At 41.2% G+C, this 121,896-nt stretch overlaps 4 protein-coding genes across 7 annotated transcripts; 2 read left to right on the forward strand and 2 right to left on the reverse strand.

Annotated features, from left to right (window-relative positions):
- Positions 1-16,721: 16,721 nt before the first annotated feature.
- Positions 16,722-20,900, reverse strand: rpa3 (replication protein A3). Its single transcript, XM_044171557.1, has 4 exons — positions 20,614-20,900; positions 20,442-20,516; positions 17,037-17,148; positions 16,722-16,944 (listed from the first exon to the last, which is right to left on the reverse strand). Exons 1-4 carry the CDS (start codon positions 20,710-20,712, stop codon positions 16,862-16,864), a joined length of 369 nt encoding a protein of 122 aa, XP_044027492.1. The 5' UTR covers positions 20,713-20,900; the 3' UTR covers positions 16,722-16,861.
- A 1,727-nt stretch (positions 20,901-22,627) lies between these two features.
- Positions 22,628-23,547, reverse strand: LOC122864268 (replication protein A 14 kDa subunit-like). Its single transcript, XM_044171558.1, has 3 exons — positions 23,342-23,547; positions 23,170-23,244; positions 22,628-22,717 (listed from the first exon to the last, which is right to left on the reverse strand). The coding sequence occupies exons 1-3, from the start codon at positions 23,438-23,440 to the stop codon at positions 22,664-22,666; spliced, it is 228 nt and encodes a 75-aa protein (XP_044027493.1). The 5' UTR covers positions 23,441-23,547; the 3' UTR covers positions 22,628-22,663.
- Positions 23,548-24,656: 1,109 nt separating this feature from the next.
- umad1 (UBAP1-MVB12-associated (UMA) domain containing 1) lies at positions 24,657-41,803 on the forward strand. Of its 4 annotated transcripts, none has more exons than XM_044171559.1 (5): positions 24,754-24,804; positions 25,444-25,534; positions 28,177-28,280; positions 29,816-29,901; positions 39,953-41,803. In XM_044171559.1, exons 3-5 carry the CDS (start codon positions 28,193-28,195, stop codon positions 40,226-40,228), a joined length of 450 nt encoding a protein of 149 aa, XP_044027494.1. In that variant the 5' UTR covers positions 24,754-24,804; positions 25,444-25,534; positions 28,177-28,192; the 3' UTR covers positions 40,229-41,803. The 4 variants fall into 4 exon arrangements, with proteins under 4 accessions (XP_044027496.1, XP_044027494.1, XP_044027497.1 ...); XM_044171560.1 differs by lacking the exon at positions 24,754-24,804 and adding an exon at positions 24,811-24,966; XM_044171561.1 differs by lacking the exon at positions 28,177-28,280 and having other exon boundaries at positions 24,657-24,804.
- Positions 41,804-43,934: 2,131 nt separating this feature from the next.
- Positions 43,935-100,055, forward strand: glcci1a (glucocorticoid induced 1a). The gene is given in 9 exon segments (XM_044171043.1): positions 43,935-44,409; positions 44,412-44,622; positions 58,974-59,125; positions 80,154-80,243; positions 92,474-92,626; positions 93,488-93,637; positions 93,801-94,011; positions 95,130-95,250; positions 95,335-100,055. Coding segments are annotated over 9 exon segments (1,557 nt in total). The 5' UTR covers positions 43,935-44,256; the 3' UTR covers positions 95,651-100,055.
- The last annotated feature ends 21,841 nt before the right edge of the window (positions 100,056-121,896 follow it).

The raw sequence follows: 121,896 nt of genomic DNA on the forward strand, positions 1-121,896 counted from the left end.
TGCTGATAGAACTTTGAGAGTTTTACGGGCAATAACACTCTTCAAAAAATGGAAAGGTCTCTCTGAAGCCACATGTTAAGAATTGACTTAGTTTTCTTAATTTGAGGAAGAAAATGTAGCTGCTGTCTGAGACCCATATCCTTTGAAATATGAATACCAACATAATTAACACATTGTTTAACAGGGATATGTTAGCAATAATTCTCTGCGGGTTTGTCACTTTTTACATTACACGTAATCATTTCATCCATTGTTGATATAAAAATAATGACTAGAGAAGCTTTAAGTACTTGACTGTCTTTTCACCATTTTCAAAATAATATTTGTTTTATCAACATTATTTCACCCTTGTTGCAGTAAGTGCAACTTGAAAAACTTTCTGACTCGCCTGAAGTCACCTACTACTGCAAAATGCTCTTCACCAACACACTGTAAAACTGAGACTATTGCAACTATCTTCCACTAGGGTGAAAAACCCAGGCAAAATGTGAGTAATATTCTGCTCATGAGCCACTGAGTCAAATACAAAACAAGTATATAGTAATGACTTACAGGGTGAGGGAGACAGAACATGGAGGGAGAAGCAGGCCAGCGTGGTTAATTTAGGGTGGAAGAGAAAAAAAGGAATATTTAGGTTTTAAACCTTCTCTTTAAGGAGTTGTATGCTGAGTGGCAACCTAAGAATGTTGAGTAGCTGTGAGAAACTGTACCTGGAGGATGTCAGTGTGAGAAACTTCAATTAGCTGCTCCCATAATTCACACAGACAGGCAAAGATAAGGCCTCATGCCCAATTCCTAACATAAATCATTGATATGTCTGAGACCTGCCGCTGAACCTCTCTTTATATAGCGTATCAGTTTGCTTCTGCTTAGACTAAACTCTGTTCTGAACTGACCTCATACAAATTTAACTTAACTGTATAATACCACTTATTATGCAGATAGTATTCTATTCTGGCAAATTAAAAGGTTGGTAGGCTAAGGTGGCTTTACATCCATGATTGGTTCATTGTGACCTTAAAACCACTTGGGAGCAGCGGAACAATCTGTAAACACAACACTGACATATTATCATCTTATAAATGTGCTATGGCTAACATGTTAGCAAACAGTTATTTACACATCCAGCAGACACTAAGCAACATTACCATTCATTTGGAGTCGCACTTGTGGCCACCCAATAAATGTCAATATTCACTCTCATTTTAGCTCTGTTTTGGTCTCCACCAACTTCTGAGAAAATTCTTTGGCTCTTTAGCTAATAAATGCTCTACTATGTTCATCAGCCAGTCGCTAACTTTGTCTGTCTGCTGTTTGGAGTTGGACAGGTAGTGTACAATAGTTTTATTAGACATTTTTTGTTTAAAACAGCTAACTGCTGCAGCTGGAAATGAGATTGATGAGAACAGTGAGACTGAAATCAGTACAGTTGTGTGCCGTAAAACCAAAACAATGAGCTGAAAGACACTAAAAAGTTCTGTAATGTTTCACATTACACACAGTCATTTGATCCATTATTAATATGAAAATAATAATATATATTGGTGCAGCTTTAAAGCTATCATTATATGTCTGCTTTTACCAGTTTTAGTGGCACAGCTATTCCTGTAAGCTGTAGAACATTGGCTTAATTTCCCAGAAATGCAGAGTTTTATTTGCTGTTTTGAAAGCATGGAAACTGTAAAAGTAGAAACAATTTTTAACTGTAGTTAAAAAAAAAACATGTAAATGTTCAAACTTTCCATTATTCTGAGAACTTTCAGGACTTTTGTCCATTTTGGCTTTTAAGTTCAACTTGACAAATGAAAACAATGTGATACAGTTGAAAGCTCCGGAACAAGCGTGTAAGTGAACCTTGTGTGGAGATTGCTTTGTCTGCTGTTTTCCAGATTAAAAGTAAACTGTCATGCTCAACCTAACATGATTTTTTTGGTCGTACTTTTCAGTGCAACACACCACATTCCTAACGCCATTGCTCAGGGCCCCCGAAAAGGCTTGTCTGGCCCTGACTGAACCATTGGGACAAACAGGTCAATAGGTCAAATGGGTCATTGTTCTTTTTTCACTTATTTCAAATGAATTCTTCTAGATATTGCACAAGAGTAATTCACTTTTAAAAAGCGTATCGTGCATATGAAGAGCCAGTGGCAGGATGTGTGTGGAGAAACCAGGCCTGGGTGGCTGATGCTGCTGGCAGTATGGGAAGAGTCTGTTGGTAATGCTGGCTGTGGCACACTGTCTGCAGACAGCTCTTTGTTAAGACAACACAGCCAGGCGGCAGCAACACCAATACCAGACTGGCAGTTCAGAGGGCGCTTCCTGCCGCAGTTCAACATATTTTGATAATACCAACAGGCTTTTTACAGCACACGGCTGCACGCCCAGACACTTTCTGGACACAAGGATCGGCATGTGGAACGTTGCTAATGGTGGGCAGGAAATCTGCCACAGACTCACAGTTCCTACTTGTACTCGAGTAATCCAGAAAAGCTAAATAAAGAAAGAAATCCTCAAGAATCTTCTATAAGAGATTACTGTACCTTTTCGTCGCACTACATATGGGCAGCCAGCATTCTCTGGGAAAGTTACAACTCAGTGGAACGCCCGACCAGGCAACATAAAGAGTTCTATCTGTAGCTTCAAAGCTAGCTTTTAAGTCTGCTTTTTAGTCTTGCTGTGTATACAATAATCCTTGCTTTTCATTTGTGTAACATACACTTGTTGCTGGAGTGGTGTGTGTGATGTACTGCTGTGTGTAACTTTGTATTACCTGCCCTGTTTGTCTAGTGTGTTTAGTGACGTTCTTTCACTGTGCGTATGTTTTAATTGTGATCTGCCAAGGAACCGCCGATGAAAATTAGCTTTCAGCTAATTTTGGTACAATACATCAGATGGTAACATTTATGTTTAATATTGTATATGGTCCCTTGCAAGTAAAATAAATAAATAAAGCTATTTAGGGCTAACGAACAGTAACATTAACCACGATAAATAGCAGGTCTACAGCTATGTACTGACACTCTTCAACACACACACTGGAGAGCTTCTCATAGTAGAGCATCTAGCTCAGCTACAACACAGGTATCCACACAGTGACTCTCTCAAAGGGACATGAATGTGCTTCTAGAGACTGTCAAAGCTCCACCAGACTCCCTGTCCTTCCAGCAGACAAATGGAGTGTTTGACAGTAGCTGCTCACGGCTGGTTAGTTCTGACTACCAGCTCTACATCACTGTACATGGTCAGTCAGTCTCCCCCATGTCCCCTGACCCCCCATGTCAGACACTATGTAGCCACTATGTAGTTCCCCTCTAAAACTCATGGAAATTACTCAAATTGGACTTCCTGGATCATATTTCACACATCAACCCAGTGCTATTTCCGTCTGAACACCCATTTACCTGAGCTGTAAACTTGGAGGCATCTGCTGTGACACTCAGCTTACTTGAGACTTGTATGCCTAAAGACCTGACTTGGCATTTACCCAGAGCCAAATGAGAGGAATGACTGTGAAAACTTGAATTCAGTACAGAGATTGGTCCGGTACATTTAGCCTAGCTTGACTGGAAGCAGAGCTCTGTCTGTTACACTGGAATCCAAGGGATTCCAAGTTTTCACAGTGAAAAAAGGTATCAATAAGCTGAAACTTCTCAAACCACTTCTGTAGCATAACTGACTTCTCCTCTGTCCATCTGTATGCTCAACACTTATACAGTATATATACACTTTTCTGATCAATGTCTGAGGATAATCTGTTATTATCTTCTAATTTCATTCAACATACTTGCTCTTGATCACCATGGTATGGATGGCTGTTGTGTATAATTAAACAATTATTTTCACCAGTGTTGGTTTCTGCAATGGCTGAGTTTCTCTGCTTGGAGCAAAGTTGTATCTTATGCATCTCAATGCGGCAATGGGAAGGGTTTGATATCAAGACAGACAAAAGCAAGCCAAACAGTGCTGTGGGAAGGAGGAAATCCAACTAATCTTACTTGTTGTTGAAGATGTTTGTTCCATCATTAAACAACTTTTTCTGATTGACTTTGTTTGTATGGTCACTGAAATGCCAACTCTCTCAACAATATTCAATTCAGTAGTTTCTTCCATTTTTTAATATTATTTTTAAAAAATGATTCTGTGGTTCTGGTGAACTTAATGTATCAAAATGAATCTTTTGGCAGTATTTCTGCCTGTCCACACCTAAGGTTATTCTTTAAAAAAAGAAGCATTGTTTATATGTAACTTCAAAGTGCCACATACTGCTATATATCTGCTGCATTACCAGGCTGCAGAGACAGTTTCAGAGCCTGTGAATGCTTACATGAGGCGCTTGCAGGTAAGTCTTCTTGAACTTGCCATGCTTGGATCATTTGTTAAAGCTCCCTATGGCACTGACAGCCTGACAGCTTCATAAGGTCAGTCCAAAAGCCCCGCTTAGGGGCCCTGATAGGCATGTGATAGATATGCAGAGGATGTTTTAGACGTGTTGGCTCACATTCTACTATTCTATGAGCTACTATATTTATGGGCAACTTCAGAAATAAAAAAACATAGTGTCCACCTTGCTTGAAGAATACGAACTCATAACCTTTGGAGGTGTGGTAATGGATTAAACACAGTGACTTTTACAAGAGCCACAGCTCCGGCTGGCAGTTATTGTGGTCATTTCAGGGTTAACAACCAGAACAGAATGGCGCTATAAACATCCAGCCCTCTAGAAAAGGGAAAAACGGCTTCTGAAGGACTAACCTTAAGAGAGGAATTTTACATTATTATGACTGATGATGACTTACACTATGTGATAAAGGCAAACAGAAACAGGCCTGCACTGATATATGAGTGTGATGATGAATTGGGTAGATAATTGCTTTTCAAGGTAAACAAGATTTGGTCCAGTCAGCATGGACCCACCAATAGGATCATTTTACTTGACAGTTTCAGGGGTGTTAGTCTGTAAAATCTGCAACGAAACATGCCTCATTCTGCCGATGGAGCTATTATCTCACTCAAAGAATTTCACTGGGGTATGCGATTCTAATCCAGTACACGTCTTTTTGTCATATTCAGCTAAATCTCCTCGCAGTCCGCTAGCTGTCTGTTCAGTGTGTGTGCTGTTCGTACTCAGCCCTGGCTCTGTAAATGGGAAACAAACAAAGCAGCTCGGACCGGGCCACACAGCACTATTCCAGCCACGATGTGTGCGTCAGGTGACGTTAAATGACTTGCCCACGGACATTCAGCTTACTTTCTAGTTTGCCCAGACATGCTGCTGTTGTGCTGTTAGCTACAGCAGCAGGAGAGTTGTGAGTATCGCTGTCTGGAGCTGCTGTGCTGGCTCTGGGAAACCGTCTCGTCCTCTCTGGCTGTTAGCTTCACAGCAGCAGCTGTAGCGACTGTCTGCTAACCCACAACCTAGCTAAGCTAACCCACAACCTAGCTAAGCTAACCCACAACCTAGCTAACGTTAGTTACATTACTTGCTGTGTCGTTGTTCGCTCTTTATCATGGTATTGTGATGGTATTGGATTTCTCCAGAATCACATACACCACCTTTAATAGTCTTAGTTTCCCATTAAGAATCAAAAGCTTGTCCAAAGTTCTGAGTTGAAACAATGAATACTTGTCATTTTTGTATAAGTATAAAAATGGTCCATTTCAAAAATGTCAGATACCAACGTAAAGGTGCACTAATCAATATTTTATATTAACTATGGATTAAATGACCATGTGTAATTGAAAGGTGTCACACATAATGACGGACCCACACAAAAGGCTCGGATAAACCCACCGCAGACAATCTGCCGAGCACCAACCGTCAGAGCGACAGACAGTCAGCGACTGGCTGCTGAGCACAGAGGAGCTGCTGGAAACTAAACACAGCTAAAGGAGAACGAATGCTGGACGCCATTCAGGCGGCCAGAAACACACCTCCAAATGAAACTTAATGTCACTCTGTGACTGCGAGATGTGTAAACAAGCAACTGCTTGCTAACTCATAAGCCATAACTTTATTTTGGTGATAATAGCATGTCACTGTTGTGTTTACAGCTTGTTGCGCTGCAAGTATTGTGAACATTTTCGCTCATGGTGAAAAACCCTCAGAGAATTGGATTTACATTCATCAGGCTAAAAATCAACACTTATGTTATGTGACTGCCGGATGTGTAAACAGACAACTGTTTGCTAACACCTTAACAACTTTAAAACGGAATAATACAGATGGGTGACGATTTAAAGGAAGACCCAACATGAAGGGTCTTAGCATGAAGCCGGGCCACCTCGAGCCTCCAGAACAGCTGCAGCGCTCCTTGTAAAGTCTGTGGAGCTCCAGTGGAGGGATGGACACCATCATTTATACGCCACCTGTATTTAAACTCATCTCACTGAGATCAAGATCTCTTCTGCGAGAGACCTGAGCACAGCAGAACAACAAACATTACAGAAGGACATGTAGCGTCAGAGACAGTCACAGGCGTCACTAAACAGATGCGAAGATGAAAGTTTATGTTATATCATTTGGTCTTATGGAGCTGGTGGTGGAGCGCATTGTCTTACACGTTGGTCCAAAATCTTCCATAGGTGTTAAACTGGGTAGAGATCTGGTGACTGTAAAGAGCGGAGCATTTTATTCCCATCGTTTTCATCCTCGCCAAATTCTGTTTCTCCGCTCTTTTGTTCAGGTTTTCCCTTTCATCCGCCCCTGGCCTGTGTGTCAGTGTTGTGCTTTCACCTTGTTCTGCTGCCCCCAAGTGGCCTGAACAATAAATGAATGCTACTTGAAAATATCAGCTTCTGCCAGCCTCTGTTCAAAAATTGGTATTGGTATTAGTTTCACATAATCCATATCAGATATCCATGTTTCAGGCTGAAACTACCAATTTTTCTCATAGTCAATTAATCAGCTGTTTTTGTTTTGTGTTGTTTTTTTATTAATAGATTGTTTAGTATTTAAAATGTCAGAAAACTGAAAAGATGCCAATCACAATTTCCCAGAGCCCAAGGTGATGTTTTCAAAATATAGCCCGAATGATACCGGATCTTTTAGGTCCATACTGAGCTCAATATTCGAGAGTTTAAAGAATCTGCTAATGATACTGTATATCGGATGATGTTCATTTTTACTGACAGGGACATTTTAGAGTTACAAAACAACTTGCCAGCGCTCCCTTGTGAATCGGGATAAAATGCAGGCCTGATCACTATAAAATGATGACGTGACGATCACAAGCCTTTTGGTTTTTTTGAGGCAAAGTAAACAAAAGAATGAAAAGAATGAATTAATGTGAGTGTGCAGGATTTGACAAGGGTAAACGGAAAATGAAGACGTTTCCCTGACAAAGTGTGTGAGACCCAGCGATGGCGTCTGTGGATGGAAGCAGCTGGAGCAGATGCTGCAACATCAACAGCAGTGTCTCGACTTGCTGGAACACAGCAGCTGCCTTCCTCCAGGCAACCGCTCTCCCATCAACAGGCTGAATGTGGCCGGGATAGCTTTTACAGCAGTTGACATTATTACCCCGCCTCTCTGGTAATGATATACACATGCATACATTGGTTTGCCATAAAGCTATATTTCATTTCCTCGCATTTGATGTCACGATTCTGCAGTGGTTGGCATTTATCATTCTGTTGAAGGATGAGACTTACAAATTAAAATCCTGTCAACATGCACTCAACCCCAGGGCTCCGAGGGAAACACTTGGGTCACGTTACATATTCATTACAAGATGCAATGAAAATGAATCTAGTGATTCCATAAGATTTCCTTTCCAATAACTCGTGAGGGCATGTGCAATACATATTTACTGATCGAGTGTGAAGCTGATAATCGCAAAGGAAAACCCAACAGGTGCCTCAACAACTTTAAGAGTCAAAACAAATAAAGGGCTTCTCTTTATAAATTTAACAATAAGCCTTACAGAAAATGTTTTTTTACGTGAGATAAGTCGATATCGTAGTCCTAATGAATTTATATAAAGTATATTTAATCAACTATCAAGCACCATTCTGAAAATACTTTGAGTATAATATAATATAATGTAATATATTTCAGAGGGAAATATAGTACTTTTTACACTCGCTGTAATTACTTTGCAGATTAAGATTTTACAAACATATAATTAGTATATAAAACATGAGGCATACAGCATCTTTATTTGACTACAAACATATTTTATTTTATTCCTAAAATTTCGTCTTCCTTTTTAAGTGTCTTTTGTTTGAAAACAGTTGACGGTGAAAAAGAGTTTAATACATTTTTAAATGATGCCCTGTTATACAGCATATATACAGAAACTATATAACAATATCTAACAGTTAAATTAGCACCTTGACCCACTACAACTTACAAAATCCTACTTACATTAGTAATGATAGTCCAATACTATAATAAGGGAACAGTAAACTGGACCGTTCTGCATAAGAAGAAACTTCAAGTACATTTACCTGATAATGCTTCTATCATTTTAATTAAAGGAATAGTTTGACATTTTGGTAAATATGCTTATGCACTTTCTTGCAGACTGACACCACTCTTATGTCTGTACAGTAAATCTGAAGCTACTGGAAACTGGAGGAAACAGCTAGTCTGGCTCGGTCCAAAGACTAAAACAATACATATGCCCGCCAGCACTTCTAAATGTCACCTGCCTCCATCTTCACATTTATCGTAGAGACAGGAGAGTTGTATTAATCTCTATAACTATATTAAGCGTATCTCTCAAAATGTCAAACTATTCCTTTAATCAAAACTTTGAATGCAGAAATTTGACTTGGAACAGAGTTACAGTGTTTTTACAATGCGGGATTGGTACTTTTACTCAAGTGAATGATCTGAATAATTCTTCAACCCTGTCTGGTGTCCTCAGTACAGTGGGAGGAGCTTCTGAGGTAACACATGTAAGACTCTTGGTATGGTGGTATGGTATGTATACAAACTTGCAATGCAAATGTAAGTACAGCTGAAACAATGACTACAAAAAGTATCTTCTTCTTCTTCTTCTTCTTCTTCTTCTTCTTCTTCTTCTTCTTCTTCTTCGTAAAGTTTTATGGCGGTTGGCAATCAACGATATGGTGCATTACCGCCACCAACTGGACTGGAGTGTGGATCGGGACCCTAACTACACCTTCACTAATAATTAAATAAAAGAAAATAAACTGAGATGAATCCATTAAAAAAAAATAATAATAACTTCTATAACTAATCACACCATATCTATATTCTCTCTATCAGATGTGTTCTCCTTAGATAGTGAAACAACAGCAGATAACACTTCTCTCCAGAGCTTCTTTGTAAAAGATCTCGTAGATCAGACCTCGTCTTTATCTCTTTAAGGTTCAGTGTCACTTCTCTTCTCTCAGCGTCATAGTTTGGACAGTAAATCATAACGTGTTTCTTCTGTTTCTTCGTCACAGACTTCTTCGTCATCTTCCTGTCTGATGTTTTCCTATTTTACACAATGTGCTGTTTGATCCTGTGGGACCAAGCCGGAGCCTGGATATTACTGTTTCCTCCCGTTTTCCTCATCACACCGACTTTCCTCTGAATGCTGTAAAGCCACCTTCCTGTTCTCTCTTCTTCTCGCTGCTTCTGCCGCCTTTCTTTCAACTTCTCCTTAACTGTGGTTTTCATTTCCGTTTTACTAAGGGCTTCTGTAACGTCAGTGGGATTCGTTTTTGTGGCTTCCTTTGCACACTTGTCAGCTGTTTCATTTCCTTTGATTCCTGTATGTGCTGGGATCCATACAAATGTCATATTTAGCCCTATCATTTGAATTCTATATAGAGTTTGCTGTATCTCTATTAAGACATCTGGTCTGCTGTCTGAACGGCTGCTTCCAGCTGATTAATGATGAGCTGAATCAGAGCATATTACTGCTCTCAGAGGTCTCACATCTTCAGCCCGTTGCAATGCTGACAGAATCAGCAGCATCTCCCCAGTACACACCGATACTCCATCACTGATTTGTTTGTCAATTTTAATGTTGAAATCTGGAACTATGAATGAAATACCAGTGTTGTTAGCTGTGCTCTTTTAGCTGTGGTATACTGTATGCTTTCTATATATGTCTGTATTACCTGTGGATGTAAAATAAGCTCCTTATATTTGTTCTTTTTGCCAAGCCATGAGAGGTCTACTATAGGGTCAGGCCATGTGAGATCTACTATAGGGTCAGGCCATGTGAGATCTACTATAGGGTCAGGCCATGTGAGGTCTACTATAGGGTCAGGCCATGTGAGATCTACTCAGGCCATGTGAGATCTACTATAGGGTCAGGCCATGTGAGATCTACTATAGGGTCAGGGAGTATCCAAGGATGTATTACTGGGAGTGGGACTGTTGGACTAATGTTTGTTTCAGTTATTCCTAGTTCTTTTGCTTTCTGCTCAATTGTCCATCCAAAACTTTTTGTTTCTCTCCTCTCCCCAGCAGGGTTTTAGTGCATCTTGCGTTGGATGATCTTCATTATGTCCTTTTAAATGAACCCAGTAGTTTAACGATAGCTGTGTTCTCCTTAATTCCAGTGGCATTTCTCCCATTTCCACTTGTAATGCTGATGTTGGGGTTGTTCTGATGGCACCTGAACAAAGCCTGATGTTGAATGTTGTCTAGCTTTCTGAGAGATGTACTTTCTGCAGATCCAAAGTTACTAGTTGATACTTTTTTACACTTATCAGTTACCTTCTGAATATGTGCCACCCATGTGATTCTTTCATCAAACTACAACCCTAGAAATTTAAATTGTTTCACTCTCTCCAATTCTTGATTATATAATTTTAATTTTAAATTACGGTCCTTTCTTTTCCATGTAAAGAACATTGTCTTTGTTTTGTCTACTGAGAATTTAAATCCCCACTTAAATGACCATTCTTCTGTTTTAACAATCGCCTCCTGTATTTCCTTCACACTAAATTCCAAAATTCTTCCCTCTTTTCCATTTTGCCCCATCATCCACAAAAAGAGAGCATCCCATCCCATTCTCCAAATTCAGAAAAACATAATTTATTATAATAGAAAATAACAATGGACTCAATATACTCCCTTGAGGAGTTCCATTTTCAACAAAAACATTTCCTGAATAACACTTCCCTATTTTTATCTGAATTGATCTTCCATATAAAAAGTCTTTGATCCACCTAAACTGTATCAAAAAAGATGGCCACTATGCTTTCCCTATTAATCTGTGCTCTCCTTATTTCATGTTCTAAACAGAAAGCAGGGTCCATGGTATTTCTGCCTCTTCTGAATCCACTTTGATATTTTGAGACAACGCCTTTGCTTTCTACATAATATGTCAATCTTACATTTATCATTCTCCCCATTATTATACATACACTGGAGATTAAGGCAGCAGGCCTATAATTCCCTGGCTTTGTGTGATCTTTTCCGGGCTTGCGTATCGGAACTACGACAGCTTCTTTCCAGACTTGTGGCATTTTCCCTTCTCCCAAACCTTATTTTACAGTGGTGTGCAAAAGCGTTTGCCCCCTTCCCGATTTCTCATTTTATTGCATGTTTGTCACACTTAAATGTTTCAGATCATCAAACAAATTTAAATATTAGTCAAAGATAACACAAGTAAACACAAAGTTTTTAAATGAAGGTTGTTATTATTAAGGGAAAACAAAATCCAAACCTACATGGCCCTGTGTGAAAAGGTGATTACCTCCCCCTGTTAAAACATAACTTAACTGTGGTTTATCACAGTTCAATTTCTCTAGCCACACCAGGCCTGATTACTGCCACACCTGTTCTCAATCAAGAAATTACTTAAATAGGACCTGCCTGACAAAGTGAAGTAGTCCAAAAGATCTTCAAAAGCTAGACATCATGACCACTTGCCTCAGTTCCAATGAAATTCAGGAACAAATGAGAAAGACACTCACAACAACATCCAAAGAACTGCAGGTCTCACTTGCCTTCCTACTGAGTTACAAAACTTAAGGTCAGTGTTCATGACTCCACCATAAGAAAGAGACTGGGTCAAAATTTTCCTTTAATGGCCTGCATGGCAGAGTCCCAAGGCAAAAAAACCACTGCTGAGCAAAAAGAACATTAAGGCATCTGATTTCCTCATTTTTGCCAGAAAACATCTTGATGATCCCCATTAAATCTCCACAACAAATAGCGTTTCCTTCTAGATTTACAGCGAATTCCTCCAGATGAAAGCTCTTTGCAAGGACTGTAAAATGTACTATTTTAATAGTACCATCTTTCGACTTTTTGGGAAAATACTCTGTGGACTGACGAGACAAAAGTTGAACTTTTGGAAGGTGTGTGTTCACCTCGCCTCCATGAAGACTTTGTTTGAGTTTCTCCAGATCTTCATCAGTGGGAATGCCTGTTATCACTCCCGGGTTAACTTTAATCTCACCCAGCACATACTCATTTTGAATGAGCAACGGCCAATGGGCAAACTCCAACACTAGACCGACCAATGGTGTAACTTCACTAAGTAAGGGACAGACTTTCGCTTCATCATTTTCTACCCGAGTTTGTAGGTTGGCCCCACCAATCCTAGATCGCCGATGTTCCGTTGCTGTGCTGCCGATTCCGCCAGCTCCGGTGTTCCAATTCAGGACTGTTCGCACATCTATCAAAAAACAAAGATTAGAGAAAAGTCATAAATAATAAACATCATTAGTGTAGCATATAGACGTTTTTTCTTTATTCTTGTCTTTTTTTATCATCTCATGACCTTTCACAATTTTCTTGCAACCCCTCGAAGGGTCTCGACCCTGGGAACCACTGGTCTAAAGGTAGAGTAGAGAATAGTCAATTTGACAGAATTAATTTCCTCACCACATAATCAAAGAAAGTTTGTGAGTCCGGGGAATCCAACTATATCAGTATTTGAGGTAGAAAACACTGACTGGATCACATCCCTTTTGATAAATGGCCAGTATCAATTAGTATATAATCAAGAGGAAGTGATTTTACACAAAAAAGATCAATCGAAGTACTGTTCGGCCAGTGAAAACAGTTGCATATTGTCTTCTGTAGCTCTGAAGGAACTATTTAAAGTAAAAAAAACCCCCTTGTGATGTCATTAGGGTTTAGCCTGCATTACAAACTGGGGGCATGGAGTTTGAAAGACGTGGGCAAGCCCATGAGCAAGTGGAGGGGTCGCAGCTAGCTAAGACATGTATGTAATAACAGCAAGACAGAGAGGAGCGAATGCTGTGAAAGTTTTAAGACAGCAGAGATTATAGCTAAAAAATTGGAAAACTGACATTAAAAGAGAGCGTTGAGTTTTATGGATATGGACGAAACCAAGTTACAATGATGTAAGTTCCCGCTCTGTCACACTTGTTTTTTTCACGGGAACTGTAGTTTTCTTTCTGTGCTTACAAAGTAAACCTAAAGTTAAGATTTTTTGTCAGATTAAAAAAATCAGACAAATCAGTTTACTGTAGAGTTGGGCGAACATTTCTATTTTCATATCGATCAATTGTGGTTACTTGAGATCCCCGATAGGCAAGCTGATCACCAGGAGGCGGTGGGAGTAGGAGGCGGATGCAGCGACCTGCGGTGGAAAAGTTGAAACAGAATCTATTTTTTGAAAAACACAACCTGACGTCACACTGCGGTGGCCAATCCGGCAATCAGACCATTCAAATTGCTTCACAGTCAGCCTGAAATATCACTGAAACCCGGCGCTATCCAGGCAGAGTCTGTGGACCAAACTATGATGCTCTCACAGCTGTGTCCTTGCTTGGTTTATTTTGTGTAGCTTCAATGACTTTGTCTGGCTTACAGTCGATGCTGAAAAATAGCGATTATCAAGAAGCTTCCTTTGGTTTGTGCTCAATTATTTGAGAGAGAGAGAGAGACGGCTGTGGTCGGGCGACCTCGAGAGTGAATGAGGAGAGGGAGCGCCGGTAGCCAATCAGCACAAGCCTAGTGTGCTATACCTTACCTTCTTGGATTAATACTTTGGAAGCACTCACATTTAGAAAATCGATTCCTTTATTAAGGACCTAATTGGTCCTTACTAGTGACAACAGCTTTCATAACCAATCTTTGCAAAAGAAAAACCAACGCTTATGATTTGTTTCAACTGTCAGTGTAGTTTATACATTTAATACTACTGTGATAATGTACTGCTCTCTTCTCTCTTACTAAAGAACATCTCATTATGGTGGGAACTGGGCAATATGGAACATTGAACCTGGGTTCAATTCAATGGAACAAATTGAGTTCAGGTTGTGATTAGAGTACATTTTTCTCCCCTCTTCTGGAGGCTTTCTGGCTCAGGAATAGCTTCTCTGGTCATACCGCCCCCTGCTGCCCATTATGGTTCATGCACAGATATTTATAACTGCACACAGCCTGAGAATAGAGTAGGCAGCACTAATTCTGCTGCTGATACATTTTAGAACATGAGAACTATCTAGCTTTCACACCTAATACAAACATCCAACAGCTGTAGGATTTCTGCAGGGTTCACAAAGTTAAATCTAAGACCTTTTAAGACTTTTTTATGCCACACAGAATGCAATTAATACCTGTTTCACGGTCATACCGATCAAAGTAGATTAGATTCAACTATATTGTCATTTCACGTGTACAAGTACAAGGCAACGAAATGCAGTTCAGGTCTAACCAGAAGTGCAGTAAGCAAGTGCAGGATATAAAGTGTGTGCATAAATGCAGGATAGAGCAGTGTTATGAAAATATTTCACAAGTGGTGCTATGGACATTATATACAGATGGCATTACTATAAACAGAAGTATACTGATGGATATGTACAATAATGAATTGGGCAAACAGCAGTGCAATGAATATAAAGTAGTGCAATTTATGGAAATAGTTAACAGTGCAGTAGATGAGTTATTGCAGTATTCAGCACAGAGTACTGGAGTGCAAATGATGCAGTATATGTATAAATAAATAGTCCGGTAGTGCAGATGAACATGTGGTACATGTAGCAAAAACAATATAGCAGCATTTAAAGTTAAGGTGTATGAGGGGACAGTGGAGTCAGTGGGGGGCAGAGTTCAGCAGGAAGACAGCTCTGGGGAAAAAGCTGTTTCTCAGTCTGCTGGTCCTGGTCCGGAGGCACCTGAGGTGAGAAACCAGTCTCTGGGCGGGGCGAGAGGAGTCCTTAAGAATGCTGCAGGCTCGAAGCAGACAGCGTTTCCTCTGGATGTCCTCAGTGGCTGGAAGTGGAGTCCCTGTGATGAGCTGGGCAGTTTTCACCACCCGCTCCAGAGCCCAGCGCTCTGCAGCAGAGCAGCTCCCGTACCAGACTGTGACTCAGCTGGTTAGGGTAGAATAGAAGCGATAGAAGTTCACCAGGACAGCTGAGGACAGTTGGTTCTTCTTCAGTGTCCTCAGGAAGAAGAGGTGCTGGTGAGCCTTCTTGACCAGACAGGAGGTGTTGGTGGTCTAGGACAGGTTCTCCGAAATATGGTTCAAATCTTGGGAAATCTTCAGTCCGTGTTTGGGAAACCAGATTTGGTGTGCATGCTCTGGGGGCAAGTATTAACCACAATCTGACGTTTTTGATTTATTGATAGGTGCGAGTGGGCGTGGCCTATCACATATTTGCTCATAACTTAAGATGCCTTTGAGCAATCCTGATTAAACTCACCGGAGACATCCCGCACCATCTCCTGAACATACACACAGAGTTCCGTTCAAATCCGATGAAGGGGGGATGAATGGCGAAACTTTGAGTGCACAATAATTGATGACTCTGTGATGACGGAACAGGTGTGTGATTGATCTCACTCCTTCTTTCCAACAGAATTAAGCAAGCTGAAGTGACTTTGCTCGTTGCTGCCTGCGGCTTTGCTTTTGGCTGATCGCGCTGCATCCTTCCGTTGAGCGAATAAAAGGTTTGAACCCGCCGCTTGCTGCCTGCGGATATATTTTTAATAGGTTTTCTGTCGCAGTAGTAATAACCTGTGGAGTTCTTGGACTAAACATATTCCACTTCTCTGGCTGACAAATGTAATTAGGCTTTCTTATAATCTTTTGTTTGTTTGTAATTATTTATACGTGGAAATGTGCGTATATGGCATTGTGTCTTTTATGTCTGCCTTGTAAAGAAAGCACTTTGTAATTGCTGTTTTGATAAGTGCTATATAAATAATCTTTATTATTATCAACCACACGATATGTTTGTTAACAGATGAAATCTTCATTGCACAATTTGAGACTAAGTCTACAATCTAGCGTTAAATATTACAATTACGATTCTGCGCAGGCCTGGCTCATCTCAAAGGTCCACTTACTAGCCTTTCCGGAGCTTTCCATTCATTGAGGAGCATGAAGTGTGGCAGAAAGCCCCTATAAAGCTAGTGAGTGGACCTTTAAAAATGTGATTATTTTATCACAGAGACTGATCCCAAGGTCAAGAATGATTCTCCACGCTCAACTGAAAAAGGCTGTTTTGAGGGAAAAGTTGAGAATTTTATGCTGAACATTTTATTTAAATGGTAAATGGACTGTTCTGTAATGGACGCCTTTCTAGTCTTTTCTGATTGCTCAAAGCGCTTCGACTGATGGCAGGTGCCAACTGCTCATCAGTCCAAAGAAAGTAACTCATTCACACACACTCACACCTCAGGTTCAGTGTCTTGCCCAAGGACACTTTGACATGTGCGCTGGAAGCCGGGAGCGAACCGACGACCTTCCGATTGGTGGACGACCCGCTCTGCCACAGAGCCACAGTCACCCCTTTAAAAAATATGCAAGATTTTTACTTCATTTGGTCTTTACAGGTTTTAATTTTACTGACAAAACTTATTTGATATTACAGATTTTCTTTTGTACAAATCTATTTTTACTCAACAAAAACTGGGCACAAACAATGGGAAACAAAGAATTCCATTTTCACATGGTGGTCCTCATCCACTTGCAGCCACTTCAAAAGGGTAGTGCTGGGGGAAATCATGGATGACCTTCAGGGCTTCATTATACAGCTCTAAATCTGTGGGACGAAGAGACAGATCAGACTGGAAGTCACCACAGACGAATGCTGCTGTACTCATCTTTATGCAAGTGATAATAAAGAAGACCTACCAAAAGGAACGCCCTTGTCCTCTCGCAGCATGTTGTATGTGGTGGCCATTATTGCCCCTTTGTTGGACACCATACCAATGGCCTCCACAACACCGCTCAGCTCTTCCTCAAGCTGGGGGGAAAAAAATCAGAACTGGATTTTAATAAGACTATCTCGTTGTTGATTGAAGAACGGTCAGAAGAAATAATTGTGCCACCGATAATCAGATTCGAAAATCCGATTTAAGAGAAATGGCATTTACTTTTAGCGTACAATTCACGCTATAATCAGTGCTGTTCTTAATGTACTTCAAGAAGCCTCAAAGCATCTGGATAAAATATTGAATCTGAATATTCTTTCTATTGCACGATAAAAAAATATGTTTTTAACCAGTTTCCCAAGTTGCTACTGTGTTTCCTATCCAGAGAGCCAGAAATGACATCTCCTTGTTCATGTTGTGTGACAAGAAAAATTAAACAAGTTATTAAGTATGAAAATATAAAATACAATGCATTATAATACAAATCGATATAGACTAATATATCTGATGATGAACACTTAATATTGTTCCATGACATACAAACTGAGCAAAGACATTTCTAGCGCGAGAGAGAGAGACCTATCGAGGTAACGCCGGTGAATCAGAGAAATAAAGGTTGTTCTGATTATTTCACAGCGGCTACTTTCCAAAGCACAAATAAACACGCCCCCCTTTGCAAAACCTAATTTGACCTCGCTGCCTGACTGGATATACAAAACAAGCCACCATCATCACTGACTGTTGACGCGTTTCACGTTCAATGAAGCTAGTTAGCATTTAACATTATGGACTATGTACATAAGGAAATGGCTCAAAACCCCATCTGCACCAGACTCTACTACAGGATCTACTCCTCTGAACTCAGAACCACCATCAGTTTCCAAATCCCAGGCAACTTCTCTAAGCGCAGTCAACGATGTTTCTTCTCTCCCTGCTACACAACCAGCTAGCCTGGCTAACGTTAGCACCGGCTCCACTGCAGCAGCTTCCTCAGCTAGCCTAGGGCTGGGCGATATATCGATATAAAAAAATATATCGATGTATTTTTAGACGCGATAGGGAATTAGACCATATCGCATATATCGATATAGTTCAAATTTGCTGCTGCTCCTCATACCACCGCCCCTCCTCTTCGAGGGGGCAGGCACAGAGCCACTCTTCAACAAACATGGAGGAAGCAACTACGTCTGCGGAGCGCGCGGAGGAATTGGTTAGTAAAAGAAAAGCAGTGGCTCAGTAATTTGGAGATGGTTCGATTCAAAGTATCAGATGAGCAACAACATCACGTTATTTGTAGGGAGTGCAATAAACAAGTTACAGCCAGGGGTGGAAGCACTACAAATCTTTTTCACCACCTAAAACAGTGGCACAAACTGCAGTACGAAGAGTCTTTGAAACTGCGCGCTGCAGAAGCCACAGCCGCAAGCCATCGACAACCTGAAAAAGCTCCAGCCCCGAAACAAAGCCCACTGCAAACTTCATTTTCCCGCAGTGAAAAGAAAAGTGTCAAGTGGTGTACTATAACTAAAGCGGTGTCCTATCACATTGCTAAAGATATGGTCCCCGTTGCAACTGTGGAACAAGTCGGATTCCAAAAGCTACTGAAAACTATGGGCCCGAGATATGAGCTTCCCAGTCGCAACTACTTTGCACGATGTACAAACAAATGTACACTGAAATCAGACAGAGCCTTGCTGAGCGGCTCGCTAACGTGACCCATTTTGCGTTGACCAGCGATATGTGGTCGAGCAGGACGTGTGAGCCTTACATGAGCGTGACAGTTCACTTCATTCAAGACTGGGAGATGAAAACAGCGTGTCTGCAAACAAGTTATTTCCCCCAGGATCACACCGGTGAGCACATAGCTGAGGCCCTGCAGGACGCAATTGCAAGCTGGAAACTCCAAGAAAAGTATCTGGTTGCTATAACAACCGACAACGGGAGCAACATCGTCAAAGCGGTTGATCTGAACGAGTGGCTGAGGATGCAGTGCTTCGGTCACAGATTGCACTTGGCTATTGGTGAGTGCAGTGTTGTAAGGAGTATTCAGATATTTTACTTTAATCAAAAACATATTAAAATGTTAGTTTTTCCTTATTTTCCTTTGCTTCCTGTCCTATTGTTATACAGTATTTTTTTTTTTTTTTTTTTTTTTTTACATTTTATTGTTATTTGAACAGCTGAGCATTTAATTATGAACCAGGTGAAAAACCTGTTTACTATTTATTCATTTGATTTTGCAACTGTTCACTGAAATGGCTGGTTTCAATAAAACTACTTGTGACATCATATTTGGCTTTGACTGAACATTTGCTCTCACTTTGCGGAAAAATATCGGGATATATATCGTATATCGATATTCAGCCTAAATATATCGGGATATGACTTTTTGTCCATATCGCCCAGCCCTAAGCTAGCCCCACCAACGGCCAGCACACACAGTAGCAGCTCAAGTTCAACATTTGGACCGGGGCCTCCACCACTAGCTACCCCACCTGAGGATCTCGGTCGGGAAACAAATCAGGTGAAACGCGGTAACCTATCATTTTGTTTATTGGTTATACGAGACATACATTCATATAAGTGTGTGTTATAATGGGATTATACAGTGGCTTGGCCTTGGCTGAATACTCCATATGTCCAAACTCAAATAGCGTTACACTCCCAAAACTGTTCGATCTATGACCGTGTAAAAAGGACAGCCCACCCGTGAGAACCCCGTGCCCCCTTGTTGATAATCGCCTGGCGCCGGCACTGATGAAACGTCGCAGCATTATCTCCTGATGAGTCATCTGACATGAGCCATCTTCAGAAAGATTGACTGATTCGGCTACTTCTTATTGCCTCCATGGGATTGGAGAGACCTGGATGTGGTGGGCTCACACCTGATCTGTGGCTGTCTGGGATGGGAACTGGGACTTGGGACATGTGTACTGGAACGATCAAAGGACACTGTAACATGTTGACACTCTTTATATTTACTTTTTGACATAACAGACGCGGCCTATCATACACATGCACACGATTTGCTGATTTATTTGCCAAATCATAATATAATATAGGAGACAACAAGCAAAGATACAGACTGGGAATACTGTCCTGGTGTATGAGTGGCAGGTTATCTAACCAGGAGATGATGACTTGTCATTTCAGCACAAATAAATACAGGTGTATGTTCACTTGGTTACCTTTAGCTGAGGAAAAGCACCTTCTGTAACTCTAGCAGTTACTTTGGTGACTACTTTTACTTCTACTTGAGTACTTGTTTTCGCAAGGTAACAGTATTTTTACTTGAGTATGCCGTTTTGGCTACTCTACCCACCTCTGGATTTAAGTAACTGGAGAAACGTTTCATGGTAAGATGATTATGCCGAAAAGTACTCACAGGTTCGTTAAGTTCAACTGTTGCAGTCTTTCCTTCTCCATCCGAGACGGTGAACGATTTTCCTGTTGGGTGTACCTGGCAGAACAGAAAATGACATTCACAGTGCAAGTTAGCCATACCTGCAACCGTTAAAATAACACTTTCACTCAGGCCAACTACACGCAGCACTGACCTTTTCAACACGTCCAACGAAACAGACCGGTCTGCTTATGTGCTGCGATAGCATGGAGCAGTTTATTCTTGGTTTCGGGACATCCAGTATGCTTGCCATCTCCAGGGTTTGATGTTTTAGCGCGACTGAACTCGGGACAATGCAATATCGCGCGGGAAATTTTCCTATATTGTTGTATCACATGGAAGCCCACGCGGGCGGAGTATCTACGTTTACGTTGAAAAACCGCGGGGCTTGTAATTACGGCAAACACAGAAATTAAAATCGAACGCATCCAAAGTCTTTCTACGACATATCCGTTGTGCTCTAACATTTCATTCACCGGAAACGTCATTGAATAGTTCCGCTACGTGTTGCTGACAGCATCATTTGTAACAGGCGGTAATTTACTTAACTATTCAGACTTCATTCACAAATATAATATTATTTGTTCTAATCAACAATTTACACAAGTCATCAATGTGATTCCACAAGCTATTATTGGTTCTGTTAAAGGTTTCGTGATGTACACACACTCTGTTCCCCAACTGTTTCCCTTAACTATTCAAAACATTTCCTTTTAGACAAAAAAATGTAACAACAAGTTCTTAAGATCCGTTTTATCCAATGTATGTTTTTCCTTGCCTTTAAGAAGACGAAATATTATGAAAGGTTTCACCAGTCAAAATATAAAAAGTTCAGATGTAACTATTTAAAACTTCCTGTCCCACCCGTCCTATCACATTGCTAAAGATATGGTCCCCGTTGCAACTGTGGAACAAGTCGGATTCCAAAAGCTACTGAAAACTATGGGCCCGAGATATGGCTTCCCAGTCGCAACTACTTTGCACGATGTACAAACAAATGTACACTGAAATCAGACAGAGCCTTGCTGAGCGGCTCGCTAACGTGACCCATTTTGCGTTGACCAGCGATATGTGGTCGAGCAGGGCGTGTGAGCCTTACATGAGCGTGACAGTTCACTTCATTCAAGACTGGGAGATGAAAACAGCGTGTCTGCAAACAAGTTATTTCCCCAGGATCACACCGGTGAGCACATAGCTGAGGCCCTGCAGGACGCAATTGCAAGCTGGAAACTCCAAGAAAAGTATCTGGTTGCTATAACAACCGACAACGCGGAGCAACATCGTCAAAGCGGTTGATCTGAACGAGTGGCTGAGGATGCAGTGCTTCGGTCACAGATTGCACTTGGCTATTGGTGAGTGCAGTGTTGTAAGGAGTATTCAGATATTTTACTTTAATCAAAAACATATTAAAATGTTAGTTTTTCCTTATTTTCCTTTGCTTCCTGTCCTATTGTTATACAGTATTTTTTTTTTTTTTTTTTTTTACATTTTATTGTTATTTGAACAGCTGAGCATTTAATTATGAACCAGGTGAAAAAACCTGTTTACTATTTATTCATTTGATTTTGCAACTGTTCACTGAAATGGCTGGTTTCAATAAAACTACTTGTGACATCATATTTGGCTTTGACTGAACATTTGCTCTCACTTTGCGGAAAAAATATCGGGATATATATCGTATATCGATATTCAGCCTAAATATATCGGGATATGACTTTTTGTCCATATCGCCCAGCCCTAAGCTAGCCCCACCAACGGCCAGCACACACAGTAGCAGCTCAAGTTCAACATTTGGACCGGGGCCTCCACCACTAGCTACCCCACCTGAGGATCTCGGTCGGGAAACAAATCAGGTGAAACGCGGCAACCTATCATTTTGTTTATTGGTTATACGAGACATACATTCATATAAGTGTGTGTTATAATGGGATTATACAGTGGCTTGGCCTTGGCTGAATACTCCATATGTCCAAACTCAAATAGCGTTACACTCCCAAAACTGTTCGATCTATGACCGTGTAAAAGGACAGCCCACCCGTGAGAACCCCGCCCCCTTGTTGATAATCGCCTGGCGCCGGCACTGATGAAACGTCGCAGCATTATCTCCTGATGAGTCATCTGACATGAGCCATCTTCAGAAAGATTGACTGATTCGGCTACTTCTTATGCCTCCATGGGATTGGAGAGACCTGGATGTGGTGGGCTCACACCTGATCTGTGGCTGTCTGGGATGGGAACTGGGACTTGGGACATGTGTACTGGAACGATCAAAGGACACTGTAACATGTTGACACTCTTTATATTTACTTTTTGACATAACAGACGCGGCCTATCATACACATGCACACGATTTGCTGATTTATTTGCCAAATCATAATATAATATAGGAGACAACAAGCAAAGATACAGACTGGGAATACTGTCCTGGTGTATGAGTGGCAGGTTATCTAACCAGGAGATGATGACTTGTCATTTCAGCACAAATAAATACAGGTGTATGTTCACTTGGTTACCTTTAGCTGAGGAAAAGCACCTTCTGTAACTCTAGCAGTTACTTTGGTGACTACTTTTACTTCTACTTGAGTACTTGTTTTCGCAAGGTAACAGTATTTTTACTTGAGTATGCCGTTTTGGCTACTCTACCCACCTCTGGATTTAAGTAACTGGAGAAACGTTTCATGGTAAGATGATTATGCCGAAAAGTACTCACAGGTTCGTTAAGTTCAACTGTTGCAGTCTTTCCTTCTCCATCCGAGACGGTGAACGATTTTCCTGTTGGGTGTACCTGGCAGAACAGAAAATGACATTCACAGTGCAAGTTAGCCATACCTGCAACCGTTAAAATAACACTTTCACTCAGGCCAACTACACGCAGCACTGACCTTTTCAACACGTCCAACGAAACAGACCGGTCTGCTTATGTGCTGCGATAGCATGGAGCAGTTTATTCTTGGTTTCGGGACATCCAGTATGCTTGCCATCTCCAGGGTTTGATGTTTTAGCGCGACTGAACTCGGGACAATGCAATATCGCGCGGGAAATTTTCCTATATTGTTGTATCACATGGAAGCCCACGCGGGCGGAGTATCTACGTTTACGTTGAAAAACCGCGGGGCTTGTAATTACAACAAACACAGAAATTAAAATCGAACGCATCCAAAGTCTTTCTACGACATATCCGTTGTGCTCTAACATTTCATTCACCGGAAACGTCATTGAATAGTTCCGCTACGTGTTGCTGACAGCATCATTTGTAACAGGCGGTAATTTACTTAACTATTCAGACTTCATTCACAAATATAATATTATTTGTTCTAATCAACAATTTACACAAGTCATCAATGTGATTCCACAAGCTATTATTGGTTCTGTTAAAGGTTTCGTGATGTACACACACTCTGTTCCCCAACTGTTTCCCTTAACTATTCAAAACATTTCCTTTTTAGACAAAAAATGTAACAACAAGTTCTTAAGATCCGTTTTATCCAATGTATGTTTTTCCTTGCCTTTAAGAAGACGAAATATTATGAAAGGTTTCACCAGTCAAAATATAAAAAAGTTCAGATGTAACTATTTAAAACTTCCTGTCCCACCCAAAGCTAAAGAGGTACGTTTCAAATTGTTAAATAATGTTTATCCATGCAAAGAATTTTTACATTCAAAATTTAATATTGAAGACAATGTTTGTACTTTTTGTTTAGCTAACATTGAAACAGATGAGCATCTCTTTTTCTCATGTGTTTATTCAAAGATATTTTGGGATAGTTTCTGTATTTGGGCTTATCAAAACAACTTGGGTGTCCGATCTTTCAATTACAATGATGTTAAATTTGGCGTTGTACTGGAGGACAAATCAAAAGATTTAACAATTAATAGCATGCTTGTTATGGCAATTTTTTTCATTCACAAATGTAAATTTGGCAATATTAAGCCTTTATTTAATGTTTTTATTCATGATATGTCATCTCTAAAAGAGTCTTTGAATGTCTGTAAATCTAAGAATGCACTTTGGCTATGTAATAATCTGGAAGCTCTTTCTTTGAACCCTGTAACTCTGTAATTACGGCTTTCTTTGTTCTTGGTTTCATTTTTGTTCAATTGTTCGACCTGCTCTTCTTGAAATATTGAATGTTTAATAAGCCTGTATGGTTTTTGAAATAAATATTAGTAAAAAAAACGAAAAAAAAACAAAAAACCATCATTTGTAACAGAACTGTAGGTGGCATTTGTAGTTTCTACACGAACACGGACGTTATGGAGACCAGTGACGTCAGCAACATAAAGCAACCAGAGACGGTTCAGAACAACAACGCGTTGAGAAAGTGCCGACGGAAGACGAATTAGGGTATGTCCTGTGGTTTCCAATAGTTTAGCAAAACTAACACGGAGCAGAGCCCCACTGGGCAGAAACTAACCCACCAAATTGAAACTAAAACTGAAATTAAAACACTAGGGAATCATGAACTTTGTGGCCGTATTCTGAACTTACGGACAAGGCTCAGCGACAGTAAGTCCGTCATTATCACTTTCTAGAGGCATCGGTTTTGTCTGACTGTTAAAAGAAGCCTTTGAAGCCATGACAAAAGGGTAGACATTTTACAGTGTCATATTAAACAAAAGAGGCGATACGTTGTGCGCCGCCCAAACTCAAGAGTGTGTTGATTTTTGAATTATTACTGTATTCATTTATTTAATTTAATTTAAATAACTGTGTTAACTTTTCGTAAACCTTAGTTCCCTACTGAAATGTTACCTGAAAGTTCGATACACCCCCCCCCCCCTTAATCTTATGTATCTTGTACAACTGCTTTCAAATTTGTTATCGGCTTTGAGAACAAACCTATAAATGAAGTCATATCTCAAACAGTTGAACTTGGAGTGTAACGTAACACTTAATATGGCACTTTAACTTGAACAAATGAATACTGGCAGCTCACATAATGCAATGACTGTTGGTCTAACCTTTAATTTCTTCTGTTGACAGAAGCTAATCATGTTCAGTTTCCTTGGACTCCGTAAAGACTCAAAGAAGTCAACATCCGAGAAGGAAGTAGATGGAGGCTTTGTAATCATTGGTGAGAATCACAACCTCCATATAAAATTAATTATACATTTGGTATTTGGAAATGCTATTTATTTGTGGCACACCATATTTGGCTGTTGAATTTTCGATACATTTAAAGCAGTAGCAATTATTTGTGTAATAGTAAACGGTGGGAACCATTTTTTAAAGTTTAGTTAGTTGGATCGTTAGTTTAAAGAGCAGCTCCTAATGATCTGGATACTTCTGTGGATATTATATGCACTATTGCCTGTATGCAGGGCATTGTAAAAGTGACAGAATTTTGAATGGAGTTTGGTGTGATGTTCCCTTCATTGTTCCTCATATACTGTATTATGTACTGTATGAGGAACGCTTGTCACTTCAAAGATCACCAATTGTGCTAAATTAATGAACAATTTGGTTAATTATGAATTAGTCTCTTAGTGAAGTTTGTATCATTTTTAACCTGGTAACTTTGAAAAGGTGATTGCAGCTGGATGCTAGCTGGTTTTCAGTTAATAAGGGTCAGAATATTAGAGTTGAAAAGCTTCATAAATATGTACTGATGGACAACTTACATGTGGTATTACACCACAATTTTATCTTTCACTGTTTTGAGCTTATTGAAATGGTGAGCTTTACAGATGGGTTGTGACTGAAGGGAATAATACAGAAGGAAATATTGGTACAGGAAGTTTAGGTTAGTTCACTGTTGTGCTCCGTGTCTCATGATTACCCTTCACTGTGTGACAAAATCTGAAATATCACAGATTTCACAATTTCCACTGTGTGTGACTTAATTTTGCAAAAAATTAATCCAATTTCTTCTTGAGCGTGAAACTTATTTCAGTAGGAAACAGTAGTTTGACTAAAAAAATCTTAACTCAAGGTCCCCTCCCTTGCATCTCATGGTCCTCATCAAGATAATCAGATCTGAGATTACCCCATATACAGCCACCTGTTATCACCAAGTGGCAACAAATGAAGCCAACGCAAAGTGCCAACAGCTGCAGTACCTGGAATGGCCACTTGAGGCTGGCTCCAAAAGTGAGTCAATCTCCATAAGCCCCCATGTTAAAATGCCCAACTTCACAGCAGAAAAAAACATGTTTACAGCCTGGTACAAAAAATGGTTTTGGTCTCTATAAATACTTTTCCCGTTCATGACAACTGTACGGGAGGTTAAAGTTATGCATAATTAAGGACGTGGCCGCTTTGAGTGACAGGTGGGTGCCGTCACAGGTGGCTGGTTTCAGCAGCCAGGCTTCATTCGGCCCACCTCAGCTCCACCCGCGCTCCACGTCTTTGCCCACTTTTGGATTAGCCGGGAGCCGACGGAGCAGGTGCTGCCAAGATGGCGTCGGCCGGAGCCACACTGAGCTTCATACTGGCTCTTCAGAAACCTATGGGTGACGTCACGGAGACTACGGTCGTATTTTATACAGTCTGTGGTTATCACATGACCAAAATTCCATACTTAGGTCACATGATGACAACTGAGCTATCTCCATAACAACTGTGCAAATTCCACACTGTTTATTATTATTATTGTTATTATTATTATTTTTATTATTATTATTATTATTTGTATAAGACTTTTCAAAAACAGAGGTTTATAAAGTCTTAACAAGCAGAGTGAATGGAATGTTGATAAGTAGACACATTGAAAAGAGCATTGAAAACAGCAATAAAAGTAATAAAATTAAAGCCATTAATACACATAGACTACAATATTGGATAAATAAAAAATAGACTGACGATTGTTCGCCGATATTAAGGGGATTTTAACTAATTTACCATCAGAACTAAGATGTTTTAAAAATAATCTCTTGAATTTTTGGACTTTTGTTTGAATAAAACAAGTAATATGAATGCCACTTAAGACTGTGGGAAATTATACAGGACATTTTATAGACAAAATGATTTATTGATTAATCAAGAAAACAATCGCCAGATTAATCAATAATGAAAATGATCTGTAGTTGCAGGCCTAAACAGGAGGGATGATAACAGCAAGCAATACCTATTTCAATGTACATATGTACATATGGGCACCTGACTGTTGTTTTAAGGAAGACTTGAAAAATGTGTTCTTGTCGTTTTTAAAATGCAGTCAATAAGAGGAAAGTTTTGTGTTGTCGTTGTACTCCAGCACATTGGATTTGAGATACAACAATGATAATGAGGTTATTAATTTGCAGAGTTTTAGGTTTAATTTGAAAGTCCACATGACATGAACCTTTTTATTCAAACACCCAAGGGTAAAAAAGCTATGAGTACTTAACTGTTAACCGAATATGGACCTGAACATCCCCAAACACCCTTAAAGCTGGATGTCAGCATTTTAACCTCAGTCATTGTTTCATGTTAAAAAAACACTTGCAACAATAGAGTAAATATGGCAGACAACTTGTGAGAAACATTTTCTAAGCTGATGGTGGATCAGATGACTGTAGATATTATCTATGTGAACACACAGAGGGCTTTGGGCCTTGTTGAATCCCTGAGGAAAGCACTCCTCTTCCACTGGGGAAGCTGCTATGGAGACACATGGAGCTGAGATCAGACAATGACATCAGTGTGAATGAATTGATTCTGTGGACAAAGTCACTTTGGCCCTGGAGAGGAAGAGAAGAATAACAGCATTACCTTCTCACTTTCTCCCCCCATCAGTGCTTCTACTCACTCAATGTTTCAGCCACTTGACGAAGGAGATCCAATTAATTGGCTCTGTGAGAGCAGCCTGCTGCCAGGCCCCCAGCATAACCTTAAAATAGGTAGGAACATGGACTAAGAATAAATGACAGTCCAGCAGATTTTATTTCTATGTTCTGGAACATCTGTAGCTTATTTTCATAACATTAGTTTGAACACTCTAGTCAGTCAACAGTTACAGTGTTGTTGATAACACATTTTGAATGTAGTTGAGTTGTTGTCTTAATGTGAACAATAAGCAGCTAACCACAGTTGTGCCTAATCACAGGATAAAAGCAAAATGGGGCTGATATACAAGCGCACAGATTTGGAGGCATAAATTTCAGCCCAGAATAATTAATACAGTTAAATTGTGTTTGCTCGTTCCCAGCAGTCCTAATGCTTTTTAATCAATTCATGTGATCAGAAAACCACTTGTACATAACAAATAATCCCCCTCATTGACTGGTTTGTGCTGAAGGAAAAGAATTACTCTAAATCTCAGCACAAAATCTTCTTTATTTTGTTACAGTCATGCTAGTTGGTCTATGAGGCTACAATGCTTATTATAAAGAAAACCAAATTTTTAGATGGATAGCAGTTCAGATCTAATGTTTATATTTATTTGATCAGTCATTATGAATTAAATGTGGCCCACAACCACAGATCCAGTCTCTGCAGCTCCAGAGGCAGAAATATCTGCTGAAAGCGACAGAAGGAGAGAGGAGAGAAACGAGAAAGCACAAAACTACGGGAGAGAGAAGATGTTGCGTTAGTAACATGCAGTAATGGGGAAAAAAATGCATACAGATGGAGAGGGAGAGAGGAAAGAGGTGCATCATGGGAAGTCTCCCAGCAGTCTAGGTCTATAGCAGCATAACTAAGGGATGGTTGAGGGCTCACCCAAGCCAGCCCTAACTATAAGCTTTGTCAAAGAGGAAAGTCCTGAGCCTACTCTTAAATGTGGAGATGGTGTCTGCCTCCTGAACCCAAACTGGGACCTGATTCCACAGGAGAGGAGCTTGATAACTGAAGGCTCTGGCTCCCGTTCTACTTTTGGAGACTCTAGAAACCACAAGTAACCCTGTAGTCTGGGAGCGCAGTGTTCTAGTGGGGTAGTAAGGTATTATGAACTCTTTAAGATATGATGGTGCCTGACCATTAAGAGCTTTGTAGGTGAGGAGAAGGATTTTAAATTCTATTCTGGATTTTACAGGGAGCCAGTGCAGAGAAGCTAATATTGGAGAAATATGATCTCTTTTCTTAGTTCTTGTCAGTACACGTGGCACAGCATTCTGGATCAATTGGAGAGTCTTAAGGGACTTATTTGGGCAGCCTGATAACAAGGAATTGCAATAATCCAGCCTAGAAGTAACACATGCATGCACAAATATTTCTGCATCATTTTGAGACAGGATGTGCCTGATTTTTGCAATGTTACTTGGGTGAAAAAAGGCATTCCTTGAAGTTTGTTTCATGTGGGAGTTAAAGGATAAATCCTGATCAAAGATAACTCTGAGGTTCCTTACGGTGTTGCTGGAGACCAGGGCAATGCCATAATAATACATATTTGTAGTAAATTGTCAATAAACTTCTGTCTGCCACATTTCTTGTGCAGGAGAGACAGTTGAAGAACAGAGGAGGAAGATGCAGACCATGAACATCGTACAGCCGTCAACAAACGTCATAGTGCAGCCATCAAAGGTGAGCTTGTTGAGGTTTTCAGTTCATGATAGAATGTTTACCCTGTGGCATTGTAATCAGCATTGTGGAACTCAATAATCAGAGCAGGATGAAAACATTATTTTCATAGCAGCAGCAAGTCTTGTTTTTCTTCATAAACTGAGGCCCTGTTTACATCTGGTATGAACATGCCTCTTGGGGATCTGATCACAAGCGACCAGCTCCAAGTACAGGTGTGAATGCACCCAAGACACAGTAAGGACTCATTGAGATCCGATCGCTTAGACCACATTTGGAGGTAATCTGGGCAGCATATGGCCACATTCTTTTAGCAGTGTGTACGCAAATGTCTCCTGGGCCACATGAAGGACCACCTACTCAAGTGACATCCTCTGCATAAGCTGAAGCACATACTCATTCACGTGCCAACGGGAAGTGCATAGCTGCCTCCCGCATGCATTTGGTCTTTGCAAACAGAAATGATGTACGTGTTTATATGTAGGACGGTGTAGTCCCTCATTCGTCCAGGAGTGTTCCAACCCAGTAATCAGGCCTATTGTTTTCTGGCTGCACCTCCCTCATCACTGTTAAGTACCTGATTAGCATATGATTGGCTTGACCAAGGTGCTAATACACTGTGGTAAACAGTTGGCAAGTTGAATCTCAGACCAGAGAGGGTTTTCTTTTTTCACAAAAATGGCTTCTTTGACTCCTTTCAAACCAACTATTTTCTCTACTTAGAATCCTCACCTCACTGTCTTCAATAGGCCTGATTACTGGGCCATCATAAAAACAAAAGAAGGTCAGTTTCAGGTGAAACTAGGCAGGGCAAACAGCAGACACTCAGGAAGACTCCTTCCTGAGGGCAGGGCCTAAGCAACACAGAGTAGCTTACATTTCTGAGTTCTCAGACCATTTTCACAATTGAGAATGACTTCCGGATGGGAGCCGAAACGTCTTGATTCTGAAAACAGTGTCCAGATGACGACGACTGAAACCTTTTCTACGGTGTTTATATGTAAATAGAGCGGGGAAGTGAGATCCGATCACAAGTGGTCGCTGGAGACGAATGTGGAGATTCATTCCAATGCCAGGTGTAAACAGGGCCTGAGTGATTCAACTTTGAGACCAGTAGCTGTGAGCATCCCAGCTGGCCTTGTTCTGTATGGTTCATACAGAACAATCTCCACTGCTGTGATGTTCAGGTGCTGGGGGCAGCGGCTGAACCAGCGTGCCACAATGTGCCACTACCATTCACCATGCTGGCTCTGACACTGAGCAGAGGCAGAAGCCTCCAAAGAGCTCTGCTGGCCTTCTCTGTGTGTGTGTGTGTGTGTGTGTGTGCACGCACATGTTTGGTCCATATGGCATCCTGGAGCTACCACGTAACACAGTTAGTGAGTGGCTCATCCTTCCAATTTTAATCACGTGGTGCAACAAGAAGCACTGAGATGCAGCAGCATTATAACCTCTCTCCAAATGTGCAACACACACACACTCAAACACGCTGTTCTCAACATGAGGCTATGAGAGTAACTAACAGTGGGGGTTATCATCCCACAAAACAGGTTAAAAAATGTAGATTCAAGCCAACTTCTAAAACCTATTAACCTAAGCTAAGCTTCAGCCTATGCTTGTAACCAAAGTTGTCATGCAGCTACAAGAACAGCATACTAACACTGTTGCCTTTTATAGTGCTTTACAATTTTACAACCAATAAATCCTCCAAACTAAATGAAAAAATATGTTTGTTGGGAATTAAAATGTTTTAAAGGGGCACCAAATTGTTAGGTGCAATTCAGTTCAATTTGGCTATCACAATAATCAAAGATAATAATAAATAATGGCTTTAAGTAATAAAGTTCATTGGGGCACCACCCTTAAAGAAGGGAAATGATAGCCAATGAATTGATTCTGTCTCATAAGATACACTAAACTATTCATTCTGAACTCTGGTTAATAATTAAATTAATAACTATAACCAAAATTACCATCAATAGCTAGAAAAAATTGAAGGGTTTTGGAGTTCAATAGAGAAGAGGTTAACAATATTCTATATGCCCTATAATTCAGTGACCAAAACATTGCACTACAGTGCCACTAGTGGTCAAAAACTCCACAGTGTAGATTTGACTAGTATTGTAATGAGTCACTTTGACTCAGACTTTCATCATTATCTATCAAAGTGTCTTTACATTAACCAAAGAGTGAATTTTACTGGTGGCTTTTGAGCCAGAAAATAACATGTTACCAATCAGGCAAATGGAAAATTTTTCAGATTGTTTTTATAACATATCTATAGTTGTTATTATATTTTATTTTTATTAACTTAATCTCATAAAGCTGGAGAGCACAACAGAAAACTAGACCTGGGATCCTGTTGCTCCACCCTCCCAGTGCTCCAGTACTAAAGGAAACCTCTGCCTCTTAATTGCAGAGGAATAACCATTCCTGTAACAACATCTTGTCTGCAATTAGCCTCACATTTGCCTTTAATTACATGCTAAAGCACAAAACAAAGTCTCAAATCTGCCTCTCTGGATGAATGTCATATCCAGGCAGACTCTGAAGGCATGCTATACACTTCAGAAATGTGTCTTGGTTCTCATCTTTTGTTAGGCCAAAAGTGTTGCCAGATGAGCAAAGTGGTACCTTTTTTTTAGCAACCAAGTTTGTCGCCGCCATAATGCAAGGTGATGCAAGCCGTCACTTGTTATAATCCATCAAGGAAGCAATTTTTGGGCACGCTAAAAAAAATAACAAAAGCAATAATTGATGTTTTATGTATTTATTTATCTAATGCCAACTATACAAACAACTTTTTTACTGTTTTGGTGAATGAGATTGCTGGCAGACATGTTGACTCTCTCCTATCCAATCACAAGCTGTGTTATTAGGTGGTGTGCACAGCACTTCTGTCCGAGCATTTAGAAATCTACTGCAACACGGAAGTGACCTTAAATAATTTGTCAAGAAAGTTATCTCAAGTGTATTGAGCTACGTAAAGACATGTTCCTACTTCCGTGTGCACTTGGCAATGGCTGTAGCGTGTAGCACATTACGCAAACAGGGTAATATGTGTTTTTATTCTGTTTGCAAATGTTTTATTACTGAACAGAAACTGAGAAACGGAGAGCTCAGCTTGGCGGAAGTGACATAGTCGGCAAAAATGCTAGTTTCCAGTTTCAGAAACAAATATGAACAATTGTAATTATAATGTAAATAGTTCTATTTGTCTGTATAATAAAGACTTTAGTTTTGTTTTTGTTTTTTACCTGAGGCCTTGTACATAGTTGTTTGTTGTGGAAAATGAATACATTGTTGAAACGTTCAAATTCCGTTTTACTTTTTCTTTTGACTTCTTGGTCTTATAACTTTTTATAATATCATGCGATATCACTGCAGCATACATATTTAAATAGCCCATGTGGTGCTGAAAAAAAGTAAATCAATTACTTGCTTGTGCCTTACAGTACTGAATGTATACACAAATTTATATATTAAGAGAGTCGAGGCCCCAGTAATAGGGGGGGTTGCGGCTCAGACCCCAGAGGGTAAAGATATCTGATTCTTTTGATATATATGTTCTATCTCTCTGACTATGCAGTTAGCTCAAGTGTGTAACATTGGTTCGAAAAGTGGGGGGGACACAATAAAGAGCAGGGTCTGGGGAGCCTCCCCCAGAAAAAAAAAGGATTTGAATACCATTTTCTTAAAGGCAACACATTATGATTAAGATGGCTATCATGCTAAGTTTAATCATTCTGCCGTAAAAGTTTTAAATATACATCAGAAAAAGCTCTGCATGTTTAACCCAGAACCCTGCTGAACATCACATGCTGTGGAATTCAGTTAGGGATGTAAGCTCTCCTTTGAAGAATGGGACAGATCTATGGCACATTTTTATGGCACTATCAACAGATAATGTTCCATTTGTAACTTCAATCACAACATAAGAAATGTATCAAAATATGAAATATCTATATTAAGGTCACACGGTCAATAGTTTTATCAAAATCACTGTTAATGAATGTGTTAGCTTTTTATGTTCAAGTCCAGTGTGTTATTATGAGTACATTAGGATTATACTATCTCACTGTAACTCAAAATACATCTTTGTCTTTTTTACTCCCCTTTCATCAAGCAACCACATTTCCTTTCTTTCTTTTAAAGAAAAGCATCAAATTTGCTGTTGTTGGCGACGCTTCATTCTTAAATTTTTCAGACTCCTCAACTCCACCTCATCCTCTGAAGTTTCTGTTATGCTGGTTTTGCACATTACCATACCACTACCTTTTGCACTTCCCTCATTCCCACTAAAACCAAAGTCTTTCTTTTTGCACTATGATTTAAAATGCTCATATTACACTGATATTGCACATACTGTACATACCTTCTGTGTGTATATGTGTAGGTATAATAAATGTATATAAGTAACTATATATTGTTTTTATTCTATTCTAATTTAAAATATTTGTATATATATTCTGTGTGTGTAGCGTGAAAGGGGCTACAACTTTCATTTCATTGTGCAGTACACTGTTGTACTGTAAAATGACAAATCAAAATGTGGGGCATCCACCTGCATAGCTGCCAGCTTCTCACCCAGCAGGGCTGGCTGGATGGTGTTAAAAGCACTGGAGAAATCAAAAAACATGATCCTCACCATGCTTGCCAGCTTGTCCAGGTGGGTGTAGATGTGGTTCAGCAGGAAGATGGTGGCGTCCTCAACTCCCAGCCAGGGCTGGTAGGCGAACTGAAGAGGGTCCAGGAGGGGTCTGACCATGGGCTGCAGCTGTTCCAGCGCTAGTCTCTCCATGGTCTTCATGATGTGGGAGGTCAGTGCCACCGGTCTGTAGTCCTTGGAGCCACTGGGACGCGGTTGTCTTCGGCACAGGAACGAGGCAAGATGTCTTCCACAGAACAGGGACCCTTTGAAGACTCAGGCTCAGGTTGAAGACATGTTGAAGGACTCCACATAGCTGGGGGGCACAGGCTTTTAGCACCCCGGAGCAAACGCCATCAGGGCCTACAGCCTTGTTTGAGTGGAGTTTCATCAGCTGTCCTCTCACCTGGTCAGTAGTCAGGCACACAGCAGAGGTTACAGGCGGGGGGGAGTCATTAGTGTGAAGAGGGCCGTTAGCCTGATGGTGACGCGGGAGCCGAGTACTCAGAGGAGCTTGAGGGCTGACAGCAGCTGAGTTAGAGGGCAGATGAGCAGGAGCCGGTGTGTCGAATCTGTTTAAAGAACAGATTAAGTTCATTGGCACTGTCCAAGCTGCCTTCAACTCCTCTGCTGCCAGTCGGTCTGAAGCCAGTGATGCTCTTCATGCCACTCCAGACCTCTCTCATGTTGTTCTGCTTAAGTTTCCACTCCAGCTTTCTCCTGTACTTCTCCTAGGCCTCCCTGATCTTCACCTTCATGTCAGCCTGGATTTCCCTCACCTCCTCCCTATTATCATCAGTAAAGGCCCTCCTCTTGGCATTCAGGATGTCCTTGATGTCCTTTGTTACCCACAATTTGTTATTCGGGTAACAATGGACCATCTTAGTTGGGACAGTGCAGTCCACACAGAAGTTAATGTAGCCAGTAATGCACTCAGTGAGCCCATCAATGTCCTCTCCATGAGGCTCACAAAGTGCATCCCAGTTTGTCTCCTCAAAAAATTCCTGCAGTGTCTTATAGGCCTCCTCCGACCATCTCCTCACTGTCCTTGTGGTCGCAGGCTGCCTTTTAACCAGAGGCACATAGCAGGGTTTGAGGTGAACCAGGTTGTGGTCTGACCTACCCAGGGGGGGAGGGGAGAAGAGCTGTATGTGTCCTTAAGCATCCATTAGCATACAACAGGTCCAGTGTCCTCTCCTCTCTAGTAGGACAATTCACATACTGGGTGAAATTAGTCAGTGTTGTTGAAACACTGACATGGTTGAAGTCACCCGAGATTAATATGAGAGCACTCGGGTGTTGAGTCTGTATTTGTGCTATGGCGGTGTGAATGGTGTTGCACGCTGATGCCGGCTTAGCAGAGGGGGAGATGTAAACAGCCACAACAATGGCATGTGAGAATTCACATGGCAGATAATATGGCCGGAGTCCCACAACTAACAGTTCAATGTCCGGGCTACAGATACTCCGCTTGATAGTAACGTGACCAGGGTTACACCATCTGTTGTTAACCAGCACAGCAAGCCCGCCGCCTTTCCGCTTACCGCTCCCGGGTGATCCTTGTTAGCCCGAACAGTCTGAAAGCCATTGATGGAAACATTATGGTCCGGGATATCCTGGTGTAGCCATGTCTCTGAGAAGCACATCAAACTACACTCACGGAACTCCGTCTGACTCCAGGCTAACGCTGTTAGCTCGTCCATTTTATTCGCCAGCAGTCTCACGTTGCCCATGACGAGAGAAGGCAGACACGGCTTAAATCTCTTGTTCTTAAGTCTCTTTTGTCTGCACCCCTCTCTCTTCCCTCGCCGCTTCGTTCCACCTCTGCATCCTCGGTGTGTCCTCCTCCAGATCACAGTACGGACATCGGTAGTCCTGGGCACCATGCCGCTCGGCTTCAGCGCGATCAGCTGTTCCCTGGTGTAAACAATGCGGCTGATCTGCAGTTGTGCCCTGACCGAGTGGCAGGAGAAGTTCCACAGCGAAAAAAAGTACTAAAACACTTTCTACTCTCATTTTCGTAAAGAGCATAGTTTAAATTATACTTACACACAAGTTACCCAAGTTTGGAAGAAAAAGGAAAGCCTAAAGTTGGAAAAAGTAAGACGACAAGACGGAGCTACGGCAACAGGCAGCATGCACGTTGGCGAATGCGCACTTGTGATGAGTCTGAGTACAGGGCTGTGGTGGGTAACTTTGTCTCATGGTGTGAGCAGAACCGTCTGCAGCTCAATGCGACAAAGTCTAAGGAGCTGGTTGTGGATCTACGAAGGGCCAAGGCACCAGTGACCACGGTTTCCATCCAGGGGGTCAGTGTGGACATTGTAGAAGATTACAAGTACCTGGGAGTACACATGGACAATAAACTGGACTGGGCTAAGAACACTCAAGCTGTCTACAGGAAGGGCCAGAGCCGCCTCTATTTTCTGAGGAGGATGAGGTCCTTCAACATCTGCCGGACAATGCTGAATATGTTTTATGAGTCTGTGGTGGCCAGTGCTATCCTGTATGCTGTTGCATGCTGGGGCAGCAGGTTGAGGGTAGTGGACGCTAACAGACTTAACAAACTGATCCGTAAGGCCAGTGACATTGTGGGGGTGGAGCTGGACTCTCTGGTGGTGTCAGAGAGGAGGATGCTGGCCAAACTACATGCCATCTTGGACAGTGTCTCCCACCCGCTCCATGACGTGCTGGCTAAACAAAGGAGTACCTTCAGCGGAAGACTCATCCCCCCAAAAAGCACCACAGAGCGCCACAGGAAGTCACTCCTGCCTGTGGCCATCAAACTCTTTAACTCCTCCCTCTAAGTGTTAGTCTGTTTGACCCTAGGTCATTAAACTGGACATTGATCATTACATCTCTGCAATAATTGAGATAATTGTGCAATATTCTGTACTAATACTCCTATGCAATATACCCTTTTCAGTTTAAAATTCTGTATTTATTGATATTTATATTTATTCATACCTCTATTACTGCTGTGCAATATTCTCCGTCTCATTATTAATAAGCTACACTTAACTTGGCAGTTGATGCACTATTACTTTATACCATATTATTATCATCAACAGGTAAACCCACTTTGTACTTCATACTTACTTTATTTTATACGTATACCCACTTCGTACTTAATTTATTTTCTGACCTGTATTATAGTCTATTATTTTATATATATATATATATATATATATATATCTATTATATTATATATATATATATATATATATATATATATATATATATATATATATATATATATATTTATATATATTTTTTTTTTTTTTTTTTTGCTTAGTACTTCTATTCCTGTGTGCACTTACGTGATATTGAGCTGTTGTAGCAAAAGAGTTTCCCCTCGGGGATCAATAAAGTATTTCTGATTCTGATTGCTGTAATGACTGTGAGTTGTGCTGTGGCTACAATTGGTTAAGGCTAGTTTTTTTCATGACAAACTGGAAAAGTAGAAGAAAGTTCTCTTGGCGTTCCTTCTCATATGACAGAGCAGGGTTATGGAAATTCCCCAACGTCAGCAATGTCAAGATGTTTAGCAACTGGCACAAATTGCTAAACAAGTTGAACTCTAGGTGAAAGAAAGGCACAAACTTCCTACATGAGCAAATCCACTGATTGCGGCAGTTCCATTGAAATATACTGATTTTGTCTTGCTGTGACCAAGCCCTTAGATATTTTCTTTTCTGATGTCACCGTACAGGATTTCTGAGCTGTTTTACTTTCAGTATTCATTTTAAGTAGTCACTCTTGCTCCAGGTACTAATCTCATTGTGTTGGCTATGATATACTGAAGCAACAACTGGTGAACTCACTACTACATTATTATACTTTTATTCCATCTGATCAGTGCTCATTTGGTGAAGAAAGTACACATTTTAGCTAATTAAGATGTATTTGACTCCTCCACATACAGTGTAATGCCCATCAACTTAAAAGCATCAATAGAAGAATAAACAACATTAGACAGTCTGTAACCATGGAAAACCACTTCTATGTGCATCATTACAGCCACAGTGAATTACAGAATGGTCATTGTAATTCACCAACTTGCTTTCAGTTCTTGACAGCATTAAAGCTTTGTTTTTGGCAAACTGCACTAATTAGGAACAGCATGTTAGAATGTGCATCTTACTGCAGCACTGTACACAAAATAAATCTAAATGACTGAGGCCAAACATCACTGCCCAGGAAACCTTGTATAGTCATAACTAAATCAAACAAAACTACCCCTAGAGACTTCCTATGTCATTATACCACAGAATAAATACTGTCGGACTGAACAAACTACATACTGATAATTTTGCTATTCTCAAAGCCTAATCAGTAATGAAGTAAACATGTGAAGATGGCCTCAGGATGACTCTATGGAGCAGGTCAAGGGGTCACCAAATCAAAGAGGGTTTTGGGGCCATGACTATATTCAGCAAATGTCATGGCACTCAGGCTATTACAATATGCAGTATTTTGTGTGTAATGGAAATTAAGCCACAAAATTAACTTGGTGTACAAAGTTGACAAGTGGAACTCATTCTGTCTGCATAAACCAATGCTAAGCATCCTCAGTGCTACACTGCTACCTGCTTCAGAAATTGAAACGTCCTCCACCTCCCCAGCCTCCCCCTGTTTAGTTTGAACGTTTCTTTAATGCGTATTCATTAAATGTTGTGTATCTCAGGCTCTGCCAGGAGGTTTTGTGAGCTCAGGGACAGTCTGTGTCAAGCTTGGTCAGATTTGCTCCAGAGCATCACATGAGCAGAGTCACACCACCAAACTAAAATCCATATTGCTGCAATAAATGGTTGAAACCTTGGACCTTGATTTTCAGGTGTTCCGCTAATGTACACTATTGTCCCACACAAATGCACAAAGGCAGTTAAGGTGCTTGTGTGTGTGTGTGTGTGTGTGTGTGTGTGTGTGTGTGTGTTGTAACTTGGAACATTTTAACTTAGGATGAGACAGTGCGGCCGGGAAAGAAGGTAAGCCACAACGAGTTGAGTGACGTCAGAGGCAGAGCGACTGAGTTGGGGAAAAAGTAAATTTATATAAACCTAGCGGCACCTCTTCTGTCTGTTGTGGACAAAGAGAAGAAGAAAGTAAGCGCTGTTAAGTATATTACGTGTGGTGGACTGTTAAAGTTTGACTCAGTAAAGACAGGCACGTCACATTTCCGGGTCTTTTGGGGTTCTTTTGGTACAAAAAGGTAAGGTACACTAGTTTCTTTTTAGACATCATAACAAATATCAACATGGTCACCCTAAAGCTCTCCTCCTGCTGCTTGTGGGGTAGAAAAAGTAGAACCACTGTGAAAATAGACTAGATCACCAAATGTGTATCTAAAAGTAATATCTCTACACTACACACTGATTTTAAATCTGTGTCTCCTTTCCCTCATAGTCATCCTGTCCAGTTCCAGCTCAACCCACCGACACAAAGGACCCTACAGCTTTACCTACCACAGTGCCAATGGCAGCGGCCTCAGCAGTGGAATCTGCTTCGACGCTCCCGGATCTCCTCGGGGATATCCCCTTCACTTTGGCTCCTCATGTCCTGGCCATGCAGGCAGGGTTTCCCCTTATTCCTGATGTGCTGCTGTCCCGGGACATAAACTACAACCTGGCTAGTTTTCAGTACGACTTCACTTTAGAGAACTCTGTGCTTTATAACGCCTAGTCTGTTTGAATTTCAATATCAGGACTGTCATCGGGAGTTCACACTGTGGGGAACTTGGTTGATTGCTGGTCATGTGAGAGGTTCCAGCCCTACAACATACTGAACAAGCAAATGTGATTCTATAGAATTATGAACAAGTAAAAGCTCACATAAAATAACTTGTAGAACTGTGGATCATTGAATTTCTGTTATTAGCTCCTTATCCATTTTCTACTTTCAATGGAGAGGCATTGAAATCAAATGACATTATATTGGAAAGGAATGGAAACTGAATAGAAATGTGCTTTACTTGTTCTTTGTTGTGTTGCTCTCAGCGTGAACACGGTTAGGGTACCTGCTGTTTACGCTCATCACAGATATGGGCCTGGTTATGATTGGTTAAGACCCATTAAGTCCTCGTGCTGGGAACTCTATGGTTTGTAATAGAGTCATGTTCAAATTGTACGAAAGAGACTTTTTCAGGTCATTTGAGGATGTGGCACCTATATGATGTGGCAATAACTTTGATCGAAGCACTTAGTACAGACACAGCTGGCCGAGAAATTGCCTACCCACCCCCAATGAGTTAAGCCCAAGTCTTCAACAGAATCACTGGATCGAAACGACTAATTCATGTCGGGTCTATTTATGTAAAAACAACATGTGCAGATTGTTTGAATGATAAAGTGAAAGTGTACGGTAAGACTATTTTTACTGACTACAGCTGTTGTGTAATAACTTAATATGATGCAATTTATATATTTGACATATGTAGCAAAAACACTTACTGCCACAATTAATGTTTTGACTATTTTACAACTGTTCTTCCCTTCCAGTTGTCACCATGTTTGAATTTTGCTCCCTGAATGTAGCCTTCCTTTTGATCCAGCATATTTTTCTGCCAGCATTAGTTTATTGTATTATTTACTTTGTCTGTATTTTCCATTGTCTGTGCTTTCTTGTGTTTATGACCCACCTTTTTTTTTATTAGAATGCAGTCAAATATATGTCATTAATTATCTTTGCTCAGTATAAGTTTCTGCACTTTTTACTTCTACAGAAAAGTCATGACAGTATGTACTGTACTCACTGTATACCTAAGAGATTAAGCTGTAGGACTACTTTTTACATTAAAATGGTGTGAATAGCATATAAGAACTATTTCTAGGGCTGGGTATCTTTTAAAATTTTTTGACACCAGTACCAAAACCAGTACCCTTAAAGTGATACCGATACCAATAGAGTACTTCGATACCCATCATGTGAATGGAGGCATTCGGTTGTGTAAAATGCCACCACTCCTCCCCATCCAAATGATTTTTACACAAATACATTTCGAAAGTGTTCTTTAATTCGATTTCAATGTAAGAGATAAGTGTAGAGAGCCAGCACAACAGAGCAGCCTTGTTCATCGGAGTGTTGAGTAACGGGAACGTTAATTCTGAAGGACTGAGTTAACAGTTCGCGAACGAGTCAGCTCTGAGCCGATCCCCCCTCGGAGCGCATTTAAACCGCGGAAAAAGAAATGCATGATGACTGTATTATATATTTTTTGTTTCATATTATATCATACAAATTAAATTGCAGTATACTGTATGTGTCTATATAGAGTTGTGTAATTATTAACCATACCGTTTCATTAGTAGGGTGTTGTTTTTGTTATAGGCTACAACAAGGATAGTTATTCTTGACATAGCCCACTTTTTAACCATCTATATGACAGAATATTTCAATGTATTGTAGATATAGATGAGAATCTTGCATATTTATTTCTTGCGACAAATAAGAGCGTAACTTAGGCAGTGACCAGCAGAAGTGGTGCTAAATGAAGAGCCGTTTGGGAGCCGACAGAGCCGGCTCTCGGAAAGGAATGGAGCCATAAGGTCCGGTTCCCTTCAAAGAGCCGGAACTCCCATCACTACTTCTGCATTCTAAAAAACAGAGGATTTCACAGCATTCATTCATCTGTAGATCTTGATTACACTGATGTGTGCATCCTGGTTTGAATTATGTTCTCAACAGATTACATGAAGTTGGCTCGATTTCCATCTTTACTAGGGTGATTTTTCTTTTGAGTTACTTTGAGCTTTTAAAACAAGCATAGAATTTTTGCTGAGAAGAGGAAACACATTGCATGGAGTCAAGAATATACAGAACACTATATTTGTACCTCTGATTGATTGTTCACAATCAAATTTGGTCTCTTCAACCTGTTGTGCCTTTAATATACCTCAAACTTCAATATTGAAGTTATTCAAGTTGTATTTTAGAAGCGAATAGCCATCCGTCAACTCCCACTAAAATCTTCCTCTGAACCATCTTATTCCCTGTAACTGTTCAGCAGCTGTTGATGCTGGGAATGTGTTCAGTTGGTTGCGACTGTGGATGGCAACTTCCTTTCAAAATAATTTTGAAGAGCTTTGTTTAACTTAAGGGAAATGTTTTGTCATCGGTTATGATCACATGAAATCATTTTGTTACCTTATTAGGACTGATTAGTAGAAGGTGCGGTTTTGAGTCACATGACTTGGACTCAAGTCAAACTCGTCATGACTCTGATGACTTGCGGTTTCTTTACCCTGTGGTTGTGGTCAGCAAGAAACAGAAGGCAACATGCAAAACATTTCCACGAATAACATGCCAAGGCACACTGGATCAGCTTTCTTTTAAAGGAGCAGTGTGAAAGATTTAGTGGCATCTAGCGATTAAATTGCAGTTTGCAACCATTTGTGTCCCGCTCGCCTCGCCCTCCCCTTCCAAGCGTGTGGGAGAAACTACGGCGGCCGCAGAAAACGCGAATGGCCTTATCTAGAGCCGGTGTTTGGTTTGGCACGCCCCATGACAACGCTGCAAGCAGCAATACCAGGAGCCAAGCAATCAGCCAATTCCGAACGGGCAGTGCTCTAGTTTTACTGCATTTGGTGAAGGGTGCAGAGTTTAGGATTTGGACTTGACATGGGACTTGTTAGCCTTCATTTGTGACTTGATAGTCCTAATGCGAGATTTGTTCTTGCCTTGGGACTTAACTATCTTGATTTGAGACTTGACTTGGGACTTGTTCTTGACACAGGACTAGACTTGGGACCTACCTGTCTTGCTGGGACTTGCCAGCCTTGACTTGGGACATGACTTTGGATTTTATAGCTAAGCCTTGAGACTTACTTGCGATTTACAAAACAATGACTTTATCCCACGTCTGGAATGTGACCTCTCCTTTTTCTTTATTCAGAATGAATAAGGAACAGAAAATGGTTTCCGGTAATGTTATAGGCTCATGTTCGGATGTATAGCCATCAGTTAACACACCATCTCACATAGTTTGACTTGTGAAACTACCAATTTTCGCAGTGTTAATCTCTGTAAAATTAGAAATATTTATGTTTTGAGTATAAAGAAAAAAAAAAAAGGTGAGGGTCATAGTTTTGTTTATGCTCTGCTATAAAACGAGAAAAAAAATGTCACTCACTTCTGTACATTTCATACCTTGTCTTTAGATATGACTCAAATTTTACACAAGTTATGATGTTATATCCCGTTTAAATGCACATCAAATACGCACATAATTGAAATACACCATATGCAGTGGTCACCAGCCAATAGCAGACCCTGAAATCCCTTCTGGTTAACCTGCCGCTTATTTATATTGGTTAAAGCTTCCATACATCCAATGAACAACCCATTCAAGTAGTGGCAGTGGTGTGGTCCCGCCCACCCGCGGTCCAGCGCTTCTGTCAGAGAGACAGCAGTGACCAATTTGATTAAGTAACGCGATAATAACCCGTTAACAGCACAGGTGTGCTGTTCGACACGGAACTAACTCTGGAGTTCTCGTTGCTAGTATCGCAGAAATGTAAAGTGAAGACTGTTTGGGACTGGACCTCCTGAATTAACTTCAGAAACTTTGGTCTCTGGCAAAATGTGTTAAAATGGATAGCGTACAGCTGAAAAACAAAACCGTAAAGTTATGTTATGAGCTATTTAACAGGATATTGTACTCTTACCACTCATACTGTTACTTTATCAGCTTTATCAGCTGAACGTGGCTCAGCATGTCAGTATCAACAGCAGTAGCCAGCTCTTCCCAGCAGCGAGTTAAACACAGCGGCTCCCCAGCAGCCGCCTGCTCTTCCTGTAGCAACGACACCACCACGGTCCGGTTGCAGCCTATCCGCGCCACGGTGCCGTACCAGCTTTTGCGTGGAAATCAGCACAGCACAGCCCAACCCGCTCCGCTTCCTCCTCCTTCTCCTTCTCAGTAGCCGGGAGCAACACAGGACCGACGACGTCCCGTTGCTCCAGTCCCGCCAACCCGGGTGGAAGCAGCTCGGACGGCAGGCTGGTCCCCAGGCAGAGACTGTCACCGCCGGACAGCAGGAGCTCACCAGAACGCTCTCCCTACTCGCCTGTTTCCAAAGGTAATTTCGTCCTTTAAAGTAAATGAAGTTATCCTTAATGTACCCATCATTGTTAAGATAGCTTGGTGCTAACTAATGCTAAGTGGCGTCTTGCCTACCATGGAGCGACCGTCACACCAAACTACCTTAGAAATCTGACAATTGAATGGTTTCGGCGATAAATGAACACGATACGTTCATTTAAAAATGAGAACTAATAATTTTTCCGAACAGTTACACGCTACTCTTATGTTCGGCGTACGTATCGTCCACAGTCCAACATTTAAATGTAAATACAATCTTAATTTTAATATTTGTTCCCACAATTCGCCATCAGACGCCACGTTGTGTTTTGGTTAGAGAAGCTAGTGGAAATAATAGGCGAAGCAGCTCAAAATATTAGATTTTAATTCAGATGAGCGCAGTTTTGTAAATTAGATGTACACCGAATTGTAAAGCAGGCTGTCATTCGGACAAAGGCTGTGACATTTTATTAAGCCTATATAACTTTCCCAATAAGCCAGGCAGACCACCTAAAATTGTCGAGTTTTCCATAGCAAGGTTCAATTTAGCGAGCCGTTCTCTGTAACTACGATTGAACTAACGTTACCCTTTTCGGGGCGAGATGCTAGGCTAATTGGCTAGCTTTCTAATTGGGTCATAATACCTTAGAGATCCGATGCTTGACGTTAAAAGTATCTAGAGTGATGCATATAATCGCTATATTTCCACAATAGGTCCCGCAAACATGTTCCAATTTCTATAACAATATCAGTAGTATTTTTAGCACACCACAGTTTAGGCTGTTTTGGTGTATTATTCCAGTGTGCTACGATGGCGATTTAATCGGAGTAATTTGATATTAGCTAATGCAGTTGTTTTTACATTACATTGGCATTAGCTTTGCTATGATGAGGTAAATATGTCAGGACACGGATGCCTGTGTAGTAATGATGCAGCTACTCTGTCGAAGATAAACAGGGCTCCCAGATCTCCATGATAGGAATGATTAGCCATATTTTCAGAATCCGCTGTGAACACTGGAAGCACATTATTAATTGGTTACTGTGAGGTTGTTTACCATCAATGAAACGGAAAAAAAGGGATGTCGTCAGCTGGTCGGTCTATGGCTCCTATGGCAACACTGGGGCCTAGCAGTCTGTGAGACATAAACAGAGCCCTCTGGGCAAGCAGGCCAGCGTCTGCAACTGCACGCATTCACATACAAATACTGTTTGGCAAACATGAATATATGTCTGTCTAAAAACAGGAATACAGAGTACCTAACAAACACACTTAAATAGCTATGGTGTTTTTGCAATCCAGCATGTGTCATGGCTACAACATGGTTCCTACATATTTTGTTGAAGAGCTGTTAGCTTTAATGTTTTAGACCTGTTCTGGATAGAGATATTACAGGCTGTGCGCTTGACTTTGCATCTTTCCACTCTTCCATATCATTGCTGGTAGCAGTGGCGTGTCCAGGCCATTTTGATCGGGGTGGCCAAAGGTGGGGCATGCATCAAGCCAGGGTGCCACTGAGCATGGTGCTTTGGACCCCTGCCAACAACTCATAAACACACAGAGATGGCTAACTTTCATTTTGATGGCCTTTGTTAAACAATGACAGTGGCTATGTGAAGCAGACGGAAGGCAGCTAGTGCCAGTCAGTCTGCCATATTACATAGACAGATGTACTAACATTCCGTCTAAATTGAGTCGCTATATTCATGCTGCTATTGACATTTTCGTCTATTTAGATATTATTGTGGTAGTAATTAATAACTTCAGGTATGTTAAACATGTTTTGGTCTATACAAAATTTAAAGCTGCAATAATCAGTATTTTATATATTTACAATGGATCAAATGGCTGTGTGTAATGTGAAAGGTGTCCCTCGAGGTGATGGACCAACACAGAATTATCACCAATGCTCCAGTTCCCCTCAGCTCTACGGAGCGTTTTAGCATATTTTAGCTCATTGTTTTGGTTTTACGGGCCACAAACTGCTATCATCAACCTCGTTTCCAGCAGCAGCAGGCAGCTGTTTTCAGCAGAAAAAAAGCTCTGATAAACCCACTGTATACTACTGGCACAGCACCAACAGCAGACAGACAAAGTTAGTGACTAGCTGGTGAACATAGTGGAGCGTTTAGCAGCTGAAGAGCCAGATGTTTTTCTCAAGAGTTGGTGGAGACCAAACCAGAGCTAAAAGGAGACTGAATATTGGACTTACTTTCAGTAGTTGGACACAAACATGACTCCAAACAAATGCTAATTTTGCTCTGTATCTGCTGGATGTGTAAAAAGGCAACTCTTTGCTAACATGTTAGCAATAATAACTTTATGAGGTGATAATATGACAGCAGATGTGTTAACAGCTTCTTTCGCTGCCTCCAAGTGGCCAAAAATTCAGTTAATGCAGTTTTAAACATTGTAGTCTTAGATCAAGAAACGCTTCTAGCCAAGTTAAAATCCACCAATACACACAACATTGTCTTGTAGACTTAGACAGGAATTGAACTACACTTACATTTTTGGCCACAAAATGTAAGTATAGTATAAATAATTTACATTGACTATGTAGATTAAAAACAAATTGTAAGGCACTAAGGGAAACTGTGATGTAAGGCTAGTGAAGAGTGTATGCAAGTTTTCATTTCAGCCAAAGACCATAGCCGGTGATTGTGATTTCACTAATTAGCACTCCTTCAGCTAGAGAGGAACTAATCAGTGAAAGTACCTGCTGTAGTGTTGGTTGGAGTAATGACTTGCATTCACTTGGTTAGGGATGGAAACAAATACGAACATTATTTGGATATCAGCAGATAATGCGTTATGAACAGCTGCAAACGGCATCCAAATTTGTGCAGTAATATTTTTATTTTATTTTTTTTTGATTGATCTGAACCTTAAACACACATCATAGACACAGTGCAAGAATCGCTCACTCTTTCCAGTGATTTCAGTATCTTCAATGTCCATTGAGGATGAACATCTATAAATCATATAAAAGCAGACATTCCTTACAGCAAAGTTCCTACAAACAGACCCAGCCTCACAATCATCATTTTTAGATGCTTTTTTTCAGTATCAAAAGCAATCCAGTGATTGATGTCTGTACATTCATGGTTAGAGTGCAAACGGGAACTGCTTGCAGCTAATTCAGCATGACTTTCCACAGTGCAGCTTTGCCAAAATGTAAACAAATATAGGCTTAAAAAATACAGAGGTGTAAATAGTGTTAAGTTCAATATTACACTTGGCTAGGTTAATCCTCAAGAACCTTCGGAATAAGATCATCAGTTTTCATCAGATTTGTTGGAAAGTGCAGGATAAAGCTGGTTGGTGTTGCACAGGTGATCTGATGTTGAAGGCTGGCGTATATACGTACGTGCACAATGGCCTAGACTTACTTTTCTTCTTTTTTGGATTTGGGGTTCAAATATATTTTAGACTTTTTTGCAGGGTCTGAAAGGAACACCCGCCAAGCACCAAATGCGGGTAGATTTTCCGTTTGGTGAGTAAATCTCGGAAGGCTATCGGCCACACTGGCGGGTAAATGTCTGTACCAAAATAGTCATGTAATACCATGCTGAGAGTCTCTACCGCGCTGTGATGTCATTCACCGTGCGCTGCTTCTGTCCTCTGCTGTCTGTGTCAGAGTTTGACCTGTTTGACCATGTTTGATCCTTAACTACATATAATAGCAAATACTTCAGTAGAATTTTGAGATCAAGACTTCTTTAGTTGTATTCAGGCTTAAATTGATTAACCGTTGAAATTGTGCTTCAAATTTTGCTCTGGCCTCTTTAAGTTTGTATTCAACATAATACCTTATTATCTCAATGAAATGTACCGAAATAAATGTATATGTGACACAAAAAGGCAATTGATTATTTTGGCCAGTAAAAAAATATGCTCTTCATCTTATTTCGAACACTGCTTTTTTGTTTGTTTTATTTCGGAACAGGGTTCAAATTAGAGCTGAAATTATTACTGTATTAGTCGATCGACAGAAAATGAATCTGCACCTATTTTGATAATCAATTGATTGTTAAAGTGTTTTATTTATTTATTTTGTAGTAAAACATGTTTCCAACTTCACAAAAATGAATATCTACTATCTTTTGTCAGTCTTGTCTGGTAGTAAACTGAATATTTTTTGATTGTCTCTTGGCTAGTGGAATGGCTAGTTGGTGAACTACTGTAGCCGGCAAGCTAATGTCTAATATACTAGCCAGTTGGGAAGATGTTGACGCTAGTCAATCACCACAGCTTTCCTAGCTAGCAAGCTTGCTAAATGTCACTTACTGTTTGCTATCATACCAACAGTGCAAAGTTTACTACAGTTGAACTGGACATGAAACAGTCGTGCTGATTTAATTCACCTCCGCAAGTGAATCTGTGATTCCATTAACCGGAAGTTTAGCTGTTTTAAATGCTGGTATGACAAGACTTCATCTTGGCTAATGTGTTCGACTGTCATTAGAGAGTGATACTGACCCTATAATTTTCACAACATTACCTGTTAGGAGGAAGAAAGAACTTTAACTCAGCCCACCTTACTATAAACCTTTTACTGCCATTTATTGTGCAGGGGTGAGAAAACAAGAGAAGACAATGTAATATTGTATGACATACAGTGACAAATTCTGTACATAGAAATGAGATGCAAAAACTGTGAAATGGTCTTTTAAGTAGAAGCTTATGAATAATGTATGAGTCCTTGGTGGGAGTGTCTCCCTGCGGTTTGAGATGGTCATCTGACTCAAAGTCATGCTGGATGACCTTGTTATCCCACAAAGGTTTTCAGTATCATCCAAAGGTAAGAATTAACTCATAGTCCAGACAAGCTCTGAGCAACTCTAACGAACACAACACTTACCACCAGTGAGTCTGGTTCTGTCCAAGGTGTCTGCCTCTTAAAGGAAGTTTTTTCTTGCCACTGTCGCCAAGTGCTTGCTCATGGTGGGATTTGTTGGGTCTCTGTAAATATTATAAAGAGTACGGTCTAGACCTGCGCTATAGGAAAAGTGCAATGAGATAACTAACTCTTATGAATTGGCGCTATATAAATAATATTGAATAGATTGATACGCTCTGTTCTAATGTTTTTCATGGACTTGTAGCTCTGAAAACAAATATTACAGAGGAAGTCCAAACATACAGACAAACAAACAGATTTGCCTCCACAACCACCAGTGGTGGAAGAAGTAATCAGATCTTTGACTTAAGTAGCAATACCACAGTATAAAAATACTCTGTTACAAGTACAAGTAAAAGTCCTGCATTCATAATCTTAAGTGAAATTACAGAAGTATTAGCATCAAAATATACTTAAAGTACCAAAAGTACTACTAATAATTAAATTTCAATTAAATTTTATTTATATAGTGTCACTTTATAACAGAGGATATCTCATTGCACTTTTCCTATAGAGCAGGTCTAGACCGTATACTTTATTATTTTGAGACCCAGCAATTCCCGCCAAGAGCAAGGACTTGCTTCCTTTTGAGAGAGAGAGAGAGAGAGAGAGAGAGAGAACAATGCAAATTATTTTTAAAATAATGTATTGGTAATATGAATAATAATGATACATTATAATATGAATAATAATAAGACTAATAATATGAATAATAATAAGACTAATAATATGAATAATAATAAGACTAATAATATGAATAATAATAAGACTAATAATATGAATAATAATAAGACTAATAATAATTGTAGTAGCGGGTGTTAAGCAGGAACATGGGGGCAGTAGGTGGCCTGCAATCGTAGATCCAGACTGTGCAGCTCCGGAGGCAGATATACCTGCAGAAAGCGACAGAAGGAGAGAGGAGAGAGAGGAAAAAGCACAAAACTACGGGAGAGAGAAGATTTGAGTTAGTAACATGCATTAATGGGATAAGAATGCATACAGATGGAGGAGAGAGGAGCATCATGGGAGGTCTCCTGGCAGTGTTGTCCTATAGCATCTTAACTAAGGGATGGTTCAGGACTCACCTGAGCCAGCCCGAACTATTAGCTTTATTAAAGAGGAAAGTCTTATGATGGTGTCTGCCTCCCGAACCCAAACTGGGACCTGATTCCACAGGAGAAGAGCTTGATAGCTGAAGGCTCTGGCTCCCATTCTAATTTTGGAGACTTTAGGAACCACAAGTAACCCTGCAGTCTGGGAGCGCAGTGGGGTAATAAGCTCAATAAGTAATAACTATGAGCTCTTTAAGATACAATGGTGCCTGACCATTAAAATCTTTGTAGGTGAGGGGAAGGATTTAAAATTAAATTCTGGAGCCAGTGCAGAGAAGCTAATATGGGAGAAATATGATCTCTTTTCCGAGTTCTTGTCAGTACATATGCCGCAGCATTCTGGATCAACCAGAGAGTCTTAAGGTACTTATTTGGGCAGCCTGATAATAAGGAATTGCAATAATCCAGCCCAGAAGTAACAAATGTATGAACTAGTTTTTCGCACTAAGATCGAACAAGACAAGTACAGAGACAAGTCCATTATCTGATGCAATTAGAAGGTCATTTGTAATTTTCACCAGCGCTGTCTCTGTGCTATGATGCACTCTAAATCCTGACTGAAAATCCTCAAATAAACTATTGTTATTTAGAAAGTCATACAACTGATTGGCGACTGCTTTCTCAAGGATCTTAGAGAGAAGGGGAAGGTTAGATATAGGTCTAAAAAAACCCAGATTGAGAGTGGGCTTTTTAAGTAGAGGTTTAATTACAGCTACTTTAAAGGACTATGTACATAGCCTGTTAATGAAGACAGATTGATCATATCAAGTAAAGAAGTGTTAACTAAGGGTAAAGCAGCCTAGTTGGAATGGGGTCTAACAGACAGGTTGATGAAGTTAGTTGGAGAAGGTCGATGGTAGAAAAGCAGTCTAAATATACCCTTTTTACAGCTGTTCTTGGGGTCTTTCTTTAAGGATAAATCGTTGCCTGCCAGGGCAGGACATGATGAATTTTGTCAACAAAAATGTTATTATTAAAGAAGCTCATGAAGTCATTACTACTGAGGGCTATAGGAATACATAGCTCAATAGAGCTGTGACTCTCTGTCAGCCTGGCTACAGTGCTGAAAAGAAACCTGGGTTTGTTTAATTTGTGGATTTGGGGGTTATAGCATGGAGCTGACCTTCTTTGTTTTGTGTAACCTTCTTTGAGTTCAAAAGTTATTAAATAATGGTCCCATATAAAAGGATTCTGTGGAAAGGCTATTAAATGTTTAGTGCGTGGGTGAGTGAGTGGGTTTATGTACACTCTGACAGAAGCCAATCAAATCTAATAATGAGATACAGTAAATGCAGTACTAAGGCTATCATTATTGATGTCCACATGAATATTAAAGTCACATACAATTATTACTTTATCTGTTTTAAGGACTAAACTCTCATAAAAATTCAGAATAAGGACCCAGGAGCCTTGTACACTATAACAAATAGAATTGGCTGTATGTTTCCAGCTTGGGTGTGAAAGACTAAGGCTTTCGAATGAATTATATTTTAGTTTAGGTTTAGGGTTGATTTAATAGGCTTGATTCGAAGATGGCTGCAACTCCACCTCCTCGATCAATATGATAATATGATATTAAATCGTTCACTAATATAGCTTTAAATGACATGGATCTGATGTTTAAGAGTCCACATTTAATTCTTCTATTTTGTTGTGCTATTTGGTAATTTTTAGGTTTTTATGTATAACCCCATTTCAGTAAATTTTTTATTTAATTCATTTAAGTGGTCGGGGGGGCAGATACCGTCACTAAGGGGTTTTGGTTGGGTAACTGTTCTGGAAGCGTAGAGAAGCGTGTAGGACTGCAACTCTGCCTCCTGGTCTCAACTCTAGGTTGTCGTGGTTTAGGTCCACTAATAAACCTGGCCAGATTTCTAGATATGAGAGCTGCTCCATCCACAGTTGGATGAATGGTGTGTCCTAATCAGACCAGGTCTTCCCCAAAAAGTCCACCAATTATCTACAAAGTCTACATCATTTGCTGGACACCACTTTGACAGCCAGCGGTGGAATGATGACATGTGGCTAAACATGTCATCACTGGTCAGGTTTGGCAGGGGACCAGCGAAAACTACGGAGTCCGACATTGTCTTAGCATATGTACACACAAATTGACAAGTTGCTATCACAGCGACATGTCAATCTGGATAGAGGCAATGCGTATCCACTGCACTCTGTACATTTAACTAGCTGTGAACTTGTTTGGGGGCTGTCTGTGTTTTCCTCTAAGAACTTTGACCCTTTCGCAGTGTGTTTTCACTTTGTGACAGTTAATTATAACATTTTGCTCGCCTTTAAAACGTCTTTTCGGACTTCATTTGTACTAAAAGACACTCTTAAGTAGTTGACTGTTAAGTTTTTCCAGTAAGTACATTTTGTTTTAAGCCTGTTTTTTGCAAGCCAAAATTAGCATGCCAATTATTATCACAGTTAACGTGAATTTCGGATGCACCTTGCTAACTAAGCTAGCTAGCTCCACCCTCTCATCCAAATGTGGTCACTTCTGACTCCAAGAACCAAGGCGGCTGCATAACAGTTAACCAGCTTTGTACATTAATAAAATATTAATAATTAGTTTAACCGACAAGTATTTCTGGTGCCGACTAAGCGAGGGTAGCTACGTTTAATCGACTAGTGACTAATTGTGCACATCCCTAGTAACCACCATACTACACACGAGTAAGTAATTAATTTCCTGTTGCACAGTTTGTTGCCTGAGTACAGAATAGCCTTGTTTGCGGTCTTTTTTTAAACCTTCGCTTACGTGTTGATGAAACTGTTTTAATACAACAATGACTCCTGAGCGGGAACTTTCCCTTGTAATGGCGCTGCCCCTTTTTAAATCTCTGTAGCTCAGTGGGCTGCGCTGGGCTGCAGTGCAAGGTCCCATTCACAATGAATAACTACTAACTATTGCTGTCCCAGCTTTTGAGTCTGTATGTATGAACGACCCGCAAGTACAGACTCAGAGTCGCTAGCATTGCTGTTGACTCTTAGTCTTGTTTTCTGTGATGTCAAGAGAAATATTACAGCATTTTTTCAGTTTTGTCTCTGGGATTCAGATCTTAAAATATTTGCAGTGGTGGCTTTATTCTGCGCTTGGAGGCATATCCTTCAAACTGAACACACCCTCTCCAGTTCCTTAAATGATAAAATTAGGTCCATAGTCATAATGAAAACACATTTTATTATTTACTATATTTGTGTTATTGCACATGTAGGCCTAACATTACACACATACAGGAATTTTAGTGTATCCCGAAACATAAATTCAACAAAAAAGCAGCATAAACAGCATATTTATGGTGATGTATATTAATGTATGTGTTGTGTATTTGTGTTCTGGAACGTTATGGGGCTTTATGTAGGTGACCTTTTTTTTCTCTCAGTTTACCTCCTTGTGGTCAGTTTCATCTGTGTGCACATTTTAAAGGGGATAATAGGAGCTCATTTGATTGGGCATCTTGATGCTTGCCTGACCAAATTTGTAAAAATGTATTTTGTCACACCCTTTTGTGTTTGCCCCAGGAGTTTGCACTTGTGCCAAGTTTCAGGAAAGTAGTAGTAGAGTCTACAGCCACACTTGTGACTCTATGAGGTCGCACTTATGTGCCAGCCCATGTCCCCCAAACTTGGTAGTTGTCTGCTCGAGAGTTGACTACATTTACATCTACACCTGTTTTGCACATTTTAGGCAAACACTGGGTTTTCCCCTGTAGACTTACTGCAGCATACTTACTATACCATAGTTTCCTGTTTTCACTTAACGTGTTGTCTGAACCTTTTGGTCTAAACTGCTCAGCTGAAACTGTGCTGGTCCTCCACAGCTGCAGACTGATCATAGAATGTGTTATTACATTCACTACGCTACTTTGTCATTTACATGGAATTAGTCGACTACACCACACAAACAGTATATATTTTCATAGAAATAGTTAAAAAATAAAACTATTTAATACTCTGCTTCATTAGTATTATGGGTGGAATCCAGTGAGTGTTGTCTAATCTAATGCAGCATGAATTTTCGTAGTGTACACCAAAATGCAAAGAAATTTAAGATAAAAGAAACTTGGCTACTGATGCCTTAAATCATATGGGATGGATGGTAAAGATGGGAAAGACTCCTATGTGTACCACTTTGTGGGCATTCAGAGACATTAACTCAAAAAAATAATTTCACTGCCTCTTTCCTTTAGAATCTTTCATGATAAGTGACTTCACTATCATTTCCTTTTGTCTGCCATTTGTTTGATAAGGAGTTTACTACACCCATCAATTATTTTACCCAATCTGTAGAAACAGCCAATCTGTTCTTCAACGTTTCCTTAGGCCTCTAAGTCACAATGAGGTTGATAGTAAACTGATGAAGAACTGTTTAAATTCTAGGAATTCTGTGGGTGAGTATCATTTAGATTTTTTCCTACTGTGCCTCAGTGCTCTTATAACCACAGCAAAACTCATTCATGCTTTCAACCTTACACTCAGTAAAAATTACACTTATAGTAAAATTCCAAATTTATAGAATGCTGCTCAGGATGTATTACTACTTTGTTCTACTTTCAAAGCTGACCTGCTTACCTAAAATCCTAGAGACCATAGTGAACTCATAGTGACTATCTTAGACCAAGACCTGACGCTGTTGTTTCCAGCGATACCAAATAATCTGCTCCTACAATAAGTAAAGTCTAATTTGGGTCCTCTTTTATTCACAGTATAAATAGTATTATCTCTGTGATTTCACATTAGGGCTGCCTTACCATGCACTTATTCAAATTAATTAGATATTTATTTTCTTGTACACAGGTCTCTTTTAAAAAAGAGATACTGATCTCATTGAGACTAGCTGTTTAAATAAAGGATGAACTAACTAACCAGTGTCTTAGTAACTCTGTATTTACCCTTATGCCATGGTGCTGTAACCACAAATGTGTATCCCTACAGCCTGTGTAATCAGGGATGATTTACACCTCAGTTACAAGGTGAAAGGAATTAACTGCCTGCCCGCACCACAATGTGTTCTGAGGACTAGGGTGACATCAGGCTTCACTGCACTGAGAGAGCCCCAGTAAAGATTCAAATCAATAAATGCTTTTATTAAAACTGTCTCAAATCATAACTCTAACCTTTTTGAACGTGAACATACTATAGGCTCTCCAGTAAAATTAATAGTGCCACTAAGAAAGAACAACTCAGAACAAAAAATCAACACATTGATTGTTGCTCTGTAACAAATCCCTATACAAACGTAAATGAGGAAAAAATATTATTTCTAGCCTCAGATACTCAGCCTGTTCTTGATGACAGCTTATTTGCTTAATTAATTAAAACAATATCATGTCTATGGTGGCCTGGGTGCTCTGTGCTAGATAGTTTTTGTAGATTCACTGTAGTACTGGTCTAAAAAGTCCTTCTAAAGAGGATCTAACACAAAAAAGAGAAGAGAGACGAAGAGAGAGGTTCTTCCTGTGATACAACTCTTTGGTACCTTGTTGAGCTACTTAACGTATTTGGAAGATCACGACCAAGTCTAATTTAGTCTCTTGACTGTACCAGCCCTCTAACTTGTTTAATAGGATTCTCTATTGTTGGTCCAGAAGCCAAGACACCAGACTACAACAGGAACATTGGCCACATGAGGCATCATGTGTGAGCATGCATAGGATTGGTCGATGTAGTCATTATTCTTTTGCCCTCAGAGTGTGACAATGTGGCTATTATAAAACATTTCCCACAGAGCATGTTTCTGAGGACAATGCTGTCTGTGACTCGAACTGTACTCATGTTTATTTTGATGGAAGGGTTGGGCAGTTGTTGGAGCTTAATGAATCTGTGTATTTTTCCAACCGGGTGTCAGAACTCCGAGTCACTCAAACCGTTAAGAATTTTAAATTGATGGGATGAAAACCAAGCAAAGATGCTGAAGGGCTCAAAGGGTACTAGAGTGGTCTTGCATTTACATTTAATACTAAGAATGCTATGGTCAAAACAATTGCAGATCCATTCTCTTTAAGTGGTTAGTGGTTAATCAGATGTTGACTTGTTTGCATTCTCCAGTAACATTTTTAATATTCATTTAAGGATACATAAAGAAATACTATTTCCTGTACTATGTTCAGAAGAAGACTAACATTTGAATTAAGTGGTTGTTTGGTGGATACTTACAGTGAACTTGAATTACAAGGCTAACAGGCTGTCTTATATCTCATTGGATAATTCAGTAATGCAGTTTTGATGTGTACTCTTTACACCCTCCATTGTGTTGGCATGGATATGGGCCCATACATTTTCTTATGTTAATCTGAAAAAACTGAAGTTATTGGACTTGGCCCCTTGTTACTCTAGATGGCAACCGCCCTGGCCTCCTTCACCACCGTAAGGAACCTCAGTTATCTGTGATCAGGACATGTCCTTTAACTCCCACATGAAACAAACTTCAAGGACAGCCTTTTTTTCACCCAAGTAACATTGCAAAAATCAGGCACATCCTGTCTCAAAATGATGCAGAAAAACTAGTGCATGTATTTGTTACTTCTAGGCTGGGTTATTGCAATTCATAATCAAGCTGCCCAAATAAATCCCTTAAGACTTTCCAGTTGATCCAGAATGCCGCAGCACATGCACTGACAAGAACTAGGAAAAGAGATCATATTTCTCCAATATTAGCTTCTCTGCACTGGTTCCCTGTAAAATCCAGAATAGAATTTAAAATTCTTCTCCTCACCTACAGAGCTCTTAATGGTCAGGTACCATCGTATCTTAAAGAGCTCATAGTACCGTATTACCCAAGTAGAACACTGCGCTCCCAGGATGCAGGGTTATTTGTGGTTCCTAAAGGCTCCAAAAGTAGAATGGGAGCCAGAGCTTTCTGCTGTCAAACTCCTCCCCTGTGGAATCAGGTCCCAGTTTGGGTTCGGGAGGCAGACACCATCTCCACATTTAAGAGTAGGCTTAAGACTTTCCTCTTTGATAAAGCTTATAGTTAGGGCTGGCTTGGGTGAGTCCTGAACCATCCCTTGTATGCTGCTATAGGCCTAGACTGCTAGGAGACCTTCCATGATGCACTTCTCCCTTCCATTTCCTCTTCATCTGTACGCATTCTTATCCCATTAATGCATGTTACTAACTCAATGTTTTCTCTCTCCCGTAGTTTTGTATCTTTCTCTTCTGTCTCCTCTCTCCTTCTGTCGCTTTCAGCAGGTATTTCTGCCTCCAGAGCTGCAGAGTCTGGATCTGTGATTGCAAGCCACCTACTGCCCCCAAGTTCCTGCTGCTACAATTATTATTATTATCTTGTCTTATTATTACTATCAGTATTATTCCTATCATTATTATTCCTATTATTAGTTTATTAATATTAATATATATCATCAATATAACTTAATTTCGCATGTGCGAACTAGGTTTAGCAGCACTAAATTACTCATATTGCCAGTGATCTGTGTTATAAACATTACACAATGTGACACCATATCCCTCTGCTTTGTCAGTGAATTTGCTACTTTTAATTTACCCTCTGTATGAAATATTATGTAAATAAAGTTGCCTTGAATGTAATTTATGCAACACTTAATATTAGAAAACTTTTTAACTCTGCCCAGCTGATGCGACACCAGCGTACGCTGGGATAGTAATCAAGTGGACCCACTATCGCAGTGTGAGTCATAGACTAGAGTGGTAATGTTACTGGTACACTGTTAAAATCCTTCTCCTCACCTACAGAGCTCTTAATGGTCAGGTACCATCGTATCTTAAAGAGCTCATAGTACCTTATTACCCCACTAGAACACTGCGCTCCCAGAATGCAGGATTACTTGTGGTTCCTAGAGTCACGTAAAGGAGAATCGATTTACGGCAGGCAGTGAAATTTGGGCACAACGATAAAAAGAACGGCTCTCACCAAGTATGACTCGGTTCCCTTTGTTCTTATCAAAGAGCCATTGACAAGAATCTGATCCTTCGCGAATGTAATATCACTAGTTAGGTCAAATGACAGGACAGCACACCATCACCACAGCTGAGTGTTGAAGCCAGTGGAGAAGGGCCTTAGCTTGTTGAGTGTTCAACTATACTCACCAGCTAGTGCTAACTTTGTCTGCAGTTTGGTGCTGGGCAGGTAGTGTACAGTGGGTTTATCAGAGCCAGAGCTTTTTGCAGAAAATGACTGCTCGAAATGTTGTCTGCTCGAAATGTACCACAATACCCAAACAATGAGCTAAAAGTTGCACACAGCGTAACTGATTTAGAACGTGGTGATAATTCAATGTCACTACTAGTGTTCCTATTACATTGAGCTAATGTTGCTCTATCTCTTTCTTGTCTTTTTATCTGTGCAGTTGAAAGGACAAAATCCCAGCAGGTGCAGAGCTTGGGGGCCATTTGGCGGACTTCCTCCCTGGGCACTATCACTGGGCCCTACCTCACTGGGCAGTGGCCTTGTGACCCCCATACGCACTACCCATCTTGTATGAAAGATAAATCCACACAGGTAAGCACAACCCACATCCCCTTTTCCCTTCATGTGTCATGCTGTATCCGGTCCCCTACAGAGATTACGTCGTGGCATTTTGGTGACAGCGAAAAGAGAAGGCAGGGGTATTTTGTCATTACAGTTCTGAATTGGGCAGTTAATGCAGAATGTGGCCTATTATTGTAGGATTATACTAATGTATTGGTTTGCAAATTACATGGACTTGACACTGGTACCTTAATTAACTAAGGGCCAGATTTACTAAGGCTTTTGCTGTGGTTTTTCAGGGGCAGATGTGAGGGATTCTGCCCCAAACACGTTGTGTAGGTAGCTGCACCATGTGTCATTTCAGAATGTTGAGCGTCTCTCTCCTCATTGCATACGCATTTAAGGAAGGATCACTCGGGCCAGTCTGTGGGTTGACTGATAGTTGATGAGATTGGTGGGCAACCCACCCACTAACTCTGTTTGGGGAAACACTAGGAAAAAAAAGAATGTCAATGAGTCACATATCATCCCACTCTTCATCTTCAATTTCAACACCAAAGTCATTCTCCCATTCTGTTTTAATTTTAGATGTATTTTCTTTCACTGCTATAGATCAGGGGTGAAATCTGGATTAGAGTATTAGGGCGTCAGTGGGGATGTAGTGTTATCCAAGCCCTCTATTTTCCTAGTTCCTCCTCCTCCAAGCTTAGTATTTTGTAAAAGGACGTTACCCTTAACAGCCAAACTGACCTATTTCCTGGAAGTGTACAATACATTTTGCAGAGGTATAGGGGATACCGAATCTGATTCAATTTCAAGCCATGTACACTCTGGGTCTTCTTGAAACCAGTCTCGAATATATCTGCAGAGACATGAGAGTCTCAGTTTATTGTTAGGAACAACTAAACCGCTCTTCTCCAGCAGAAGCTGTAGGCGGTCCAGTTTTATTCTCTAACCTTTGTTTCGCCATAGGAAGGCTATGAGAGCACTATTCAACTCTAATGTGATTTACACAATAATAATATAGGGATCACTTGAAATGGCTATAATAAGCGTTGCAGAACATTCATTTTAAATAGGTGTACCCTCCACCCAAAGGGAGACTGGACCAACGAGTGAGATCCTGCTTAATATGCCAGATTAAAGGAGTAAAATTGGCCTTATACAAATCAGGTAAAAAGGGGGTAATGTGGATGCCTAAATAAGTAAATCCTGATGGAGGCCATCGAAAGGAGAGATATTGCCTCAACATTGAGTAGTTAATCTTATATGCAGAGAATGTAGAGAACATACAGATAAGCTCAAAAATTTGGTTAACAGATCTGGAAGGATACATAGGTAGAGTAATATGTCATCAGCGTACAATTATATTTTGTGCCGCTTAGCCCCCTTTTGGAGCAGCATAACGCACCTTTTTCTGTCTTCCAACCACTAAAAGCTCTTTGCACTACATGTCACTTTCACCCCATTCACACACATTCGCCAAGCTATCAAAAGTCCAAAGTTAGCAAGGACATGAAATAAGTATGGCCATTCTATCTTATCAAAAGCTTTTTCTGCATCCAATGCCTTGTTTTTTACCTTAGCACCATGTTGTATTATATTTAACAACTGCCTTATATTATTGCATGAATTAATTCCTTTTATAAAACCAGTGGTGACACATCCTAGAGACTCTGTGCTGGTATCGTGGCCAATACTTTCCTGTCTAAATTTAATAACGAAATTGGTTGGAAAGAAGAGCACTCATCTGCTGGTATACCCTTTTTGTGAATCAAAGAAATAACAAGCCTTCATTGTTGAACTAGGAAGTACACCCTCTTCAAAAGACTGAGTCAGCACAGCAAGCAGTGGCACTATTAAGCAGTCTTTGAATTCTTTATAAAACTCTGCCATTAGCCCATCAGGCCCAAGGGCATTATTGTTCTGAAGTTCGCTTACTGAGGCAACCACTTCCACTTGGCTAATGGGGTTATCCAGTAGCTCTTTTTCTTCTGAAGACATACGCGGTGAGTCAAAATTTGACAAAAGAAAATTCTGCCCGTTATGTTTAGACATATCACTGGTCTCAGACTTGTATAAACCTTCATAAAATGACTTTAAGGTGGCATTGATATTTTTTATTGTGGTGCTAGATACTAGATTTGCAAGGTATATATTTTGCTTATTTCCATACTGAATGTACGTTCTTTGTTTACAGAAGAATAGTGACTTTTCAGCGTTCGATGTAAGAATGGTTTCGAAAGCAGTTTAGTTGCATCAATAATGACATATTGGAACTGTTCCCTAAAATGTTTCCTAAATGTGGGATCTTTTAACAAATATTTTTTAAATCTCCAACTTCCGCGCTGTCGCTCTGCTGAGCATGAGAGCTGAGTAAGGGATCACTTTTTCTAGTGACGCCTTAGGTGTAAAAAAAGAAAAAAAACAATTCTGCATGAGGTCTTGTGTACATTCGAATAGAAGGAGAACTCTTTGTCATTGGGGTGCAGTATTCTCCAGGTGTCAAGTAAATCTAACTCACTAAGTGAGACTGGCCTAGTTTTTGGTCGGATTGTGATTTGTTGTGAGATCTATCAAGACGGTGGAGACAACAGTTGAGGTCTCCAGCTACTATTGAGGAAGCATACCACCAGTTAGAAAAAAGAGAGAACATGTGTGTTTGTAAAGACAGCGAGTGATTTGATAAATATTTGTGATGTATATTCCCCATATAAGAGGCCTTTGATCATAACATCAGCCCAGTTTGTCTGATTTAGCCTCCAACTCAGTTAAAATTGCATATTAAATTGCAAGACCCCTACTTCTACTATTAAAGGAGGCATTCTCTTTTAAATTTAAGATGTTCTGATTCATTAAGATGCATTTCCTGCAGCAGAGCTATCTGAACCCTCTTTCTGTGGTAGAAGCTGTGGTAGTCAGTGGGCTGACACATAAATGGAATAGTTTTAAATAATTGACTGTGATAGCCACCTACACATTACTCAGTGTTTCCCACAGGATTTTGTGAGACTGTGATGGGTGGACCTCGGACCCTCTAGGGGGGTTGGGGGCATGCTCCCCCAGAAGAAAATTGTTCCAATACTTCATATATTTGCAAGTTAAATGCATCAATCTGGTGGGGTCCTTGATGTTATTTGACTAAAAAAACTATGCATTTTACATAATTTTAGAATATTATCATTACAATATTTATAAAAAACAAACAAAAACAGGTTGTAATTTTTTACATTACACTCAGACATTAGAAAAAAAGTCAAACTGATGAAGTAAGCGCAATGTCCTGAAGTAATCTTTGCCATAAAAAAGAATCATCACAAAATAACATTGGTTAAACAAGGCCTTTAGTGAAGGGATTTGAACTGCGATTTACTCATCCTCCTAAAGTCAGGGTGAAGCCACTAACCAGCTGTAAGGATGGGTATCGTTAGAGTTGTATCTTATCCATACTCTTATCAGCCCGGTTATTTATCAATACCGGTTCTTTTTCATTACTAAAGAATTGTTGTTGTTTTTTCACATTATTACTATATATTATTATGTAAAAAAGAATAAATTCCAAATAGGATTAGAATTGAGTGATATTCTAAATATAACTAAATATTGTTTCTTGAGCAGCAACAGTAAAGTTTACAACAGGTAAGTCACTATATAAACGCAATAATATCTGACTGGAAACAAATCTAAAATGGCAGTAAAATAAATAGCCTAATATTCCTGACATCAAAATATGAAGAACACAGACAGTATCAGTCCTTCCTCCTGTCCTCTGTCCTCCTCCCTCTGCTGCTGTGATCACGCTGGTAGAGAGAGGATGGGTTGGTTTGTCTCAGCCAGCAGTAAGTTTACAAGAATTTGCCATATTTTAAGATTCGTGGCAAACTAAGATAAACAGTTAGGCTACATAGAGAGCTTTGTTCTAGCTTGTTTGTATCAATTCGCTATTAGCTTAACAAGCGCGCTGTGGTTGTAACATCAACTGCGGACAAAGCAGGTGGAAATGTCGCTTTTCTACTTTTTCCTGGAGTTGTCGTAAACTCGACCTTCCCTTCACCTGGTGTCTCCACCGCGCCTTCTCTCTGCTCTGCCGCCCGCTGTGTTAGTGTGTGAGAGTGTACAGCGGGGAGAGGGGCTGACTGACTGGAGAGAGATGCTTTGCTGAAGCAACGGCACAAAACACAACGTTAAAGATCTTTTATATTATTATGAGAAGTGTAAAAATATTTTTGGTTCATTATGAAACTGTGGCGGGACAGTCTAGGTAATTAATGGGGAAACACCGCATTACGGGGCTTTGCTCAGTTACGGCATAAAGTTCGACGGTGCACTGAGCATTAAATGAAAAGATGGCATAGCTACATGTCAAACTACCAGGGACATTCTTCCCTTATGTAGTAGTTAAACAACTACCCTCAAAACTATTTTCTGACCACCATTAGCTAAGAAATGTCCGACAATGGTTAATTAACCTGTAGTGTCACTGTTCTTCCCCTGCATCTACTTTTACCGTGGCATTCAGCAGTGGAGCAATACCTCGGTTGAAGATTTCTTGCTTACCTCGAAAAGTCACTGGCAGCTTTGCAGGGGGAGTAGACCGTACCGTACACCAGGGACATCTTTCAGCTTTGATTTGACATCCTTGAAAGCAGCCCTCCGACAGGCAACGTCTGCAGGCCAGTCCTCACCTGACCTGCTCGTGATGCACCCATACGATGATGGACCGGGGTCGTTTGGGGTTCTGATGGTTTGGGCTCTAGGATTCTATGAGCCCGGTCACAGATAGGCAGGTGGCTTGGTTGGATGGGCATCCCCAGGGTTTTGCCAAAGAAGTCTCACCTGCGGCCCCTCCGAACATTTACAAATATGATTATGCACACACGGATTGAGATACAGTTACACAACTCTCCACTTACATTTGTAAATAGTTCTGCTACAATAATAGCCCCGTAAGTGTCCTTTTTCTTTGGTTCTTTAGGCGTGTTACGAGTAAAATGCATTATTATAGTTATCCGATAAATTTGTAGATGAACAAAATAAGTTTGCAACAGAGTATTGTAAACAAAATCGTAAGAGCTGGTCTGGGACACGTCTAGTCACTATCCATGCTCAACAGCGCCCCCCACTTTTGCCCTTTAAAGAGAGATTCTGTTTGAGGGTGTCTAGGTTGTAGCTGGGCTTGAATCTCTTCTAAAATGGAGGCTGGTCGGTGTGTGTGTGTGTGTGTGTGGGGAAATCCCAGTACGTGTAGCAATGCTGTTTTGAGTGGTTAAATTAATGCTTGTGTTGGTCAGCCCTAAATGTCTAGATAAGCTCTTAATGTAGCACATTTATTAGTGTGCCCATGTATTGTGTTTACTGCCACAGAAGACAAATTATTCTCATGTTCATGTCTGATGGCATCTCTCTACAGGCTTCTTTGAAGGCTAGCTAACATTAATTATTACTTACGTTTATGTTACTGGTTCTCCAGACCCCGGCTCAGAGCCGCAGTTCTGCCAAGGTAACAGTACCGAAGCTACTCACAACTGAATGGAAATGGATGAATGGAAAACACTGATTATTAAGGCTGTAGGCTCTGACTCACAGAGCTGCTCTAAATCTGATCCCTCTGTGTGAAATTTGAAAATGACATCAGATCATGATTTCGCCTTCATCAGTCAGCTTTTATACTAACTTCTTTTCCCTGACGATGTATCCTAGTACAGTTCTGTACTGATCTTGTACATGCAAACATGTATGAATGAATGCCTTCTGCTTGTGTTGTTCACTGGGCGGCGCAATTAAAATAGTAAAAAAAAAAAAAAAAAAAAAAAAAAAAAAAAAGGCTGCTGCAGTTTTCCAAAGCCCAAGATGATGTCGTCAGATGTCTTGTATTGTTTTCGCCACAGGCTGAGCCTCAGTGAGGACTGTATGAGACACCGCTGTCAGTCTTGATAGGTCAACTATCTACCTGCACTGGACTTGTAAAGGATTTACAAGGATTTTTTGAGGATAAAGTAAAGATATCAGTTTATCATAATGTCCCCACACCAGACTGGATCATCTGTTGTGGGCCTTGTGTGTGTCTGTGTGGGAACACTGTATCCACTTCATGTCCATGGCTTTAGTTCACTGTCAGGTCTGACTGTAAAATAGTGGTATCATTTTATTTCTTATGCCATTGTAGTAATGTTCTGACTTTAATTTGAGCCCACACCATCCCTGGTGATCCTCGCATGCTGTTCAACCTCAGATGTCCCCACACACACATCCTGTTTCTTCCAGCTTGTGTGACATTTACCACCTACGCATCTGTGGAGCTTCAAAAACCAGATGACCCCTTTGCTCTTAGCTTATCAGTGCATCATTAACTCTTGAAGTGACACAAAGGCATGCTTGTGAAAGTCTGCATGTGTGGTGGTGCTGCTGTTTGACAGATGTTTGTATATGCAGCATGTCTTCCCCTCTTACTCCTAGCTGCTTAGTTTTATAGTCCATCAGTCATCAACCTGCCTGTAGTGTCAACTCTAAACCAACCCCATAACCTAAACATATTACATATAAAATAAGGTGAAAACAGATTACCACACTATGATTTTATGTTCCATATTTAAAGAGAATGATAAGGTTCATGTCATTTTTTTCAGATTATTGTGATTAATGTCAGAGCTCAAAAAAAGCTTCTTGCACACAAATTAAATGATCAAATCAGCCAACCTGATAGCTACCTTAGGCATGGGCATCAGGGTTTGACTAAGATTTGAGTATTCACCTTATTTTCAATGGAAATGTGGACACAGCCAGTTGATGTTTTTTTTGTGTGAGATTTCCGGTCTGGCACTTGGCTAGCTAACTCACTTCTCAGCAGCTAACACAACAACTTTTTGGACAACTAACGTTATGGCTTCCACAAAAAACGGAATTGTTTGTGCAGTTAGGGGTTGCCCCAATACGTGGTGCAAACGAAAGGTTTACTTGGAGCAGGAGTGTTTTAATCATCGACCGAGTACGAGAGCTGAATGTGGATGCGAGGTGCCCTACGACCTTTATCCCCCTCCGAAGAATGAGGAATCCCTTCGCCTGTGGTTAACTGCCTTAAATTTGAAGAAACCACCGAAGCGACCGTTTTGTCAACGAAGTGAAAGGAACAAAGACCTACAGAAGATCACCCATTCCCAGAGAAGTGGCTGGGCTATGAAGCCCCAATAAAAACTCCAAGGAGACGTCTTGTCAAGAGATTAGCAGCCGCAGGTAATATAACAGACGTTTGAATGGCTAACGTTACGTTAGCTAATGTTAACTCTTGTTAGTAGTCTCAGTTGGGGTCCCTAATGACAGTTAATATATGCTCGCACAGGGCATTTGTAAAATTTGGAAGCAATATATGCAATATGATTATTTGAATGACCACTACTACAGGTGTTGCTCTTGAAAAAATTAGATATATTAATTAGAGATATCAGTTTGGTGCGTTAACTTGTGAGTTGTCTGGGTATGTTTTATGTTGTATGCTAAACTGGTTGTGGTCTTATGTTTGGCAGATGACAGGCACTGTGATGCAGAGCTTGACCAGACTGTTCCACTGTCAGTGTCACCAAAGCATAAAGAACTCAGTGGGAGGTTCAGGCACTGATGGATCACACCTACATATCAGGAGAAAAGAGGAAGCTCGGATGCTACAGAGAAACACGATGTGGTGGTGAAGGACCCTTTGCCCATGCCATCCTGAAGAATGACACTAGCTCTGCGTTGTACACAGGCCTTCCTCTCAGTGTCTTCTTCGATCACGTTAAATATCTGCAGCCGTTCTATAAAGCAAACTTTAAGATATACATAATGGATCAAATATTGATGACCATGATGAAGCTTAAGTTGAATCTACTACTCCAGGGTGGTCTTGCAGAACGCTTTGCTGTGTCCCAGGGCGTAGTTAGCAGGATCCCCTCCTGTTGGAGGAGCGCATGAGGATCTGCAGTCCTTGGCTGGCACGGGAGACAATCTGCAGCACGATGCCTCAGTGCCCCAACACCACCTGCATCATTGACTGCACTGAGACCACCCTGCAGAAACCACACAGTCTTAACTCCAGAAGTCATACAGCCATTATTATTCCAGCAATACTCTTAAGTATTTAGTTGTTATTGCCGCATGTGGGCTTGTTCTTTTCATTTCTCCTACTTATGGAGGCAGATGTAGCGACAAGTTCATCACTCAAGAGTCTGGCTTCCTGGAGTACCTTTGTCCTGGCGATGAAGCGTTGGAGAGAAGGGTTAATCTTGTTTTTCCAGCGTTCACTCAGAAAGGCGGGCAGTTGTCTGACGAGGATGTTACTGGTACAAGGAGGACTGCAAATGTGCGCATCCATGTGGAAAGAGTTATCAGGAGGCTCAAGGTGTTCAAAATAGTCTCCCAGACTGTACCTATCAACCTGGCACACAAAATCCTCCGAATCTGTGCAGCGCCTGTGAACATGCAGGGTGAGGCCGTCCATGAGGATGCTGATTGAGAATTTCAGTTTACGTTTGGAAAGATCCTGATTTCCACTGAACCTCAATATTTGTAAATATTTACTTATTTACCTGTTGAGCGGACCTGCTTAGACAACCCACAGTGCCTTGATTGTACTATCATTTGTACATATGATATGCTGCTAACTATATTTTTCAGGTATCTCAGTGCTGCATTGCTGATTGTGTCTATTTTAGAGTAAACTGTAAGCCATTGCAGTTATAATGCACAGGAAAGAGGGTGTGTCTTGGATGAACTCAGTTTCATACTAAACAGTTCTGTGTTTGGCACGTTGATGTTTCTACTTGTGTAATGACTGTTTAAGTAATAAATGATATCGAATGATTTTCAGACTATTTAAATGTTAACAGATACAAAAAACTAGCTTTTTAACTTAAAATGTCTGTTTTTTATTATTAGATTTTTCATTAAGTTATCTGTTTTTATTTCAATTGCTAATGTAAGTTGTATTTACTCATATTTTGAGCTAGTGGATGTGGGCATAAACTGAATCACATGTAAGGAAAGAACTAAGAAAAGCTTATTATTGTATGTACATAAACTGGCAAGAAGATTGTATTTCACTCATGGACTGTATTAAACTCTTTACAGAGAAAGTGATTACATTTATTCACTATTAAAAAACATCAATACATTTTAACAACATTTAACTCTGACTCTTTATTTAAGCCTGGGAAGTTTTATGTACAAATTCATTACAATTACTATTAAAAACTAAAACGCCACTTAATGTAAACAACTGAAGCACAAGAACCTGAGCCTAGTTACACATATGTGCATATTTACGGCACAGAGTGAGTCTGCCTGACAGAAACTCCTCTACAATCCTTGGCAGCATGTGAGTAAAATAGAAGGACTTGAGTTTAGGTAGAACAAAAACTCAAATCCAATAACACATCAGTGATGACTTTCTCAGATGGAGCCCAGACAAGCAGCTTGCATCTCTCTAGTCTTGTATAAAACATACCTAGTTGGACTTGCAGGCTTTGTGCAGCCGTGGAACCCCGTCCACCAGCTTCACATCTGTGAGTTTGCTGGAAAACAGTTCAGTCAGAGATGTACAGTTCTTGCTCAGAACAGGACATTTAATCTCCAGCAGATCTGTGGAGTTCAACACTCCATCATGGTTTGGTGACACTAACTGCTGTGCCTCTCTTCTCAACTGTAAACCCGCAGCTCTCCATCTATGTGCGGCCACCTCCTCATTCTCCTGGCCATACCTGGTTGCAGAGTTCCCATGGAACCTAGGAAAAAGGTGCTCTCTAACAAAATTGTCTGGGTTAGTAGATGCACGCACAGGGACCTTTTTTGCAGAGCTAGCCGTTACTCTCAATTTACATGCATCAAACCACAAGTTGGGAGGCACTCTCCCACTAACCTCCTCCAAGCTGGCACATTTATCCTCTAATTTAACATACGTATTGTAAAATGACATGCATTTCTGGCACTGCATGTCAGTGCCGTGTTCACCATGAGGCTGCTGGAATTTGGTCTGGTTCAGCAGAGATGCATTTGTGCAGAAGGCTGCCCACTGGAACATTGGCCACTTCTAAGCTCATCTTCTGTGCTCCATGTGGGGCAGGCAGGGGTTGGCGGTAGTGATGGAGAAATGGGCAGTGTGTTTTCAGAGATGTCGGCACTTGCTTTGTCGTGCTTGAAACATATATCGCTCAACCTTTTCGGGACTAAATTGCGCTGCGTCCCTGAGTTCCAGTGGCACTGCGGGCCGTGCAGGACAATCCGGTCAGACCTTTAGACTCCGCAAACTGCACCTTTAACAAAGTTTAAATAGAACAGTTGTGCATTTTAAGGTATTATATTCCTCGGTGTCACAATACTTAGATAGAAAAGATGAACAGTTCTGTTTATATTGACAACTTTCTTTTTAAACTTACCTTGATGAGTTGTCATTCGAGATTAGACTGGTCTGCTAAGAGAATTAGCCACTAAAACACAGCAGTTGTTGGTTGTTGAATACTTTTCTAATACTAATCCTCTGTCATTTTTGTGCAGCTGAGCAACAGTTATACATTTGTCCTTAATCTGTCTATGGCTGGGCTAAGATATGATTCATTTTGAAGTTCTAGTGCTAAAATGTTTTTAATCATAATATAATCATTACTTCTAAAACACTGGACTATATATTTTTTAATTTTAGATGATAGTAAGATGCAATTACTTAGTTTATTTTAATTTCACATTTTCTCTTGCAGTGGTGGTAATTTTGTTACTGTGATGGTGCATCACTGCAAAATGAATAAAGAGGAAACGCTGCCTATATAATCTTAATGAGTCATCATTATTATTATTCACAAGTTGCTGATGAAGCTTGGAAATCTACATATGTCAGATGGAAATAAAAATGCACATTACGAAGAAAATGCGGCGTGCTGACAGAATATTACCTTTACCCAAGCAGTGTCAGCGAACAAGAGATTAGACTTATGTGGAAAAGGTGCACATTCTGTTGATTCACAAATGAAAACACTGGTACAATATTTCAAACAGAAAGCCAACACATTATGAGGTAGTCAGCAGTTCAGTTCACGTTGTGATATCAAAGTGTAGTTTAATCCCAAAACATTTAGCAAAGCTATCTATGTGAAATAAAATAGACTAGCAATCTTAATAATCGTCACAAGGAAGCAACAGCTGGTGTGTTATGGCTCTGAACAGACAATTCATTAGCCTACTGTCCCTAGGATCGCCGCTGCAGGTCTTCCCCTGCCCCGCGTTACAGGAGCACCCGGCCATCTCAATAGTGCCGGTGATGTGGTAAGGACCCAGAGTGAACATCAGCTTTGCTTTGACTGGGCTGGACATCAGCCTTCATAAATACCAGGTCCTCCATGTTGTGCATTAATACCTTGACAACCTGATAAGCCATTGTAGACCCATCCACCCCAAGAGACAACACAAAAGAGTTAAAAATGTCCTTGTATATTATATGAGGCCACTTCTTCACGTCATCCTCCCACTCGTTAATAATTTGAGGGTGTGGCACCAACCTGCCATTTCGACTTTTTATTGAGTTTTGGAAGAGCTCCCACAACATCGTGAAAATAGGCTAAGCTAATGTTAGCTCACTCAGGGAATCACAGCACAAAAACCGGAAGTTCGACCAACTGTTTACGTCCGCATTCGAAAGTAAGTTGGATAATATAGGCCAGTCCATATGCCTCACCTCTGACATGATGCATTTTGGTGAATTTAGTATTTATGTTGTACATTGCTTATGTATTACACCAGGAAGCTCTGATGCTGAATTGATTCTAATAGGATACTGGATATTGGCACTGATCACCAGAGTAGAAAACTCTTTGTTTCAATTCAATTTGACTCTGCTCCAGTTTCGTCCCGCAGTCCAGACATGTAGGTTAGGTTAGCTGGCGAGTCTAAATTGCCTGTAGGTGTGAGTGTGAATGGTTGTTTGTCTCTGTGTGTCAGCCCTGGCGACCCGTCCAGGGTGTACCCGCCTCTCGCCCAGTGTCAGCTGGGATTGGCTCCAACCCCCCGCGACCCTCAAGGATAAGCGGCGTAGCTAATGGATGGCTACTTGGGCTTTAGGAAATAGTGATGGACATTTTTTAAATGATTTTTTTTTTTTTTACTATTTATGAGACATTTAATGGACCAAAAGATTACTGATAAATAATCGATGGATTAATCAATAATAAAAATAATCAATAGTTGCAGCCCTACAATATTGCATAAACCACATCACAGAATTTATCTTGGGAACATAATTTTCTTCTGCATTCCACAAGTAAGCAACACTGCTATTTCCTTTTCAATGTAAAATTGCATAAAGTGCAACTTATAGGCTAATTCATAAACACATTTCCTGGTTTAAAACCTGTGGACAAAAATGAGTAACCAAGAAATATATATCTGTCTATTGCTAGGCAAAAAGCTTGGACACATTTAATGATTTCAGTACTTTTTTCCCTCCACAAATGCAACACAACTAAAACATGACACATGTATATTTTTTAGGCCTCCATGTGTAAAACAGTTGAGCAAGAATAAAAAAAAAAAAAAAAATCATTATGTATATTGAAGGATATCCTATACAGCTCCTATCAACTGTTAGTACCAAATGCTTCAACGAAGAACAATATCCGCTTTAATAATCTCTTTGAGTACAGACCGACAGAAACTGAATGTCCACTCACTAATTCATCTGCAACTACTGAATGAAAAGGACTCCTGAAACTGATGTGACGTGATCTGCTAGAGAGAAGACATGACACTCTGTTGGATTTGTTAGAACTATAGAAACTTTGTCAACTCTCCGTTGTACAGTGATGTCACACAGTGGAGGTTCTTCTCTCGTAAGTGATATTTGGCTGAGTGCAGACACCTGCTGCAGAGAGCAAGGTGAATTTCTTAACATTAATTAGCAACAGCTGATATGACCTGTTTCTGGCGATGTCATTTTAACCCGTGAAAGCGACGTCATCAATGTGGACAAAATGTTAGCCAATACCTTAAAATGTGCCTGGATCAGCCCCAATACTGGGATCGGCTTGGGACATCTCTAATAGTTTTTTCCTCTTTCTTCTCCAATTAATCGTCTCAGGGCCCCTAAACAACCTAAACAATGTATCTATAAAGTAATATATATATACAGTGAGGAAAATAAGTCTTTGAAGACCCTGCTATTTTGCAAGTTCTCCCACTTAGAAATCATGGAAGGGTCTGAAATTGTCATCGTAGGTGCATGTCCACTGTGAGAGACATAATCTAAAAAAAAAAAAAATCCAGAAATCACAATGTATGATTTTTTAACTATTTATTTGTATGCTACAGCTGCAAATAAGTATTTGAACACCTGAGAAAATCAATGTTAATATTTGGTACAGTTGCCTTTGTTTGCAATTACAGAGGTCAAACGGTTCCTGTAGTTTTTCACCAGGTTTGCACACACTGCAGGAGGGATTTTGGCCCACTCCTCCACACAGATCTTCTCTAGATCAGTCAGGTTTCTGGCCTGTCACTGAGAAACACAGAGTTTGAGCTCCCTCCAAGGATTCTCTATTGGGTTTAGGTCTGGAGACTGGCTAGGCCACGCCAGAACCTTGATATGCTTCCTACAGAGCCACTCCTTAGTTATCCTGGCTGTGTGCTTCGGGTCATTGTCATGTTGGAAGACCCAGCCTCGACCCATCTTCAGTGCTCCAACTGAGGGAAGGAGGTTGTTCCCCAAAACCTCGCAATACATGGCCCCGGTCATCCTCTCCTTAATACAGTGCAGTCGCCCTGTCCCATGTGCAGAAAAACACCCCCAAAGCATGATGCTACCACCCCCATGCTTCACAGTAGGGATGGTGTTCTTGGGATGGTACTCATCATTCTTCTTCCTCCAAACACGTTTAGTGTAATTATGACCAAAAAGTTCTATTTTGGTCTCATCTGACCACATGACTTTCTCCCATGACTCCTCTGGATCATCCAAATGGTCATTGGCAAACTTAAGACGGGCCTGGACACGTGCTGGTTTAAGCAGGCGAACCTTCCGTGCCATGCATGATTTCAAACCATGACGTCTTAGTGTATTACCAACAGTAACCTTGGAAACGGTGGTCCCAGCTCTTTTCAGGTCTTTGACCAGCTCCTCCCGTGTAGTTCTGGGCTGATTTCTCACCTTTCTTAGAATCATTGAGACCCCACGAGGTGAGATCTTGCATGGAGCCCCAGTCCGAGGGAGATTGACAGTCCTGTTTAGCTTCTTCCATTTTCTAATGATTGCTCCAACAGTGGACCTTTTTTCACCAAGTTGCTTGGCAATTTCCCCGTAGCCCTTTCCAGCCTTGTGGAGGTGTACAATTTTGTCTCTAGTGTCTTTGGACAGCTCTTTGGTCTTGGCCATGTTAGTAGTTGGATTCTTACTGATTGTATGGGGTGGACAGGTGTCTTTATGCAGCTAATGACCTCAAACTGGTGCATCTAATTTAGGATAATAAATGGAGTGGAGGTGGACATTTTAAAGGCAGACTAACAGGTCTTTGAGGGTCAGAATTCTAGCTGATAGACAGCTGTTCAAATACTTATTTGCAGCTGTATCATACAAATAAATAGTTAAAAAATCATACATTGTGATTTCTGGATTTTATTTTATTTTTTAGATTATGCCTCTCACAGTTGTCATGCACCTACGATGACAATTTCAGACCCTTCCATGATTTCTAAGTGGGAGAACTTGCAAAATAGCAGGGTGTTCAAATACTTATTTTCCTCAATGTATGTATATATATATATATATATATATATATATATATATATATATATATATATATATATATATATATATATATATATATATATATATATATATATATATATATATATATATATGTGTGTGTGTGTGTGTAGATATATGTATGTACTTGTAAAAGAGTATTTTTACTTCTAGGATCTGAGTACTTCTTCCACCACTGTATGTATTACATGTACCTGTAGCACACACATAATACTTAGTGCAAATGTACACCTATTCACTGAGAAAAGGCACAGATTCAAAACTCGAGCTTGGGATTTTAAGAATTGATATTGTATCATTCAGCTGAAAATCTTTCAGTCAGACAATACGTTTTTTTATTATTGATTATTTAATACTTTATTCTGAAACCGTCAGCTATAAAGCTACAGAATATTGTAGCAAAATATTGAGTTATCGGCTGTTTCCATCCAAATGCTAGTGTCTGTCCATGTGGAGGCGTCTGTGGAGGAATAGACTACAGTGTGCCCAGCCCTCCAGTTTCCTCTCGCTCCATCTGGAGATTATTTATATGCCAAAATCAGCAACAGACAAACTGTAAATCCCAATACTGTTTATTCATTGACAGAACACATGCTGGTCAGGTGCAGCATGGAGTGTTAGAGTGCAGTCACACACAGTTTATCTGAGTACATACAAAATATAAAATAAACACAATTCATCAATCAATATACTTCCTAAAGGGAAAGTCTGGGTCTTACGTTTGTAGTTTATCAGTTATGATACCATTTTGCTCACCAACTTCATTGCTGAGATCTGGTGACGTGTAGGAGAATCAACTACTTTATTCAAATAATTACACTTTGATACACTCGTTGGGGCACCACCCGGTAAACCGGGAAAAACAAAACCAATTTCATTAAAACTCGGATCATTAAGTTGATCAGTCTCTAAGAAGGATTGGATTCTTTTTAAAAGATTGACCTTGTCTCCTGCTTCAAAGAAAACACACAGTCAACGTCTTGCTGATTAAATGACATTTATTTCTAGCTAAATGCCTAATAACTGAATAAATGGAGGATTAAGGTATATGATAATGAAAATAACAAACACAACAGATAAAATAGCAGATACTGAGTGATGAAATAAACCTGATTATAAAAACGACTGCAAGACTCTAACGCAACGCTAAGGCAATTAACTTCTCTAAATAGGAATTTATATATTTTATTCGACATCAACTCTTTACACAGCAAAACTGAGGTTTAGCGCTGGCAAAGATGAGGCGGAGGAAGGTGCTGGCGTGCCTGCCTGTGGCTCAGACGCTGTGATTAGGGGGCCCAGCAGGCCGTTCCCAGGTGACTCCGTGAAGCAGTTTGTCACCGAGCTGATGACGTCGTCAGGCCGGACTGGCGGTCTCGTTTCAAGCCCGACGGCAGAGGTCTGGGCCAAGTCGCTGCCGGCACAGTTCTCTGGGAGATGCAGGGTTCGAAGTTTCTTCGGCTCTAACCTTTGTTGTGTTAGAACACAGACGTTTTTCAGCCTTCTTTCAGAAGGGCTTTGCTTTCAAAGTTGGCTGGTTTCCAGTGACTCGCGGCTGCTTCTGTCGAGTCTGTGATGTTGTGGCTTGTCGAATAAAATATCTCACACATACACTAACCTATTCAGCTAGGTTTCAGTAACTTAAAAAAAAGAAATAACGTAAAAATTGCGAGGGTTAGTGTTAACGTAATAAAAATGTAAGTCAAAGGAAACCACTTTAATGCCTCAGTTTAATACTGAGGCATTAAACACACTTGCTTGGAAAAAGGTTAAACTGTGAATGGACTTAAGACAAGGAAAAGAAACTTAAAGAAATGTGTATTAAGAAAATTAAAGGAAAAAAATAAAACAACCGTTGAGCTCAGACAACAATAGTTTGCTTAATACAGTGTAATAGCTACAGTATTATACAGATTCATAATGAAGATGGTTGCCGAGACTTCTGTATGTTGGTCAGTAGGTGGCAATGCGGTCACCTGGGAAACAAGAGGTTAACTCCTTGAATTAATAACATGCTTATTTCATGTCCTACAAAAATAAAAGTTGGCTTACACATTAAGGAAACGTGCTGATTAATGTTGGTTATATAGCTAATTCACATGGATTCGGGTTACACAGCAAGAATATCACAGTTCTTTCGCTTAGGAATGTACTTTCATCTTTTATGATAGGTGTCTGGCAAACCTTAGTCTCTACTCCTTTAGTTAACCTAATCCAGAGAGTCAGTTTTTTGTCTCTTAAAGGTAGAGTGCAGGACTTTTACATATAAATGAATATCTGTTACATTTAAGCCCTTGCCAAACGAGTTCACACAATGCTGGTTAAGCCTATCACCGCCAGGTAAATGTCCCTGTATTTAGCAGTATACAGAGTTTTTAAATCTGGTGTCTGTGGCGACATTCCCACGCTGGCGCACTGGTAATGATGCTTTTTACGCCAACCAGCGAAGATTGGTTTGGATTTGATTTGGTTTGCCAGAGTGGAAGCGGGGAGCAACCCAGCGCCATGTAGAGAGCTCTGCGATCCGCCATTGCTGAAAAAACAAAAAAGGTCCTTTGGAGAGAATGTTTATTATTGAGAATTGCTTATTGTTTATTTTCTTTATTATGATTGTATAGTTTGTGTGAATGTGCTTTGGCAACATAGTATTGTAAGCAGTACTGCTCTTGGACAGGTTGGTAAAATATTTGGAGTATGTAGTATGTATAGCTATATAGCTATTACATTGACCTAAATAATGGATTATTGTCTTGGAACTGTGGACATTTCTCTGTATTTTTGTAACAATTTCTGAACACGAGCCATAATAAGCATGCATCGACAGTGTTTGTGTAATTACTCTCACTGCCAGAAGGGGGAGACAAAAGTTCCGCACTCCAGCTTTAAATTTTGCTGTTACTCCATTAGCATGACAAGACATGTCTTTCCTCTGGGGGGGAAAGCTCTGGTCTTGTCTGGCAAGTATCCTAATTGACACCTTTACTGTTATAGAGGTGAAGGAGTCAGTTTGTAGGTCCAGAGGTCTGAGCAGAGTTTAATGGGGGAAAAAATAGAAGAAACCTCAGGAAAAGGAAAAGAGGAGGGATCCCTCTCCCAGGACGGACAGACATGCAATACTTGTATGAAATAGGCCAACATAATATAAAATTACAGTATGGACAATCATGAATGACAAAATAATAAATAGATTGTAACATATATGAAGAATATGGATCCAGGAGGACGTTGGGCAACTTAAGGTGCCTCCCAACAGATAGGACCTGAGCCACATGACCTCTCCACCATGAAACCTGGAAGTGGACACACTACACAAACACACAAGAGGCAGAACTTTAGCACACCATTCACACAGGTAGGAGAAAGAAACAGACACACAAAGGGATAGAGAGACAAGAGCAGAGGGTGAATCTCCTGGAGGACAAAGATCCAGATCCAAAACCTCTGGAATGAGGCACCAACAGCCAGGGGAGAGAGAGAGGTCCAGGACGGCTGGTGGTCCAGCACAGAGAAGCCTGAGGGAAAAGAGAGGACAAGGAGGAGAAACTAGAGAGAGAGAGAGATAGGCACACAGCTGTGCTTGTGGGACATAAACAGACAGAGGGTTAGAGAGATGTAGTGGTTTTCAGAAAGTTTACAGTATTCTTGTCGACAGGACGAGACTGAGACCGCCCCACCGGACGGTTAATGGTAACAGGTAGCCTGAAGCCTGAAGTTATCAAAAATAAAGCTGAAAGTTACGGTGAACCGATGAGTTTTAAGTTTGGATTTAAAGGCCCCAACAGCGTCACACTATCTGATGTCAACAGGGAGGTTATTCCAGAGGAAGGGGACATGGTAGGAAAAGGCCCTGCAGCCAGCTGACTTTTTAACTCAGGGGACAGACAGGAGTCTGCATTCTGAGAGCGGAGAGCACAGGATGGAATATAAGGTTTAAGGACATCAGACAGGTACGAAGGGGGCTCACCCATTTACAAAAGCACCTTAAAGTCTGATCTGACATGGACAGGGAGCCAAAGACGGGAAGCTAAAATTGGTGTGATTTTCTAGTTTTAGTTAAGATTCCAGCTGCAGCGTGCTAAACCATCCAAGACTTTTAGTACTAGCATCTGGCAGGAGGCCTGACAACAAAACGTTAAAATACATGAGTTATTGAACTCAATCGCAACTTCACACTGTGTATGAACTCAGTGTGACCTGTGATGTCACCAGATCAATAAAAGAATCAGGTGGCCATTGCTTGCTTACTTTCTCCTGGACTCTTTCATTGCAGCTGCAGCTGCTTGTTTGGAAAAATTGTTGCTAGAATCAACAATTCAGATAAAAAAAAAGTCTTTATTATTAAAATTCTAGTTTTATAATTGGTTGTTTTCCCATTTCGTAGTTTATCTTTTATTTCCCTTTCCTTGCCATCCCAGTTTTTTTTTTTTTTTTTTTTTTTTTTTTTAGATAATTTTCTTTATCGGATAGGAACAGCTGAAGAGAGACAGGAAAGGGGGGAGAGAAGGGGGATGACATGTTTTTTTGCCCAGTCTCTTTCTTATGGTGGAGTCATGAACACTGACTTTTACTGAGGCAAGTGAGGCCTGCAGTTATTTGGATGTTGTTGTGGAGTCTCTGAATGGCTGAAGAAGAACAAAATGAAGACTTTGGAGTGGCCTAGTCAAAGTCCTGACCTGAATCCTATTGAGATGCTGTGGCATGACCTTAAAAAGGCAGTTCATGCTCAAAAACCCTCCAATGTGGCTGGATTACAACAATTCTGCAAAGATGAGTGGGCCAAGATTCCTCCACAGCGCTGTAAAAGACTCACTGCAAGTTATCGCAAAGACTTGATTGCAGTTGTTGCTGCTAAGGGTGGCCCAACCAGTTATTAGGTTTAGGGGGCAATCACTATTTCACACAGGGCCATGTAGGTTTGGATTTTGTTTTCCCTTAATAATAACAACCTTAATCAAAAACTGCATTTTGTGTTTACTTGTGTTATCTTTGACTAATATTTAAATTTGTTTGATGATCTGAAACATTTAAGTGTAACAAACATGCAAAAAAAAAGAGAAATCAGGAAGGGGGCAAACACTTTTTCACACCACTGTATATACCAACTCTGTCAGTTTTATCGCAGCCAATAGAGATGTACCATTTGTCCACATAGCAGTTACTTCCTCTACATCTTCCCGTGTTGTCAGTCATAATTCTTGTGTACATATATCGGATCGTATATTAAGAATATTATTTTTTTAAATTTCTATTCTCCACTGACTTAAAGTCTCTCAGGTGACATGTAGTAATTGCCTCTCTGGTGGTAAATGCTGGGACCACTGCTGGATTCCAAGTGCTAAGGGCTCTCTTTAGGACCACGGCAAAGTTTCCTCTTCCTCTGCCTCTTCCAACAGCTGGCTGCGGTTCTCTTCCTGCTGCCACCTTCTCGGTTCTCGGCTCTCTGCGCTCCGGTCCTGTTCTGGTTGCAGGACGCTCTGCACGGGGGCTGATGTCTGTGGAGTGCGGGCTCTCTCTTGTGACGTCTGCTGGTTGTTCTGTTGAAGGAGCTCTCTCGTGTGCCTCTGTTGCTCCTCAGCCTGTGACTTCCACTGGGCTCGTGCCTTGTTGCTGGGGGAGTGCGGGCACTCAAAGTACGAATGCCCTCCTCTGCACAGACTGCACTCCACACATGTGGAATTTCTGAAAAAAATGTTAAGTCAGTGCAGAATCCAAATCTCAGCTTAGTCAGTGACCATGTGATGGGTGTGTCTGTAGTCCTGTCAGCTCTGGATGGCTTCATCTCTCTTCATCCTCCCCAAGACAGACAAGAGGACAGAATAAGGGGGGAGTCTCTAGTAACTGACTTGCTGCTGAAAACAAACAAATGGCCCTTTGAGTTGGACACATTAAGATGAGCAAGCCAGCAGTTCAGTTTCCTCTGGGTGTTGGACGGGGAGGTTGTATTGAGTGTGTGAGCTTGGATGAGACAGAGTTCACTGTAGTGCTCTCTCACTGTGTCGCAGAGCTCAGCTTTCACTTAGGAGTACGAATACGTGAGTCTGCCCATGCTGCCTCTGTGAATTTGTCACATTGATCATCCATTGCTGGAATAGTCAAAGGTTTTGATAATCTCTTTGACAGACTTTAGTGAGTACAATGTAATCATAACTGATAGGAACGACGGCCAAAACTAAGCTCCAGATTGTAATTAACCGGAATGATCCTTGAAGAGTCACGGTGAGAACATTGTTTAACAAGTGCAGACCCAGGTTTGCTAATAGTAATGTGTAGCTGTGATGTTCTTTTCAGACTCTTGGATGTTGGAGTGAGGAAACAGGAGAGAAGAGGAGCACCCACCAGCGCTCTGCATCCTGGGGCAGCGTCGACCAGCTCAAAGAGGCATGGCACTAACATGAATACAGTTACAAACACATTTAAGCCAAACTTATTGTTTGATGCACAGGACTGTAGATCTGCACAACATGGAGCTGAGATTGTGGGATTGTGCATTTAGGCTCTTGTATGAGCCTATTTTAACTACAGTTACCCAGAAAGCCCTTGTCTTTTTCTTTTTAGACAGATGTTTGAGTGAAGAATCCTTATAGAGGCATTGTTCAGTTGTTTTATGCTTCTTTTTTTTTTTAGTCCTCTTCTGAGTTATAATGGGAGTGGATTGCATGCAGTTATTGTGTCACATGACCCACACTGATCCTGACTCCTACAAATTTCACTTCCCATACACAATTTATACAGCAAAACATAGACAAATGTTTCCTCTTTCAGATAATGTAAGCAATAGGACTTCCAGTTTTTGAATGTTCGCCTCAATGCAACAGGAGAGCCCTTCAACTGTCGCATTGACTCCAATGTTATTTTACCTCTCATACTCTTAAGCAAAAATACAAATGTGGGGACTTTTCGAACTGCCATTCCTCAGTCATTTTTAAAATTACATATCTACATCTTTCTACAGTGTTTTGATGCTCTGTGAAAAAAATGTCACAACTTTTACGACTTGACGTTTTTGAGTTATGGTGTCTTGTTCGAGCGGTACCTCGGCAGGGGCTCTCTGTGTGTTATCAACAGTTGTCCCAACAATGACTCAGCATTTTCAGAAACACAGGGGTTTGTCATTTAGCTGATTACCTGCAGCAGTTTGTGCCTCTGTTTCTGATTGGACTTTACATTTAGGACCTCTCTCTCTCCTTTTCAGCGCTCTCCTTTAACTCTTTCCTTTTAACTGTTAATAGTGCGAGGCTTCAGGGGCACTCAGTGGTTAGAGCTCCTGCCACATGTCTACACACCTTGTGGGAACCACAGGGCTCCCGGCTCGTCTCCCGACCGGTCTGGAGAAAAATACTAACTACATATTGACATACACCTTCTCCAGCCTGGAGTAGGCTGACTTTTCAAAATAAAAGCTCACAGACTGTAACAAGTGCTCATAGTGGGGCCCTGTAGTATCCCAGATTTTCAAATTAAAGCCCCCAGATGGTAACAGGTTCTTACCGTGGCGCCCTATAGTACGCTGTATTTTCAAAATTGAAAGTCCCGAACGGTAACACTCTTAATTATTATTTTTCCGTTCGTTTTTCGGTCGACTACTACTTCTGCTTTCAGCTATAGGAACCATTGAAATATCAAAATGTTCAGCTATTTAGAGACATTTATGCTTGTATTCAACTTTTTTTTACCTTGCTTTTTTAAAATATTATCCCAGGTTTTTCAGCATTTGAACTTTCAGTCTGTTCAGGGAATTCATTTCAGCTTTCACATGGATTTTCTGCAGGAAATGCATTTTCTAGTTAGCCCCACCTTTTTGCCTGAGAATCATCACGTTTTTCTTCTGTATCAAAGTAATCCAGTGATAGTTGTCTGAACATCCATAGGTACATTGTAAACAGGAACTAATAGCTAATTCAGCATACATTTAATGGTGCCAGTTTGACAAAATGTAAACAAATATAGGCTAAGCAAACGCTCAAGTTGTAGCTCATAGTGTAACTCACTGAATCCATGGCAACATTATACTTCCTGTTTACATCCCCAAAGCATTATAATAAATAATATAATAAAACTTTCTTTACAGAGCACTTATCAAAACAAAGTACAAAGTGCTTCACAACAAGATAAATAAAACACCACAGTGAATGATGAAATATAAAGAAATAAAATACATAAAATACACAAGAGCAATAAGATAAACAGCCAGTTCAGGTAAAATCAGGATCTGCTTCCAGATAAAAATGTGTTTCGAGACGAGACTTAAACGAAGACGCTGACTCAGACAACCTCATTTCTTTGGGCAAGTTGTTCCAGAGCCTCGGGGCCCTGATAGCAAAAGCTCTGTCCCCCTTAGTTTTCATCCTGGACTCAGGAACAGACAGGAGACCCCTGCCCGAAGATCTCACACTACATGAAGGTTCATAAGGGATTACAAGGTCTAAAATCTAATCTGGGGCCAGGCCATTAAGAGCCTTAAAAGTAATCAACAAGATCTTAAAATCAATCCTAAAACCAACAGGGTGATGTGGTCGCACCTCTCGGTCCTGGTTAACAGCCGAGCAGCTGAGTTTTGTACAGTCTGCAGTCGTGTCAAAGTTTTTTGATTAAGACAAGTGAACAGGCTGTTACAATAATCAAATCAAAAATAATTATGGGAACTGTAGTTCCAAAATGTAGGGGCGCAGTTGTCTAGTTTGTCTGAGGAGGGGGGCACAGTATCAGACTTTAATCACCCTGCTTTTAGTACTCATACTAAAAGGTCAGCCTTTTTACTTTACAAATTTTACCTTTTGCTCTTTTACTCCTTTAAAGTCCCCTTACACTGTTAAACCATCACTAGAGCTCTGCATGTGGAAGTCTTAGCATAGAGTAGGTAGCATTTTTTATCTATATTCTCATCTCTTGGTGCCATTGTTGATGACATGACAACACTCATGAGAAAACATGGAGACTTTTTAAGAACTCTCAGACCTACAAGTTTTCGATCTGGCAGAAGCGATGAAACAGTAGTGACTGAAGTGCAGTTGCTTCCGGCTGTATAACCTCCTGTGTGACATCGTGTTTGGTGTTCGTGTCTTTGTGGTGCTGATGGTGTACAGCAGCAACAGACACATCTTCTGAAGCTGCACCCAACACGACACTATCAGACCTTCTCAGCGCCACCCTGGTGAGACTCAGCAGCAGCAGCAGGGAGGTGGCAGATAATGCTCTCTCACTCTTAACTACCCACTTCCTCTCTTTGCAATGGCCATAACCTGCTGAAATTTATGGTCAGCCAAGCCCCAGCTGGCTCCTCTCCGCCTCCTGCAGCAAAGGGAACAATAAGGGCCTCACTAATGTGAGTTACAGGGCTGCAGAGGAGGAGCAGCGCTGATACAGATTCCACAGATGTCACTAGACAAGCTACAAGGAGGAAGAGGAGAGGGGACAGACCTGAGCAGAGCTGCTGCTTTAAAGAGCTACACCACAAGTGTTTGCAGGGATATTAGTGTGCGTAATCAGACTCATCTGTCTTATCCTGCCTGTATCTTAATGACAGTGTCAGAGTAGGTGTGCTGTAGTTGGTGCATCATTTCTTTTTTTGGTCAAAGCAAACCTTGTATTAGTCAAAGAAAACTCTTGTTTCAGTTGGGACTTCTTCTATAATTGTGTTAAACTATTGTAAGTTGAAAAGGTGACACCTAGTGGCTCTTATGGGTATGCTGATGTAAGCGTAAGCACTAATGCCACCTAGTGGCTCATTTTGTATCAGAAATAATCTTTGGCTCCTGTCTGAGCTTTAACCAGGAAGTGGGTGCCCATGTGATGAGGCGGCTGTGGCTTAGTGGTAGAGCGGGTCGTCCACCAGTCGGCGGTTCGATCCCGGCTTCCCCGAGCCCACATGTCGAAGTGTCAAGGGCAAGACACTGAACCTCCTGGCTGTGCCTTCAGTGTGTGAATGATGAATTAGTTTCTTTGTACAGTATGTGAATGCGATATGTAGTGTGTGAAGCGCTTTCAGTGGTCAGAAGATTAGAAAGGCGCTATACAAGTACAGTCATACTCCATGATGTAACAAGGCACCTTCGTTCAAGCCACAGTCCTGTGCTTCATCCACTAGTTCTGCCGCAGCCAAGGCAAGAGCAAAAGCAGAAACGTGAAGCCAAAAAGAAACGTGAAGATTGAATTTTGATTGCATCCATTGAATTAATGAAATATACGCCGTTACAGCTGGTGCAGAAGCAGAGGGCTTAGAAGCTGCTGTTGACTCGCATAGTGACAAACATAGTTGTGAACATGAGCAAGGTCTCATTCCCTTTGAAACTGCACTGAACAGCATGTCATTGACAAGGCAAAATCAGTGGACATCCAGGAAACACTGGTAACAGGAGAGCCACGCCCAGCTGATGGAGCTCCACCAAATGCAGAACAAAGCCACAGTGACAATATTCAAGCTCCACACATCAACACAGGGGGCTGCTGTTCTCCAGTCAGGTCAATGTGTGCCGGCCCACAGTACACTGCAGAGTCATGTTTCTTTATTTAGGCCATGGTTTAGACAGGATGTTTCGCACTTACAGTAGTTGCTGGAACGTCAGTAATGTTTGCTGGCGGTCTAGTTTTCAGTACTTATTATTCACATATTTTTAACAGCATAAACCCTGAAATTACCCAATAATACCCTTAATGACTTGGAAGTTCAGCGCATCATTTTAGACACACTTCCCCAAAATTCAGCAATATTATTATTATCAATATTATTCCCAACTACCAGTATTTATTTGTTGAGTAAGGATCACAATGAATTGTTTTTTTATTTCTAATTTAGACTGTATTAACAGTGACAGTGAAATGGATTTGCATGCTCCATTCACAAAACACTTTTTTTTTTTTTTTGTTCAATGGGTTTGTGTTTGCATCAGGTATATCAAGATAAAGTTCAAGCAAAAACAATTAAGAGCTGTGTTTGGGCTCTACAGTAACTAACAGATAACACCAAATTTGTAGTGTTACAAAGGCTCTTACATTCAGTGTGAAAATCTGTGCACTGTAATGCTAATGCTGTGTTTGGCTCTTACCTGCCAAGATAAGCAGTCTGTTTCAACTGATTTCACCATTTAAACAGTAACCACAATAAACTCCTTTGTCACCTGCGGAGAGAGTCCCCAGACACCCAAAAATCATGCAGGTTTGTGAGTTGATGAGGGGATACTTCATCAACTTTGAGAAATGCTGTGTACGACAAATTCTTAATTATTCGTGCCTTGATGTAAATTTGGCAGACGCAATACATTCAGTTATTTCTTTCTTTGTGTAAATAAACATTGTGACAGTTTGTCTCGGCGTGTTGCTGTACCACTGCAGATAAAGTCAGCTGCACAGATGAGCGTCGCACACACCGTCGCACACAGTTACGTGTTAATTTATATAATTCATTTCCCATCTGGTATTGCTTTCATTTTTCACGCAGTTCTGTTGAATAACGCATCTCTTGGCGCTTTCATGGCACGTAATAGAAGGCATAATCAGTAACTAGAGGTGTGTCTCTTTCTGCCGTAAATTTGAACAACCTATATTTTATGTTAGCTAATGCATAAAGACAGCTATCTGTATCAGTGTTTTACAAAATGATTTTTATTATCTTTATGATATGATAATAACAAGTGCTTCACTAAAAGTATGCTCTGTGTGGGAAGCACAGTCGAATATGATAAGAACAGCTGATTCCAGGGGCACTGACTACATGAAAATGTCCAGCAGCAAACTTGAACTTAAATGGTTACAGCTGTCTGATGGCAGTAAACATAATCACTGCTTCTCCTGGTGGATAGATAAAGCATTGCAACTGGTTTCCACACATGGTGCTTAGAGGTGTGACGAGTCGGGGCTACATTCGCATTATCAAGGGGGGATCTCATTATCAGAATCAGAATCAGAAATACTGATCCCCGCAGGGAAACTCTTTGTTACAGCAGCTCGCCTTTACGTCAGTGCACACAGGAGAAAGTACTAGCAAAAATATATAATACACTATAAAACGTCTTGATTCTGAAAACAGTGTCCAGATGACTACGACTGAAACCTTTTCTACGATAGAACACTCCTGGACGAATGAGGGACTACACCGTCACACTATAAAACACTATAAAAACAGGTCAGAAAATAAATTAAGTACCAGGTGGGTATAAGTATAAGATAAAATAAGTGTGAAGTACCAAGTGGGTCTACCGGTTGATGATGATAATACAGTATAATAATACAATGTAATAAAATAAGTAATAAGCAGTGGTGCATGTACTGTCGAGTTAAGTGTAGCTTATTGAGATTATTAAGATATTGCACAGCAGTAGTGGAGGTATATAATATCAACGTCAATAAATAGGAAAAACTAACATGGGAAAACTAAATATTGCGCAGGAGTAATACACAGAATATTGCACAATTATTCAAGTATGGCAGAGATGTAATGATCAATGTCCAGTTTAGTGACCTAGGGTCATACAGACTGACACTTAGAGGGAGGAGTTAAAGAGTTTGATGGCCACAGGCAGGAATGACTTCCTGTGGCGCTCTGTGGTGCTTTTTGGGGGGATGAGTCTTCCACTGAAGGTACTCCTTTGTTTGACCAGCACGTCATGGAGCGGGTGGGAGACACTGTCCAAGATGGCATGTAGTTTGGCCAGCATCCTCCTCTCTGACACCTCTGCCAGAGAGTCCAGCTCCACCCCCACAATGTCACTGGCCTTACGGATCAGTTTGCTGAGCCTGTTAGCGTCCGCTACCCTCAACCTGCTGCCCCAGCATGCAACAGCATACAGGATAGCACTGGCCACCACAGACTCATAAAACATCTTCAGCATTGACCGGCAGATGTTGAAGGACCTCAGCCTCCTCAGAAAATAGAGGCGGCTCTGGCCCTTCCTGTAGACAGCCTGAGTGTTCTTGAGTGTGTTGAGTGGATTTCCCTCACCTCCTCCCTATGACCATCAGTAAAGGCCCTCCTCTTGGCATTCAGGATGTCCTTGATGTCCTTTGTTACCCACGATTTGTTATTCGGGTAACAATGGACCATCTTAGTTGGGACAGTGCAGTCCACACAGAAGTTAATGTAGCCAGTAATGCACTCAGTGAGCCCATCAATGTCCTCTCCATGAGGCTCACAGAGTGCATCCCAGTTTGTCTCCTCAAAACATCCCTGCAGTGTCTTATAGGCCTCCTCCGACCATCTCCTCACTGTCCTTGTGGTCACAGGCTGCCTTTTAACCAGAGGCACATAGCAGGGTTTGAGGTGAACCAGGTTGTGGTCTGACCTACCCAGGGGGGGAGGGGGGAAGAGCTGTATGCATCCTTAACGTTAGCATACAGCGAGTCCAGTGTCCTCTCCTCTCTAGTAGGACAATTCACATACTGGGTGAAATTAGTCAGTGTTGTTGAGTCTGGAGTTGTGCTATGGCAGTGTGAATGGTGTTGCACGCCAATGCCGGGTTAGCAGAGGGGGGGGGATGTAAACAGCCACAACAAATTCACACACAAACTACACTTGTGGAACTCCGTCTGACTCCGGGCTAACGCCGTTAGCTCGTCCATTTTATTCGCCAGCAGTCTCACGTTGCCCATGACGAGAGAAGGCAGACACGGCTTAAATCTCTTGTTCTTAAGTCTCTTTTGTCTGCACCCCTCTCTTCCCTCGCCGCTTCGTTCCACTCAGCATCCTCGGTGTGTCCTCCTCTAGATCTCAGTGGGGACATTGGTTGTCCTGGGGGCCATGCTGCTCGGCTTCAGCATGATCAGCTGTTCCCTGGTGTAAACAATGCGGCTGATCTGCAGCGGTGCCCTGACCGAGTGGCAGGAGAAGTTCCACAGCGACAAAAAATACCAAAACACTTTCTACTCTCATTTTCGTAAAGAACGTAGTTTAAATTATACTTACGCAAAAGTTACTCAGGTTTCGAAGAGAAAGGAAAGCTAAAAGTTGGAAAAAGTAAGACGACGAGATGGAGCAATGGCAACAGGCAGCATGCACGTTGGCTCACGCGCACTAAAAAATAAAAAAATAAATATCCGAGCTCGAGAGGACTTCCTCGGATAACCCAAACGGACTGACGTATACAATCGCTAACCAAGAGTGATTTTCAAGTAAGAGGCTTGTGTCTGGGCTGAGAGAGATTTTATAACTGTGCTATTTCATCTAAGCTTCATTGTTGTGAATTGCATTTGCTTATTTGGAAGGTAACGGACTGCCGTGTCCTGTTTTGCTGTTGTTTTTCTTTGTGTTAGCACGTTCCATTTTGTATCGGTACCACGCTGTTGGGCCGTTTAACTGTGTTAGCTTTATCCATGGTGGAAGCTAATAAATGTGCTTTATCAGACCAATGTCCAGCGACACAACTGGTGGATGAATGTTTGCTGCCGGGTTACTGTGCGATACATGGGCAGCTATTGTGCTTTACCACAGCATTTGAGATTCCTTGTGCCTACCTCTGTGTGCTACCTTTCTCTTTCCTCTCCACCAACGCACATGCCTTTACACGTACATATACACTTACACACACTAGCCAGATAGCACGAGAGCTTAGCTAGCTAAGCTGCCCGCTGTCTTGAGGACAATTAGAGCTTGTCCTTTTTAGCTCTGTCCCTTTGTTTGAGTTTCATGGGTCTGCCTGCCATTTTGGCTCTGTGTGTGACGAAGACCCATGTGGTCACGTCCGCCAACTTCCTCGCACCCCAACACACACGCACACACATCTCAAATGCTTGCTTTAGACTAGATGGTAGTGGTTATTGACTGTTGAAGTTATTGATTTTGAATCAGGGCTAAGGTTAAATAAACACTATTGTATCTTTTAAAGAGCAGTTGCTGTGCTTATTGTGTGTACGTGTTGTGATAACAGCTGGCTGCGACGGTCAGTGCTCAGATCTCACCCTTCACTGTCCCCCTTATTAATGTAAGATAGTACCTTAAATGTCAGCCCTTTTAGGTGGACAGCCACTTTGAGACTGTTTTTCACATTTGCTTATTGGTCCCTGATCCCAGGGTGGTGCCCCGTAATTATTCATCCATATTAATAATTTTGCTAACATTAATAATTGTATTAATATTCATAAATATATTTGGTATTTCTGCTAATAACCAAACCTGCCCTACCTGAATCCCAACATAATGACATAATCATTGAGCAATCAAAGCCAAAATATCCTACCTCCAAATATTTTACCAACCTGTCCAAGAGCAGTAACGGGACATCAGAGTCTGCCCTCAGTCCGTCTCTCAGCGCTCTCCAACGAGGAAAAGCTGAAGCTACACCAATGGTTATCCCTGTTTGTCCTCGCTGTCGATCGCTTTCTTTTTTTTGACTGTAATCCTTCTTCTGAACGCTGAGTTTCTTTTTAATCTGGAGCATCAGAAACTTTTCTTGGACGCTTCTTGGGTTTTTCCACCATAGGCTCTGCAATGTAGCCTACTCCGTCGCTACGGTTGCTCCAGAGCCGTGTAGAGAGAGAGTTGTGTCATCTCTGTTCAATTTCAATTCAAGTGGTTTTATTGCCATGACTGCATATAATACAACATATTCACATACAATACAATCGTAATATACATAATGTCGCCACAGACATCAGATTTAAAAACTCCAGTATACAGGGACATTTACCTGGCGGTGATAGGCTTAACCAGCATTGTGTGAACTCGTTTGGCAAGGGCTTAAATGTAACGGATGCTCATTTATATGTAAAAGTCCTGCACTCCAGCTTTAAGTACAGTACTTGAGTAAATGTACTTAGTTGCTTTCCACCACTGGTTAGTGGCGGAGGCCGCCTTTCCCTCACAGGGTTCAAATTGCGTACCCACAAACAAGGGATTTACAGGAAACAATGCATGCACATACAGGACTCCGGTGTTGGGGATTTGGAAACGCAAGCATTGTTGTCGCTGAAAGTGTTCTTTAGTCTTGTTTATTAATATCTTCTGTATTTACAGTAAAGCTTAAGGATTATTGAGAGCCGAAGTCCTGACGTCAGTTCTGGGATGCTTTTCCACTAGCTTCTGTAACTCAGTGCAATCTGTCGCTCACGGATTCTTTCATTGGTGAGGTTTACCATCCATATTATAAGAGCATTAACTACAGCACTTCATTTGTTAGCGTACAATCAGCTCCCATGAAACTTGACCAGTGCAACAGCACGGGTAAATTTTAGCCACAATAAAAACCCACCCACGCTCTCTTCTAACGTCATCTTTCCAACATTTTAGCTGTGTTCTCTGCTGACTAAAACATGTACTCTGTTCAGCCCTCTTTGCTTGCTTATTGTTACATCTATGTCGAGCAGCAGCCACCTGTCCATAGACTTGCCTCATTCTGTCGATCTGGAGACTTTTAACCCCAAATGTTCTTTAGCTTATGGGAAATCGTCTTTGGTAAAGGATGCTAAAAACAGGAATATTAAATAAACAAGATTACATTGTTCCCTGTTATGGTGTGAACTGCACACATACTGTTGAATAAGTTTTAGTGCTGGAAGTTTTAGTCATTTATTTATTTTATTTATATTGTCAGGGTTATTTTTAAGTTTGAGGTTTTCTTACTTCTGGCTCTCTGTAACTTTAAGACAGTGAGTCATTTTCCACAATCGAGCAGGAATATGGTAAAGCTTCCATGGTTATAGTACCGCTGGTTTCATCAAATCCTGATTGAGATCCAATCCATTATTGTTTTTATATAGTTTATGTACCAAAATAATCGAAGCTCAGAGGGCCATTGACTGGCTTTTGGAGCTTTCAGTTGGATCTCATGCAGAGTTCCCAACCTGAGTTGAATCTAAGGGGTTGTGAGATGATTACTGGGGAAAAAATAAGAAAACTAAATTCTCATACACAAAATTAGGCTAATTATTAAGGCTTAATGATTATTTTCATTATCAGTTTTTTTTTTTTCAATTAATTGTTAATGTATAATTTATCAGAAAACTGAAAAATGCCCATCACAAGTGCTCAGAGACCAAGGCTACATCTTCAAATTAATCGTTTTGTCCAGTTGCATCTTTCTTTGATTTTTAGCCTTTGAATACCTGTTTGTGTGTTTAACTTATAGATAGTATTGCTATGAAAAACCTCACTCTCTGTCTCTGTCTGTTGCAGAAAACCTTAGAAGTGCATGACCTGAGTGAAGGCTGAGAGGGAAACAGAAACTTGCAGGACTACACTGTGTAACTGGTTCAGTGGCTCAGATATAGGGGTCACATAACAGCCATTTCACACAGAGCTTGCACTGATAAGCACTGCATGTGTTGCATTTCTACAGTAAAGTGTCAGGGCCGTGTGAGGGAACATGTATGGGCATGTTCTGGAGTACTGCTGTACAGCGGTGGACTGGGAATTCCGTCATCTCTCTGTCAGACACACGCGCAGGAAGCTCCAAGTATAACTAGGTTTAGCAGAAGTTAACTTCTACACGTTCACAACAGACTCACCTCCCTTTTTCTTTTACTGGATTTAATACGGACTTCAACCGGTACATACAGATAGCACTATCTGTATATTTATAAAGTTGTGAAAGCTTTATTTGAAAAAGCTTTACCCTGTGTGAAATGACTTTGTCTATGTTCATGGCAGAGTACAAAGGAGGAGTGACAGTGCAGGTGATGCCTGTGCCATTTCTGCCAGCTGCACTGGGAACAGTGCCATCTGGTGGACTATTTGGTCAATAGCATGCATTTCCATTTTCTGGGTTTACTTCCTATTGAGAATGTAAAACTATTAGAGACAGTGGAGACACATAGGGAAGGAAAAGTAGGGTGACCACCAGGACACCCTGTCAAAGCAGACATTTTGACTTGTCGAGCGCAGGTGTAACTAATAACATTATCAGTTGCTGCATTGCATTTCCTAACTTCTGGAGCAGAGCCATCATTAATGTTATTAGTTCCACCTGTGCTTTTCCTGCTATAACAAGTCAAAATGCCTGCTGTGTGCAAGGCCGGTGACTCGGATTCGTTTAGGAGCAAGAAACAAACCGGAGCGTTCTGATGCTGTGACGCTATGAGCGTTCAGGTTGGCAGGAATTATTCATTTGTTTTTGTGTTGTTGTTTTTTTCCTTTTATAAAGCAAATCTTAACACAAGGTCCACTTACTAGCTTTTCCCCGAAGCTTTCAAACACATCTCACACTCTTCATCAGCAGATGGAGTTTGCTCAGTTCTCCTCTTTCAAGAAAACAAAAAACTGTTGCTGCTCATCAAGCAAACAAGCCACTTAAGTAAGGAAAATATGAAAAGGTCACAGAGGTCCCAAGCCGAACCAGTTTGTAGTCTTGGTTCTCTTTAGCTTCGGGGATGATAGCGTAATCAGACTTATAGCCACTTTCAATTTACTTTGGTATTAGCTACCAGGACCACTGTCATTATATTCTCAGTTGAAAAGAGTTGTTAGCTAATGTTCTTTAAACTGGGAGCAGCAGCTACTAGCACAGTGTCTGAGATCACACAGCAACATCACTACAACAAAGTGTGACAGGGCAGGACACGTTATGCTATACTATAGAGTTATGTATTGACTTGTATAAGTACTTCCTGGTCCGCCTAACTGCTAAATGCTTATGTCTCTCCTATGTCTCCTATGTCTTCCCTTCTTCCCCGTTTGATTCCAGCAGATCGCAAAGCTCCGGCAGCAGCTCCAGCGCAGTAAACAAGGAGGACGTCACAGTAAAGACAAGGACCGACTGTCCCCCCTCCCGTACAACACCATCACCTACACTGTCCTCACCAGCACTCCCAACCACAGCTCCACAGCCAGCCACGTTCAGGTAGTGCACTGCCTGAAAAATCTTCATCAGTGTTATTCATATTCACTGACTTGAAAACATCGCATTGTACACCCATGGGAGTAGCAGGGTTTGGTCTGTCGGTAGAAAGTAGCATCAGTTATTTGTTTCAATTTTCAAACAGCGTTCAGGTCAGAGAGTGAGATGAGGTTATAATACTGTAGAATTCTGTCTGTGATTAAAATGTTCCACTTCAGTCTGGTTACATCAATGTAATATGTGGTTTGAGTACTGAATCCGGTTCATTTGGGGACAAATTACCACTTCAGTCCACTGGACTCTTGCCTCTTTGAATTTTGTCAACATTATATTAGACATTAGACAGATGACGTCAGTCTGGTAAGATTCAGTGACAGAAATGTTGCCCTAGAGTAACAAATAACTGGTTTGCAGGCTATATGTGTTAGAGGTGACACTTGCATAAAGAAATTTTGTATATTCTCTAAGCAGGTATTGAATTTAAATTTGAAATCAAATTTTATACATTTTAACGTGAAGCAGCAGCAGGAAGTGTTAGGTTTGTATCAGCAGTAACACATCTCCATAACAGCTGAAAGCGATCAGTAAACAGTCAAACACAGACGGACACAGGAGTAAAACTTAACTCCAAACCATCGAGATTCAGTGAGAGAGACTTTCTCTAGTCACCAGCACAGACACACACACACTATTTTTACACTGTTGTAAATACAACCGCTCACATTGTATCAGGTTTTGAAACAGTTCAAATACACGAAGCTTTGGCCAGGTGGAGTGGAGGACACGCCTTTTCTTAATCAAACACTGTGTGTGTGTGTGTGTGTGTGTGTGTGTGTGTGTGTGTGTGTGTTCGTTCTGCAGCAGTTTTCCATGTCGAAGTCGGCCCAGATGCCGCTGTCCAACATCACAGTGCCAAAGCCGTCCATCTCCAGGGTGCCCAGCAGCATGGAGGGCATCAACCATGAGCTGGAGAAGGTCTTCATCAAGGACAACGGAGAGAAGGAGGAGCTCAAGGTGGGGTTCTTTCATTTCACGTCATACGGGGACGGAGTTTCTCACCCCAAAGTGTCAGTAAACCTGTGTGTTACTCTAACTCTTGTTTTGACTCATCTTGTCTCGGCTCGGATTAGAATTCTGTTCTTCTTCCCTGCTGTCTGTCTCCTGTTGGACTCTGCAGTCCCTGGAGGTTCCTGATGGGCGGCGGGCACCCTTCCCTCCCCAGCAGCGCAGCAGCAGCACCCGCAGCGTCGACACCCAGACTCCCTCGGCCCCCGGCCGGTCCAGCAGCTGCTCCAGCCTGTCGCCCTGCCCCTCGCCTGCCTGCCCGCCAGGATCACATGACGGCAGCCCTTACTCCACAGAGGATCTGCTGTACGACCGGGATAAAGGTAAAGGAGCATCAGATTACTGTTGAAGGGCAAGTAAATGGGCCGCTGGGGTCCGTGTGTTCATGTTATTAGACCAGTCCAGCCATAACCACATATTTGTAGTGGATCTTGAAAACTCTGAAATTTTAGAAAGGAATGCATTCAGTTAAATCTAGGGCAGACTGAAGTGGCATATGTATGTCTGCTTTTCCCATTTGATATCCCACAGCAGTGATTTCCACTGCCTTAGTTTGTTGTTTTTACTTTTATAGCCTATATGCTATAAGTAGGGGATGTTATCTACATTTGAAGAAGAATGTGTGTTTCCTACTACAGAGCTGAAGGCATGCTAACTTGAACAAGCATGCAACTTTTGGCTGCTTAGAATACGGCTTTCTTAATATGAGAAGCATTGTGGCATAAGCCATTGAGACTTGGGACAGCGGGCTGTAAAGCTCTGAAGAAGTCATTTGCTGCTTAGAGCACCAATATGGATTACTCTGCTGCTGAAAATAGTCCCCAACAAATACAGTTTCCTCCTGTCTGAGTGACTACAGTCAGCAGCTGTTGTAGGAAATTACTGAGGCTTTTTAAAAAAAAATTATACTATACATTTGTGAGTTTTTTTTTGTTTGTTTTTTTAAGATTTACATCTTCAGTAGGAATCAATGGCAGGGTAGGGAAGTCAAAGTACTGAGAGGCAGACTAACACATTGTTGGTTTTGGTCTTTTCATGGGAAGTTGTTTTCAAATAGGCTCTATGAGGAGTAGACAGGAAGAAAACTGTTATTTAGTGACTCATTTATTTTATATGCCCATAGTGAAGCCAGAAAGCTCATAGTGAAACTGTGGGCCTTAATCAGCCATTGTAGAAATTGGTAAGTTGACAAATATATGTAGACCGGAGATTTGTGTGATTTGAACAGCTGCCTGTGGAGATTCTTCACTAAGTACCGCAGAGAAGAAGAAAAAAAAGTAGGGTCACATTGGAATCAGTGTGAATTGTTACATTTTGTAGTGCATCTACTCTGTGAGATGGATGAGTGCTGGACATCAAAAATGCTCCAGAAACGCTTCAAGAAACACTGCCAGTGTCGATTGCCCTCAAGCCTGTATCTCCCCTGTATCTCTGTTCACAGACAGTGGAAGCAGCTCACCACTGCCCAAGTTTGCCTCCTCGCCCAAACCCAACAACAGTTACATGTTCAAGCGGGAGCCGCCAGAGGGCTGTGAGAAGATTAAAGCTTTTGAGGAGATGAGGTATTGACCGTTTGATACTTGTGTTGAATTTAAACACCTCTCTGCTGCCTCAGGAATGTGTGATCCTCCTGTGTTTCTCTGCAGCTCCAGGCAGTCCACGTCGGCATCGGTCCCCCTCTTCTCCTGCCCGGACAAAAATAAGGTCAACTTCATCCCGACGGGCTCGGCATTCTGCCCCGTCAAACTACCCGGTTCCCTGCACCTCATCCCCGCCTTGGAGCCCGAGGAGGACGAGGACAACACGGAGGCAGGCTCTGTCTCAGAGCCCCAGGGGGCCACGTTGCTCTACGGCGCCCCCACTCAGGTCTCCACGAGCACCAGCACAGACGACCCCCCGGAGGAGCCCGGCTTGCCCTTAGAGACTGCTGACCCCCAGACAGACAGCCCAGCCATCAGCTAGACCTGAGCAGAGCCGGCCTCTGGCTCGGGGATCCACGCTAGCGACCACCGACCATCACCACTGACTGTCCCACCAACACCTCCCTCTGCTCTGCCAGGGGAGCCTCCGTCTCTCTGTGCTGACCCCCTCCACCCCCCCCATCTCTGCATGACGTAGCAACAATGTCCCGAATAACCACCACCGCCACCACAAAGACTCGCCACCTTCATGTTCTGTCCTGCATAATGTCTGAGCTGCTGTTGGCAGGGAAGGACCTGATGGTTAAAGGTTATATGCAGGCATCAGAGGGAAGAATGGAGCACTATGGATGGGGGGAGGGGCATGCATTTTAAACTGGTAGTATATTTCTGATTAAATTATGTGATGTGTTCTGTTTCAACATTCACAGTATGAATAAGCTCTCTAAACATATATATATACACATATATCTCTATGAAAAAGAAAAATGCTCGTTTTTAAAAAAAAAAAAAAAATCCAAAACTGTGTATTGTTGTATTGCTATATACCGGACAGGAAAAACAGCTGTACTATTCAGGATTATGTTTACACTATCCAGGTCACATTGTTAAACCCTCTCTAAAAAATGCTATGAGAGAATGATTTGGCAAAGAGAAAAAGGACAAAATGGCCTCAAATTGGTTGCACAGTGTCTGCATCTGGCCGTGCTTCAGGTATTTCACAATCAGAGTCTATACTCAGGTAATTTGGAATGTATGTCCATACAAATATCTGCAGCTTGACTAAGCAGAACAGATTCACTGTCATTTATTCCTGTTTTTTCTCATTCCCAGACAAATCATTCCTTTCTGTTCCAGAGTCCAGTCTGAGACTGGACTCGTTATAGCTGGCTGCAGAGGGTAAAGGGTTAAAGTAGTGGGCAGCCCCTCATGGTCGCCTTCTTTGACTGGTGGTGGGATACTGTACGGACCACACACACTGAGTGATGGCTTTAATGGCTGTGTGTGTATTGACGGAAGCATGCTGGACAGAGACTTGGAGGACGTACAGTGGCTGGCTGTTATTTAAGCCTGAAGACAATGTGTGATTGGCTCTTCTGAGCCCGCTGACAGTGGACCAGAAGTGGACGAGTCTGCGGTACCGTCACATGAAGATACAATCAAACTGAAGCATTTGGTTTTTTACAGGTGCAGATTTGAGGTGTAGTTGTACAAACATTTTTCTGAGCTAGGAATGATCTTATTTGATAAGTTAAACCTCAGTTTTCTTATCCAGATTGTGCAACTTAACCTGATTTAATCAAGACCAGAGCCCGAGCGATACTAGACTTCTGAGATCGATATCAATATTTGTGAGTTTAAAAAAAGATAATATATTGGCAGATATTGCTTTTTTTTTTAACACAAACACATCAACATTTTTGAAAGAGAATCCCTTGAAGTTGGATTATTGAAGAATTCCGGCCCAGATATGTACCAAGCAGGACATTTCCCATTTGAAAAATCTCTCTAGTGGTCTATCAGCCAAAATATCTGTGATAAGATATCAGTCAATACAATTGGACTGGCAGATGTTTTAGAGCTGTTTGAATGAATGAGAGCTAACAAGTAATTGATCAGAAAGCACCCCAAAGCATCAGACTTGATAAGATATCCTGCTGCTGTTTTCTCCGGTCTCGGAGAACATATGGAACTTTTGCTGAACAGCGGCCATTTTTGGTACAAGTAACAGTTACGGGATACTTGTAAATGCATAAACATTATGTAACAGTAGCACAAGAGTCATCAAAATCAGCAAACTGACTCAGTAATGTCAGTTACACAGCAATATTTATCTAAAGTTTGCTAATATTAGCCACCATAAGCTAGCAGTCATACCAGACCAAGTAGGACTGTAGCACTAAAATAAGTCCAAGTGTACTGAATTGAGCAAGAGTGTGTTTTGGTGCTTATGAATTCAAATTTTCAATTTTAAGAGGAAGAATGTGTTATTTCCTCTTTTAAAAGTCACATAGTCAAATAGAACAGTAGCACAAGCTAATCATTCACCACCATTAGCTACTAGTCATTAGGGCTGTCACCTCAAAACATCTGCTTTGAATGGATGAGAGCTAACGTGCAATTCTTAAGAATGAATTCAACCACAGCCCACTTTGCCTAATCTCAAAATGTTGTTGAATTGACTTTTGTTCATGCACATGCACTGCCACGCTATGATGTCATGGTAATGCTAACGTAAGGCAGTTGCATTTTTAAAAGTCAGCAAACAGCCCTGTCTATAAGTTTTTTTTCCCTTCGACGGCATCAATTCCAAAGCGCTTCCTCGCGATACCTCTCTGAGATGGTTTGGTGTCGTGGTTATCTGTTCCGCACAACTTGCTAGTTTTCTCCGAGTTGTGTTAGCGAAGAGAGCAGCGGGAGCAGCGGGACAACAGGGCAGACAGCCTGTCATTGCATTCTAATAACTCACGAGGCACTAGCTGCCTTTAGATTTCAAACTGACTTCTCACATCAAGCATTAGTTTGAATTTTGAATAATAAGTGTTAGCCCTCTGATGTATCGGTCTGGCGCTAATAAATACAGGATTCTGGTGAAAGATACCAACAATTTTTTTTTTTTTTACTAAAATGTGTGGCAGCAAGGGGAACAGCAGGGTGGTATCGTTAGATATTTTTTAAGATTTCAGCACCTTATTCGAAACCCTTTTTTTTTCGACAAAAGAAGCTGAGGCTCTCAAATGTTAAGTTTTCTAAACACAGCTGCTTGCAGAAGAATTTTGCCTAAATAAAATACAGCATAGCCCCAACCATGATTGGCAAAATTATGATTTAAAGCACTAATCAATATTTTTATATCAAAAATGGATCAAATGGCTATGTGTGATGTGAAAGGGGTCGGTTGTAGTGACAAACCCACAGACTCTTCCCCTCCCCTCAGCCCCCCAGTTCTCCCAGTTCCCCCAGTTCTATGGAGAGTTTTAGCCTCTTTTAGCTCATTGTTTTGGTTTAAAGGCCCACACACTCCCTCTGTATGCTACCTGCCCATCACCAAACAGTCTACAGACAAAGTTAGTGACTAGCTGGCAAAGGAAGTGGAACAGGTAACAGCTAATAAGCAAGATATCTTTCTCAGGGGTTGGTGGAGACTTTCATTCATCAGGTGGACACAAACACAACTCCAGAGGAATGTTAATGTTGCTTTGTGTCTGCTGGATGTGTAAATAAGCAATTGCTTGCTAACACATTAGCTGTAACAACTTTAGAAGGTAAATAATGTCTGTGTTTTCAGCTTGTTCTGTTGCCCCCAAGTGGCCAAAGATCAGAATCAGAAACTGTGTGATAAACGAATAAGTGAAGAACATTACAAATCTGAGTAAGCATTTAATGCCAGCTTTCTGCTTTTGACAGTTTTGCATAACTAGTGCTAGGAAAGTACTGAGGTTCGATACCCAGCCCTAGGCAACAGTGGATGTAGCCACACGGTTCGCACAAGCTAAAACTGAAGTCTAGCCATACAAGATGAATGTTTGTACAACTTCTGACTCTAATCTGCATATCCAAACTTCCGATTATTCAGATAATTGCTATTCCATTAAATGCATTCCATGAGATTTTAGCATCCAAGACATAAATAGGCTCATGATGATTCATTCCTAAAATATCTCTCAGCCTTTTGATTTGATCGCTGTGAGAGACTAGCTACAGTACTAAGAGATGTTTGGTTGCACATACAGTAGCGCCTTCATCTGTTTCATGCACAGATAAAAGGATCACACTGGCCTGCCTCCCTCTCACGGTCTGTCTGGTATTTACTGAATGTTTTAGGCACCCTGATGCTACCACCAAACAACAAAACCTTCTGAACATCTCATGTGTTCTGTGCAGAACGCCGTCCTCTAGGCCGTTAAAAGAGCATCACCCTGCCCAAGTATAAATGTTCCTCAACTTTAATTTGCAAGCGTGAAATATAACCCCCATATATTTTGATATCTGGTGTGCTTGTGGAATCCCTGCATTGACGCTTCATTCATATTTTGTATATATGTGGCTTTTAAAGAGGCTCAATGCAATGTTGTGGTTTCTTAATAAGACATTTCAGCACCTTACCAAGAGCTATGGCTTTCCCAATGTCCCACATATACTCTGCATTGGTAACCTAGATGTGTGCAATAATAGGGAAAAAAAGGTATTGTCGTCCCGGATCTTGTCCGTTCTTTGACACAAGCGTCTCATCTCGCATTCCTTTGGTTTTGAGCATGGGGGCTGGATCAGCAAGTAGTTTGTTGCTAAAGCCATCAACTGATACAAAACCAGCACTGAGAGTGACCAGAGCACATCACTGGCAGGTCAGAGTGTTCATCAACTCACTACATGATACTCCTTGTGTAACCTGCAGTGTCAAAGTTCATGCACAATGGCAATAAAAAAACTATTGGGTGTTTTGTCCACTCTTTAGTGTGTCTCCGTCAGTGAAGGGAGAGTCTGTGAGCATCACCACTGATACCACAAAATACCGACCCGCTCTCTGCACACGTTGACAGCTACTGTAGCAGAAACAGACTGAGCTTTTCTCGTCTTCGTACGGACATACTCGCACTGCTTTGATGGAGCTAAACGACAGTCTCTATCTGTTAAAGGGCCAGTTTGCTCAAATTACAACTTTAAAAAGGAAAATATATATCCTCATCCATATGTAGGGTGTAGCAGAAAAAAATCCAATCCCAGGCACTCAAGTAGATGGTTCAAAATGAAAAATCCTTTAATGAACATGGACTACATGTGTTCACAAGGCGGCTGGGCCTCGCTGACTATCGTTTTTCCAACTTATTTCTTGTCTCGTTTGTGGTCTGATAAACAGTAAATTCATCAGATTCTACTACAATCAGTGAATACAGTGATAACGCTGTGTTTTTGTCCAGTAATCCAGTAGTCAGTGAGGCCTTCTCGCCTTTCTGCCACAGGTGGACCGCACACACCAGCAAAGCAGCAGGGATTAAAGCAGGTGACGTCCAAACTGAAGTCCGCCTCGATGAGAGCACTGACAGATTTCACTCTTCTTCTTCATGTTGAGCCCAAAAGAGCTAGTGACAAAAACATGTCAATGTAAATGCACAGACTGTTTCGCTTATTGCATTTGAATATTGCCCACTGTGCAGCAGGTTAAGTCTTTGAAAATGAAATGTCAAATGCAGTTTTCATTTTCCTTTTAATATAGTCATAGAACGTCCATACAAGTATCTGAAAATGAAAATTGGATTATTGCATTTTCATTTTTACTCAAATAACACAAACAGTATGTGGAAAATTATAATACTATTGTGGAATTACATTTTCATTTCCAAGTTTACATTATCATTTGAATATAGTCCCGTATGCGCTTCCATATTAAACTGTATGGCCAAGAACCTCAAATGCCGCGCCGACTACTTTATGACTCCGAACTAATGTTGCTACATTTTCAAAATCACACAGAAGAACAATCAAAAGATTCTGATTGTTCACCCATTTTCACCTCACACAGCATGTAGAGTCTCCAATCACAATATGAGTGAAATCCCTTCCACACCTGGTGTTATGAACATCTGTACAACTGTACAAGCAAAATGCAGCTGTGTCACATCATGATACGTGATCGTGAGGAAGCTACAGCAGTAACCATCGCTCGAGGCTGCTGGAATAGTAAACCCCACCCAGGCACCACCTTCAGTCCTCTGTACAGGGAAAACCCATATGTGGTTGATTATTTTGTATATTTCAACATAAAGATCTTGTGTTATTTAGAAAAATATTAGAAGAACCACAGGGAGCCCCTCTGGAAGGTGTGAACTGTAAATTAGGTTAGTCAGGTAGGTCTGGTAACTTTTAAACAATGTTTTAACCAACACAGCTGCCAGGGATCTGAGGATTAGGCTTGATCTGTGATCAGAAGAATCCTTTTTTCTAGTTGAGTGGAGTGCGCCCTCTACTGGTCACAGTCTGCAGCTGCTGTATTGTTGAATTCCATTCTGGGCAATAACACTTTCCCTGGCACTTGCTGGTAAGGTGCTGCACGTGTTTCCTTCCTAAAACACAGTCAGCCTGATTAACCACAGCACTTCATTTCAAATTCTGCTGCAGATCTTAGAGTTTCCTACAATACCAAATAGGAGCTGTGGGATCATGTATACAATGTATAAGACACCTAGAATAGTTCCATTTGATGGAGCGGTGCAGCCATTAAAAAGAGAACTAGAAGAGGCACCTCCAGAATATATACGCTGTCAGTGCTGGAGCAGAGTTTCAGTTTTAACAACCTTAAAGCTAAGGGGACACAAAACTCCATGTTAAGGTTTTAAAATGCATTTAACTCAGAATAAAGGATGGATTGGCTGAATGGACAACTTTGGACATACTGTATGAAAAAGCCAATATACTTATTACTGCATCTGGCTGGTTTATTATACGGAGAGAGAGGCTATCAAATATCTCCAATACAAACAATGATTATTAGTTCATGTTGACCCATAATCTAGATTTCTAGTGTCTAGTGTATTTATTCAGTCGTAAGGTTTATGCTCCTTCCTGCCGGTCAAAGACTAAAACATCTTGGTGGAATCAGTCTTAATGCGCGGTTTGTCCAGACTTTGTAGGTTTCAGCTTGTCTCCAAGTTTGTCCCAGGCTTCAGTAGACAGTGTTGCACCACCCAGTTCATTTGTAGCATACTGAGGCCTTTAGATGTTAGTATGTTTTTATTTTATTTTATTTATATAAGCACTTGTCACATAGAGCAGGTCTAGACCATGCTCTGTAATATTCTAGATATTATCATCATCTGTTTAACTTTGCTAAAACTCCCAGTTCTTCAGATACAGTGGAAATGCATACTAGGGACATTTAGTTCCTGGTGGCCTGGCTTCCTTAGTTCCTGGGACTATTTTGACAAAAAGGGTTAAATAGTTTCCAGCCAGCAGTCCGTGCTGTCTGAGGGTCGCACTAATGAGCTAACTACAACGAACCAGCAAAGGATCAGCAAGAGAACAGTGAGTGAGGGCAACACCTGTGTCCAAATTCAAACCCAAGATTACTGTAAGGTCACCATATCGCTGACCTTTGACCTACCGTTTTTGGACTGCTTGTGAATTTTTGCGTGGCATGATCGAAAGCTCCAGAAAAGCTACTAAATGGACGTTGTGGTGACATTTTTTACAATGTAAATTGAAAGCATAAAATACTGCTAGTATAAAAATGTCAGTTATTGGAGGTTTGAATTCTTCTATTACAGAACAGCCTCAGTTTTTTGTGACTTTTCTGTTGCTGTGCCGATTTCACACCTTTATGTTTACCAGCTCGTTTTAGTGTGGTTTTGAAATAAGCCTTTTATTTTAGGGAGCTACAATAAAAAGGTTAAATGTTTCTTTCTGAAAACTGCAGACGCATCCCACAGTGAAGGTATGGAATAATGCATCATCAGACATGCAGGAGTGTAATCATCCAGCAGATGGCAGTAGACAGCCACAGCACAGCTGAAGCTGAAGCGGCATTCCATCTGATGAAACTAAAATGTCCTCAGTTCTTTGGGAAATGTCTAAATGGATGAAATAACTGTGTTTGTCCCCTATCCAGACCTGTCTAAACCTCTACCTGTCTAGTCTGAGTGTTACAGTAAATAGAATTCCCCTTTTTGGTATGAAATTGGAACAGGAAATAGAAACATTTCCTTGCTTGAAAGCATAAATATTACTCTAAAATGCAGATTCTCGAACAAGAAAACCATTGTTGGCCCTGTTTCCCTGCTAATCGGCTTTGTCACAAACTCGATTCTCTGTGCTAATCTCAACCTCCCAGCACATCCTAACTGGGCACGTAGAACAAAGGTAAGACTCTTTTAAAATCAAATTACAGAGCAAAAAGCCTCTTGTAATCCTCTGCTTTCTAGCCTTCTTAGCAATGCTGCTGTTTCTCCATTTAGACTCCGCTTCATGCGAAATGCTAATCCCTATTTATCAAAGAGGAAAATATAATGGAACGCGTCGAATGCATCCGCCTGCTCCGACACGTGTGTGACATGTGACTGTATGAAGACATTCGAAGTTCACCATGCCGTCGCACAGGTTGGTTTGCCCTTCTCTCTGAATTCAAGCCCCGACCAATCAAGCATTTAAATTAGCAGGTATTTGAGAGTTGTCCCCAATCAGAGCCCTCTCATCCAGCCAATCAGTCCTGCCGACATCAAGGCAGAGCTGGGAGGTGAAACGCACACTTCTACAGCAGTCCTCCGGCTGGATCTGAACAGGAGAGTGTTGTTGTTGTTGCCCACTGGTTTTAGTCACATGTTAATGAAATCACAGATTACAAGATGAGATGTACAAACGTCCTTGGAGGCAGAAATAGTTTAATAGTTGATGATTATAGACACAGTTTAGCCAGAACAGAGCACATTTGACATGTACATGTCAGAAGCTGGGGAGACATTAGAACCTAGCCAACCTTTTTTGCCCAATGTAAGTCCTATCGCGGGGGGGGGCAGAAGCTGGGCATTTCAGCCTTTTATCCATTACTTTAAGATATCTAATATGGTTTATCTGTAAGATTGCGAGCACGTCTTCCCTCACTTTAGTCAAGTCATGTCAGATTTATTCCTACTGCACATTTAAAACAACATGAGCTGACCACAGTCCTTTACATTACAGATGCATCAAACACGCATCAGCGGAGAAACAATCAACAACACAATAAATCATGCGTATACCCAGGCAGAGGGCAAGATAAAAATATAGCAATTTAAGTACAATTAAAAGCCAAAGAGGTGGGCCGCGGGCTGAGCTTTAAATGCCACCATCGAGGGGGCAGATCCGATTTGGTGGGGCAGTTTGTTCCACAGACGGGGGCCCACAACTGTCACCCCTGGGCTTCTGCCGAGCCCGAGGGACGACCAGAGGTGACCGGTTAGCAGACCTGAGTGACCTAGTTGGGGTATAAAGGGTTAAAACGTCACATAGGTGAGGGGGAGCCAAGCCATGAATACAGACAGAACTCCATCGTAGCTTGAAGCTTACTGTGAGAAGAAATATACAACGCACAGCAATTTCTACTCCTATTTTATGTGCTGATTTTCCTCCTATGTTTTATATATCATACTTTTATTGAATCATAATTTCTATTTTTTTTTTCGAAATACTCAACAGTCTTTCCATGTCCCCACTGGTGGCTCCAGCCCCCCTCCAGGAAGTCTCACATTAAAAGTATAACCGAGATGAATTGTATGTTCACGTGCTGGTCAAGCAGCTCAACACGCGGGATGTTGGCTGGGAATACTGTTGCCTTCACACGCTGTTCTGCACACCAGCCTGGAGGATGAGCGAGAAACTGACAGACAAGCTGTAATTTAACAGCTAACGTAATGGACATTTAACAAATGTCAGCTATGAGGGTTCTGTGTACTGCTGCGCACATTAATGGCACATCAACATACAATGCAGAAAATCAAAGAAGAAACACAACAAGAGAACTAAGTTCTGCCAACCTGGGCTCGGTACTCTCAGGGCTGTAGCCAGGACTGACCTCTCCACAAAGACAGGGAATCTTTTATTCATTAAAAAGTAAAAATAATAAAAATACTGTAACTGAAAGTTGTTAATTGGACGTTAACTCCCCTTCTCTTGGTTGTTCAAACCCTCAAATGCCCAGAAAAATATAGAGCACATGGCCTCAGGGTTCTTAGGTGTAGCTCTGGCCCAGTTCAGTTCAGTTCAGTTTTGACTACATCCATTTGAGGTTTATTCACATACATGATTAACATATGGGTCAACAGCAGATATGGAACTTCTTGCTTCAACAATAACATACGGATCCACATAGAAAAGGGGGATTATTCTGCCGGAAGCCGATCACTACTGACGCCTGTAACAAGCATACGTTTAGAGCAACGGTCCCAAGATAAACCTTAGAAATGTCATAAAAGGGATAAAAACAAAGACAACAATATATAATTAAATAAATAAAAGTAATTTTTCTATCTTCATAATTTTCTCACATTTTTGCTTTTGCTTCTCATTCATTTGAACGGGGCGGTGTGGCCGCAGCGGACAGAGGGCTGAACCTGGCTGCAGTTTCGCCCCAACGCAGTGTCATCCGCCAAGGCATCAAATATGTGCGAGCACACGTTCCTGGTGGACTCCTCTGTAACATGAACAGCATATTTCTATTGCTTACCTCACGGCCATCACAACAAAAGATAATTGCAAAAATTGCTGACCTAACAACTTTCAAGTGTCGTTAAAGCCCTCCCCATAATATTCCAAACCACTGGGCAATGTTTTTGTGGATCGTGGATGTGTTACTGAAACTGGACTTCCTGGATTGGGTGGGGGTGGGGTGCGGTAAGGACCCTCCCCTGCTGCGCCCTGGCATCAGCGTCTGCAGCTCATCATACGTCAGTCATTGCACGGCCCCACGTGACACGGAGGAAGGAAAGTCATGGTTGTGGCCCATTTAGAACCGTCTGCAGCTTCTTCTGCACAGGTGTATCAGCTTCCAGAGCACTTCAGCCCACACCAAAGGTTCATCCAACTAGAACTGTCCACCTGCCATTAAAAACAAAGCACATAGGCATGGTTTCAGCACGACACCATATGGAAACCAAGCTAGAAAGACACGATCATACTATAAACTTCATCCCCTTCCTATGTAAATGGGTTTATTCCCTGTGCGGCCGCAGCACCGTGAACTGAGTCTAATGTGTCAAATGTGTCAAATATTCAGTACAATGCTGAAGGAGGCTTTTGTGAAGGTGGAGGAGCTGGCGGCCAGCCCGTCATCTCTGGAGACGGTGGCCAGCAGAGTGGACAGACTGTCAGAATCAGCTCTTTTGTGTGTCCGTCTTGTCTCGCGGGTCCATTGTGGAGGCTGGACAGGCTGATCCCACCTCGAGAATCCAGCCGTCCTCCCTGCCTTGTATGCATGTCAGCCTTCCCCTTTTCCCTGGGAGGGATTTCATTGTCTCCCCCCCCCCCCCCATTTCAAATCAGAAGCCTTGAATGCTACACTGATCAAGGGAAAATAATCAACTGCCCTTTTGTTTTAGCAGCCGTTTCAACAGGAGAAAATAAACTTATGGTAATGAAGCCTTATCGTGTGCGGTTCAGACGGCGGGTGTGATGTGATTTGCCGTCCAGCCGAGGCTCACCGCTGCGAGCTGAGGCCTGCAGCCAGCTGACGGAGCTCCAGCACATTCTAATGCTCAAGTGCTGCTGCTGCTGCTGCTTCCACTGGTTTCAAACCTGCGCAGCTCCTGCAGGTAGGAACCGAAAATACATGACAACCAGCAGGCAGCAGTTTCATTCCAAGGCTTTTATTCACTGTTCTACTGTCCAACAGATGTGGTGGGTCGCCCTGCCTCGTTCAGGGTGGGGGACTTACAGGTCCATGGCCAGGATTTTAGAAATACTGAGGTCAAGAGTCCCAACAGCACCCCCTACCACCCACACCATGAAAGCTCTTAAATTCCTTATGATCACTTGGACTTTTCCAATTGAATTTACACGTTTATGGACGGATGGATAACGGATGGAAGTGGGGAGGACACAACGACATAAAAGAATCATTTTTTAAAAACCTGTATCTTTATCAAACTACGATGGGATTAGTTCAGATATGAATGCTTTTCGTATTAATGGTGGTGTCCTAAAGCAGAACGTAAACATCGAAGGCTCTGTATTGTTAATCCCTGAAGTCATTTGTACTCATCTGATAGACGTTGTGTTTGCCACAAAGAGCACTGCTGTCTGGACTTTGTCTGAGGTCCACTTCTGGCATATTTTAGGAGAATATTAACTGATAATAAATTCACTTTAAATAAAGTATATATATACCCTTCACCTTATAGCTTTTGAGTGCACTGCAACAGCTGAAGGCGACTCAGACAAGCATATCAGCATTTTTGTCAGGTCTTCTCTCAGCTGGTCTGTGGTGGCTGGGCAGTCCGTGGCCAGAGCATCAGCCTGAACGATAAAAGTGAGGGGGACATGTCCCCCCCATCCCCAGTGGAAACTACGTCCTTGCTTTCTGCAAATTTGAGTCTTAAAATATTGGAATTTGCTCATAACATACCCACCGTGTGGACGTTTTACGTTCATGAGCTTCCTGCATGCTGCCGAGGCGGTTTAATGCTTTTCCTCCTGATGGAATTCTAATTCTGGGCATCAACAGTAATTAGTAGTAAAAATTAGCAATTTTTTGGCATGAAAGTGTTAAAAAATATATACTGGCACTAAATACCGCACTAAGTATAATATTTGTCTTTCATAATTTTAATGTATATATCAAGTTCTGAACTTTAAATTGAATTTGTATGTAAGTTTGATCAAATAAAAAAACAACACTTGTTTGTTTTCAGACTCATCTGCATTTATAGAGAACAAAACCACTAACACAAACTCAGACAACACAACACACAGCTACACCAAATCTACAAAATCTAAAATGTTTAGGGGTAAGTCATATTCTATATTTTTGTTCTTGTGCACATCTGATGGAGCTTCCTCCTCTGTTGTCCAGAAACTATTAAAAACACATCAATGCCACATTGTTCCTTCATCACCATGAACACACACACTGCAGTTTATTGTGACTCAGTCCCACACACACCGTCCTGCTGCCCCAAACACTCACTAGAGCACCACATGTGGATTCATCCGCTGCTGGAAATAGTCCCCAACAAACACTGTATTTCCTCCTGTTTGAGTGACGTTTGTCGTTTGGTCCAGCTGTTTTTAGGAAATGACTGAGCCTTTTTAAAAATGAAAGCACATATTTGTGAGCTGTTTTTAAAGATTTACATGTTCAGTACTAACCTGGAGCTGAGCGCCACATGTTGCTGACATAAGAAAACGATAAAGAAAACGATAAAGAGTTAAAGAGAATTTTGAGATGGGATCAACATGATAAAAAGACCAGATGCAAAGTCACTGATGCAAGCGTAGTTACTGACATGCTCCATCCATTGACTGAAACTAACAACCACAGATTCAACCACAGCAGCCAGTCCAAGCCCTCAGTCACAAAAGGGTTCCACATGGTGCAGGTCACATTGTTTGCATGATGTACCGTGACCAGGGGTTGATCTGAGCGGCTGTGCTTTTTTCCCGATGTCCCTGAATGTAGCATCTTCGAATGTGCTGTGGCTCATTAAAGTCCGTTTCAGAACCTTACATACAAATATAGAATATGAAATAGAAATTCAGTCCTAACAGTACAACTGTTTGGGTCAAATCTAACCCATATTTTCATGTGAGAGCAGCACTAACACCATCAGTTTGATTCTTTTAGCCAGTAATTTGATGATTTTGCTAATGTGGCTCAAAATGAAAATGGAAATATTTAATATACACTTTGTTGTACATAGTGTCTGAATCCAATTTGACCTATTTTTACACACATTTTTAATTTGCACATGAAAAACACGAGTGGAAACGTCGAAAATGAAAGAAAAAGTAAACATATTGCAAAAACGTTTTGACGCTTCGCTGAGGTGGAAACGTTGGTGATACTGAACAAAAATAAAATGCCACAAAGTGCAACGGAAACAGACGCGGCGGATAAATGCTGACGCACATGAAGCACGTGATGAAAACGTCCACCCAAGCTTCACTCCACTGAGGAGACTGTAACGTCAGAGCTGTGTGCAGCGATGAGGAGACTGTAACCTTCCTCAAATTTCTATGTGTCATATTCCATTTCCATCACATGGCGCTGGGTTTGACTGGCACTCTTTCAGTTACATCATCTCTTCTTCTACAATGGTTTAATGGCAGCCGACTGGAGACCAACTATCTCGATGTGCCCAACTCCAATATTTGCATAACAATAGTAGATGGAAAAACCCATTAGTTTGCATTTTCTTTTGCAGATTTTCTGGACATTCAGTCACATTTGCTCTACGGTTGGATGGAAACCTGACTACTGGCAGGGTAATTATGAATGCAACATAGATTTGAGGTTCAGAATTTAGTACAGGAGCTAATTTTGAGTGGATGCTTGGGCCGGATCAGAGATGACCTGGTTTCTGCTGTGAAGAGACACACAATATACGGGTTAAAACTTAATCCAATTTATATTTACTAAATTCATATTTGACACCAACATCTGGCCATAATATCGGCTCTCAGTGAGCAATATCATATTAAAAGCCATATCTTTTGAAAATGTGTTCCAAGTCATCCAAAAGACGGATCTTCTTGCATGAGGCGCTCTGAGACCGACAGTGGTCAGATCAAAAGGTTTTTCACTCCCACGCTTTTCTTGCTTTTTTTGTCCATCTGAATACATGTTGGCGGCTTGGAGTTAGTGTGCAGGCGTTACTTTCTTCATTAACCATCAGTCACATGCCATATTATGTGAAAACCGTTAAACAGGGGTAAGAAACATGCAGGATGACGTGTTAGAGACTGAATCCAATCCTGCCCAAGCACCGCAGCCAGCAGTGTAGATGAATGCAGGTGGTACATTCCCGCCACTGGCTGTGTGCGCTGTGTGTGAGGGCCAGTGTGGGTTGCAGCCCTGAGTCGCTCTGTGGAGGGGTGTGTTAGAGCGAGAGAGTGGGGTGACGACCCCGAGAAGGGCCTCATTTAAATGAAGCAGCTTCACAATGTGAGATTACACTCCGGGGTGTGTGTAGAACACGCTCCGCTCATACAGAGCCAAACCAGCTGGGAAGATAAAGATGAGAAAATGCAGGAAAATTACAGCACACCTTGGTGCTATCACCCCCCCCCCCCCGGCAAGGCTGGAGGGGAGAGATAGAACTGTACTGAAATGCTGGGCAAAGAAGAACGACCTTTCACAATATTATACACAGGCAACAAGCTGAGCATCAGTATCTGTCCTTGGCACCGTGCTCTGCTTAAAAGGCTGTTTTTCCTCAATGTCAGCCCAGTGAGTTTTGCTGGAAAGACACCAAACAAACATAAGCATCGGCTCGGCTGCCTTGAATATTATTAAAGCCATCATGTTGAGGAGATGGAGATTTCCTTTTTTCTCCAGTGGCCTTGAAGTTGATATGTAAAGCAAACTCTTCCTCATTTTTACATACAGCAGTTATGGAGCAACATTCCCATTCATTTGGAGGTGTGTTTCTGGTCACCTGATGAATCCCAAAACTCCCCCTGCCCACTTCGATTAATACAATCGAAAGTTAACAGAAGAGGAGTTATACATAAAAACCTAAACAGAAACGCTGAAATGGCACAACAAAATAGGAAAATTAAATGTGGACTCTTAAAACATCAGATCATCTAAAGCTGTATTAGGGAACGATTTAATATCAGATTATCATATTGACTTATTTTGTCTTACTGAAACTTGGCTGGGTCATGAAGAATATGTTAGCCTAAATGAATCCACTCCGCCCAGTCATATTAATGCTCACATTCCTCAGGGCACTGGCCGAGGAGGTGGAGTTGCAGCCATCTTCGACTCAAGCCTATTAATCAGCCCTAAACCTAAACTAAATTATAACTCATTCGAAAGCCTTGTTCTTAGTCTTTCACACCCGACCTGGAAAACACAACAGCCAGTTCTATTTGTTGTAGTGTACTATAGTACTATAGTGTCCTGGTCCTTATTCTGAATTTTCATCTGAGTTTTTATTAAGTTTAGTCCTTAAAACAGATAAAGTAATTATTGTAGGTGATTTTAATATTCATGTGGCTGTCGATAATGATAGCCTGAGTACTGCATTTATCTCATTATTGGATTCGATTGGATTCTATGAGAGTGTAAATAAACCCACTCACTGTGTTAACCACACCCTCGACCTTGTTCTGGCATATGAAAGGCGTTGAAATTGAACATTTAATAGTCTTTCCTTCTTTATCGGACCATTATTTAATAACTTTTGAACTGCTTTTGCTGGACTACACGCCATTAGGCAAAAACTCCTCCTCTAGATGTCTATCTGATGTTGCTGTAGGTAAATTCAAGGAAGCGATCTCAATATAACAGAGGACTCCTCTGCTGATTTCAGCTCCTCCCAAACTGACCCTCTAGCTGACAGTGCTGCAGGCTCACTGCGAACGACACTCGACTCTATCGCTCCTCTGAAAAAGAAGATAATAAAACAAAGAAGGTTAGCTCCGTGCTATAACCCCCAAACTGCAAATTAAAACAACATCATGAAAACTCCAAGTGCTTGCTCATGGTGGGATTTGTTGGGTCTCTGTAAATAATATTATAAAGAGTACGGTCTAGTCTGCTCTATAGGAAAAGTGCAATGAGATAACTTCTGTTATGAATTGGCGCTATAGAAATAAAACTGAATTGAATTGAAATGAATTGAAAGAAAGTTTGAATAAACAGTTTGATTCTGCTGGCAAAATATTATTTAGTCAAATGTAGATTTTGTAGATTTTGAAGCGTTTGAAATTGAATTGGCCAGCTTTTTAAAATCCTCGAGACAGATTCGTAGTAAAAATGAATTCATCGAGTCACTTCTTAATTTCCGTTCTTTGCTTTTATCAGTATTTGTGGCGGTCATGGTCTCAGCTGTACTGTAATGAACTAATATAATTTTCCCACAGCTGCCTGTTTGAACCTTTGCATTCATTAAAGTGAGAAAAAACAAACTAACAAAAAACCCTTTAAACTCGTCCATCTTCACATGAAGCCCCGTGCGCGCAGTGGGCTACCAGTATTTAAATTGGGAGGTGCAGAACCCCGCGCTGCGCCAACTCGCGCACTTGACGCAAGCTGCGCGTTGTGACGTCACTTTTGGCGCACGTCCTGCCGGGAACACTGCATCAAGCACAAACAAAGCTTTACGTCCGCAGGAGGCTTTCACAGCGAAGCGGGGACAGTCCTCAATTAGGTCCTCAGGAGCGCATCACGGCACGATCCGGCCATGTGCCAGGTTACTCTCCCATACCGTCACTGCAGTGTTTTCTTCTGATGATTGCAGGAGATGCCTCAGTTCAGAGAAAACCCACAATAATTGAAATGTGTTCACATCCGAACCAGACATGACATTTTATTGCTGCCAGATCATAATGGTATCAAAGAGCTCATGGCTGCACCTGGATCAGCGATCAAACGGCAGCATTGTAGGCCCTGTCAGCCTTCCACTAATTCAGTGATTAATCGGCGCAATTGTGTATTTTATGGTGGCTGAAATGAGCACTGTGGTGGGAGAGGAGCGCAGAGGGGAACAAACGGCTCATAAACAAGCCTTCAGTGACAGATCAGCCAATTCATGGAAATATAGGAACGCCATTACTTCCACTTGTAAAACCACCGGTGACCTTTAAATATGTGCAGAGCTGGAGATACGGACTCTGCCTCTGGAAGATTATTATAGATTCCTCAGCTTTCTTTTTTTCTATGAGCTGCTCTATCTGCAGCGGTGGAAAAGTTCTGCACTTCAGAGGGCATTTTCATTTTTAACACTGCACCCCACACTCTGAACAGAGAGACGGTGAAGGGCAACCATGTAAGAATTCGGGAGTAGTAAAATATTCAATCAGTTACATATAAATCCCATGTATTACTGAAATCTTTGTAACCTTGTCCAAAGATGAAATGGCTTTTTATCATTTAGAGTTGACGCTGCATGTTATAGTGGGTCAAGGGAGAGAGGGGTTATGATGCAAAACAGATATAAAGAGGGTACTTCAAAAGCCAAATCAATGAAGGCTGTTAGGTACTCTGCTCTCCACGATCAGACTGCCCCAGTTCTACTTCTTGTTGCCAGTTGTCCAACAAGGCTGGGTGTAGCGACATGCCTTAAGGATGGTTTGTGTGGGCCTTAACATTCATGGTCCCCAGAGGATGAATCCAAATGATTTTAGTGACCTTCCTTTAGTGCCACCATCATTTAAAGTCCAATTGAAATGAAATAATGTGGTTTTTTTTTGCTTCAGTATACATATCTTCCCTGTAAATTACATGTCGCGTCTTCTCCTTTGAGAGAACATTAGTACCCAAAAGGGAGGAATTTCTATTTTATATTTTTTGGTTTCATGATGGCGCCTCCTGTCTGTGCATTCAGCTGTCGGAAACCAGCAGAGAGAGGGCTCGACCCACCGGAGGGAGCGGCCCACAAGCAGCCTTCTCCCTCCCATGCATATTTGAGAATCTTCTACAAGGTGCAGATCACTTATGTGTGACTGCCGGCGAATCAAATTGTTTGCACACCAGGTCTTTAAAATCAGGCAGGAGGGGCACGTGCACTGGTGTGGGGCGCACCTTCTCAAACCGAGAGGGGGGCTGTAAGGTTTTCAGGGAGGGCAACATCCAAAGCCCTGGTTGCCCTGACAATAATCTCTTCAAAAGAGTGGGCTAATGAGTCGCTATCAGCCATTTGCTGCCCACAGCATAATTAACTGTCCTCATAGGAGAACACAGTTTTCACATCCACCTCCTCCGAATCATATGAAAAACCCCGACTCCACTGGCTGCAAAAAGAAGTCTGATTGTATAGAAGTCTATGAGAAAATGACCCTACTTCTCACTGGATTTATTACCTCAGTAAACGGTTTTGTAATTGGTTGATAGTCTCAATAGTTAGTTTCAAGTCTTCTTCAATACTGCATGACTTCCGGCACTGTCAGGCACTTTCGGTCATTGGCTAGCGAACACAACAGCTCTTTGGAGGACTATGGCTTTGAGGAAAACCGGAACGTTTTATGCAGTTAAGGGTTGGGCAGGAGTGTTTTCAACCACCCGATACCGGAGAAGTGGCTAAGCTAACTTACTGAAGCCCCAATGAAAACTCTTGTCAGGCGACGTATGGTCAAGAGATTAGCAGCCGCAGTTTGAACGGCTACGCTAGCTAATGCTAACTCTTGGTAGTACCGTAAAACTTAAATTAAAAGCTGAGCCCCAGTTAAACACAGTCACTTTACTGGTCGTGTGGCTACACATTTTTGTCAAATAACGCAGGTCTCAATTAGACACTGGGTCTGGTTTTTCTAGACGTCCGTTGGCTGTATAAAACCTCTCAAAGCCCACCGGGTCGCCTGCTCGAGCTGCTTGAGCTCGTTCAATCGGGCATACAAATAGAAATGTTTAAACTTTTGTCAATATCGTTAGATCGGTTAGACTCTCCACAGTTCAATCGTTCAGTTCATTTTACAGAAACCATGAGCACCAAAGTACAATTCATTCAGATTTACCGGCATGGGAAACAAGAGACGAAAAAAAAGTGGTGACTCCCTAATGTTACCTTTGAAGCGGTCATAAAGTCTGATATATATATAGTCTATATATATATATATATATATATATATATATATATATATATATATATATATATATATTTATATTCCTTTAGTCCATAAAGGTCCACCAATCAAAATAATCAAAACGTTTTTTTCATAAAAAATAATCTAAGTTGTGGATGTTGTCATGTGAAGTCCATTGCTCACTTGTCTGCTAACTTTGCTCGTCAAACGAAGACGGCACTTTAACTGACCAACAATACTTTCTCCTCTTCCTGCACCGTGTTGTTGGGTATGCTTGTTTTTGTTACTTTGCTGGCTACAAAATAAAAGTGTCCGCACCTTTCTCTAATTGCAAATAAAGGTTGAAATAACTACAGTAAACTTAGGCTTTCATCCTTTCTAATGTAGGCTACCGGTATTTTGATACGCGGCGCTCGTATGTGATATGAGGCCAATTCTTCACGTCGTCCTCTCACTCGTTAATAGTTTGAGGGTGTGGCACCAACCACACTTCGACTTTTTAGTGATTTTTGGAAGTGCTCTCACAGCATTGTTAAATAAGCTAGTTAAGCCAATGTTAGTTAGCTCAGGGAAAGTGCGGCACAAAAAACGGAAGTTTGACCAAACGTTCACTTCCGCATTCGAAAGTAAGGTGAGTACAGTCCATGAATAGCACAGAAACACCACAACCCACAGAAGAGTATCCCCGCTGGCTTGCCATACTTGCCATAGATTAGAGCAGGCCTGTCTTCAGAACGGCCACGCCCCCTTTTGCAGTAAAAGTGCCAGCGCCAAATTGAAATTTCTTTCCCCCAAAGAGCGCAGGACAGTAAAAGAAGAGATCTGTGGCTTCAAGCCATCCATAGAGAAGATGAAAATGGTAAACTGAGGGACCCGGCCATTCAATGCGTGTACCTCTGTGGCAAACACTTCATCACAGTGAGTAAATGGCATGTGTGCTGATTGTGCCTGTAGATCGAAGCGAATCAGAAAAGAGACTTAGTGATGGTGTGGCTAAAGTTTTTACTGTGAAAAAATACGGCCCTACCATAAAACACATGCTTTTTAGAATGGAGTTTGGTTCAACAGTCTGTCCACTCGAAAGAGCGGTGATCAGAGGCCAGAACCGACCTGTTTTCTACTTCTCGGCTCGTCGTTAAAGGTCACGTAATAAGCACAAACTGCGATCAAAACAGAGACAACGGTCGCTTCACCACAGCGATGTAATTAGTTTACAGTAACTTCACATCGGACAGACTACCAAAATGGCAAAAAGGTGTCTTAATGACGTAAAAAGTGACAGATGTCAGAAATACATTACCTGGAGATTCAATACGGTTAGTCCACTTGGTTCGTTTCACTGAAAGGACACCCATCAACACGTTTCTTTATTTTTTTTCTATATAACGACGCAGATCATTGATCGGCAACCACTTAACATAATTGTTTGCCTGACTGGCCATAGGATTTGGGCTCCTAATAGTTAAGAAGCAATACAGCGTGTTAGCTGATGAGAAGCACAGGCAATACGCTGGTACAGGGAGTCACAGCCGCCGGAACTGGGAGTCCACCAGAAGCTGCCCACAGACAGATGTGTCTTAAAACGCTTGTTTTCATGTAGCATATTTTCATATGGTATAATATGTGTCACTTTATTAGCCTTTCTTTTCTTTTCTTTTCTTCCTGTAAAGCATTTACTATGTTAAACACAAAGTTCTCTTATTTCCTGTACTTACGTACTTAATGAACATTGGAGCCTGGAGGGGCTAGCAGAGCTTTAGACTTACAATCTTATTAAAAACCTGAATACCACCATATCTATGTCATATGATGAATATGATGAAATTAGCCTCACTCTAGAGTATGTTAACTATAGCACTATAACTGCACCAGGTTTGTGCTGGTTGTGTAAGGGAAGCCCTTAATGTAAATTGATAAAAACACTAGATATCTTTAATTTGAACTTAACGTTTTTTTCTTTAAATATGTACAAAGTATTAGCAAACAACTTTGTGTCAGTATTTGGCTTCGAAACCCTGTCGCTCCAACCTGAACGCAAACACACCAGTTTCATCAGACGTTAAGCAGATTGGTGAACTGTCTTGCATGCAATGTTGGACTAGAGGAGATGAAAACAGCCATAAGTCAAAAACAGACTCATAAACAAGCGTTGAGGGGTTTCAGGCTGCTGTGGACCCCCCGTCTCTTCAGGAGCCAATCAGGAGGTCTATTTTTAGAGGTTGTGAGCGCAGCGCAGTTCGGGCAGCAGATGGTATTTTAGAGGGAGTGGGGTGCAATTTTCAGTAAACAGATTTTTTATCCTTGGCAGGTCATAGAGAGAGCTACAACAGTATGGCGATTTAATAAGACTGCTCAAACAAACTCTGGCAGGACGAGACTTAAGTGAGAGAGAGTAACCTCAGCGTGACTCTGAAACAAGCCCTGAAGCCACGGACTTGTTTACTGTGGCAAACTGGGTATGTCTGGATGCACAAGGTGGATTGAAAAAGCCTCTAAAAGACAAAGACACAAGCAATACAGTCTTCAAACAGACACTGCTGAAGGACAACTGATGTTCTGGACAGACAGAGAGGAAATATAATGACCTGACATTTGTTTGGAATTTTAAAAAAATCCAAAAAGTCAAAGTCAAGTCTCAAGTAGTTCAAGTCTAAAGTTAGATATTCGGTCTTTACAGACCAGTTTCAAGTTTCAAGCCTTTGTGATTTTCTCCTCTCATTCTTGGGAAGCGTTATTAGTCGATCAACAGAAAATGAATTGGCAACAAATCCTCAGGTTCCGGCTTTTCAAATGTGCCAATTTACTGCTTTGGGCCGTCACTGTGGACTGAACTTTGGGTTTTGGAATGCTGGATGACAAAACAAGACATTAGAAGACATCACCCCCACACACACACACACACACACACACACACTTTTCCAACTAAAAGATTCATTGACTAATTAAAAAAATATTGATAGATTAATAGATAATGAAAATATGACCTCGAAGAGATTTTAATTAGACTTAATTGTCGTTTTTTTTACTATCCATTACATTTATATTCACTTGATGATTTATGTATGAAATGATTCTTTTGCCTCATCACATGGTGTAGTCTCCAGTACAGCCTTTAAAGAGATGTGTGTAGCCTGGTGCTTTCAGTTACTTTAGCTGTGCATCCAAATGGAGTTCTTTCAGGCAGGTTAGCAGTTTTCTTTGCAGGCTTTAACACTGCTACAGCTGTTGCTCCACCTCATCATATCAACCGGGGGTCGCGCTGACGGGCTGGACGTGGCTGTTTGTTGATGAACAGCAGAGTGTTTGGACAACATACAGGAGGGAAAGGCAGCATAAGATGTGTGTGTGTCCTTGGAGGATTAAGAAGAATGGCAGGAGGTGGTCTGTAGTGCTCAGCAGCAGTGTCCTCTGAGGTGGATGTTTTATTAGACGGAGGGAAACTGTGTGGCTGACCCCCAACCATGAGCCTCTGCCCTACCACACACACACTCACACAACCACACATTTATCAGTCAGACACACTTAGTGTTTGCGTGTGTGTATGAGACAGTGTACTGCTGAAATGTGCTCTTCAGAGGGTACATTTACAGGCATGATTAAACACGTTTCATTGAAAATAAGAATGGGGCTGAACACATCAGACTAACCGCAGTGTTTCCACTGAAATAGAACTAGAAATAGAAGAAACCTCCACTTGCAGCAACAGATAACGTGAGCAGCAAATAATCCTCCATCTTCTCATCCACTCCTTTATAGGATCTTTTACTGGTTGAGGTATTTTGGAGGTACTGTATATGGGCTGATAATTTTCAGAAGGGAGACAATTCTCGGCTAAGGCTCAGTGGTGGGTGATGTCTGTGTGAATTACACCTGCCATAAAGCTGTAATAGGAAGGACAATCAGCAGCTTGTATCTGTGCAGCCTTGCAGGGTATTTACCTTTTTATGTGGGTATAAATTTGCCGTGTGCCAAGGACAAGCCTCTTTCCAGGTGTCTTTCCTTTTGTATTGGCTCATAGGGCCACATATACTACAAACACAGAGCCACACCAGACAAAACACTAAACTCTGGGCGAGTCAGGGTCATTCATTATGGTCTGAATGCTGTTTCAGAGGCAACATCAAAATACAGTGGTCAAATTTAAAGATTCTGAACATCATATCTGAAGCAGAATCTGCCTTTATAACCCAAATGGTCAAACCCAAACATGAACATAAAAAAGATATTTTATAGCACCACCAAATCCACACAAGTAAGGGAAGGGAATCACAGTTATAAAACATGCAAAGGAAATAGTATTTTTACATATGCAGTGGCTATATAGTTAAACTAATGTACCTTTCTTTGAGCCAGCTGATTAAAATGAACTGCCAGCTGTACGGCTTGTAAGGGAAAACTGACAAAATAAATGTCTCATAAGTATAAAGCTGTCTGCCTAAGAGCTCTGATTGCTGCTTGTTGGATCAGTCATAACAGCTGCAGGTACAGGAACAGACTGAATTATGGGTTGTTGTGTCTGATGAAAGAAAGAACAGAGGTGGGTGAACATTTATATCCAACAAGTGTGGACACATACATGTGGACAGGGAGCAAAAGATGCAACAGTGCTTTACCGGGTTCATCTGTGGCCTCGGCCATGTCAGTGTCCCCCTCCTTCTCCGACACTGTGACACACACTTGCCTCCCGAGTATTGAGGCTATTTGTGTTTCCAGTGGTGTGAGCTCGGATGTGCCCTTACCCCCACCAGCAGCAGGCACGCTCTGACGGTGGGATGCAATTCTTTAATTTGCCTCCACCTTCAGATCTGAGCACTTTTTTTAAATTTCTGGTACTGTCCTGCCTGTCACACTCACTGCATTAACCACAGCAGCAACACTTTGCTACTCGCTGCATTTTCCTTTTGTTTGTGACCCCACTGCTGTGGCCACCAAACATTATGTCCTTTCAGACTTCGACCTCACCCTCAAGCACCTCGATTTCTGTGTTTTTGTTGCCATGATTCACTGTAACGTATCATTGATCAGCAGACTCATTTATATGCATCAACATTCATGTGGTGCTTTGCATTGACCATTTATGTTTAAATGTGGGCCTGTAGAGGGTGGAATATGAGGTTTTATAAGTCAGATTTGTTTTTGGCGCACACCATTTTCAGCTTTTGTGCGCAGTTACACTTTTAGTATGGATCCTACCCACTGTTGTATAAACGAGACCCCAGGGCTTTACACAAAAGAAGGTCAAGATCAAGAAGGACGCATGTCCGCCATTTCATCTACTGCTACCTCTCATTGTGCATTGAAAGGTTTCCAATAAACAAGGTCAAAGTTGAAACCAACTGAAATTTGAAACTTGATGCGTAAAATTCCGGCAGGGCACATTGGCCAAGTGTCTTTGCTTGTTCCATGGGAAAACAATGGCTTACACGGGCTCCAAGCAATTCTGCTGCTGTTCATCAGTAGAGAGCCTAGACCCTCTTAGTGTGTAAGACATAAACTTGTAAGCCTGCCCATACTATCAATGTTATTGAAAGTGCATTAACTAAGATTTTTTGCTGTCCTCGTGCACAAATGAAGCATCATTTACTGTGTCTCTGTGGGTTGGTATTGATCTCTAATCAATACCAATGCCTCAATGTCACTTTTGGGCCATTTTAACACTCATTTTCTTATCAATTTGAGGTTGTAGTTATAACTGCTCTGTAGTGATTTTTCAGTGTGTGCTACCAGCAAATACATGAATTAAAGATTATTGTGTCACTGAGGCCCACAGTTGATCTGATCATGAATGTGTGTGTATGGAGTCAGGCAGGCTGCTGTCAGAAGCCTTAAATAACTGTCTGGAAAGACAGAATACATTAGAATATACAGCACAGATACACGACTGGCTTCTGTGGCGTGACACTACAGACAGAACACACTGATGTACAAGCACACTAGAACACACAGACAGCAGCCGGAACAATGAAGCAGCAAAGTTCGTCATTAAAGTAAAGCTGGAAAAGGTCATCCAAACATCTTCACCACATGGAGGAGATGTTATCTCAGGAATTATCCTCAGCAATTAAACGGAGAAACACAGAATAAGAACATACTCAAATCTTCTGGTAAATGTCAAAGTGAAAGCAAATCTTACTTTGCTGGTAATGTAACTCACAGGCTACGTGCTCCCCTGGCACAGAGTTAGCTGGAGGGAACTGTGGATGTCACACACATCTGATAAGATGTAGCAGTGGGATCAAACTGTAACATTCTCAAGGTACTTTTCCTGGGTGAAAACATTTGATGCAAAGTGCTGGTTCAAAAATGTGAAGAATCCCGTTTAGTCTGGCAAGACATTCTTAAAACATACAGGACGGCCCTCCGTAATGCCAGAGCAGCTTACTACTCATCATTAATAGAGGAAAATAAAAACAACCCCAGGTCTCTTTTCAGTACTGTAGCCAGGCTGACAAAGAGTCATAGCTCTATTGAGCCATGTATTCCTATAGCCCTCAGTAGTAACGACTTCATGAGTTTCTTTAATAATAAAATGTATTAGAGAAAAAATGTATCACGTCCTGCCCGCAACCGGTACCAATTTATCTTCAAACACAGGAACCTTAGAAACAACTGTAAAACCTGACATATTTTTTGACTGCTTTGCTCTATCGACCTTCTTCAACTAACTTCGACAATGAATTCATCTAAGCCATCAACCTGTCTCTTAGACCCCATTCCACCTAGGTTGCTTAAAAACATTTTACCCTTAGTGAGCACTTCATTACTGGATATGATCAATCTTTCTTTATTAACAGGATATGTACCATAATCCTTTAAAGTAGCTGTAATTAAACCGATTCTTAAAAAGCCCACTCTTGATCCAGGGGTTTTAGCTAATTATAGAACTATATCCAACCTTCCCTTTCTCTCTGAGAGCCTTGAGAAAGCAGTTGCCAATCAGTTGTGTGACTTTCTAAATAACAACTGTTTATTTGAGGATTTTCAGTCAGGATTTAGAGTGCATCATAGCACTCAGACAACACTGGTGAAAATTTCAAATGACCTTTTAATTGCATCAGACAATGGACTTGTCTCTGT

The sequence above is a fragment of the Siniperca chuatsi genome, linkage group LG17, assembly GCF_020085105.1.
Source record: "Siniperca chuatsi isolate FFG_IHB_CAS linkage group LG17, ASM2008510v1, whole genome shotgun sequence".
Classification (NCBI taxonomy): Eukaryota; Metazoa; Chordata; class Actinopteri; order Centrarchiformes; family Sinipercidae; genus Siniperca; species Siniperca chuatsi.

Excerpts from the sequence above, each read along its gene's own strand:
- rpa3 (XM_044171557.1), bottom strand. The coding sequence starts at position 20,712 with ATGGCAAGCATACTGGATGTCCCGAAACCAAGAATAAACTGCTCCATG. Across the intron at positions 20,517-20,613 it reads TCGTTGGACGTGTTGAAAAG|GTACACCCAACAGGAAAATC; the intron begins GTCAGTGCTGCG and ends CTGTTCTGCCAG. Across the intron at positions 16,945-17,036 it reads GGACAAGGGCGTTCCTTTTG|ATTTAGAGCTGTATAATGAA; the intron begins GTAGGTCTTCTT and ends TTCGTCCCACAG.
- LOC122864268 (XM_044171558.1), bottom strand. The coding sequence starts at position 23,440 with ATGGCAAGCATACTGGATGTCCCGAAACCAAGAATAAACTGCTCCATG. Across the intron at positions 23,245-23,341 it reads TCGTTGGACGTGTTGAAAAG|GTACACCCAACAGGAAAATC; the intron begins GTCAGTGCTGCG and ends CTGTTCTGCCAG. Across the intron at positions 22,718-23,169 it reads CAGTTGAACTTAACGAACCT|TACACATGTCCCAAGTCCCA; the intron begins GTGAGTACTTTT and ends TGATCGTTCCAG.
- umad1 (XM_044171559.1), top strand. The coding sequence starts at position 28,193 with ATGTTTCAGCCACTTGACGAAGGAGATCCAATTAATTGGCTCTGTGAG. Across the intron at positions 28,281-29,815 it reads CCAGCATAACCTTAAAATAG|GAGAGACAGTTGAAGAACAG; the intron begins GTAGGAACATGG and ends TTTCTTGTGCAG. Across the intron at positions 29,902-39,952 it reads TCATAGTGCAGCCATCAAAG|TCATCCTGTCCAGTTCCAGC; the intron begins GTGAGCTTGTTG and ends TTTCCCTCATAG.